Source organism: Sceloporus occidentalis, unplaced genomic scaffold (genome assembly GCF_023333645.1).
Source record: "Sceloporus occidentalis isolate IW3139 unplaced genomic scaffold, rSceOcc1.0.p SCAF_34, whole genome shotgun sequence".
Lineage (NCBI taxonomy): Eukaryota > Metazoa > Chordata > Lepidosauria > Squamata > Phrynosomatidae > Sceloporus > Sceloporus occidentalis.
Genome location: NW_028317014.1, coordinates 2,790,038 through 2,934,216, shown reverse-complemented (window position 1 = coordinate 2,934,216; position 144,179 = coordinate 2,790,038). Strand labels below are relative to the sequence as shown.

The window sequence follows — 144,179 nt, the reverse complement described above, 5'->3', positions numbered from 1 at the left end:
TGGATTACCTGCTTTGTGGATTTTGGGAAGCATGTAGAATGTACCCATGCAGGGATTGGTTGGTATAAGTAATTCCAGTTCTGGCTGTATGTATATGTAAATATTACAGATTCAATATTATAGGGTTCATTTATAGCTTTATATAGATTGCATAAGTTAACCAATCAGTCTACCCACATGGGTGCATGTGCATAAGTGCAAGTTGCTACTAAGTGGTTATATCTTGAAGCGTTTTTATAGCTCATGTATCTTTTCATTCCAGATTTTCACTAGAAAGATATTACACTTATCATAAATCCATTTTATTGTTATAGATCAACAGTTTGCTTAAAAATCTGCAATATGTAATCATGTTGTAAATCAGTTATTAGTAGATAATTTATCAAAATAAAAAATACTGAAAATGTTTCAAAATATTTCTTGGGTTGTCATATTATGAATTATGGTTCTGCTATTGAATAGCAATGAAGACTTCTGTCAGGAATATTGACATATTTGTAAGATACTAAATATCAGAAGATAATAGATGTTTCAAAAAAGCTTGTGGATTTTTTTTTGTAGTTCACAGTGAACAAAGGATGTATTTATAGGGGACACTTCCCTAAAATATGCCTTGCGAAATAAAGACAGTAGGTTTCCATAGTTTATACATGTCTTAGTGGATATAATTAAAAAAATACATAAAAAAAAATTCTCTTTAATGTTAAAAAAAATATATTCTTAAAATCTTTTTAAATTTAAGAGCCACAAACAAAAGAAAGAAATGTTAAGTTAGATTTTCTTGCAGAACAAGTCATGCTGTCAGAGTCTATTTCTTCTTTTCTAAAATAAAGCCCTTACTTGACCTTATATTCCAGAAACTATTGAACTTTTCTCCAGCTCATTTCAGTTCAACTAAACCATTTTTGTTTTGTTGAAATCTTCTGGCCCAGTACCAATTTTGGGTCAACCCCCTCCAAGCCTATATAATCCCCTAGGAGCCCTCCAAGTAATAAAAGAAAGGCCAGGATATCCTTCCAGGTTTAGCCATGTTTGTAAAAAAAAAAACAAAAAAAACCTCTTCCCAGTTGCCTATGGTTAAAAAAGCCGACTGTCTTTCCCTAGGGCCCTCTTGCTTAAAAAAAAAACCACATCACTTTCCCTCACATGTTCTACCCCCCCAAAAAAAAGAATATAAACGCTCTCTAATAATCAGGAGTGCTGATGGGTCATTGTGCATTTTTTTTCTCCAGAAAAGAAACAATGGACAGGCCCAAAATAATGACCATTCACCACGAATGAGATTTTCCCAAAGAATAAAAAACAAATTGATTGTCCATACTTTCCAAGATAAAGATCTTCAAACCTTATCTTCTTTCATGCCATATGGAACTGCGGTTTTGACCTGAGGTTGAGTAATTATTTTAGAAAATTGACTCCATCTGTCTCCATCACCTACAGCAGAGTACAAAACTCTACAGAGCTAAGAGCCACATGACTAACAGTTGGCTAGTTGCCTCAGACCCTTGTACTAAAGACCACCACACATTTTGCGAGAGCCAACATTATTATAGTAAACTTGAACGACATGAAGGGCATTTATTTGGCTGAATATGATACATAAGTTAAAAATGGTAAGATTTCTGTGTAGAGTGGTATAGAGTATGTCTCCCAATCCCATCATTTGTGTGGGTAACCCAGTTCTTAACATTACTGAGTCCCTTTGGTTAGGATGCTTTTCAGTATAAAATATCAGTTCCTCATTCACTGATACTTTAGATTTGGTTTGGACTCTAGTGACATAAAATTAAGGAAAATGATGAAAACTGACTTGCTGTTCCAGGGCCAAACATATTTAATACAAATTTAGAAAAGAAAAGCTTAATACAAGACCACTTTAATGGAAGAAACATTATCTGGTGTCAAAAGACCCCAACATTTTACTGAACCCTTAGCTTGATAGCCCTTGACCCCTGCAGTTGCCCATCAAACCTTGATCACATATAATCTCAGAATGGGGGACTTTTATAGTCTTCAGGTCCAGTTTTCACAGCCCATAGTGTCAGCGTCCCAATGTGTTCTCCACAAAATAATAGATGACTAGCTATTTCCCAAGATTTTTAAAAAAACACTTCTTCTTCCAGGGGACCCTTATTCTAAACAAACCACATATTTCCCCAATTTATTCCTCCCAGGGGCCTCATATTAAAGAAGCACATTGCCTGCCCAGATTCCCAGCATTTTCTATGTAAACATTGTAATGTATGTGGGCCAGTACACCAGTGTGAGACTGGGGGACCCAGTGCCCCTTTTACACAAACAGCAATACTGGTTGTACCACTCTGTATCACTGGCTACAATGCAATGCTCAGACTGCAAGTTTGCATGTCAGACCGTGTTTCTCAAACGTTTTGCTTGTCCGAGTGCTAATTACATGCCTGGTGCTGAAAAAATGAAACACAGGAAAACTCATTTTGTATATTTTGGGAATAATACTTAATGAAGATTGTTTGAATAAGATATGAAAGCTCATTAGCCTAAAGTTTAACTAGATGCAAAAATCATAGTCCATTGAAAGCAGGGAAAATCTGTAGGCATGATTGGTAAAAGTATTCACATACAGATTGTGACATTTGTTTTTCATTGACTCAATGCTAGGAAACCGGTAAACCTACAGTATTTATTATTGGCAGTTGAGTATTTCATTTTCTCAGTTTTGTATTAATCTGAAGTCAAATGAAGTGGTAGTGGATGCTGAAACTAAGTTTCATATTACATTAGGAGTCCTGTTGATTAGTAACATCTGCCTTCTCTCTGCTTCACAAAGGTCAGTTCATCTGCTCTAAATGAGCTTCCCACATCAGTTCACCGCATTCAGACTAAATCCGTCCTGTAAAATCCCAATATGCAGTTCAATGTCACAGCTCAATCTCCTTCATTTCTCTATAGGCCTGCGCTGTATGAGTATGTGATAAATGTACTTATTAGTCCTACTGCCGTATTCATTGCAAAGCTCTAGTTATTCCTTTATCCCCTTTGAACAAGCTTTTATGTGGCTGATTGGGTCTGCAATACTTTACAAATCCAGAAGCTCTGTTTTATACATGTGAATGCATTTATGAAGAGGAATGAGCTAGCTTGATGCACAGGCGCTGCATTGTAAAAGAACTAACATGATTTGCAAAAAGTAAAAAAAAAAAATGCTACATTATCATCATAGCTGTCTCTAGTTGCACCAACCTCTTGAAGCTAATGTATACAAAAATTCATGTATGCAATTATTATTACCCAAGGCTTTATGTTTTCCAAGTATAACGAACAAAACACATTTTTTAAATAAGTAGTCACCTAACCTAACACTTAATTATGCATGTTAATCATTGAAATAAAGACACATTGCCATTTATAACATAAATAAATAATTCAACACTCTTTATTTTGTCAAGTGCATGGTAGTGCATTATGGTGTTCTCTTTATGCAGATATTACTGCTTTTAGGAAAGGGCTAATGTGTAGCCACTCTCTGCATTGATGAAGGTGATGGATGATGCTACTAGTGTTACCTTAAAGAATATGATTTCCTTGCACAATGCAAGTATTCAGTCGGATTTACAGACGCGTCTTTAGCAATAGGCTACATTATATATGTCAAAACGGTATCAACAGAGGTATCTCTGAGAACAAGGATGACAGCCACTTTACTTAGGGTGGCACGTTTCATTATAACCTTTTACTGGAGGCCTTATGATTTATGAGGAGTTGTTGGGCATTGTACTTGTTCTCAGGGCACACTGATTTATAAATGGAAGTGTATGGAGGATCTGGTTGTCTCATATAATGGTACGTAACTAATGCTAAGATTGGCATTATTTGCTGGTATATCTGCTACGATATCTTAATTTTGTTTAGAATGAGACTTTGTATTTTGATGGGACACATTCTGGATTAGCCTGGTGTTAAATCTAGGGAGTGGTTCCTTACTATGGGACATGTTTAATCATGTTTAGGGGCAACCTTTTTTGTTTCCTTTGAGTTTATTTTTTAAACTTATACGTTTTAAGGGATTACTACATACAATATCGTCAGTGGTTGTATTCTATGTTTTTGGATCTGCTGACAATGGCCCCTGTAGTATATGTCCACATATAAAAAATTAATTGCCACACAAATTATTTTCCTAAGGAGCAGAGCTTAGTCTCCAGTTAGTCACACTCTCCCAGAGCAAGTACGAATGTCAATATGAACTCCACATGCTCCTAAGGAATACAATGCATGTGCTATGCAAAATTGTCTTTAATGGACAACTCTACTTTAGGGACTGATAAAGTCCACTCCACTCCCATAACTTGAGTAGAAGCTCAGCACATTAAGTTTGTAATGCATGCTAGACAGGTGACAGTCCATTTAAACACCAGGTGTCAGAATAAGCATGGTTTTCTCCTTACACAGCTCGGACAACCCTATTTAGATATCTCTGAAATTCATCTGAACAGACAGAATGTTTGAGAATTCACTTGTTTCGATAACACGTTCCTCTTGCAGCACTGATCAGTAAGTGTCGTCGGCAAACTAGAAAGGGAATGGTCTAGTAGTTCTCTTTAATGTGTCGCATAGCTGCAGGACATCAATGTTTTTTTAGTTAAAATAATTATAATAATAGAAGTTGGTTGTCTGTGTCTTTAACCCAAAAAGTCAATAGTAAACATTTTCGAATATCTGTTATTCTAACAATATATGTACTGCCAGATAAATAGGTTGGAAAAAGGGGACACAAGTCAATCAGGTTTAATTTTTCTTTTTTAATGCCCATATTTGTTAACCTAGGAGACAAAACAATAATAATAATAATAAAGAGCATTGCTATTTCCAGTTTTGCCTCAAGGTGCGGGGAAATGTTTTCATTATGTCCAGTTATGGCTTTATAAGATATCTAAGCTTTGGTTATAACGGCAGTGGAAAAACAAACAATATTTGATTCATTTTTTCATTAGGAAGAGAAAGGGGTCGACTGTTCTATTGAGTCTTTTAAATGTCCTTTCAACGCACTATACGTTTGTTTGGCACTGAAAAGCTTTTTATCAACTATCTCTAGAACTTGGTTACTGATGCGCAGAAATAAACCATAGACACATTTGGATGTGACTATAAATTATTTAGACAAGAAGTGACTGCAGATTTCGATATAGCTGACATATTGGTGTGAGCATATGTAAAATGTAATAACATTGTGAACGTGGATTATCATTTTCATGACTGCATAGTAATCAAATACATTTTTAACAACCTTGAGTTATCCCTTGCATGTCCCAGTATGTGTAGTTCTGTGACCTCTTGTAAGGAGAATAATGAAAAAATATCTTGTATTAATATTTATAAACTGTGAATATGATAGTAAAAGAATTAACATACATTTACAAATGATTAAATTCATCAGGGTCACAGAAGACCATGGAAAATTAGTGATTAGTGATAAAAAAACAGTTGAACAAAGGATTTTATAAAGTGTATTTTTATAATCTGAGTAATGTGTGAATATATTTAACAAGTATATGGACTAAATATTGTGTACATTAAAGATTTCAAAAAGCCACTTTATATTGCACATTTTATCAGGGAATATATATAACAAATTTAGTTGTTGATTTTTTTAACAACTCATTTTTTTTACATTGAGACCTTACAGGAATTGAATCAAATAATCTGGTGCATGAAAGTTGAGCTATCACTGGATTTCTACTTCTGGTTCTGATATGATATTATGATGGATGTATCATTATAATTTATTACCTGTCTGTGTTTTTTTTCTGTATGACTATATGTTTGTGTATTTCTGTATGTCTGCTTGTATGGGCTTGTGCATTCCTCATAGGTGCTGTCAATTCTTTGCATGTCTCAAAGTCACCAGTATATTTGTGTCTCATATTGCCGACAATATATATTTGTCATGCCTTTCAGCAAGTTTTTATGTTATGTTGCCATGCTCATTTACTGTGTTGCATTGTCCTTAGAGGTGCATTTAATAGCTTTACCTAGTGACCTTTTGCATACCACAGCCTGGTAGTTTCAGACTAGCTGGATAGACAAATTGTTACTTGTGAGCCACTGTAGCTACCCATAATCCTAGTGGGCCAGGAAATGAGGCCACAGGAAAAGTGTCGGCATCCATCTTACCTTGCAACAGTTTAATAGTTATGGTACAGCACCAGAGTCATCCAGCTCCATCTTGGTTATCAGCCTACTTGTAGCATCGCTGGTAGGTTCAATCCCCTTTCCCTAGTTAGACTAGAGTGTTAGGATTGTATACTTTATGTACTGTATATATTGATTGAATGTTATTATCTTGTTCCCAGTTTTACTCTAACTTCCCTACAATAAAAGTTGAAATGTGCATCCAGCATCTGCCTCAATGAATTGTTAAGGGAGAAGAGTTTAGCTGCCTGTCTAATTATACCTCAACCACGTGTAAGGAGGACAGAACATACCGTATTTGCTCGATTATAAGACGAGGTTTTTTTTCAGAGCAAATGCTCTGAAAAATACCCCTCGTCTTCTAATCGGGGTCGTCTTATAATCAGACCTCAAATAGAGGTCGGACTATGAGACTAAGATCCAGATCCCCCGCACCGCTGCAGGGGACCTGGATCCTTCTGTCTCCCCCCCATTTAAAACTCCCCACCCCACACACACTTACCGGTGCTTCCAATTTCCTGCTGTATACCGGGGCAGCGGGTTGACGTCCACGAGATACGCGTAGACGACTGTCAGAGATCAGAGTTCCCCGCACCGGTGCCGGTGCAGGGAACTCTGATCTCTGACAGCCGGGGAAGGTCTGAGCGATGGACGCAGACATCCCCGCTGCTAGCCACACCTCCATCCGGCTGCAGCGTAAGGAAGACTGCTGCCCCGGTATACAGCAGGAAATTGGAAGCACCGGTAAGTGTGTGTGGGGTGGGGGGAGTGTTAAATGGGGGGGAGACAGAAGGAAGACTGCTGCCCCGGTATACAGCAGGAAATTGGAAGCACCGGTAAGTGTGTGTGTGTGGGGGGGGGGGAGTGTTAAATGGGGGCATAGGGCATTTCAGGAGGCAGAGTGCTCTATGAAATGCCTTTTAACCCCCTGAACGCCACTCTGCCTTATACCTCCCTTATGTTTAACTTCTGTTGTGTGTAAACTGTTTGAGGGTTTCCTAAGAGATGCTATTTTGGAGTATCTCAATGAAAATAAGTGTATGACTCCATATCAGCATGGGTTTACAAGGGATCGGTCCTGTCAAACTAACCTGATCAGCTTTTATGAGGAGGTGAGCTCAAGACTGGATCGGGGTGAATCGCTGGATGTCGTATATCTTGATTTTTCCAAAGCATTTGATACGGTGCCACATAAAAGGCTGGTACATAAAATGAGAATGCTTGGGCTGGGGGAGAATGTGTGTATGTGGGTAAGTAACTGGCTCGGTGATAGGAAACAGAGGGTGGTTATTAATGGTACATACTCTGAGTGGGTTACTGTTGCTAGTGGGGTACCACTGGGGACAGTTTTGGGTCCTATTCTTTTTAATATATTTATTAATGACCTTGTAGAGGGATTGTATAGTAAAGTATCAATCTTTGCAGACGATACTAAGCTCTGTAACGTGGTTAACACAATAGAGGACAGTGCACGATTACAAATGGATCTGCATAGGTTGGAGGCTTGGGCTGGGATGTGGCAGATGAGGTTCAACACAGATAAATGTAAGGTTATGCACATGGGGAAGAAAAATCCAGGCTGGGAATATGTATTAAATGGGAAAACACTGGGGACGACTGACATGGAAAAGGACTTAGGAGTTTTAGTTAACAGTAAATTTACCTGTAGCGACCAGTGTCAGGCAGCTGCTGCTAAGGCAAATAAAATCATGGGGTGCATCAAAAGGGGCATAGATGCCCACGACAAGGAAATAATTCTACCACTGTACAAGTCACTAGTCAGACCACACATGGAATACTGTGTACAGTACTGGGCACCAGTGTACAAGAAAGATATAGTGGAGCTGGAGAGGGTTCAAAGACGGGTAACCAGAGTAATAAGGGGAATGGGAGGACTACAGTACCCAGAAAGATTATCAGAATTAGGGTTATTTAGTTTGGAAAAAAGACGGTTTAGGGGGGATTTAATAACTATGTATAAATATATAAGGGGACAGTACAGAGATCACTCCCAGGACCTATTTATACCCAGGACTGTATCTATAACAAGGGGACATCCTCTACGGTTGGAGGAAAGAAGGTTTCTACACCAGCACAGACGGGGGTTCTTTACCGTAAGAGCGGTGAGATTATGGAACTCTCTGCCAGAGGAAGTGGTAATGGTAAACTCAATAAAAGAGTTCAAAAGGAGCCTGGACGTGTTTCTTGAAAGGAATAATATTACAAGTTATGGATATTAGATTAATAGGGACAGAACGTTGATCCAGGGATTTATTCTGATTGCCATATTTGGAGTCGGGAAGGAATTTTCCCCCGGTATGGGGCAATTGGCATCTGCTTCATAAGGGTTTTTTTGCCTTCCTCTGGATCAACACAGTAGGGACACAATATGTATATAGGTTGAACTTGATGGACTTTGGTCTTTTTTTCAACCTTATGAACTATGTTACTATGTTACTATGTTACTATATGCCACTCTGCCCCATAATATGCCTTTTAACCCCCTAAATGCCAGAGTGGCATATAGGGGTATAAGGCATTTCTGGAGGCAGAGTGGCACATAGGGGGTTAAAAGGCATATCATGGGGCAGAGTGGCATATAGAGGGTTAAAACACATATCATGGGCCACAGTGCCATATTGGAGTGGCAAGCCTGGGGGCAGATGTGCGGAACTGGGGGGCAGGTTGGAAAATACAAGGAAATAAAAACAAAAAAATATTTTTCTCAATCATAGCTTTTATTTAAAAAAATAGTTTACATGAATTAACATTTACTGCTAAAACTTTTTTCCTATAGGGTCGTCTTATATTCAGGCTTTTTCTTTTTTTCCTAAATTAATATTCAGATTTTGGGGGGTCGTCTTATAAACAGGGTCGTCTTATAATCGAGCAAATACGGTATATATATATATAAAACACACTTGCAAAACAACTAAATATCCAGTTATATGCATGCAAGTCAAACCAGCTGTCACATCCACAAATGAGACCCTCACTTCCTTCTCTGGTGGCCCCAACGCCTTTGTGGTCCCACACACACACACACACATATCACCAGGCAGTTGGGAGCAACTCTGCATAATTTGCGTGGATTCTAGCAAGAATCAGCGAGGAGGGTTACCCCACTTTAAAAGCAAAACACGTGTGAGCAGCCAGAGAGAAAACTGCAGTTGAGGCGAGAACATTAGTGAGAGAGGGAGCAAGTGAGTGAGAGAGAGTATAAGGGAGGGAGTATGTAAGTATGTATGACTGTATGTATGAGAGTGTGTGTAAGCATGAGTGTGTATAAGTAAGTGTTTGTGTGAGCATGAATGTGTTTATATGTGAGTATGGATGTGTATGCATGAATGTGCATGTGTGTGAGTGTGTAAGTTTGTGCAAAAGTGAGAATCTGTGTAAAAAGGTGTGCCAGTGCATATGAGAGTTACCTGGTGGGGTTAATAAAATAAACCTTTGGGGTATAGGGCCCAAGTATAGCCTCCCTTAAATCCTGCTCAGGGAGGTGTTATTTTCAAATAAAACAAACCATTGGAGTAATGAATTCCCTCACCCCTCCAATACTGTACAATAAACCATTAGGGACATTTATGCCCCCACCACTCTTTTGCACATGATTGTGATTTCAATGTTTAGCCAATTGGCATGTACCCACAGCTTAGCGAATAGACTCCAATGTCCTTGTTTCATTTTGGCCATGTTTTCACTGCATCAAAAGACAATGGTGGAAAAAATATCTGTTACATTACAGAACCATCATTTTGGAATCTTCAGCAGAATTGTGTGTTATTGACATTGTGGCGCAGAAGGAAATGATTTGACAGATGGGTCATATTTATATTATATCCTGCCCTGGCATCTTGGTTTTCAAAGTGATCTACCATGTAGGGATAAAGTCATTAGAATCATAATAGCTCTTGGGCGGTTTACCCTTAAAAACTAAGGTTATTCTTCCCATGGCACAGAAAAAACAGTCTGGCTTTTAAATCCTCATTGTTATAGCTCTTTTTCTATGTTCGAAGGTCATGCAGGAAGCCATGAGGCTTGCACAGCATGGGAGTTCAGAACTACCAATGGTGCCTTTGAAAAATATTTATCTGTTTTTTTTTTTAACTTGGTTCAACAGTGCTCATTAAAAGACTACACCACAAATACTTATTATAGGAAGATAACGAACTAACCTTCACATTTCACCCCATCTCTTCTGCTACTGGTTAACTCTATGGTGGCCTGAGGCATCTGCAATATTGAAACCAACTACTCACTAGAACGTAGAATGATTTCCCTGTGACAGTGTATATCTTTTGGCCAAAAGGTTACACAAATTGCTAAAACTGTGCTAGAAGCATCTGACATTTTCCAAGAAATGTAGACTAACCTGCTACCTGATCTTCACTAATTTTTCTCCTTGCAGGTTGTAATCCTCGGCAAACACACAAGAGGCTATCACTATATGCTCGCAAACCTGGTAAGAATTTTTATTATAAGAAGCATATCTACTTACTGCTGGGTAGTATTTTCTATCAGAATGAATGTCTGATTTCATTATCGAGAAAGAAGTTGCATAGTGGGTTTTCATCCCAAGGTCTGTGAGAAATAATTTTGTCAAATACAGAAAAAATATGAAATATTGCACATTTCTTTACCTCTTTGATATTGCATTATGCTCTGTTTTACAAGTTGAAAATATTAAAATGCATTGGCTTCTGTTGTGTCATATTAGAAGAATCTTCTGTATAATAAAATAGGGTATAAGCTAATTTGTTCTCTCTAAAATTTTGCTGACATCATTTGGACAAGTGGAACATTTTGTCTGTACTTTGTGTTAAAAAATATCTCTGGATTTCAGATGCATTACCTAATGTTTTTTTTTCCCGGCAGATCTTTAATGATGCAATATATTATTCAGAGTATAGTGTGCTGGAATTCTTCTGTACCAAATGTCAGAGTTGTCAGTTATCATTTTAATGTTGTGACTTATGTTTATCAAACCTTCCTTACAGAAGAGTTTGAGATTGGGCTCAAAATTAGTACACAACTAGTAAGGTCTTATAACAAAGAAAAGCCAGTGCAATGTAGGGAAATGATGGAAGGGCCGAAATGCTGAATTACATCTTAACAGTCTATATCTGACAAACAAGAAAAGGTAGAAATGTTATAAAAAGCCATCCACACTATTGATAGCAAGTAGAATTAGATAACATTTTATAGGTTAAGCTGATGTATGGAGATAAGTGAAATGGGGCAAAACAGAATGATTTCCCATTTTTAAAGTACAAAAAGGAAAATAGTTCCATATCTACTATACAGTACCTCTTTGGGATCTAAATCTCTATGTCCCTCTTTCCTGATGCCCTTCTTTTTGAGGAGCTCAGGGTGTTTGATGTGTCTATATGCAGCCCTTAAAGTCACATTAGCAACAAGAAATATATTTGTAAGTTGATTAATGTAAATAAAATAATTCTATGTAAAATAAAATGCATTGTTCAGTTACATAACTAATTCTTACCGCCTAGATGTATCTCCAACCACATCAAGTCTCTCTCAGGGGCACCAGATATTGTGTATTTGAGCTCATGTGCCCACATGCCACACCAGAGCTATAACTAGAAAGCAAAGGGCCTAGGGGCCCACCAACTTTACAAGCAACATGTCGCACAGTGCCACCTTTGCCTCCAAAAAGCTTGTCTGTGCTATCTGTCCCCCCATACATGTCTGTGCCATCTTTGCCCCAAGGCAGTTTGTTAGTGCCCCCCAGAAGTCTTCCCGTGCGCCCTCAGCCCCTAAAACAGCCTGCCTGTGCCACCTCTGACCCTGAAACACCCTGCTCGTCCCATTTCTGCCCCTAAACAATTAATTTACACACTTACTCATTAATTCATTCACCCTTTCAGCCTCCCGCAGCCTTACGTAACCTGCAGATTTCACTGGTCTGGGGGCTAGGCAAGCAGCACTGGGGCTGCGCAGATGTCCATGCGGCCCGACGGCTGCCTAACGCGGGCCTGTAGCTTACCGCTGTGGCGCCTGCACGCTGTGTGAGGTAACTCTTTTCCCACCCCACAAATAGAGTTTCCTTGCATAAGTAGAAACCCAGTTTAAACTCTGTTATTTGATGCCACAAGGGAAAGGAGAAGTGGGACCATTAATATTATAACCGTACCATAACAATTAATACCATAACCGTAACTGGGATTGGAGTAAAGAGGTGATTACAAAATCTTTAAATAGACACGCAGCCTAGTTATTAGAACAATAACTCACAACTGTGTGATATGTGGCAAGAATTGCTGCTTCAACTGAATGCAGTAAATCAATTGAAATCTTTTTGAAAACAGAGCAGGTATAAAAAAATAATCCTTTGTTTATGGAGGTAACACAATGAAAGAAAATGAAGCAACTGAGAAATAACTTCTCAGTTTAACAAGCTTTAACTATTAATGTATGAATTTAGAATACGTTTCTGTAAAAAAAAGAAGAAACAAATTTATCGTTTGACTATTCTGATTCTTTTACACATGTTAATTCAAACTATTCCATTTCTATTTCTTAGAAAAGGGTGTCTTTAAACTATTAGTTTTGTTTTCAGTGTATGTAGAGACTTATGCACCTTGAAGTAATTTGTCTGTGGAAATGTCCATTGAGTCCCTATTAAAGAGGAATTGTTGCCATTGGCATAGTCTGGCCTAGGCCGACCAGGCCTAGGGTGGCAGCTCCTGGAGGCAGAAGCCTCTCTGCTGCATAACAATCGCCTAATTGCAGAGTTAAAAGCGCCCAACCGGCCACTAACATTATGGAGGACTATGCTGTGTTGGCACACCCTCTATATTTAATTTCCACATCCCATCGCTCGGTGAGGATGGCAGCTCAGTGGGGGCGGCTGGTGGTTCTGCTCTGGGTCAGGTTTAGGGCAGCTCCAAAGGTAAGCACTAAATACGGCCCTGACTGACATCATAAAACAGCTTTTAACATAACTAAATTCATTTATTAAAGCTACCTAAAGCTTGTGTTTTTATTGTTTTGGAGATTTTATTTAAAAGTTTACCTCGTGGGCGGCGAGTTATGTTTTTTTCCCATCATTAATTTTTGGATGATACTTTATCATGGACCAAAGATTGACAACTGTATAGCAGATGGGGGTATGGTGGACAACGAAAAAGAGGAAATACTGATTCCAAAAGTTACCAACAAAGGGGAACCGGGAAATATATATGTGTAAAAAATATGCAGACTTGAATAATTCTATAAAATGTTCTATGTAATCTAGTTTATGAAGACATATTTCCCAAACTGTAATAAAAAAACAGAGGAGAGAAGAAATATATTTCCCCCAAATGTTAGCCAACAAGAGAGAGGAAAACAAGTATGATTCTTTCTCAAATATGCTCTTTGTATTCTAGCTCATGTAAAGTAGAATGACTGTAAGAGAAGATTGGCCAGTTTCTTTATTGATATGTTGACCATCTAACCCTGGCAAAAAAGTTTACACAGATGTTATATGTTATATGTTAAGTATCCTAGAAAATAGCTCTTGAGCAATTTCCATTGACAATAATCTCCCTCAGAAATCTATTGCCAGTGCTGATATGCTAAAGCTCCATCTGGACTTATAGGAAAGTGCATTAGGTGGCATCCTACAAACCTTTACTGGATTTTGTAACTCAGACATAATGTCTAGACCCTTGGAGAATGAGCACTATTAAAATTTTATTCTGTATAATTCTAGGGTTTCACAGGTGTCACACTGGACAGAGTTATGCACGGTGGAGCCAACGTGACTGGATTTCAAATAGTGAACAATGAAAACCCAATAGTACAGCAATTTGTACAGAGATGGGTACGCCTGGATGAGAGGGAGTTCCCTGAGGCAAAGAACGCACCATTAAAGGTACAGAATTCATCAATTTTATTGCAAAGGAATCCATATCAAATTTAAAGACTCAAACTATATTTAAATGATGCAATTTATATTTGAAACCAGGAGTAAACCTGATTATATCAGCATCAAAAAGAGAATCACCTTATCTAGATACTGATCTAGAATGTAAGCTCGCGGGTAGGGCCCTCTTTACTGTAATGTATCAGTTTACTTTAGATTAGTGTAAAGTTGTAAGTAATATAAGTAAAAGATGATACTAATAATAATAATAATAATAATGAACAGATGCAAATCCTACTGATTAAAACTAAAATAATCAGTCCTAGGGCCCCAACCTGTATGAACTTCAACTATACAAATGCACATCTCATATGATGCCAAAATATTATGTACTTATCTGTGTTACAAAGGAAAACAGCCACATCAATCAATTTTACTTAGTTAATACCCTCACTAGGAGAAAGAATAATAACATGCATATTCAGGGAGATTTTCAAAGTCAGGTTTTAGGTCAACTCATCGGGGCATTGATTGTGTTGAATCCAGAATTAGCTGAAATCCCACAAGCCTATATAAAATAATTTGCTTCATTATAAATTAAAATTGGGTCACCATCAGCAAAGCTCTACATTCCAGTGGCCTTAACTATACATTTTGCTTATCTCGTCCTGGTGGTAATTACATCAAATGGTTTCTTAAAATACCCCTGCTCTAGCTGCAATTATATTATTATATTAGGCAGGGTAGATACACCGCAACATCCAGTATTTTGTGCTCATTTCATAATACTGATCTACTTAGAAAAAAACATGAATTGAGCACTTTAACCCGTTTAAGAACAAAGGCTTTTTTACACAATTTTTTACACAATTACAGGAGCCTTTTCAACTAAAAAAAAAAATAGCATAATCTTAGAAAATGATTATTTGCCTGGAATTTTCATCAGTCCCTGGCATTTTCAGGCAAGTATTAGAAGGTGCTCATAACTATGTAAGTGCTTGTTTTTTCTAAACGTCATATATTTTTCATACAGCCATTTCCTCACCAACTTTTTATTAGAAAAAATGTGGCACAAATAAAACTTCATTTGCTTTTTTGCTTCGATTCCTTGCAAAGAATAGGTGCCAAAATACTGCATTATTTACATAAATTAAAAACTTAATTTGCAAGAACTACATTTTTTTTTACTATTTCATATTTGTACAGGAACAGGGTTTTTTTCTGCTTTTTTACATTTTTAAATATTTAATTTAATGTATTTATTTATATTTATTCCTCATTAGAGAGCTATGTAACCAGAGTACAGATATTTTAGGTCTTCGCAGACTCCAGGCACATTCCCCTAATGATGGCATCATAGAGTACCTTATTTTACATAGTTATAGAATTATTTATAGTGGTGAATATAGTTATAACTTATGTGTTGAAATTCAAAATAGTGTGCGGAACACCACCTCTAACCTTTTTGACATATTGCAAATCCTGAAAATAATCGGTAGGTCAAATTACACCCAAAGCTAGGTGCATACTAGCCATTGAGTAACCTGGGAAAGGGAGTGTAGAGTACAGCAGTGTATGTTGGGCAGGAGGTCTCATGTATGTCACATTATTGGGTTCTGGCCTTAAAATGCTGGGACCAATTTTAATCCCGAGTCCTGCCTGGCCTAAAGCAAAAATATATAATAATTCATAAAATATGTAATGCTTATCCACTTTTATTTTCAATATGTGCAATTCATCAGAAGGGGTAACTGAGTACATAATACATTTTGTAATTAAATGATTCCATTAAGTTTGAATTGATATACTTGTGGTTTAACTGCATGTAATTACGAGTATGTTGTTTAATTGATTTTCTTTAAATAAATATAATGCATTCACTGGAGTTGAATTTCATTTCATTTTTCCAATAATATTTTACTGAGATTTATTTGATTTAACTACATTTAAGGGAGAGAAAATTATCTAACCTCTTAATAGTTTTTTTTTAATGTGTGCTTTTCATTTGTTTCGAAAATGTATAAAATATTGACCTTTTGGTTGTTACTTTTTATGTTTGCTGTTACCATGGTGCTTGAGAAAATGGTGGGAGGTTATAGAAATAATTTAATTATACATCTGGCAATGAAAACATTTTAACCCCTAATTAGCAATTTAGTTCATTGTGGAGCACAACAAAGTTCTATGCAAGTGTCATACATTTTTTTTAACTAATGGGAAATTAATTACTCATTCTGTTGCCCGATATCAACGTAACAGTATTTTCTAGAACTGCCTATCAGACAAATTATAGAGTAATATGTTAATAAACTGTAACCCTTCCTTTTTTATGAAATTGTATGGGGGAATATTCCTTTTTCCACTTACCCCAAAACATTATAGTAAAAGTATATATTATAGAAAAAGGCCTCTTGTAGCTTTATTGTAATGTACTAATTTCCAACAGGATCAAAGTTGCAACTTTTTCACTTTAAATTGGGATTTATATGCTGAGTTTGAGCTGCTCGATGGGTGCATTCGATGGCTGGCCTTTACATGCTGTTGTGCCTATAAATCGGTTTAACAAAAGAATTGTACGGGCACGTTAACCTAAACTAAGTCTTATTAAATGTTAATCCGTAAACTATGGAACAGACAAAACAGCCTTGAAATGAGTTTATAGTTCACACAACGAGATTCTGCTGAGAGAGTCCTACAACGGTGGCGTCCTACAATTATTACTGTTCTGTTTTTAGTTACTTGTTAGGGAAAAAAGATTACATAAATAAATGTTTTCACATTGCCCAGAAAATGCTAATTCCCTAGAAAATATATATTAATTTTAAAGTTTTTCACTATTTCGTATTGGATATAGTACACATCTGCACTGACACACGATGCGGTGTTAGTGATAGCCGAGGCTTTTCGATATCTGCGAAGGCAGCGGGTGGATGTTTCAAGAAGAGGAAGTGCTGGAGACTGTCTGGCAAACCCAGCCGTGCCTTGGAGTCAAGGAATCGACATAGAAAGAGCACTCAAAATGGTAATAAGTTCCATAATTTTAATGTCGTATATATTGATTGCTTATACTTTTGTGTTTTTGATTTACGTTTGTACCATGACCATGGATTAATAATACTCATTGAGTCACATACATAAAGATTTATTTTGCTGAACCAACAACAGGAACATTCCAAAAGCTTTCATAATTTCCAGATTTCGATCCCAAAACGTGGGGCATTATTTCTAGTTTTCAAATATATTTGAAAAAACTCAGAACTGGCTTCCCTTTTCCTCTTCCCTCCCTCACTGCAACCACATCTAACCATCACCCAGCTATGTGCCTGGCTCCCTTCTGACTGATCTCCTCCCTCACTGCTAGAGGCCCCATATAAACTCTGCTCAGTGAGCAAGAGTCTCCTCTCAAGATTGTCAATCTCTCTCAATGTTTCAATATGCCTCTTCAGAGCTCTAATCGCTTACACTTAGAGATCTGGACCCAGCTACTGCTGTTCCAAGTATGCATACATATGGCATGAGTGAAATGATTAATTTCTGGCTTACCTTTGTTTCTCTTACAACTCTACACTACTTTTTTTAAATACATTTTCATCTTAATAATTTTAGATTAATAGGGATACTGTTAATAATGTAAATACTTACATAAGTAAAGAATGTGACAACATGCAAATGATTATGACTTTTAGTTTTTGTGTTTGTGGTTGATTTTGCTTTGTTTGATGAGGAAATGTGTAGTGAATAAGGAGAGTACAGATTGTAGAAAGGTTTTTGAAGCATGAACGTCTCCATTCTGTAAGTCTTGTATTTTAGTTTTCCAGCACAAACTGATCCTTATAAAAAGTGACATGTTTTCAGTGCTGAATGTCAAAGAAGCCTGTGCTCACTGAATAAAGCATGATACATTACATTATCCATTGGTTCCGCATGGCACGATCAATCTTCTATAAAACATCTGGGCAACACAAAATGCCTTCAGTTACCCTAATCCACATGTGACTAAGAAAATATATAGATTTTATTATTTAATGCCTGTTCTCAAACTGTTTTGTTTTTATGTGTGCAGTTGTATAGAATATTGAAGAACATTGTAACCAAAACTGACACAATGAAAAAAAGAACAATCTTCTTGTATAAATGGAATAGTTGATAAACTAATGTGTACCTCGGTAAACAGGCGGAATATAGTATAATCCATTGGAGCTATTTGGTGCTGCGATGCTCTGTGTGGCGATGTGGTGTAGTCAAGGCCTGATACTCTACACTTATTTGATGGATCTACATGCAGCTTGTGATAAAAAAAACAGATCAGAATTCTAGAGTCTGTTACTTGAAGCCATCACTGACACACTGCATTTTGTGTACATTTTAATTGTAACAGGAAACAGTATGTTAAGTATCACTGTGGACTGAGCCGTTTCCTCTTACAAATGGTGTGAAGCAGAGTTCTGTCCGCACCGGCGGGCAACTGTTCAACCTATGGAGGCTTCATACAAAAACCAAGGTCATGACAGATGGAAGAGCAAAACCTTGCTTTGTATGACAGCCCCTATGGTTGTCTGTGGTCCATTTCTGTTTCCTTAACTGTCAGTGACTTTTGAAGCCAAGGCTAAATAGTGTTTTGTAACTCTTATGTGAATATAAATAATAGTTTCAGAATTATAGTTAGCCAAATGTAGTTATGGTATGCATGTATTTAGATATATTTATTTATTAATATATTCTGGGCCGGCCCTACAATGGAGCCGAGTGAGGAAATTGCCCCAGGCGGCACTTTTGAAGGGGCGGCACTTTGCCGCCCCGTGCGTTTTTTTGTTTTTTTTTTAAGCTCATTTTTTTTGAGGAGAGAGAGGGGCGCCGAGTGGTTTTCGCTTACCCGCTCGGCGCCCCTCTCTCTCCTCTGTGTGCCCTCTAGCTCGGTCTCGGTGCCGGCTTGTAATGCTGAGCGCCGGAAGTGACGTCAATTTCTGGCGCTCAGCATTAGAAGCCGGCACCGTGGCAGAGCAGGGAGACTCGCCGCCACCCCTCCGGCAATTTAAACTTTGCCCCAGACGGCATTAAGTCTTGGGCCGGCCCTGAATATATTCAACATAGTTACACTGGTGCCCCATCTCTACTTGACCTGTCCTGTGATTATGGAAACCCGTACTGACTAAAAAAGCCCTAAACTTAATAAAACATAATGTGTTAGTGCAGAATATTACAAACTCTGTCCAAAGAGGACTAGACATACGTAGGTAGGATTTAGTCTCTGAGTCATACACTCATAAAGCATTATCAGTCTGTTATAATTACCTTAAATACTCTAAGGCTTTATACATTTTTTCCTATTCATCCAGTTGAGCATTTGTGGGGTCAGACCGATGTTGAATGGGAGGGCATGGCTCGCAATCTCAGTTCCAGCTCATCCCCAAGGTGTTCAATGGGGTTAAGGTCAGGGCTCTGTGTGGTCCAGTCAAGTTCTTCACACCAAACTAATCCAACCATATCTTTATAGACCTTGTCTTGTGCTCTGAGGCACAGTGAAAATGTGATTTCCCTAAACTGTTTCCACAAAGTTGGAAGCATACAAATGTCTTTGTATGCTGTAGCATTACCATTACCCTTTAGTGGAACTAAGGGGGCTAGACCAAATCCTGAAAAACAGCCGCAGACCATTATCCTTCCTCCACCAAAGTGTGCTGTAGGCACTATGTGTTCCATTAGGTAGAAATCTCCTGGCATCCACCAAACCCAGATTTGTCCATCAGACTTCCAGATGGGGAAGCTTGATTAATCACTCCAGAAAACACATTTCCAGTGCTCCAGAGTCCAGTGGCCGTGTGCTGTACACCCCTCCAGATGACGCTTGGCATTGTGCATACTAATCTTTGACTTGTATGCAGCTGTTCAGCCATGGAAAGTTATTTCATGAAGCTCCTGACACACAGTACTTGTGCTGACGTTGCTTCCAGAGGCAGTTTGGAAGCTCTCTAGTGATGCTACAGATGATAAGTGATTTTTACGCACTACACTTTTCAGCACTCGGCAGCCTTGCTCTGTGAGTGTGTGTGGTCTACCGCTTTGTGGCTGAGCTGTGGCTACTACTAGACATTTCCACTTCACAATAATACCACTTACAGTGGACTGGGGCTGATCTAGCAGGGCAGACATTTCAAAAACTGACTTGTGGCAAAGATGGCATCTTATGACACTGCCATGTTTAAAGTCACTGGGCTCTTCAGTATGACCCATTCTACTGTCTATGGAGATGGCATGCCTATGTGCTTTGTTTTTTACACCTGTTAGCAATGGGAATTGATCAGCCACATATTAGATTAAATAGGTAGTAGAATGCTATGTTTTGCTAGTATTAAAATTTCTGACTTCATTTTAAGGATATTACACACTCCTGGAAATATATGTTGGTGTCATCATAGCTAACACTATGATCCTCTACATAGTCATTAAAAATAAAACAAAAACATGCAGCCTGGAGCATCAATTTAATTTCATGCAAGAACGATTATGCATGCATCACCTTGTAGTATATAATCACACAATTAAATATATCACAGTGCAAATATAAGATGCTATTATGAAATATCACCAAGGTTAATGGACCTTGCAAACAGAGCATTGGTATTATCACAAAAAAATGTACAATGATGGTTTTAACTCATTTAGTATCAAAACAACAGATCATGCATTTGCAAATAAGGAAAAAACGTTCTAAACCAACTATTCCATGCATCCTCTTGAGACAAAAAAGTTTAGTATTACGGTATTATTCTTCATAGTATTATTCATAATATTATCAGGTCTATACTGTGAAGGTTAGTTGGCTATGCTGTGTCACATTGGTAACTACATAGATCTTTGTAGAAGGGAATGCCTGTACACCTAGAACAATGGATATGCTAAGGCTCTGTACTATTATATATACAAACTACCACGTTTAATTCTTTTGATAATTTCTATAAAAGTAACTTCGATTAAAGGAACATAGTTTTCCAGAATTCCTTCTGTATATGTTTATATTTAACTGAAAGTTACAAAATGGCAGTCTTCAATAAGGGATATCTTGTCTGACCCATCTAGGTACAAGTGCAGGGGATGACTGGGAACATCCAGTTTGACACGTATGGAAGAAGAACTAACTACACTATTGATATTTATGAAATGACAGCCACTAAACCCCGTAAGGTAAGTGTATAACCAGTAACTGCTAGACTACTTTACTTTTACACAATTCTAATATGCTATGTTTCGTGGTTAAAAAATGAGTTTCATGAGTACAAAATGTTTATAGATTCCCCTGATTGTTCAATGTGTAAAATATACAAACCAGGGCACAATCTAATAGGTACAAAAAGGGTACAAGACGAAATAAGTATATAACTTTACAAATGCTGTATTATCTTATAAGTTATAACACTTCTCATTCAGAGCAAGGGGTTTTTTTTTTAGCTTGAATAATATTGCCTAAAGGCACTCTGCCTGTAGCACTGAAATGTTCCATGGTTGAAGAATAGAATGCTAACTGTTCTGAAACTCGAATAGTTAAGTTAACATACACCATTTTTGGACATAAAAACAAATGATTCATTTTCTTAGCTGCCAAGTGGCTTTCATTGCCATTCTGCAAAGGTTTTACTTTGAAACTGGCCATGTGGGCAATTAATTGCAAAGTTAATGAATCCTTCTGAACCCAAATTGTTTGCTAAAAATGACATATTAATATCCAAGTTCACATTTTGTTTTGGATGCTGACCTTGAGTTCAATAAAAGCTTCTCTCTGAAGAAGTTTGGTAGGCAAGGTCTCTGCACAATGTGTCCTACCATTTAGTTCACATATATTTTCCTATTTTATGATAAAAGTCTATTTTAAGATGCTAGTAGTTAGGTTTTTTTTAATTTCATTAGATTAAATCTTTCAGATAGATTCTAGTTAGTCTGCTATATGCATATAACAAATATATTATTTTTTTACATTGTAATTGATGAAGGAGCAGGAGATAGTAAAGGTTTCTGCTCCTCCAGTAGGCCACCAGGGATAGCAAACCCACTCATGTGGGTAAAGTATATAGATAGGGATAAGGAAAACAGGGTTCCCTGCTAATGTGTTTCAAAACTGGACTACTTTACAGGTTGGACATTGGAATGAATATGAACGTTTTGTGCCTGCTCCTGATCAGCAACCTGCAAATGACTCTTCCTCTGTTGAAAATAAAACCATCGTAGTCACAACTATTTTGGTAAGCTCATTCTAAAGTTTCAGTAACATTTGGGAGGATCTTTGGCCCAAATAAGGAACCAATTCAAAAATAAAATAGAAGAAAAAACACTGATGCAAGATTCCCCCCCCCCCCAAATAAAAACAAACCAACAACCCGGAAATCAGTTCTACACAGTGGATTCTAAATAGCAACTGTTTGCACAGGTGTTTGTTGAGTCTGGGCATACATTGCATCCTTCATTAACTGTTTAATTAGAGTTTACCCTCCATGGGGGTATGTATAATTAAAGCTATGGAAAGGTTAAATCATACATTTTACATCCTGCATCCAACTGACCAAGGGGTGGGGTGAGAGAGAATAGATTGGCTTTATCAATTAATTATTATTAGTTAATTCATTATGCATGGGTTGAGAGTAAGATTGCTTTAAAAATTAATATTAAATAAAATATTATTAATATTATTTATTGGTGGGATTGGCAACTAGCATACCACCTTTCACTCTTGCAGGCAACTCTCTTAGGTTAATTAATGTGTTTGTTGAGCTTGCATTTTGATTCTCCTGAAAATTAATTGTTAATTCCTATGAGTGCAATGCGAGTTGGCAGTAGTGAATCTATGAGTTGGACTGTATATTGGTGCAAGTTTGCTGCTGCATAACTTGCATTTTCCAGCACCTCGCAAGCACTTGGCTTTTAGTGAATAGAGCTGAACGTGTTCTGCAGAAGATTCAGCAGAGTAAGTGGAATGATGTCTTTAAAAGAATACCTTAAATCATGGAGTGATAAAGTAATGCCTTAGTACCCTTCTTACATCTATAATTTGTTTTATTAAAGGAAAACCCATATGTTATGAAAAAGAAAAACTATGAGCAACTGGACGGCAACGATAAGTATGAAGGATACTGTGTGGACCTGGCAAGTGAAATCGCAAAGCACGTTGGCATAAAGTATAAACTGTCGATAGTAGAGGATGGTAAATATGGGGCTCGAGACCCGGAAACTAAAATATGGAATGGAATGGTGGGCGAACTCGTATATGGGGTTAGTATTCAAGCATTTCAAGTATTAGTTTGTGCATTGGATGCAGAAAAGCTGTGTTCTATAGTAAATTCTGTGTAAATAAAATCATGTTTAAAGAGGGAGTCATTTATGGATACAGATTAAATGTCTAATTATTTGCATAATTTTTGCACAGTAACGTGCCTGCCAATCATTTCCTTGATGACTTACAGCTACACCAAACACCTGCATTCATGCACAGGGAGAGATCCTGCACTGTGTTCAATGCTGTGTAGATAATTGGCGCATACTTAGTCCCCTACAGATGTGATGTATTCATCATTCAAAATGTGTCAAACGCTTTATTTTGTATATCAAACTATCACATTACATTATATAGTGGCACATGGATCCAGTTAGTAGATTATGATCGGGAACAAAATTCATAAAGTAATTTAATGTTCATTTGTTTGATGAGGCTATCAGGGGCAGCTTTGATGTTTGCCCCAAAATGAAAGATTTCCGTTCGTATCCTTTTCTTCCCAAAAAATAATTACACTGTTTCCAAAGATCTTGCTTTTGGGCAAATTTATTTTTGGAACAAAATCTGGGTAAATGTACTTGCTGTCTTCTGTGCTGCAGTCTTGCCTTCTCTTGCCATTATATTATAGACAGGATAAAGATTATATTAATATGTTAAAATGCCATGCCGGTACATTGTTACATCAATATAACAGGTTTAAAATTAAACAAAGAAAACTTGTACTGTAGACCATTAAAAAAAACCAAAAACTAAATTTCTCTTGTTGCCAGCATAATACCCCCACTGATCACTAAAGGGTTAAATCCATATTTTTTCAATGTGGATGGATTAATAATATACTGTATATCCAAAAGCATATAGATAAACTAGTGATAAATGATTGTTTTTATTATTATTTGAGATACTCTGTAAATCTCTATATTATATGTTATGTGTTATGTATTTGAGATACTATGTAAATATGTATACATTTATCATTTTAGTATATGTTTCTTGTAGCACAACTATGGTTTTTTTCTCACTTTAGCACAGACTGCCCCTTTACAAAGTATTTTGTTGTTAAATGCTGTTAGATTACATTCATTCATTTTTTCATTTTCTTTCCTTTTTTCCTAAATTATGTGATCTGCAGTATTATCACAGCTTGACCAAAATTGACTCAAGCAGAACACAACCTTTTAGTTAAACAGTAAATTAATTTTTGCTTGGAATTGCTTTTAAGTCCTTTAGAGGTCGTGTATTGTCAGGGGAAATGATTGATCCATTTTAGAAGTCAATAAGTATTGACTGTGCTTGTGTGTTTAAAGAGCTGGCATCATATTCCGACATGTCAAAAGAAAGGCATTGATTTATTCCTGTAAAGCAAAATCCACATGGCTCATCGTATGAATGTAATGTTATCTCATTTCTTTACGATTTAAAAACTACTTCAATGTCTCATTTCTGAAATTATATATTCAATAATTTTACATATTACACTATGTTAAGGTGATGGCACAATATATCTGTCTCTCTCTCTCCCTATCTATATACAGTATACATATACCCTGCATTACCAGCTGTTATTCTGCAGATGGATGATAAATAGATATTAGATAGATACTTGGCCTTTGGTGCATCTGATCAGGTCGTTTTTTGGCAGATGATCAGGTTCTGTGCACAAAACATTGATGCTAATGGGGTGCCAGTGCCCAAAGGATGCAAGCATAATAAGGCGGTGGAAGCTGAGAATGGCTGACCGTCACCGCCCTAGCAGTAATGAAGTCAAAGCAGTTGGCGGGGATTGGATTCTATCACTATCCCCCAACATAGAGTTCTCCAAAACAAACCTTCTGCTAAATGCGGGTCACCAGAAGAGAATAAACGTTGTCTTTATTTAAAAACATCCTGCTGCTCTTAGCATGTAATGTGTTTTTTTTAATGAAGGTTTTCAAAGCCAGGGCGGCAGATCCTGGGGGGGGCACCACTCTCAGGCGATCAAGCCCCCCAGTATCCTGCCAAACAATGTGATGGTTTCAAGGGAGCCCAACCGAACTACTTAGGCCGTGGAAGCTGCGTCATCAGAGCACACCCTCCATAGAATGTATTAAAAGGCGCCGTGCTTCTTTAAGATACGGTGAACCAGGATATGTCCAAGGAGTATAATGTCCAAGGGAAATAAATAACACCTTGGAGCAGCCTCGATGGGTCAGGGCTGTTTTGGCGGCAAAAGGGGGACCTACACAATATTAGGCAGGTTATTGATCAGTGTATGTATATATATATATATATATATATATATATATATATATATATATATATATATATATATGTATATGAAAAACTTAAAATGTAATAAAAGAAAAATTATGACATTAATTTCAGCAAAGATAAAAATTAGATTATTTAACATTATATTAAATAACAAAAGATGAAAACAGAAAATTGATATTTCGGTTGTGTAGGTAAATGATGTAAATTATATAGGATTGTACATTAAAATATTCAATGTATCTATTATAAAGCAATTTGTGTGATTGCTACTCTATTTTAGATTGTTCCATCACTACAAATAATTGAACCAAATATCTCACAATTAACTTTATCCACTAAAAACCAAAGCTAACGGGCAATATATTTCAATGATGGTTAATGTATTGTACAAGACAAGTGCCATTGAGTGTATATTTTATACGTTCATTCGTTATATAACCCATGTGCTTCAGGACAAAAATACTCTAGGTAAAAAGAGGCAATAGCTGTTTTCAACCCATAATTATTGGTAAAAATGTTTTTTGCGTGTCGTCAGTCTTTTTCTGTAAAATTCAGTACAGGCTTTTGGCTTTCTGTCCAGAATAAAACCTTGTAAGGAATGTTTTTAAAATAATAACATTAAGACATGCTTAAAAATTGCTTATTTTTTTCTTACCTCATACATCATCCAAAAGCGATTTACCTTAAAAGCTTGCTGCTAGATGCTTTCCGAGTTATGAATTGTTAGCTTGTGTCAATGTCATCAAATAATAATGAATCCTGTACTTTGAAGAAACAAAACCAGCACTTTCCTTAGAAATGCTCACTGAATGTGCAATTTTAAATGAGTTCATGCTTGATTTATGATCCTAATATAAAAGACAAGCAGATTTGCCCAATAAATAAGGCATTTTGCCAGTCTTGTAGAAATGTATTGAAGGTATATTCCGGTACTGCGTTTGAACCGGTACATTGTCGAGACTTGTCCAAATTTATTGAAAAGTATTACGAAGACGTCATTTATCATTTCATGTGTTGTTGAAAGTGCTAAATAGGAAAATTTACTCACTCTGGATATTTATCAATTTTTTGATACAAATAGCAATTTTCAATATCTTGCGTTAACTGAATTTTTTCCTTTTGTTTTCAGAGAGCGGATATAGCCGTCGCCCCTCTCACCATTACTCTGGTACGAGAAGAAGTGATTGATTTTTCAAAACCATTTATGAGCCTGGGCATCTCCATCATGATTAAGAAGCCTCAAAAATCCAAACCAGGAGTATTCTCTTTCCTGGATCCATTGGCCTATGAAATTTGGATGTGTATAGTCTTTGCATACATTGGAGTCAGTGTAGTTCTTTTCCTAGTCAGCCGATTCAGTCCCTATGAATGGCATTTGGAGGACACCGATGAAGCACGGGACCCTCAGAACCCTCCTGACCCGCCAAATGAGTTTGGGATATTTAACAGCCTTTGGTTTTCCCTGGGTGCCTTTATGCAGCAAGGGTGCGATATTTCTCCAAGGTTTGTTCCATATCACTCCATCACCTTCTTGCATTTTATAGTCATACACTGGTGCCATGGTGTATATATGTTATTTTCACATTTAATTCCAAATAATTTATCATTTTTATTTAATTTTGCTTTACATTCCTCTCAACACAAAGCTCCATCATATTGCTTGCTGCCATCCTCCATGTATAATTGGTATGATCTGCAGTACCATTTATACATGCCTGCTTAAACTTATATTCACCATGTTGAGACTGTAAAATGCATAGGGTCTTTATCTTTCCGCAACGCTTGGAGGTCTACCGTGTTTTTGCTGCATATCTCATTTTACGGTCATCTGCTTGGTGCATATAACGTATGCCGCTGTGCCAAAATTACAGCTGATTGCGCTGCAAAGTAAATGCAACAGCAGTTTAATTGCCATTCATGCCTGTCATTCCATATGCTATTATTTTCCATTTTTTGTCATTGTTTCGCAATTTGCATGTGTCTTCTTGTGTGTGTGTGTTTTTTTTCAGCTTCTTGCTAATTTATCATACCTTATTATTTATTTAGAATGGCTTTTAGCACTGTTCACAGCTGTTAAATCAACCATCTCTTTTATTGTGCCATCTAATTGGCCATATACATATCGATAGGAAAAATTGCCAGCGATGTTGAATTGTGCTTTAGATGTATTATATTAAAACCCAAATATTATTAAACTGGAATTGGTAAATTGCCTGAGCTACTAGCAACATAAACATGACTTTCTTTTCTATTGCTCTTTAAAGCCAGCATGTGCTTCCTCTGCTGGTAGTGAAACTAAATTCTGAAGATGCACTGCCACCTCTTGGCAGTGTGGGATCATGGAAGTCGTTTTAAAATGTGATTCTTATTTAGAATTTTAGGAATTAGGCACTTTAACAGCATTTTGTTATTCTGAGGCTTGTTGATTATTTCTAGCGTGCTGTGGCTTTGCAAGATAAATATTTTTATCAGACATAGGATCCCGAGTCTAGGGTTCAAAGTTGTGTATATTTTAAACTTATTTCACTTATGTTCTAATGAAAAGGGGTTCTGAGTAGTAAATCGGTTATTAAATGTACAGACAATAATGCACACTAAAATATGAGAGATTAAAAAATAATGTTCCCACACCAACCATGCATTATGCCCCATCTAACAGAAGCAGCTTACTGGTGTTGGCACTTTATAACGCATAGGGAGTTCAACTAAATAACAATTTACCACTGATATACTTTGTACAATGCTACTTTACAGAGTTTTTAAGTATGTTGTTTCGCCCAGCATAGTGCTTATTCAGGAGAGCTGATGACAATAACCCCTTGAAGCCAGTAGAGGGCAGCAATCACTAACATAAAATACAAAGATTAGCTGTATCTCCTGTAATTCAACCACACACATTTGAATAAGCTCTACTATTCTGAGGCCAAAGCAATGAAAAGGTGAAAAGAGAAGAAAGTGAAAATGGGGTTTGGAAAAACAGACTAGATTGAATAGATGAAGATGCCAAGGGCGGTAAAACAAAACAAATTAAAGATAACAAATTGTTTTGCCAGCTTAGCATGTATTACCTTAAGCCAAACCTAAGATTTTTCTATTCTAGGTACAGATTATATGTTGGTGTACATGAGAAGCGTTACGCAATTTGGATGTACATGTGATTTACATGAGTGTCCTGGTTACAATCTTTATGTAGCTTAAAACATTGCACGTATTATGATCTCAGGACCTTAATACCACCTGATTGTTGTTTATGAATGAGAACAAAATAATTGAATGACAATAAGTGACATCACTAAAACACAAGCCTCAATTTACATGCAGGACCACATCCCCCACAAATTGGGAAATATTTTGGAGGTCTAAATACTTCCCAACCCCGCTTTTGCAGTGGGGAGCATAGGCCGGTTGGGGAAATCATCTGATCTCCTCTGACCAGTATAGAGACCTGTAAAATCGATGCTATTGCAGCTCAGACCTCCATTGTAGTTCTCATTTTGCCTCCTTGTGACAATAATGTTGTGAAGTGGCTATTTGCGTAAGGCAGGGAAGGGGCCATGCCTTTCATCTCGCCTACTCACATGGCTGGCCCTCCCTGTACCAATGTTCCATCTAATTTTTCTTAGTTGGCGTGCACAGAAAATGTCTCTTGTGCAAAAATTTTCACAGAGCAAAAATTTTGTGCGCACAATATCTGCGCCGCATAAAGTTTAAAAAAAATTTTTTTTTTTAATTTTTTTGAGAAAAACTGTTGTGCGCACAATTTTTGGACGTGTGCGCTCTCTAAAAAAGCTATGTGCGTGCGCACAAGCGCACATCTTAGAGGGAACACTGCCCCGTACCCACATCTTGCCATACTCTCAAGCACAGTTGTCCCAATTTAGACACCTTAAATGTTAGTAGTATAGATTGGTATAATTTGAATACAGATTGGAGTAGGTAGAGCATTTAGCTACAGCCTAAAACACATGATATCTAAGTCAATTTTTGGGGGGAATTCCAACCCTGATAAAAGATATCCATAGTTTACAAGTAACAGCATGCAACAGACCCATCAATATACATGCTATGCTGTGTCAGAACCCAGCAGGCGGTAGGTCACTCACTTATGTCATCCGTGTAGATAACATGTATGTCATCATTCTATAAGGGATGTGTTGACATTTTTCCATCTTGCTTTTTTGTTTGCCATTTGTGTGTTTGAGTCCACGTGCCTGTGTTGTTTGACAGGTGGGCATTAAATGTGCTGTTGCCCAGTTTTGTAAGAATTAGAATAATACCTTGCAAAACTGTACCAATTGGTTTGTCTTAACCCGGAACAATTTAGAGATTTCATATGCTAGTTTTGCTCAAACTGCAAAGCATGGAACATGCAAAAATACTGGTATAATGGTGTTTTATTATTAAATACAATTTCATAAAAATGTAATATTGACCTATTGGCCAACAAAATTGTCCTGTGACACTCAAATGGTTAAAAACTATTGCATTTTGGAAAACACAATGACAAATACATTATTTTTCCTATATTAGTAATTATATTTTTATTATTCTTAATCGAAAGTAGGGGGCAGGGTATAGATCATACAACAAAGGGGTTATTTGTCTCCCTATTGTTGAAATGTGCACAGCGTATTCATGCAGCCAAGACAAGAATCACTGGCTTTGAAAAGAGCAGAGGCATCCAAGGTTTTCCATTTTACATGTTTCCTATCTAAATATTGTCATCATTTCTCTTCTGTGCTTCCTTTTTACATCATCTCTAAAGGTACGCCAATTTTATTTTTTATTTAATTTTCACATTTCTGTTTGTCCTTGATATTTTGTTCATTGTAACACAAATCGCACATATTATTTTATATGCTTCTCAAGTATCCCTTATTATAAAGGATAGTCTCTGTTTGGAGCCCAAGTCTCTCTTTATGAAGACTAATTTTGTTTTGTCGGTGTGAAGTTATCCTAGCTGTTCTACAGTCCCAAAAGTCACGGATATATATATATATATAGATATAGATATCTATATCTATATCTATATGCCATTTGGATTTGTGGAAATGTCTTCTTTTACCTCTTGTTCTTCTGCCTTCTTTCTTCATCCACGTCTCCTTGTGTATTCTTTCTACTTCCGTTTCTCCCTGAACCAGGCCTCCGGCGGCACTTCTGCAAAAAGGTGTATTCTCAAAGGTCATGGGGACAGCCTCTACCCCGTTCCTACAATTGATGAAAGGGTGTTCACGGAGGCTACACCTTTGTGCATAAGTCACCTGGGAGGCCTGGCTCACTGAGAGGTAGACAGAGAAAGAAGACACGTGGAGAAGCGGACATAGAAAGAAGACAGAAGAACAAGAAGAGTCAAGAGAAGTGGAGCTGCAGGGACACAGAAGCAATCGGCGGAGAGGGTAGGGAGACAACAAGAGAGAGAGAGAGAGAGCGTGAATGAAAGTGTGAGAGAAAACGAGTGAGTGTAATTAAAATGACCTGCACTAACACACACTCTACCTCCATAAGTGACGTACACACACTTTCCAACACCATAATACTTATACACCCACAGAGACTTTTTCTTATTGTGTCCCTTCATCACTGCAGCTTATACAGCATTCCCCCTCCCCCTTACTTCATTCAAATTCCCAATTGCCATAGTGGAAAGGCTAGTACATATATATATATATATATATATATATATATATATATATATATATATATATATATATATATATATATTAAACACAAGAAATTGTACATAAAATGTAGATAAAATACACAATTCATCTTCTAAATGCCAAAATGCCATACGCAATTACACAAATAGTTGCAAATAAGTTACAAGGTTACATAAAAAGTATTGGTGAAGCCCCGGCCATTTTGCAGAATTGTGGTGAGGGTTGATCCATGATCTCCCCGTCTGGCCCTGCTCCTCCAGCGGATCTGCATGGGGACACCTCCAATGCAGTGGACTGGAATGCCCGTCCGAGCCACCACAGTGCAGGCTCCCCACGTAGATCTGCGCCCTAGGCCTACCTTGCCTATAGGTAGCCCTGGCCCTACATGCAAAATCTACTAAAACACAGAGAAAAGGAAACGTTTTACAACTTCCTACATGGACTTTGAGGCGTTCTTCACCGAGGGTGCTTTGGAAACGAAGGAGACTTTGCATAAGATGCTCTGGCTATATTTGGGATGGGGTTGATGTGATGTCAGAGCTGAATATAAATCTAAAATATTTGAAAACAGAAGATAAAAAATAGCAATCCTGTGTGGATTTCAGTGCTGGATTCATATACGGTATTATCTCAGATAGTTCATCCTTAATAAAACCCCGGATAGTTGTATCTACTCCAAATAAAACACAGCACTCTAAACAATTAGTTCTTAAATGTCAATGGTTTTGCTAGAATATGTTTTTCTTAGATTTTGATAGATTTATTAATCTCTTTTGGTGTAGATGGGAAAAATGGCTGTATTAAGTTTTAATACCAAGTCAACAAATTCTACTAGGTTTAGAAATGGGGAAAAAGTATGAGCCGTATACTGATTTCCATTTCATCAGCTTTTTTGTGCTGACATCTGTCTTGTGTTGGACAGTACTCTGGATTACCAGGATAAATATCTAATCTCCGTTTTTCTTTTAGATCACTCTCCGGGAGAATAGTTGGAGGAGTGTGGTGGTTTTTTACCTTAATCATAATCTCTTCCTACACTGCAAACTTGGCTGCCTTCCTTACAGTGGAGAGGATGGTGTCCCCAATAGAGAGTGCAGAGGATCTTGCCAAACAAACAGAAATTGCTTACGGGACATTGGATTCAGGATCTACCAAAGAATTCTTTCGGGTAAATTGCCTTATATTTCTAAATATTTTAAGCAAAAGATGTATGAGGTCAAGTGACACAGTTGTTTCTAGCTTATACTTTTTGTATTTCCACTGCAGAGGATCTCAATTTTAAATTATCCTTCATTTTCCTAGTTGCTTGAATTCAACTTTTATATAATTGTTTCAAAAAGTAGAACAATCTCTTCATCCGTAATTTTTTTATTTTTCTCTCTAACCTACTCATTGTTCAGATGCTCATGTCCTTCCAATAAATACCGAAGGTCTTCTTCTTTTCTGCCTAAGGGAGCTAAGTGTTCCCTACCAGAAACTCTACTCCCTTGTGATCATATCTGGGAACTCTCCAGGTTTGACACAGAGTTTCTGAGTGAAGTACTTCTTTCCCAGTCCTCCGGGTGATTTTCCCCTCTCTTCTGGCAGGGCTGTGGCGGTTGACTAGGTCGCTCCCAAGCCACTTTCCCTCCTACTCTGCACTTACTTAGGCATTTCTGAGGCTAGCCCCCACTACATACAGCTGTCTCTGCCCCATGCTAGCCTTGCTTCCTTGTGAAGCCACTTTTCGAGAAAAGGGAGAGCTCTGGTTACTCTTGGGGCAGGTGAAATGTCCTTTACATAAAGTGTAACTTGGCAGTAGGACCTAGAGAAGCTTGTAAGATCTATTTTGTAGGTTTTCTCTACTTTAGACATTAATATTACTTAAAACCAGTATCTTTGTTGTTAACCTTGAGGCTTGGTTATCTCCGGTAATATATTTTAGTCCAAGGTCTTCTTTCTGTGGATTTCTTTGATGTCTTTTTGAAGTTTACATCTTACCTATTACTGTAAATAGTATTGAATAGTGCTGCAGAGAGACGTGAAGATGCCTATTAAATATTTGTTTTATAATGATGCAAAATTGTAAAGTCTAACTTCAACGAGAATGAGGTAGAACATGTAATGTATATTATCCATAACTCTGATGCAAATAGAATCAGAACTACTAAGGGTAAAATAAGGTCAATACTGCTACTCATAGTGGATTTCTAAAATGCCCTGCAGCCATGCAGCCGGTGCTGCATAAGGCAATAGCGTGACCAGAAGTCGTACTGAGAAGAACAATGATCATGTTAAAAGTGCCTGATGCAAATATTCTGCCGCATGTGAATGCTTTATTCAAAGAAGACAGAGCTTTTGTACATCAATTGTTACATTTTGTACAAGTTACTGCTAATAAATTATTACTTAACAATAATAATTACATATATGATAAAACTGGTCAGTGTATTTACTAATCTGTGAATTTGGTGGTCCACCATAGAAGCCCTGGCAGAGGTTCCGGCAGAGGACGATCCAGGTCCCCTGCAGCGCTGCGGGGGATCTGGATCCTAACCCTGCTGCTTACCTCATTTGTTAATTGATTGTCTGTAGGCTTTAATGAATTAACATTAGCTTTCTCTTTTACACACAGCGGTCAAAAATAGCCGTCTACGAAAAAATGTGGTCGTACATGAAATCAGCTGAGCCATCCGTGTTTACTAAAACAACTGATGATGGTGTCGCCCGTGTACGGAAATCCAAAGGAAAATTTGCCTTCTTGCTGGAATCCACGATGAATGAATACATTGAGCAGAGGAAACCTTGCGATACGATGAAAGTCGGAGGAAACCTGGACTCCAAAGGCTATGGCGTGGCAACTCCAAAAGGCTCAGCATTAAGGTGGGTGGAATAATATAACAATATGTGTGTTGTTATAGTATTCCACCTTCCCTGATGTGTTATGGTTTTTTTTTTACTTTCTTGTGGATGTTTGAGGTAACACAGTTTACACTTTTGACATGACAGGAGGGTAAAATATGGTTCTTTTACGTCAATTCACATTTATTTATTTGTTTGTTTATTTATCTTCTTTGTGTGTTGTCCTTTCAGAATGTGCGTGGAATTTTAATTTTGCAGTCCAATGGCTTTTTTCAATCTAAATTGTAAAAGCCAAGATTAAGTGCCATATGTGTTGAATGTTAATTGCATGATGTGGTGTGTCTGTTTTTTTTCTTCTTTCCAAAAGATGGTTTGTTATCTGCATCCCAGCCCTATCAGTTATGACAAATGCCCCCCACCCAAATGATACAAGTCACCTTATATTTAACCAGGTTTATTTGCTGTCAATATCTTTTTAGCTTTCTTCGTCATGAAAATCTAGACAATTTGTCCTCTTGTGCTCCTTTCTTATACATTATAGCATCAATAAGTAGAGATGTGCGATTTTTTTTTTGCTGAATTTCAGAAAATTTATATTTGCTGGAATGCTTTATATAGTTTTCAGTTTGATAAAACAACATAAAAGTTATCAAACTTACCATCCAGTGCAAATAGTAATGCTGGAATTTTTGCAATACTTTACTGCTATTGCAGATAACTAGGGTGAACTCATGTTTACATGAATGCATTCTTGAACCATAGTTTGTTTTTTTTAAATGTTTGATAAAAACAAAGGCTTTTCCCTAAAAGCACACTCAAACACATTCGCACAACTCTATGCTTAAGTCTCCTGTACATTTTCTTACGAGTTATGTTTTATCGTTTCAAGAAATGCTGTTAACCTGGCAGTATTAAAACTGAATGAGCAAGGACTCTTGGACAAATTGAAAAACAAATGGTGGTACGACAAAGGAGAATGCGGCAGCGGGGGAGGTGACTCCAAGGTCAGCCTCAATGTCACCACAATCGGGTACCATAGTCAAGAGTAATCGGCAAGACTGTTATTTCAGTAACCAACATAAAGTCCAGATGTTAACAAACCAAGTAATGGAGCAATATGTTCATTCTTTATACAGTAGCTGTTGAAGTTAAATAAATGATCACTTGGTCTTTATCTCTGGATGCCTTTTCCACTCAGAAAGTAAGGAATCAAGAGTTACAATTTACTTACTGTAAAAGGCTATTGTTGCTCTTAAAACAGTTTGTAAGATGAAGATAATGCATTGTGACACTGGAGAAAATGCTATTATTTTTAGGGTTATTGAGAAAAAGCATCATTTTAAAATCTGTCACCTGTGGACTTAAGTGAAGAAGCAAAATACCTTGATGTTAAATTGGCAAGAATATTTATATTCATCTGTGAATGCTCAATAACTTTGAGACACAGATTCTTCCCAAAAGAGTTGAATAAGCAGATTTTATTGCTCGTGCACACGAGGGAGTGTCATCAGCCAGACTACTCTCTCTCAATGAAAACAACACATGTCTTATATACCTTTACAAACAAGAGAGCTACGTGCTAAGATCTGTCTACTTAGCAAGTGTCCTGAAATATACATACAGAAAGATACAGAAAACCATTCATCCTATTATGGTCAGTTTATGTCAAAGACCATGTTTGCAGCTGAGATGATCAATCACTTCTGACCCCCCTCATTGTGGTCCTTGAATAGACTTGGTCAGTTTCTTTTAACTTACTTGGAGCAAGAAATAGCCAACCACCTGTCCACTCTTAACCTTTCATTGCACATAGAGTCACACAGAAAAGGACACTCAGGGTTAACATAAAAATATCTGCTGAGAAGCTGAAGGCACATATTCAATATTCACAGTCCTCCCTTTTTATTCTTAACAGATCCTGTTAAGTAATCAATAATTTGTTGTTTTTTTTTTTACGAGATGGAGCTTGTTGCATAGCGAACCATGCGTCCATTAATTCCTTTTCATGTGGATCATACAATGTGTTATCCAGAGTTTCCGGGTCTTTAAAATCGGGGGATTCTTCACCTTCCAACAAAGGCATTGCGTGGCTAGTGCCAGTACACTTTACACTCAGCGACTTAATTAGTAGAAAGAAAACATACACACACATACAATAACAAACAAAGCCACAATCATACCAATCACCAGTTTTGCTCCAAGTGAACCGAACCATCTTTCAAGGCCAAATGGATCCCATTCCTCATCGCTTTATAAAACTAAACCCATTACCTAGTTCCCGTGAAACCCCCGACCTGGCACAGGGACACCCAACACAGGGAGCACCCGCAGCATGTGGAACAAACCCACACACCCAACATGACTGATCACACCCGAAGCTCCACGAAACATTCTGCCTATGTCAAAATACAAACCATCCCTCTCCCATGGTACTCTAATATCCTCCCTTTTGTGTCTGACAATGCAAAGGGAATTCTACCAACATGCACAATCCCATAAAAATCTAACAAGACATGCAAAAAAAACCCATTTAGATCTTTCTTTCAGCTTTTCCAATATTTTGCTGCATGGTTTCACGAGTGGCCTCTTGGCCTTTCTCGGCTTTCCCACGTAGGTTAGTCAGCTAGGGTTATTGTGCCTGTTGGAGGACTAACGTGTTGATTTCCTTGGAGTTGGGAAAAGCTTTATATGGCTGCAATGAATACAAGAAGCAATCTCAGCTACCTTTGCAGCTCTGTTAGTTACAAGCAGACATGATATGGGCATTTCCAGCAAAGTTGAAGAACTTTCTTTTAAAAACTCTTGACCAATACGTATTCTCCTGGTTGGATTTGGTGAATTGGTTTGTCGTCCTGTGTCCGTGCGCACTGCTTGCACCTGTGATTTGAGAGACTTAAAGGACTTCATTAGAGTCTTACAATACACGCTAATTGTGTCATCTATCAGCATGATCATGCACTAATACTTTTAGTGAATTAGCTGCTAGCATAGGACGTCCCATTATGAGCTCGTGAGGTGTAGCTTTTATGGCTGCATGAACTGAGTTTCGCATAGACATTAATGCTAAGGGTAAAGCTGCTGGCCAGAGCATATGAGTTTCTGCGCATATTTTGCTAATCTTTTTTTTTTTAAGACTCCATTAGCTCTTTCTACTTTTCTTGCACTCTGAGGGTGATATGGACAATGCAGATGGTACACAATACCTAAAACTCTAGCAAGCTCCTGTACTATATCAGCAGTAAAGTGCGTTCCTTGATCTGAAAAGATGTGCAGAGGTATACCATATCTAGGAATAAATTCCTGTAGTAGTTTCTTTGCTACTGTTCTTGCCTCTGCACCTTGGCATGGGTAGGCTTCTATCCAGCGGGAATATGTACACACTATAACAAGGACGTATTTATAATGCAAAGATCTTGGCATTTCAATAAAGTCAATTTGCAAACTTCTAAAGGGTCCCATGGGACACAGAGTCCTCCCATGCCCTTGTATGTGTACTCGCTTACCCACATTGTGCTGTTGACAAATAACACATTGTTCACAATATTCTTTAACAAGGGGCCGTATACCTGGGGCCCACCAATCAGCTTGTATAGCTTTAACCGTTGCTTCACTAGACACATGACTCAGGCCATGCACTAGTCTGATAATATAGGGTGTCAAATCAGTAGGTAAAGCTGGTAAATGTTGAAAAATTTGAGGGCCATGCCAAAAACCATTTTCTTCCACTCCCCCCTTTTGTTCCCAATATTGTTGAGTTTTCTCATCAATTTGGGAATAAAATTTAATTTTATTTTAACCGGGGGTTCTTCCCAAATCAACCCTGCAGAATCACCTGGGACTGCCCATACCCATTTAGGTAGCCCTTTCCACATATCATTTGTAACCTGCTCTGTCAATGGATATGCAATATCAAAATCAATCGTAGACATCGATTTTCTATCTTTGATCACTTCTTCTAACCTACCCAAATACAATTCCTCATACTCATGAAGTTCTAAAACAATATGGCCATTAGGAGTGCAAGATATGGTTCAAACCATATCACACAGCAAGTCCTTTCCTAGCAAATTTATGGGACAAGTGGGGCTTACAAGAAATTTTACTTGTAAATTTATTCCTGCCAATTGAAAGTTTAGAGGCTGAGAAACAGGGTGAGGAATTGCTTTGTCACCAACACCTTTTACAAGAACTGGCAGGTCTGAGCTTAAGGGAAATTTCCCTATCCAGTCTTTAGACAGACAGGAGCGGGGAGCTCCGGTGTCTACCAAAAATTTCAGTATTTTACCTTGTACCTTTGCTTTAATAAATGGGCCTTCATCTTCGGCCGTTATAGTGGGGAATGAGTCGGAAACAGCAGGAGCATGGGTGTCAGTGTTAACTAGTCAATCTCGTACATTACTGTCCTGTCTGTATAGTGGGGGTACCCACTTTGCTCTCTGTTGACCGGTTGCACTAGAGAACTGCCGTCTGTCAAAGCTATAACCTTCACCATTATTCACATTCTTTTTTTGGGAATTTGCAATTCCTAGCCATATGACCAAGTTTGCCACAATTATAACATGTCACGTTTCCTCCAGGTTGCTGCACCAACTGATCAGTACTTCCCCCTCCAGCCACAGGCTGTGAAGCAGAGACCACTGCTCTCATTGCAGCTCTATACTCCTTAACTTCAGCAACTCTCTGCCTTTCTCTAGAATCCTCTTTATATTTCTCAAAATGCTTTGCAGCAGAGACCACATCTTTTAAACTCTTCTCTTCCCAACCAATCACCACTCTTTTTACTCCCTTCTTTACCTCTGGTAACAATCCTTTCACAAATGCAGCAACTATCATAGGTTCTGCGTTTCTCTCTGGGTCATTCACACCACTATATGCTTTCACCAATTTTTTAATTCTATCCGCAAACTCTTCAACACTTTCATTTTTACCCTGTGAAGCAGTGTTAATCTTAGTCCAGTCAGTGTTCTGAGGAAATCCTTCAACAAAAGCTTTAATAATATTATCATTCAATGTCTTGCGTGCGGCAGCATTGCGCTCTACCAATTCAACATCTGTATCCCAATTCAAGTCATGTACTACTTTAGGAAATGCTGCTTTAAAACTAGTAAACTCTGCACTGGTTAAAATAATCTGCCACAATTGATCATAATCTCGTTTAACAGGGTCATAAGCAGTCATCAGTCCTTTCAAAACATCACAAAATTTAGTAATATCATCTCCAGGACGGGGAAATTGTTGTTTTAGAACTAACAGTTCTCCCGGTGCCCAAGGGTGATGAATGGTAAAGGGAACACCAGCATTATCCCTTTGTCCTATTTCTCTCATAGGATACATGCTTTCTGTGCTCGAAGCAATCTGTTTTACTTTAACAGTTTTATCTGTATTTCTTAAATCATAGGGGTGTTTAACATTAATAGAAGGAGGAGGGGAAATTGGGTGCAGAGGAGGAGGGGAAGCAGTAGATTGGGATAAGGGTGATAGAGATGAAAAGGGTGTTGGGACAGAATGGGGAGGGGTGAGAACAGGTTCAGGAATGAGGACAGGAGCATCAGCTCCAGGGGCAACATGATTATAAGGGGGAGGATTAAATATCAAATCATCAATAGTCATATCATTGTTAGTAAGCAATGGAGGATATAACTTATCAACAAGTACAACATTCTGAGATTCTTTCTGCAGTTTTTTATCAGTTTCCTTCTTCCTAACAGGATAAAGGGAACTGGCGGCCGCCTGAGGGTGTTGGGAGTTTTCAAGTGGAGCAGACTCATCATGCTTTCTCCAGATTTTGAAACCTTCCCTAAACCACATACAAAACACTCTCCATTCATTTTTGGAGACATGTGACATGTCTTTCTTTAAAGTCATACGGAGTCCTTTTAAGGATTCCATATTTAAAGATCCCTGTGAGGGTCAACAATAAAAATTATCCTCATCTGATTCTGAGGCTAATTTCCATTTATACATATATTTTCCCATCTCTTTGCCATGCTTCTTAATCATGGTTTCTAGAGGGGACCCCGGGGTAACTCTGGAGAAAAGATTTCCCATCTTATTCTCCTCTACACAAAACACAAATCTACAATAGCGGGTTAGGCTATGTACTCTACAATAGCGGGTTAGGCTATGCACTTCTACAATAGCGGGTTAGGCTATGTACTTCTACAATAGCGGGTTAGGCTATGCACTTCTACAATAGCGGGTTAGGCTATGCACTTCTACAATAGCGGGTTAGGCTATGTACTCTACAATAGCGGGTTAGGCTATATACTCTACAATAGCGGGTTAGGCTATGTACTTCTACAATAGCGGGTTAGGCTATGTACTCAACTTAGTTGCAACTTCTGACAATACCATACAATACAATAACTTACTTCTTATAAACATACAAAATAGAATAACATGCATGCATCTTACTTACTCAACTCTTATGGATCCCGTCATTCAGATAGGTACCCAGTGGCCGACCCCCGTATCCTCTACCCAATACTTTACACTAAAGGCTTTCTTTTAAAAGAGGTGCCTCTTACCTTTTTTCAGATGAGCTCAATGTTGGGTAAAGGATCGTGAGTCTGCACCGTCTGGATCCTGAGTCCGAAATGTGGGATCCCGGACGAGCCCCCAACTGTGAATGCTCAATAACTTTGAGACACAGATTCTTCCCAAAAGAGTTGAATAAGCAGATTTTATTGCTCGTGCACACGAGGGAGTGTCATCAGCCAGACTACTCTCTCTCAATGAAAACAACACATGTCTTATATACCTTTACAAACAAGAGAGCTACGTGCTAAGATCTGTCTACTTAGCAAGTGTCCTGAAATATACATACAGAAAGATACAGAAAACCATTCATCCTATTATGGTCAGTTTATGTCAAAGACCATGTTTGCAGCTGAGATGATCAATCACTTCTGACCCCCCTCATTGTGGTCCTTGAATAGACTTGGTCAGTTTCTTTTAACTTACTTGGAGCAAGAAATAGCCAACCACCTGTCCACTCTTAACCTTTCATTGCACATAGAGTCACACAGAAAAGGACACTCAGGGTTAACATAAAAATATCTGCTGAGAAGCTGAAGGCACATATTCAATATTCACACATCCCTCTTGAAACAATAGCTTTTATTGGGTACATGTTCTTTAACACAGCGTTCCTCCTGTTTCCAACTATCTAGCCTACCCTAGCTTCCCTAGTTAGTGCCTCATATTGTAACTGATTCCATTGATATATTTTATTCTTAAATTCTAAAATGTAAACAGTTAGCACATTCTGTACCCATTAATGATGCTCCAAAGAGTCAAATCATTTGATATTCTATCACTGGGCTATAAAGACCCTTGGTTGGTAAATTTGTTTAGTATTAGGACAAGGATTGACAAGGGTACTCCAAAACAAACTAAATGAATCAATCTAAATAATAAACCAATAAAAAAATATTTTCAGTATTTGTCTGAACATCATAAAATTAGAATATTGATTGCAGGCTTGTGGGGCTTTTTATGCTTCTCATTCCGTCCCAGTATTTTTCATGGATTATCATCATTGTTAATTTTGTATTCTCCCTTCACTGTAACAGCACAAAGTAATGTGTTGACATTCTATTAATGACATCTAATAAACTAATAATAGTACATCAGATGCTCTCAATTTAGTTTATTAACTACAATATACACAAAAAATCATTTATTGCATATGTAAGAACATATAGTATAAAAAGAATATAAAAATATAATTTTTATTTGCAAAAATCCAATGTGCAGTATAAAAATGTCTCACTTGGTAATCATAGACATTCACCATATTTTAAAAACTATAACAGACCAATCAGAAAGCCTCTCCACCCAAGTGAAATAGCATCCAATAACCACATACATTCCATGAAATCCAATTAACATGTGATAATTGGATACTGAACCAATAGTAAATGACAACAAAATAAATGTACTAAATTGAGATATGAGTCCAGAGAAGTTTTGCTGGAGTAGTGTTCCAGATGTAAATTATATGGAAATGTAATTTATAGAATTGATTGAATAAATAAATTTAGATTAATAAATTAACTAATTAAATCATTATACCAATCAATTAAATATCATTTAAATAGTGCAAAGTTATACATATTGCATATCCAATCATCAGCATCAAATCAATTGAACAATTTAAATATAAATAATTAATGCCAAATTATCCACTAGTAATCTACAGTGCAATTCATTTCCCTTTGACGATTAATGTAATTAAATAAACAATGTTTTTTGTATTGCAATTGATATATTTAAAATTTCGGTTGATTTGTAGAAAGAATTGTTTTAGTTGTACAAACAAATTTACAGCAACTACACCTATCGGAACCACATGGATGTATTTCAATTGTACATCACTAATCACACCCTTCTCTTGTATCAATAACGGGAAGATAGCTAGGCCACTGCCTGTGATATAAAGAACATGCTGTACATGCTATTAAATTAATCTCACATTGAGCCTCTAAAATGTAACTAGGCTTCTGTAAGAACGCGGGGCTGTAGTTTTTTTGGAGTGTCTGATCCTTAATGCAATAAATGTAGTAATTATGTTTTTTAGAGAAAATTATGGTGGAAAACATTTTTAAGGCATATGTGTCCCACTTGGCTAATTTTGATCATTTAAGTGGCCCCTAAGAACAATATAGTAGTATGGTAATATTGTTTTACAATATTTATTAACAGAAGCAATGAAATCTCGTAAGATCCTTATTGGTTTGTGAAAATATGTAGATATTTTCCGCCAAGTCAGCTTTAATAAAGTAATTAATCAAATGTTGCTTTTTGGGGCCATTTTCTCAAGTGGACTGTTAAAATACAGAACATTATTAATTAAAAATCTCAATTATCTACTAGCAGTGCAATTGGATATGAGGGCTTCTTCTGAACCTTCTTCACCTCTCAATTATACTAGCGGATAATGTTTTAATTGCATTGCATATAACAGAGTAAAAGTCACAATAGTTAAAATAAATGTGATAATTTGAAAACGCGTTATCCATTAAGCAAGTGTTATGTACAGAATAAACACAAGCCCATAGTTCACCTTTCTCAGTGGAACAGGTACTACAGATCTTTCATGTAATTCTAGAACAGCTCCTGAAAGATATTATTAAATAAGCCAGGCATTCTGAACCTGGTGAAACATATCGTTATTCTTTTAACAGTGTGTGCCGATTACTCAAAGCGATATAGGCAGGACCTGGTAATATTGTGTCACTGATAGTGTTAAAACTAAGGTGATATACAGGTTACCTGCAGTTCAAGCTCTTTGTGTCCAGGATCCCTGCTTTATCGCTTTGTATAGTTTGAAAGTAGTATTAAGCTTGAATAACATAAAATAACATAATATAATGTTATTTATGTTATTTCCCACGTGAAGAACTCCTGTAAACCTTGCAGTATTGAAACTCAGTGAACAAGGCATCTTAGACAAGCTGAAAAACAAATGGTGGTACGATAAGGGTGAATGTGGAGCCAAGGACTCCGGAAGTAAGGTCAGTCGCAGAAGGTCTTTTGAATTGATTAGAAGTCCCATTTTACTCACTTTCATGCACACAATTATTTATTTTTTTTTAGTTAAACTCTATTTCCCAACACAGAATGGTATAAATGTCATAGAATGACACACCACGTTTAAGACATGCAGTTTCTTAGAAATAAAGTATAATAAACCATAATTCATGTTACCTTCATACTGTGTTGATGTTCAAAACAATGCAGGCCTTTCCAAACAACCCTACATTACACATCGTTCAAACAAGGCAGGCTCATTAAAAAGTACATATTTTTTAAATTTTTTAACATATTAATAAATCTAATACATAGTCACGCATTTTAATTATCAAAGTAAAAATATTGATCTGTTTACTGAGATAAATTTAACATCTGCAGCGATGAATCACTTTCCACTGATTTACTTTTTTTTTCCCCTCTATTTTTTATGTTTTTTATTAGATGGTTGGTTAGTTCACTTCATTCAACATTCATATTTATCGTGCGTTTACTTATTTTATTGTTGTCTAATTTTAGAAGTGTTAGAAATAGCACACTATTAGAATTAAACACTGATTATTACATTTATTAACCTTAAACACAACCCATTGCATAAACTTGAAATGAAGGCGACGTATTTTTTAACATATATTCATAAACCCAAACGCTCCAAGCCAATTTTTTTTTTTCCTTAAATTTTCAGATTAGTAGTAAGATTCAATTTAATTGTTGAAATAAGGTTTGGTTTAATCACTCTCAAGCATATATTACTAAAGATTAATTCTAAGCAACAATTCACAGTTCTTTATAAAAACTGTGACTTTGTTTTCATTATTTAAGCATTTACTATGACATACAAAAGTTTGGTGTTAGTGTAATTTGAATTTACTTTAGCAGCCAGATGACCTTGTATGTATTATTCATTTTAAAATTATTACTTTTTAATATGTAATATTTTTAGCAATTAAAAGTAAGCATAGACTTTGTGCTGACCTAAAAAAAATACCACTTATATATTCTTTACATTCATCAAAAAGTGTATACATTTTACAAAATACATGTCTTACGTTTTGTAGTACCTCCATGTAGTTAACTAATTTTATCTACTTTGATGTCACCGTAGTAGTTAAATCTTTGAAGACACACATCTAGGATAAGCTCTTAAGTGTCATGTGCAAAAAAATATAATTAAAAAAAACTATAAATTGTGAATCATAACTGTAGCTTAAGATATTGAGTGAGAATAAGGGATTCTTTTTAGCATAGTAGTCAATTTGTGTTTGGAGACGAGCTGATTTGGCATGAATTGTGAAAGAAAAAAAAAAAAGTATCCGGTGAAACTAACAGAGTTGTTCATTTCTCTTAGGACAAGACAAGCGCATTAAGTCTAAGTAATGTCGCAGGGGTGTTTTATATACTGGTTGGAGGTCTTGGATTAGCCATGATGGTGGCCTTGATAGAATTCTGCTACAAGTCACGGGCAGAATCCAAAAGAATGAAAATCACAAAGAATGCACAAAACTTTAAACCTCCACCAGCAACCAGCACCCAGAATTATGCTACATACAGAGAAGGCTACAACGTCTATGGAACAGAAAGTGTTAAAATTTAAGGGTACGGCTTAGGTCCAGTAAGAGATGGTGTTGCTATGTTTTGCTTTGGGTTAACCTGTTTTGTTTTTACTTTTTTTATTGTAGCACCGTCTTCAGAGGACACGATGTATTGGTGGAAGAAAGCTTAAATGTTTCTGTTTTTCGATCTTTAATTCACAATTAGTTATACAATTAGTAGTCATAAATGGTGAAAGATGCAGGACAATGTTGATGCTCAGGACACATGACAAATTAATATTGCTTCCAACTATGACAGCTCTCCATGTAATAGTGGACGGTTATCTGCCAAATGTATTTGATTTGCGCTACAATAAGATAAGTGTTTATGTGATTAGAACATTTTAATGGTCGATTTAAGGAACTGAGGCTTCTCTTCTCAAATTAAGTTTAAAATATGTTTAAACACTGGAATGTGTGCATCAAATGAATTGTATTACCATGAGATGGCAATGAACTGCTTTTCCCCATGTTATTTAAATCACTGTATTGATATATTTTGCAGGTGTTTAACAGAAAGAATGAAGAGATAGGATGAACGTATAAGAACAAGGCTTCCTCTTAGATCCTGACCACCTGAGCCAGTTAAACCCTTTCTTTGGTGTCACGGATGACACAAACTGCTGATGGTGCAGAACTTTTAGTAGAAAGAACTGATTTTTTTTGTTTCCTTCAGTGCCTTACGGACCATTCTGAGACTCCAAACAATGCAAATCATCACTGAAACGCTAATGCTTTGCTTGAAAACAAACATGTAAGCTGGCCACAAGTCAAGACCTTCGTGTACAAAAATGTACTCTTGTAAAGTACAAGTTCTATAAAAGCCATTGTTAATAGCACTCTACAGGGCCTTGTATGCTCTGTATGCACTTTAAAGGTGCATTCAGTCTTTCTTGTGGTTAGAAAACACATTTCTACTATAGGTAAACATATATTTGTATTACATTCAGTGTAGCCACTTTGCTATATGTTTGACTGAAAGCAGTCATACTGCCAGGGGAAGAACTTGCAGAGAAATCCATTAATGCCAATATAGGCACATAACGTTCAATGTGATAACGCAAAATAAAATAAATAAAAATGGGAATGCTGACATCCGGTATTATAGAAAAAAAAAATGAAAATAATAAAAGATGAAATTCTAAAGCGCTTTAAGATTTGAAACAAGAAATCATTTTAGCATGTTACTGGAGTGAATGCACTGGTAAGACGTTAGTACATTGTCACCTTTAGAGTTGTATTTGGGAGAGCACACTATTCGACACAGAATTAATATTACTGTTTCTGTTCTTCCTAACATTATAAGTGTGGTTTTACTTGTCCTCCAAAATTATCAGTAACATGAATGTAAAGCATAAGGGTAAAAAAAGGTTTGATTATATACCGTATTTAGTATTTCACATTCTTATGTTTTAAATGCAAGCGATTCCCGCAAAGGACTTCAAATCTTCCTATAAAACAAATTTAAGTGAATTGGTTACTTCATGGGCAGGTGTGCTTTTGTGCTGAACACCGGCTTCTGTTCATCGGAACCTATGATTATACATTGAGAATCATGTCAAAAATAACCATTTGTGTGTTACAAACATTTGTATTGTATGTATTGATGTGAAGACACCCCGTCTAGCATGTAATGTAGAATGCATCTAAAATGATGATTGGTGTTGCGTGGAAGTATATTGATTCTAACCAAACTCAAGTGAGTGTATAGTTCTTATGAAAAACCATGCAATCAGATCGTATTATAATATTTTTTGTAATATATATATACATTTTAACAAAATAGCACATTTTTGTATTGTGTGTATTTAATTATCCGTTTAAGTTGGAAAAAAAAAAACAATGTATTTATGCCATGTATGGCTTATACCACCTTGATGTTTGTAGATCGCCCAGGTGCAGGTTAAGGCGTATTGAATACTTAAGCCGATTTATAACATTAAATTGTTGAAACTATACTTATACCATCTTTGATAGATATCAAATAATATACAATTGACCGTAGTAGGAATGGTTGGATTTTACATACTGTTGCTCCAAAGATCTCTTGATTTGGAAGTTTTGATACATAGCTACAAAAAGGGTGATAGATGTAAGAATTATCCACTGAATCTTTAAAAAGATTAACAGCATATAAAATTATGTCTGTTCTTCTATTAACTATATATATATATATATATATATATATATATATATATATATATATATATAAATACAGTTCAACACTGATTAATTGTTGTTAATATACATTGTACTATTAACCCTTAAGGACAACGGTTTGTCCTTAAACCCATTTATGACAATGCATTGTGAGCCCAGGCTTTGTCGTGAAGGGGTTAAGCAGATACAATCCACTTGATACGTAGAATCAAAATTTATTTCCGTGCATAAATTGATAAAAAATGCACAAGGCGGAGACAAATACAATTTTATGGTCAGTCCTACTAGAAAACTATAAGGCCAATGAAGTAGAGTATTTGATGACTTAACATGTTTCTTTTTGTGTGTGTTAAAGTGCATACATATTATTAGGTTCGGACATCAAATTAAATTCCAGTATAGAAAAAAGCCTTTTATTAAAAAAAAGATTTGAATGTAGAGTTCTTCAATTAGTAATTTTTAATCATACAATTTGATACATATGAACATTCTATTAGTGGCATGCAATAATAACTGAAAAGCCGTGAATGCTTTTATAGAGATTCATATATAATAACGTAAGGCCAACTCTCTTGACAAGTTTAAACTTGACAGTTCATCCTAAAGTTTCTCTGCTTTAATAAAACAAAATAAATCAGAAATGATTATGATGGATTTTTTTTTTTTTTTTTAACTATAACATTCCAGGTGGTGTATTATGTTCAGGTTCCCAGCTCAAAGGCCATATCAGTCCATGATGGGGTAACAGATACATATTGAGCCATGATTTTTCTACTGTGATATAAATTACCATCCACATTAAACATTGAGCTTTATAGTTTTGAGTAATTTGTAATCCTGTCATGAAAACAAGTATAAATTAGGATGGAAGTCACTATTATTGTTCACTAATATAGAATACATGTATACGTATATACACATTTATAAACAATATATATATACTTTTTTACAGAGGCCACATTTTATGTTTTTGATGTACCATGACAAGCATACCCATTTTTAAGTTGTTGTTGTTGCTAGGTATAGAGTATTTTATGAAACAAAAATATTAACCAGCAAGCAAAGCTGATTACAAGATTGTGACATATAACAATATCATAATGTCAAACCTGTTTATGGAATCCTATAATGGGAATTATTTGGTTAGTCCTTAATAATCCTACTTCCAGATGATAGGACCTAGTTTTTACTGTGTACAATGTTTTATATTTCTATTTACGTAGACCTCGGACATTTCTCATATACAATGCTATATTTGCCTTACCACCTTGTTAACCCCTTAATGACAAAGCCCATACATGTACGGGCTCAAAATGCATTGTTTTTAATGGGTTACGGACAGCCCATTGTCTTTAAGGGGTTAAGTATTATTCGTGCATACCCCTACGTATTCAGTCAAATACTAAGCCTTGTAGCATCGATACCTCTACATTGTGGACCTCTCTGTGTTGTTTGTTCTGTATTCTTCCATCACTGCCTCCACTTCTCATTGCATTGTCCCTTGAGCCATGGATGGATGATAAACATGACCCTTTGTTAACCCCTTAATGACAAAGCCCGTACATGTACGGGCTCAAAATGCATTGTTTTCAATGGGTTTAAGGACCACCCATTGTCCTTAAGGGGTTAAAACATACTTTATGAGAATGATCATGATATGTTCAACTCAAAATGTACGTGACCTGCAAAGCACAGGCCCCCAAGCACCATCAACATATAGAAAAAATTGTTTTATCAGCTCCATTAAACACATGATACATTATAGCTGTCTTGTTATGAAAAATGCAGATAAGTAATGTACTTTATTTCCAAAACAATATGACAACAGGCCTTCTGGTCTCAAACTGTCTCAGCTAGCAGCGTACTATAGAGAAAAGACTTGTGGAAATTATTGTCGGATGCTAGCTGAGAAATGGGACTTTCTAATAACGGAACTGTGATTTTTTTTTTTTCCCAAGGTCTAAATGCTATTAATATCCCAATATGGGAAACAAAAGCTGTGCAGAAAAAAATATTAAAATGTTTTTTCTTAGATGTTATTTAACCCATTCTAAGATAATGGGGCCAAAATACCAGTATGTTATGGCAACATTTGTCAAAGAATAGGGTAAAACATGTAAGTTTGTTGAATGACATTAATTTTTAAGAGTGTGAGCTTCATGCAGAAGCAAGGGTGTTCAGTATTTTTTTAACAAAAATGCATGTAAAAATATTGATTGCTTACAATTTCCTGCTATAACTGCAAAAGGTCAGCAGTAGAATATTTCGCTTTTTTATTTGTAATTTCTTGTTTATTTTGTTTAGTTGGAATTTTTTTATTTTTTTTATTTTTTTTTTAAACTGCGGTTTGGTAAGCAGTAAAATTGCCAAGCAAATGTATGGCTGTAAAATAAATAACTGCATGTGTGGACAGATTACAAATCCTCATTTCAATGAGGCATGTATAAAGTTTTAATACATTTTGTAAATAAAAATGTAAAAAAAAGATTTTTCCGTGTTTATGTTTATTTGTTGCATTATGGGTGTTGGCGACAATGTATGAACATGAAGTATCACATCATAAAGCCATTTGGCTTATCAAGTCTACTCATTGCTTTCTACTTGTTTAGGACCACTACCTTAAGTGGTGCATAGTCATGTTTTATCTTTAGGATAAACATATTCCAATCATGTTTAAAGTGTTAATAAATATTTCACACATAAAAGCAAGGCTTGCCGTATTGTTCCCTTAATAGCTGGTTTGAAAAAAAACGCTTTTGCTTACCTGATGATGCAATCTTTTGCCTGCCACCTTGTCCCTGGTCATCTCTATAGAAGCTCAACTGAAGGGCCACGCTGGGGTGGGCGCATGGGGTGCACAGCTCCCAGGTGGCAGTGAACGGTGGAGAGAGAAGGGCGCTGAGTAGTCGCTGACGTCATATCCCAGCTCTCAGCAGTGAAGCCGCATGCACAGTGATGATGTCTAACTTTATCTTCTGGACCAGTCAAATTTAGTCAAAGAATATTGTTCTATGCAGTGCATGATGTGCCTTTGAGAAAAAACGCTATGTTTGTCTTATGCTGAGCATAGTCACTGCCACAGTAAACACCAAACTAATTCCATTCATACTTTTTTCATATAACATATATTGTTATTTGAGCATTAAGTCAGAGATCTACTCTCACTGCCTTTGTTGCCTGTACTTCATGGTGTTGACAAATATTCTGTCATTAGAATATTCTGATTTGGCAGAAATGCTTGTTTTGTGATTTTAGAAGGCAGCATATCCATATATTTTCTTCCTTTAACACAAACGTTGGCTTCTATTTCTCAAATTAAATAAATGATACTGCCAGTAAAAGTAATGGATGTATCACATCTACAACTATAGTAAATACAGTAGCTAGATTGGAAACTCTCCCTATGTGGGCTTGATGAAGATCAGCACAGGATCATAATACCGTATTTGCTCGATTATAAGACGACCCCGATTATAAGACGACCCCCCAAAATCTTAATATTAATTTAGGAAAAAAACAAAGCCTGAATATGACTACCCTATAGAAATTTTTTTTTACTAGTAAATATTAATGCATGTAAACAATTTTTTCATATCTAATAAAAGCTATGATTGAGAAAAATATATTTTTTTTATTTCCTTTTATTTGCCAACCTGCCCCCCAAGTTATGCACATCTGCCCCCAGGGTTGCCAATCTGCCCCCAGAAATGCCTTATACCCCCTATTTGCCACTCTGCCCCATGATGTGCCTTTTAACCCTCTATATGCCAGAGTGGCATATAGGGGGTTAAAATGCATATCATGGGGCAGAGTGGCATATAGGGGGTTAAAAGGCATTTCTGGTATATATAGGTATATACAGCAATCACACTTCTATCAAGCCAAGGCAGCCAGTACATGCTGGAACCTGGGGATGATAGGAGTATGAGTACAGCCTCCCTATGCCATGCTACCACCACCACCCACCTTACACATCCATGCTATCATACACACACACTCATTCACAAACATTTAAATACTCATTCATTCCACAATCACACATACTTCACACATTAATCACAAAAACCCTCCCCCACCCCCTTACCTGAACTGCAGATCTCTCACTCGAAGACTTCTGCAGTGTCCCGGCTGTGCGAGCAACTTCTCTGGCCCCGCCCCCAGAGGAAGGAGGGGGAGGCAGAGTTATGGGAGGACTGTGCTAGCTTCCTGTTCTCCTGCTGCTAGAAGAAGAGACGCTGCTCGCGATCAAAGCACCGGTAAGCAGCCTGGCAACCTTATCGAGGTCTGATTAGAAGACGACCTCGATTATAAGACGAGGGGTATTTTTCAGAGCATTTGCTCTGAAAAAAACCTCGTCTTATAATCGACCAAATACGGTAATAAGGCCAAGTAGGTAATGTATTGGTGAAATTACCTATTATATTTTGGTCTTCATATAAAGCAATGTAGATGTCTTATTAAAAAATAAATTGTTTGGTAGAACTATATGTGTCTTTATATATAATCACAGCTATTTAGATTTATTAACTTCACAATTTGATCAGTATCAGACTTTAAGATGTTTAATTTCTAAATTAATTTAGAAATTAAACTAATTAATTAATTGTATCATAATAAACAGGTCGGGAAACAAGACGTTTTTCTTCTTTGTGTTTTTCATATCGTCCTGATACATCTGGAATAAACTACTTTGCTGGCCTGCTGGTAATGGTTCTATTATTCTTGGGATTCTTGTGGATTTTCTTCTGTCCTACTCCAGTATGGTCAAGCTATTGTTGTTTCTCTGCTCTTTTGAGGATTGTGAAATTGACTCCTACAGATAAGGCATCCACTGAATTATAGATTCTTGAAGAAGGGGGTAAAACCTTATCATTTGATATTTATGTGCTGTGCATTCTGCTATATTGTTCTTTTTAGCTGTAAAATTATTTTGTTTTCATGTTTTTATTATTATTGAGTAAAACTAAACTAAAAAGTACTGGATTCAGTTCTGGGTGATCTTTGCACTAGTTTTTAGTCCACTCCAAAGTCTAACAGAGAATCTGAAATTTGGCTGCTAATGATACATCTGGGTACTTTGAATGTAAATCATCCATTACCACCTACCCTGGAATTAGGTACTATTCAACTATTCATTGTTGGAACTGGCAAGTTCAATGAAAGAATGCTGAGATACTCTTTGAAGGTAATCTCATTAGGCTCTTGCAGCTACAAGACTTGCTAATGAGTTCCTACAGACAGAGAACCATTGCAATGAATGCAGATCTTGTAGACCTAGGGCACATTATGTACACCTGTAATGTGGAACAGCGCTCAGTAGCACTAAATCAATGGGCCATCACAGTCCTATAATGACCGATGGAAAGTTCTTGCTTTTAAAATCCAATTCAATTCTACTTAGTAGAGCTGCTTTAAATACATCTACACAGAGATGGCTACAGAGTACTTTAGATAGCTGTCAAATAAGGCCAAAATAATATATTCTCATTTGCAGACTTTCATGATTTTAACTGCTCAAAGTTGCCATCATAGTAATTTCCAATGTAATTTAATTATGATATAAAAGGCAGATAAATGACATATTTTAATTCAGTTTCCAAGTGACTAAAACATTTTTATGGTCACAGTTGGAGTACTTCATACCAGCTATAATATTACTATATATATATATATATATATATATATATATATATATACATGCTTTATCATATTGCACAGAAAAAAATGCTTACGGCTAATTCTAAAATGAAGAAAATATATCAGTCGGTTATAATATTGTTTCTAGATAACAGACAACATAGTAATGTGGATTTATCACATTTATAGATAAATTACATATGCTAGTGGAAGCACGACTAAGTGCCTGATTGTGCCCTTGAGCTTGAAGAACCAAAACTCAAGGCACAGAAGAAGGATTTTGGAGAATATAGGCTCTATAAGAAATAAACCAGATAGTCCCATTGCAAAACATATTTACAACTGCTATCAGAATGATCCATGTCTAAGTTTCCTAGGTGTAGAATCTACTTTAAAGTGATGAAAATAATTAAGGCTTACTAGAACAATAAGTAGAAACATACAATGTGTTATTTGTTTGTATACACATTAATGGTGTACGTTATAGAAGCTGTACACACAAACTTTTGCTAAAATAAGTGGTTTTATTACAAGAGCTTAACACATAGAGGTTTAATAGCTGAACAGATGAGAGGTTTCAGAGAGCAGACACCTGGCCTTGCTGAACCTTTCTAATCTTCCGAGTCCGATTTCTCAAAGGAGCTGCAGTTACTGGGTTTCAAAGCTATACTGATGTTAGATAATGCTGTCCTCTTGAGTTCCTAAGTAACTGTTCCGGTTCGAAAGCCTATTTTTGTAGGAATACAAGGCTCATCGATCTGAGTCTCCCAGCAGTGTAATTCGGAAATCCTCTTTTACACTTTCCAACCACCCTGACAACCTGCTACAATACACAAAGCATCTATAACGCACAAATACAATGATATTTCAATTATTACCGTCGTGGCATACAAAGAATGACAGCATAGTCTTTGTAATCAAAGGTATGTCAAATCTTTCAATGTGTTCTCCAGGGATAAGTGGTGGGAATTGATCTGCTGTCCCTAAAGCTGGATACAGGAGTTTGAGAAATGTGACACTCGAGGATACATGTTCTCTCAAAAACAAGTAAATATAGTGGGTAAGGAAACTGAGATAACAAAATTCAGTTTAACACACAGTTACACACTAACACACCCTGACATTTACAGATTCTCACCCAGACACTTACACTAACACATTAACACACACACTGACACTAACACAACTGGATACCCACACAGGCATATTCAGACACACACATAAACAGACACACATTAACATACTCAGACAGGCACACATATAGCTGACATACACATAACCACACGCAATGTAATATACCCAAACACACACAGTCACACACAACTCACTTATCATGGAGAAGCCTCAGCCTGCCCTTAATGCGGCTCGCACAAAGTGTCCATTGCCCTCTCAATGATGACATACTGTCCTAGCCCCAAGGGCTTTGAGTTTACTTTTTTCGTTTTTTTTAACCTTTTCCAGAATTATGCAAATCAATGAGAACTCTTTGTGAGGCGTGGTTCACATCAGCAAATGCTTGTTGAGAATCGTAAACTTAAAATGGTTACTTTTTATTTTTTGTCAACGTAGCTTTAAAACACTCCCGTTTCATTGATTTGTCTCCCCTTAGGGGTTCACACACTTTTTCAAACCCACGCCATGAATATTTGAATGATGTATTCAATATGGACAAGGAAAAAATACAACACTTTGTGTGTCATTAGTTAAAACAGATTTTATTTGTTTATTATTGTAACTTAGATGAAGATCGTATATTTCAAATTTATACATAAACGCTGGGAATCCCAAAGGGATCCCTTTTTTTGCCACCATAATTACTACTCTATCATGTCATGGAGGGTCTGGCCTGGTTTTCATAGGTTCATATAAATGGTTGCATTGACCAAAATTTGGTAAATTTGCAATTTGTACGAACGCAAATGCACAAGTCTAGTGAATGGCATTTTATTTCTATGTCTTTGAAATAGGTACGAAACCATACACTCATATCCACCACAGACACTGTGCCGTTACCACTTAAAGGCCCACATTGTAAAAATTTACCCTTCTCCAGGAAACCATTCAGTCACGTGTACAGGCCGCCTACAGGACTCTATCTACAGGTCGATTCAAACAGACAAAATGTAAATAGGAAAAGGACATATCTGGCAAAATAGACACCGTTTTAAAGACCTGAGAGTCATCATGTTAAAAGACCTGAGAGTCATCATGTTAAAAGACCTGAGAGTCATCATGTTAAAAGACCTGAGAGTCATCATGTTGCCCTTAAAGCAATTAAAACTTGGTTAAAGTGATGAAGTTTTAAGTCATTTTTCTCTTAATGTAGAGCGTACTCCAGCTAATAAGTGCTTAAAAAGCAGACTTTCTGATTTATGATGTCAGAATACTATCAGGTTCTGTCCTGAATCTGAGTTTAGTTAACATATCTCCAATTCTGCAGTACCATGAAACACTCGGATCTATCCTACTGCAATTGGAGTATATTTTTTCTGTGTGCAGAAAGTGTATTGGAAAAAGCTAGAACTAATCACTAGAGTACAACTGAGAGTTTGTCAAACATAACGGATATTTGTTTTTATCCTTGGATGTCATCCAGTGAACCTGAAATAAAAGAAAACTTCCAATCACTGACTATTGATTTGTCTGTGTTCTAGAGGAGTTCTTATGCTGTTAATCCTTTCTAATTTGCGCTAGAAAATGCACCTGTTATCTTTTGTCAGGGCACATTACATTTCTTGAATTCACTTTCACGCTTTTTGCATGCAAATTATGTCTTTGATTTGTTATTTGTGCATCTACTGCAACGGAAAAGTCAAAACACAAATCAGCACTGATTACAAATTTTCTGTGATTTACGTAAACCCTCGGTGCCCCTAAAGCAATTTAAACTTGCCTATTATATATATTATAAAGGTAATGTTGTTTGGATATACATAATTGTTTCAACCATTCTGAAGAGGAAAAGTACAAACAAGTCTTTGCCCGTGCTTCAACCTCTACAGATTAGTTCAACTGTTTTATGCTTTTAGCAAAGAAGAATACAGTATTTGATGTAGGGTTATTGCCTACTTCTGGATCAAGTAAAAATTGATGTACTTTTTTCTTTAATCTACGTCATTATGTATAGGAACATCCAGAGTTTTCATATAGATATTGCCCTAGAAGAGAATGACACTTGTTAACATAAATTTTCCAACAGAAACTGGACATATCTAAATACTTCTTCATTATATCACTTCCAAATTTCTGCACGTTTAGGGAAATGAGGTACTTCACCCATATAAAACAAAACGCCTATAGATCTTACACATTTTTGCGCCTACATGACAAAGGTACTCCTGCCTACTGTAAGATCAAAGAATATGAGTGGGGTCTGGTATGGCTTCTTTATCTTCTTGTTCCACGCTGTAATGGGAAGCATCATGAAGATATCTGGCCAATTATCTAATCGTCCAAATGTTGATGGAGGCAGATGTATTTTTAAGATATGTTTATCTGACTTCACCTTTTGTATTTGGGATGTCTAAACTGTCTTGTAGTGGGCTATGGAACAGCACCTTCTGTGAAATTCTTGCTTTTTCATGAATCAGAGAGGATGTCACCAAAAGTGCCATCATTTTGCCCTCACTTGAACCTGGGACAATATGGTGGCACTTGCGGTGAAGTCCTCTCCCATGAATGGAGGATTGGGAACAGGACGTCACATACTATACAACGTCTAGTATGCAATATTGTCTTCAATCAAAGGAACTCTAAGAGTCGGAGGCTAGTTTTAATTCCCAGAACCTGACATTTAATAAGTTTACGATAAGAATGGTTATTGAGAATGGTGTATTGTCAAACTCCTCATAGACAATAATCCCAATTCATGAGATTAAATGCATTTTGAGGAGTTTGATTATTGGCTAATATCATGAAATACATATTATATACCGTAATTGCTCGATTATAAGACAAGATTTTTTTCAGAGCAAATGCTTTGAAAAATATCACTCATTACCAGACCTCAAATAGAGGTCTGACTAGACTGAGATCCAGAATCCCCGCAGCGCTGCAGGGAACTTGGATCCTCCTCTCTTGCAGATAACCTCCATTGCTGCAGGCACTTCCGCCGGGGCTTCTATGACTGAGCACTGGCGTGACGTCACCTTCCGGTACTCAGTCATAGAAGCCCCGGCGGAAGTGCCGGGCAGCAGCGGAGATTGTCTGCGCACATGGTGCAGATGTCCACTGGCTGCCCCCACTCGACACCAGGGAGTCTGGAGCACAGGGGGACAACCCTAGGGATGCATCGGTAAGTCGGATGGGGGGGCATAAAGCACATCGGGGGCAGATTGGCAAATAGGGGGAATAAAACATATCAGATTGGCAAATAGGGGGTATAAGGCATATCAGGGAGGCAGAGTGGCAAACAGGGGGGTATAAGGCGTATCAGGGAGGCAGAGTGGCAAACAGGGTGGTATAAGGCATATCAGGAAGCCAGAGTGGCAAACGGGGGTATAAGGGGGAAAGATCTTCTGAGCAATTGTCTTTGGAGCTAAGAATAAAGCATCCAAAGAAGTATGGTCATTAGTACCTTCTATGAACTCCCTAATGTCAACATGGATAGGATCTCCAGCACTGTACACAATACTGTAAGTAAGATCTGTTCAGAGATCTGTAAAGGGTTATTAGCATAGCTGGGAACTTTATGGCTCGACTACCCAGAGCCCTCCCTTGCAGGAGTCTCCAGATGAAACCTGGAGAGTTCTCAAGTATGGTCATTAGTACCTTCTTCTTTTTGGGTCTGTCATACCATGGTGTTTACAGCAGGCAGCATGGGGCAGCTGCACAGACCTTCACCTCTACTCAAGTGTGATTGGCATACTTGGGAACTCTCCAGGAAGCACTGCTTCCCCAGGTCACCACAGGGAAGCTCTGGGTCGCAGGGGGACAGAGTTGTACTTCCCGTCTGCCTACTTCCCCTTCCACTAGCTTGTGTGTCCAGCTATGTCAGCGGGACCACCTACCCGCATTCTGCAAGGGGGGCTCTGGATAACCGGAGCTATAAAGTGCCCAGGTATGGTGATTGGGAAAGTCCATGGTAGAAAGCTTGTCCGCATTAATTATAAACAGGTTTATAAAAACAAGGAGAAAAAAACCCAGATCTGCTTTAACGTTGTCAGAGCAGAGCATTGAGTATATTTATTTATTTTAGGAGAAACATATTTAAGGTAATGACATGTAATTTTCTTTTAAATACATTATTCAAAAAAATGCTTCAGATTTTTTCAATGTGAAAAACTAAAGCGAAAAACAACATGGGGAATAAAAATAAATGATCAAGTAATCAGAATTTTAATTCTAGGTGAGAATTGTGTTTTCCTGCTTGCATTGATAGAGGTCCATCACAGTTATTAACCACTGAAACTAGACATCTCTGATCAACATTAGTATGGTTCTGTCTTGTTTCCAAATACAGATTTCCATCGATGTCTTGAAAAAGGACTTTTTAAAAGCAAAAGAAAAAGCTTTCAATGTCATCAATAAAATGAGCAAATTAAATACTTAATTGTAATAAAATCTAATAAATAAGGTAATTTGACCAAATATTATATGTTTGCGGTATGTGTTTTTTTTTATATTAGTGAAAGAGACTAACTGTAGGGAGGATGAGATCTCTGACTCAATTTCTTGGCCTGAAGTTATTTCTTTTTTTTTTTTTTTAGTCTTACACTTATAAAGCCTATCTGAACCAACCAACAGCTATAGGCAACTTTTCAACACAGATAAAACAATGGGGGGGAATAATGCAAATCCTGAGAACAAGAAGCAGACTGCTCCCATATTATACAGCCCTTTGCAACAATTGACATGCCAGGCTGGTCACGGAAATACATACAGTAAGTAACAATTTATGTACTTGGTATGTCATGGGCTTAAACAAGCTTAGAAAGCAATCAGCAATCGCTTTCTTCATTCAGCTGGTGTTGCAGCAATGGCTGGTTATCAGCAACACCCAAAAAATATGCGCGGGCCCCGTGTGATCGCTCTCCGCCATAGTAAAAGGCAGCATCCTTCTCACAAGATGGCTGTGCCCTTCTGCTTGGCCTTACAAAGTAAAAAGGTTACAAGAGGGTCTCCTGCAGGTTGATCACAGGTACTGTGACAAAAAATATATAAAAATAAAAAATTATAAAAAAAAATATTAATTTTAAAAGAGTTCCAAAATAAATAAAAATTTTATAGGATTTAAAAATAACAGACTCCAGTGTGATATCATAAGAGGAACCGTCCAGCAATATGCTACTTTTATTTATTGCCCATAAAAAACATTGGGTTTTTCTAAACTCAGGACAAATACTAGAATAAATGTATTTTCTTCTCCCATTAGATTTTGTAGAGAAATAATTTTCAAATAAAGTATTTTTTTTTCCAATGTTTCACCCAATTTTAGCTTTTTTTTTTTTTTTTTTTTATAGTAAATTAGTTAATATGATCAACATAATGGTATCGTAAAAAAAGCCTTTCTTGTCCTGAAAAAAACCCAATATATAATTTGTGTGGGTAGACTAAATGAGAAAGGATAAAATTACAGCTAAAGACAAACGCCGCAGAAATGTTTAAAAAAAAAAATGTTTACAAAAGGAAGAGAAAAAAAAAATCCAGTCATGAAGAGGTTAATACAGATATACTACTTTGTTTATAAAATCTAATAAAGAGAAATCAGCATACACCCATTTAAGCCATACTGTAAATCCTGTATAGCTACACCTCAAATATTGGGGATTCAGTCAAACTATGTAAATTTTCTAGCCCACCACAAGTACGGCGGTTTTGGGGGGTCCAATCTAATTTAAACACAGCTGTATTGAGCGTGATGGACTGCAATCAATGGTACAATATTTCAGCACACGGAGAGTCTCTTCTAATTTATTGGTCTATTTTATCATTGTTTTTATTTTATCGCAATTCTGCGATGTTCATTAACTGTTTCTTATAGGATTTGAGAAAAGTGACAGATCCAATTTAAAGTGGAGATTTTAGAATGGGGCTCATACTGTATGTTAGATATTTGTTTTGTCAGAATACTTAAGTGTTTTTGTGACCAAAAGTCTTCATACATAGATACAGTACCAGTCAACAACATATAATAGTAACAGGATGATGGAATTTGGGGGTTATAGTCTCTAACTTCTTGAAGGGTAGAGGAAAAGGGTAGATAGGATAGGCAGGGTACATGAGGGGAGATAGAAGATGAGCAGGTAGAGGATGACCTTGCCTTCCTAACAATGAGTCTTTACACCCTTTTACAATATCAGATTATTATACATTTTTAAAAAGAAAACAGATTTCTTTAGGGCTGCAACTAACGATTATTTTCATAATCGATTAGTTGGCCGAATATTTTTTCGATTATTATTATTATTTATTGTTTTATATAGCGCGGTACAATGGGTGGACAGGACACAAGTAGTATGCAACTTAACAATTTGACTAACAGAGACAACAAGTGAGGAGGGCGCTGCTCTAACAAATTTACAATCTAGAGGGATTACATTTTTTAAATCTAGCCCTAGATTTCTTACACCCTATCATCTAGATGAATTAGAAGGGGGAGCGCTGTCATCCCTGTTACATATTCCACTAAACTAAGCATTTTTGGCAGCCATTTCCTGGTCTTACAATTAGACTGACACCAGTTTCCCTCTAACCATTTGTCCTGTGCCATCTTGTGACTAGTACATGGCACTTAATTCTTGGTGTTTAAAGACTGGGTTCAACTTTGGTTAGATACTGTTAGAGCATAACCCTCAATATAATAATATAATAAGGCTCCTTATAATTTTTACTGTCCAACAGAATTGGCTTTCGTTTTATGTCCACAGACTTCCATAAATTAGTTTTTTTCTTAAATGTGAACTCAATCGATGAATATGACTGTGTTGGTTCTGCTATGTAAAAACCTGTGAAGCCTTGTCTTGTAGATATTGGCCACAAGTCTACATTGCTTTGTAACTTAGACACCTAGGAGTATATAGCACTGATACACAGACACGTCCAGTTGATATGGTACTGATAGAGGGTAAATTTATTAAAGGTGACTAAGTACAGTGAACTCATAGTTAGGTCCATGTCATGAAAACATTTCAGTAGCCTTCAGAACTTGCACTCTAAGTACAAATTTTAATGTTCCTTTATCATACATTAGGATTCATAGCATGTTTCTACATGCAAGTGTTGAAATAAAGTCAATTACCAACATTCAATGAATAATTTAGAAAACACAAATTGTGTCTTTATCTATAATTTCCAAATTCCCAAACAACTGCAGGAGCAGATCAGCTGAACCTGCCCACACAGAGAAAATATTATTTATGAGTCTGCCGTTACAAGTTCTTTCACACTTTTATAACTTTCACACAGAGAAATAACAGCACATTTCTCAGTGGTATGTGGGAAACTTTGACATGAACATGAGTTGGTGGGACATCAATCATACACATGCTGTTATTTCTTTTTCTTTCTTTAGACATTATTCAACGTAGGCATAAAATGAATTGTACCGAGGATAGAAAATCTCTAGAACAGGTACAGAGCATGAAGAACAGATGCATGAAACTCCCACTGACCTGTCACTCATCTTCATACAAATAGTTGCATTGCTTGTAATTTAGTTGGGGAATTATCTATTTAATATCAGCATCACAGGTCTCTATATCTCCTGCTACAAGAAAAAAAGCTTGTAGAGTACTAAGGATTATTCACTAAACCATTTTTTGAGGTAAGATGAAAAGTATGATGTCACACACTTCACTAAATCATGTGACTTCCCCTGTGAGAAGGACTGAGTTGGTCCAGCATAAAACATATTTAAGATATTTCTTTAAAAATGTACATTGCATTGTCTACGTGGCCTGACATGCAGGAGAAGCCCACCATGGTTTGCTTGGGTCATTGAGATCACTATGTAATGGATAAAGACTAAATACCTCAAACGGAAACGATAATGCTACTGAATCCTCTACATTGTGCTCTTAGGAATGCAAGGTTTGTTAACCCCTTAAGGACAATGGGCAGTCCCTAAACCCATTGGTACGGGCTTTGTCATTAAGGTGTTAAGTCAAGCTTAAATAATTATACTAGGAAAATAGTTAAACACCCAACATACGAAACGTCAGAAAACACAGCTGTTTAGATATAAGAAATGTTAGCATATGAAGACATTTTATTGGCCAAGAATAATTGCTTCAATCACCTGTCTGATGGGGAACAATAAATCATTTGAGGCCCTAAAGATCTATGAATTACATTCAATGCACACAAATGGTGTGTGAAGACAACGCTTCACTGTGATGACAATGCACACAGACAGTAGAACACACATGAGATTGGAATGCCAGGGGGAAACTACAAATCATCCAGATCAATAAGGAGGTTAAAGCGTTGTGATACACATCGACATTAAAAAGAACGAAGCTCAATGTCAAGAGTAATTAACAAAGGCTGCAACAAGATCTTAGATGTCTTGAAGGACACGGAAGATTCTAGATATCAATTTCTTACTTCTTAATAAATATATATTTCATTGTTCATGACACATTTTCAGATTGAGTAATTGAGGTGCATCCTGGATAGATTAACTGATAGACGAATGGGTCATACCTGGTTTCACCTCGAGTCTCAGAATTTTCGCTCCAATCTCAGGGTGAAAGGGCATATTCTCAGGGTCACAGTCTGAAGGTGACTTATTTCTCTTATACACTGATCATATCCATGGTGCTTTTGTTGCCAGTATGTTGATATCCCTGCTTAAATGCAGGTGACTAAAAAACATCAATGACAAGTTAGGGTTACCAGGAAGACCCATTGGGCTAACACATTTCGCCAACCACTACATAGAATCTTCACTTTGGGCTATTAAGTGGGTAATATTTAGACTTGGGCACCAGGGGGCTCTTCGTGCTCGTCTTCCAGGGGGGGATCTGAGTATTCCGCGAATATTCGCCTGTTCCTGTCTTCTCTTCGGGCAAATATTCGTGGACATTCTTCGTGTTCGGTTTTTCTTAGTTTTCCCGGTTAAGGGGTTAATACGGGGTTAACGCAGCTCTGGAGTTAAAAATGTACGTATGAGCAACTCTATTGGTCGTCAGCAGGGGGCTCGTCTGCCATTGGTTGATGGCAGACGAGCCCCCTGCTGGCGACCAATAGGGTCGCTCGTACAGACTGTTAAACTCCTGGTGCCGTAACTTACCCGGCACATCCCACTGGTCTCCCTTCCTGTTCAATTAGTTAAGTGTCCGTACGAGCGACCAATAAAGTCGCTCGTATGGACATTTAACTAATTGAACAGGGAGGGAGACGAGTGGCATATGCAGGGTAAGTTGCATTTAAAACCCCAATGCTGCAACTTACCCTGCAGATGCCACTGGTCTCTGTTCAATTAGTTAAAGACCAGTAGCATCTGCAGGGTAAATTGCAGCATTGGGGTTTTAAAACCTCAATGCTGCAACTTACCCGGCACATCCCACTGGTCTCCCTCCCTGTTCAATTAATTAGTCTGTGCCGGGTTAAATGTCCGTACGAGTGACCAATAAAGATGCCAGAGGAGGTCCCTGTAGGCAACCAATAGGCTCATTCACACTGCCCTGTAACCCGCGACGGCGAACCTGCGGATTTCCACTTCCGGGAACTGCCGCGATGACAAGGTAAGTTAGAAGGGGGGGGGGAATGGTTGACGAAGACGATCTTCGTGGTGTGTGTCTTCGTCTTCGCCTACGTTTTACCGCTGCCGTCTTCTCTTCGGAACAAACACGAAAACGCACTCTTCGTTTTCATGTTCGCCCGAAGACGAATGCAGAAGTCTAGTAATATTTCAAGAGCCTTAGGGTAATTAGCCCCTTAAGGACAGTGGGCGGTCCCTAAACCCATTGAAAACAATGCAATTTGGGCCCGTACATGGCTTTGTCATCAAGGGGTTAATTAAGAAACTTCCCATAATAAAAGGATTTAAGCAGTTAGGTTGCGTCTCTGTGACTCAACATAAGCTCTGTAGGCAGAGAACCCAATGAGGTATTTATTAAATAAGGACCCCTTTACCTTAGTGAAACGCAATAGACCTACGACAAATACATTTTATTGTATAGAATTTGAATTATAATATAGTGGAAATCTGTTTCGTATTTGACTTCAACAATCCATTTAATGGTTATTCACCTTTAATCTTATGAAAAATGATTTATAACTATTATTAAAGAGCAATATAAGTAGAGTTGCCAGACGATTCTTCTCCTGTCTAAATTATATACAAAAACACTTATCTTTAGACTGTTCCAGAATGACGATAAGACAGAATGAATCATCATGTTTAAATGTCAATATAACCAAAATAGACTGAGAACCATGAAGAAGAAGAAAAAAAAAGATTTAAGAAAAAAGGTTGTTTCATTAGTAGTTACAAGAAAGGTTTTATAGGTAAGGATAATTGTCAACGTAACAGGACACTATCCAATCTGGATTGCAGCAGATGTGAACGCCTTTGTTAGTAATGCTTTTTAATGTTCTTGTATTATAAAAAGAGGCATTCATCTCCTTAGAGAGACAGTGGACTTTATAAATCACTTACCCGGATTGTTTATATGCATACTGTATTGCCTATGTGCATGAAAAATTCATGATAACCAGTTCCAACTTAGAATATATACATGATTGAGCAGAGTTCCTAATGCAAACGTTTTAAATGGAAGTCATCAGCATTGCAGTACTATTATCCAAATGTAAAATTAACGCAATGATAATACAATGATCACCTTTAGTGCTTTTGTGCCATAATCAGTGTAATTGCTCTGGATATTTTGGTTCAACCCTTCAGACTTCTAGGGGTCAGGCACATAAAGCACATGTAGTATTAATAACTACAGTTAAGGCTGCTATAAGTCATTGGGATAACAGTAAAACTGCCATGGAGTGATGTGTATTTCAAAAGGTGAAACCAGTGGCGGAACTACCGGGGTCGCAGGGGTCGCGACTGCGACCGGGCCCCGGCGGCAGGGGGGCCTAAGCCAAGGGGCCGCCCGAAATCTTTTTTACGTTTTTTGTTTTTTTTTAAATAAGGCAGGGGCGTCCAACATGCGGCCCGCGAGACCTCGAGGTGCGGCCCGCATAAGATCGGCAGCCAGGGCAACCGATCTTACGCGAGCCGCACCTCAAGCCCTGCTACTTACTTGTGGGAGGGTCTTCTGGACTGCACATAGGAAGCGGAGTTCACGTGACATCCTACTTCCTCTGTGCTTTAGCAGAGAAGGCAGAGGGAGGCCGCGCCCCCTGCTGAAGTCTGTGAGCGGCATCGAGGAGCTGCAGTGCAGGTAAGGGTGTTTGAATGAGTGTGTGTGATTGAGGGAATGAATCTGTGAATTAATGATTATATGAATAAATGAGTGTGTGTGTGTGTGTGATAGCATGGATGTGTAAGTGCTGGAACCTAGGCATGATGGGACTGTGATTGCTGTTATCATGCCAAGTCAGCCAGTACATGCTGAAACCTGGCCAGCTGCCCCCCTTGTGTAGTGATGCTGTCAGCAGTATGGGGTCTGCACTTACAGCCACCCTGTACCAGCATGTACTGGCTGACTTGGCATGATAGGAGTGTGATTGCTAACAGCAATCACAGTCCCATAATGCCTAGGTTCCAGCATTTACTGGATGGATGTGTAAGTGCTGGAACCTAGGCATGATGGGACTGTGATTGCTGTTAGCAATCACACTCATATCATGCCAAGTCAGCCAGTACATGCTGAAACCTGGCTAGCTGCCCCCCTTGTGCATTGATGCTGCCAGCAGTATGGGGTCTGCACATCACTTACAGCCACCCTGTACCAGTGTGTATTGGCTGACTTGGCATGATAGGAGTGTGATTGCTAACAGCAATCACAGTCCCATCATGCCTAGGTTCCAGCATTTACTGGATGGATGTGTAAGTGCTGGAACCTAGGCATGATGGGACTGTGACTACTGTTAGCAATCACACTCCTATCATGCCAAGTCAGCCAGTACATGCTGAAACCTAGCTAGCTGCCCCCCTTGTGTAGTGATGCTGCCGGCAGTATGGGGTCTGCACATCACTTACAGCCACCCTGTACCAGCATGTACTGGCTGACTTGGCATGATAGGAGTGTGATTGCTAACAGCAATCACAGCGAGCACAGTCCCATCATGCCTAGGTACCAGCATTTAGTGGTTGCCTGGGTATGATAGGAGTGTGATTGCTGTTAGCAATCACACTCCTATCATGCCAAGTCATATTGCTAATTTTGTCCAATTGTGTGTTACCTACTTTTATTAAACATGTGAGTTTTTATTATTATTTTTTGGCTAAGTGAACCCTGAATGTTTTGGTCCAGAATTTTCATTTTAGTTCATCCCTAGAATAAATCTAGGGAATCCTGAATTTGTAGTCGCAAAACTTTCAAGACCCAGAAATCAGTGAGAGGAAGAGTAAAGGTTTTGTGTTATTTACTTTATTTTAATCTGCATATTTTATTAAAGGCCATATTTTTGTCACAGTGAAAAATGAGTGCGGCCCGCGCACATATACAATTCTGATGAAGTGGCCCACTGCAGAAAAAACTTGGACGCCCCTGGATTATGCCCTTTGTACATGCGCCCCTTTTTCTTTGATTTTTTTACAGATATGATTCAATATGTAAATTGAATTTGTTGAATTAGTTGAAAGAAAATTGTTGGGTAAAAATCATGTTTTTTTGGGGGGGGGCCCTTAACAGATTCTCGCACCCGGGCCCTGAGGCGTCTAGTTACGCCCCTGGGTGAAACCATGATCTGAAAGTAAATTAGAGGCTTTGACCTACCATGAGAGGACTTCTTCACAGAGACAGTGGCAGATAATGAGACGCACAAAACTAATATTTTACATCCATCAAATTACATCATTAGAAATAAATTGCTATAATAGAAAATAATTTGTATGTTGAGAAACAGTTAATAAACGGGAACAATACAAATAAACCATTTTTCTGTGTCTTTACATTTTAATTAACTTTAGTACACTAGTCTAGAAAGAGCCAACTGCAAAGGCTTTTGTTGCAGGAACAGCTTGACTGGCCATGTATAACGTATAGGTAGAGAGATTTCTCCTGAAGGGCCAGATCAGCCCTTCTTACAAGACAACACTGAATGAATAGCGAAGAAATACCTGCATTCTGTCACTCATCGTCCAAATAATATCTTGTGGTCCTGGATCCTCCTACCAGCCATTTGCATAGACATTCGTGTGAGCGGAAACAAGGCATTAAGATGACTGCTCTTAACACATATATGTTTACCAAATACAGTATTTGCTCGATTATAGGATATGATCACTCCTCCAAATGGGAATATTAATTTGGGGGGGGGGGCTGAATATGACTACCTTTAAGAAAAAAGTTTTACTAGTAAATACCGTATTTGCTCGATTATAAGATGACCCCCCCCCAAATTATAATATTAATTTAGGAAAAAAAGAAAAAGCCTGAATATAAGACTACTCTTCTATAGGGGGGGGGGGGGGGGAGTTACTAGCAAATATTAATTCATGTATTATTCAACTATTTTGTTCATATTTAATAAAAACTATGATCGAGAAAAATGCATGTTTTGTTTATTTCCTTTTATTTGCCACTCTGCCCCAGTTATGCACATCTGCCCCCCAGATATGCCTTATACCCCCTTTTATGCCAGTCTGCCCCCAGAAATGCCTTATACCCTTTTATGCCAGTCTGCCCCCCAGAAATACCTTATACCCCCTATATGCCACTCTGCCCCCAGATATGCCTTATACACCTATATGCCTTCAAACCCCTATGCCACTCTGCCTCCAGGAAACCATTGATTCCTCCATGCCACTCTTACCCCCCGACTTCCTGGTATCTAGTGCGTGGCAGTCGGCACTTCCTCTGGGGGCTTCTACGACGGAACACCGTCATCACATGACCTTCTGGTGCTCCACCATAGAAGCCCGGCGGAAGTGCCGGCAGCAGTGGAGGTTGTCTGTGGTCATCCCGCAAACGGCTGCGGGATGTGCACAGACAACCTCTGCTGCTGTCGGCACTTCTATGGTGGAGCACCAGAAGGTCATGTAATGCCAGCGCTCCGTCATAGAAGGCCCCAAAGGAAGTGCCAGCAGCAAAGGCTGCCAGAGAGGAAGATCCAGGTCCCCTGCAGCCCTTTCGGGGGATCTGGATCTTAGTCTTGTAGTAAGACCTCTATTTGCTATGAAAAAAAACCTTGTCTTGTAATCGAGCAAATTCGGTATTAATTCACATGTAAACTATTTTTTCATATTTAATAAAAACTTTGATAGAGAAAAATGCATGTTTTTATTTCCTTTTATTTGCCAATCTGCCCCCCTCCAGATATGACTTATAGCCCCATATAACACTCTGCGCCCCTGATGTGCCACCCCAGACTTCCCAATGCATCTCCAGACTTGCCCCCATGATCCAGACTCCCTGGTGTCTAGTGGGGGCAGCCGGTGGAGGTCTGTCCGATGTGTGCAGACAACCTCCACTGCTGCCTGGCACTTCCACAAAGGCTTCTATGACGGAGCGGCGGAAGGTCAAGCAACGCTGGCGCTCCGTCATAGAAGCCCCGGCAGAAGTGTTGGGCAGCAGCGGAGGTTGTCTGCGCCTATCGCACAGACGTCCATCGGTTGCCAGAGAGGAGGATCCAGGTCCCCTGCAGCGCTGCAGGGGATCTGGATCTTAGTCTTATTGTGAGACCCCTATTTCAGGTCAGATTATAAATCAACCTCGAATATAAGGCGAGGGGTATTTTCCGGAGCATTTAAAAAAAATGCCTGCCAAAAATGTTACTGGTTTTGTTTTACCCAATACATATACGAATATGCAACCCTGATAGAAATTAAACAATAAGTTATTTCCCCCCCGGAACCACAAGGATGTACAAAGACTAACTTAAAAGCATTCATTTAGCTAATAAAATAATGCATACAGAATAAGCCACGGTACACACAATGATTTACAATCCATTGAGAAAACTATTGTTTTATTAGAAAAAAAAACAAGCTTACACTGGTAGAATTCAGCAGATAAAAATTTCTTTAAAAAAAGTCTTTGAAACTTTTCAGACTAAAGTTCGGCGTTACAAAGCTCCTGTAGTTGTATAACTGAAATCTAATTTACCTAGGGGAAATTTTAATCTTTCCTTGGTTTATTTAAAAACATTATGAGAAAAAGCTTGTGTGGCTAGGGACTTTAGATAAAAGACTTCTTCAGATGTATTCGTTCCTTAACAGATATTTCATGTTCTACACATAATATACAAACAATACCAATTCAATAGCATGAACACAGTGCTCTCACATTTCTTACTTACAAGGCAAGTAATAAATAAAAGCAGAGTTTAAATGAGGTAAGTTCAAAATAAATGTTGAATAATTGTTTATTTGTGGTTGCAACATTAAAAAAGTATGCATTTCAAATTACAAAGAAATTACTAGATTTCAGGCAGTATTTGGACAACCTAAAGAGAAAAGTCTGTACACAAAAGTAACTTCTTTTGTATGGTGGCAATTGCCTGCTTGCAGCACATTGTGCTTAAAATTATGGAATAGTTAAACACTTCCAGCCATGTACTGAAAATAAATGGGTAAGAGAACCAGCAACAAAATTTAAAATACATTTATGTGTGACTTAAATGTTAACTGGAGCACAAGGGGAATTATCCAAAAAAAAAAAAGTAATGCAAGTACATGAATAATTTAAGAAGATGCATATGGGTCCTCTTCATTGACAGATATCTGTGCAATCAATATTGTGGTAAATACACATCTGATCATCGCTGGTCACCTTCTGATTCAAGACAATTTTTAAGATCCCATGGGTTTATACACGAGAAATCTGCACGGGAAGAAGAGAAATAACCTTAGCAATTGCCAAATGAATTTTCCTTCAAATACATGATCCACCGATATCCCTGAGATATAGATATGGAGATGAGAGAGAAATGAGAGAGCTAGTAGGGATGCACTGGTATATCATGGCCGAAATATTTATATTATATATACACACACACACCTGAAGATAATCGTCCTCAGGGGCCCTGCTGCTTATCTGCGCGTTGCTCATACAGTGTGCGAGCAATGTTTCTTGTACTGCCCAGGGGAAGCAGGAACCCATCTTATATTGGATAAAATCGATTCAACTAATCGATAATGAAATTCGTTGGCAACGATTTTATCGATTAGTTGATTTTATCGATTTGTCCTGCAAAAATGTTTGTAGGACAAAAAAAAACACAACAACTTAGAATTGGCCAATAATTAACAACACCTAAGGTAGCCCCCCCCCCCCCGATGTATCTGAATGATAATTTTCATAAAAGCACAACGCATCTTTGTTCGATGAACAGAAAGCATTTTGCAGCTTTTCCCACATCCCAGTATCTGTTCAGACCCCATGCAGATGTGCTGAAGAGGGCTCTCGTTGACTTCAATGAGAGTGCTTTTCTGCCACTGCTTCAAGCAGCCAATCGCCGCACCACCGAGTAAAAGAGCAGCTGCAAGTCCTTTTATATATATATATATATATATATATATGTCACGGTCAGGACTACTTGCCAAGCCGTGACTGTGTGGAGGGCGTGGGCATGAAGGGGTTAATAGCACCAGGCCTCTGGATTTACAAACTTCACCCCTTAACAAGGCATAAATTACACCAAATTAACCCCCAAATCCTGCCTGTATCCCCCCAGGTAGTCTGCCACCAGAGTGAGAAATCCGAATTAGAACCTTTATCTCTATATATATATCAACCCACCCCGGGCAACTAACATATATATATATATATCCTGTAAAACTTAATAACAATATGGTAACGTGTTATCCTCTCTTAGGGTTCGTGGATATCGATACTAGAGCCCAAAGACAGACTTGGATTATGAATATTTTAATAACAAAAAGACAAAGATTACACAGTGCCAGAATTACAAAAACAAGACATACAAAATAAAAATAAAACGGCAAACAGTTCTTAAAAACAATAGGACTTAAACACAGGACCCTCACTCACGAGTTTCTCCAATAAGTAGGCCTGTGGGAACTCCTTAAGTCCAGATGGTTTCTTATGATGTTGTTCCGATTAGAGTATATCATGGAGTTCTGCTTTGAGGTCGCTGCTTTGTCCCTAAATCAGACTTTTGCAAGCAAACGCCCCTCTGACCACATGACTGATTATATGACACCATCCCCAAGAATCGGGTCCCATCTTTGATGTGCCAATAAGTTATGGTGGGGTAAAGGTGATGGAAACCCCCCACTTAAGATAGGAATGGAATTCCTATAACTCAGGGTCCTTATCTGTTAGGCCATGAATCACCACAGGGGTCCTTTGGGAAGATGACACCTCTAGCCAGAACAGATACAGAGGGCATTCACAAAGAAACACATTAAATTAACCTCAGATTAACTAATTGAATGCTTAAACAAAGAAACTAACCACCTCTGCTGGGTTACCCTTCCATGCATCCACTACGTTATATGAGTTAATCATGACACCTCCCCCTTTAAGATGGTGGACAGAGGAGGTCAGTACACGCTGATCTACTATGTCTGCCTAAATCCTAGTCTCCCCCTGACAAGACAAACTGTCAGCACGGGACTCCATCTGAGCAACTTGCTAAACTTCCCATCTACTCTATCTGCCTGAAGAGAAGGGTTGTGATAGATTATAACAGTGAAGTCACAACCATACAAGCATGGCCGTAACTCCTGCAAAGCACACACCATAGCTAAGCACTCTCTGCCAACCCTTGAATAAGCCTCTTCCTTTGGCGATAACTTACTCGGATGTTTTAAGGCCTCATCCATTTGTTTCTCTGCCCTGGTTAGGATAGCTAAACGCTGCCCATTCCCAAGCAAGACAGCAAACGGGTGTCCATTGTCCTGGGCTTCCTGTGTGGATCCCAGGCTCTGCGCTTCACCTACACTCACAGGGCTAAGGGTTTCTTGCTGACTGGTCAATGTAGCTGTCTTTTCATCAACCTTTACTATATTATCCTCTGTAGCTGTTGCCCCAGCATCTTGCTGGTATGCCACTACAGCTACAGGGGAAATATTCTGCCCCTCACACTGCCCACTCAGTGAACACACAAAAGGGATATCAAGATGTGAATTTTCCTCCCCCTCCTCCTTATCTCCAGACTGTACAGCTTTAGGGGTCTTAGGCACCGTGGAGAAACTACCCCCTTCCTGCCTCTTAACCTCCAGCACTTTAAGAGTTAAATGAAGCATTTCCTCTGGAGCATGAAAGCAGGGTTTTGGCTGTTGACACACAGATACATCACATTCCATATATCTCTTGTTTTCCCTTTGAGGAAAGTCAGTAACATGAATATCCGCAGACACCCCTATATCATGTATACTTTCTCCTGCACCCAAACCTAAATACTCAGGTGCTGTAGGCACGGTTGGCCACACATCCCCAGTCCCCTTTAGTTTTTCAGGGATAATACCTTCTGGGCATACAACTTCTGAAGACACTTTGGCCGAAGTATCCCCAGCATGCCCGAATCCCTTGGCTACCTGATCACCCATAGTAACACTATGCTTTTCCGTATCAGGGGGCATTGAACCAGAAGAGCCACTACAGACTCCCTGTTCCTGAAACTCTGCCCCTCCAAAGGTCAAACCACACTTTTCCCCTAGAGCTTGCTCGCTAGGTGTGGTCCCTTGGTGCACATCCCCCTTCATGAGACAGGATCCTGGGTGCTGGTTCAGACAGGCATACCTCTACCTTCTGGGCTCCCTCCCAGCTACCCACTACTCCCAAAGTTTCAGACAGTACCTTAGGTTGGACAGGGCTCTCTACCAGCCCTCCAGGTTTGCAGGTTTCCTCAACTGGTGCATACTGGCAAACAAGTCGACCCAGATCCTTGCCCAGCAAAACATTAACAGGAATATCCTCGGATATCCCCACCTCCCGCAAACCCTTGCCCACACCCCAATCAAGGTACACACGTGCCACTGGCACTGCAGGGCGCACCCCGCCAATTCCATGGATGGACATGGTCTTCCCAGGGATAAGATCCTCCAACTTTACCATCTCAGGCCGCACCAGAGTGCAAGCAGCCCCCGTATCCCTGAGTCCCATAGTCACACGGCCACCTACAGTTACTCTTTGTAGGTTCTCTTCTTCATTCCCCTGAAACCTGGAAACAAACAAGACAGCTGGGTGTTCCCCAACTGTTACACACTGCAAATTGTCTCCTTGTGCCTCCTTTGGTCTAGCCACAAATAAAACAGGTGCAGCTCCCCCAGCTGTACCTCCATTTCCATTTGTCCATGGAGATGGTCTCTTAGAAGGGCAGGTGGCACACAAGTGCCCAATCTGGTTACACTGATAACACCGGCGGGTATCCCCCTGGCCCGATGTGGCCCCTGCTCTGTTGGCTAGGAAAGGTGTTGGTGATAATCTCCGGGCTGGCTTAGGAGTTGGTGGCTGGTAGGCTGCTCCTTTCCAGGTAGATGGTCCTTGTGATGCTTGTACCCGCTTTATTGTTGGAGTACGGTTGTTGGCATAATCGTTAGCCAGATCTGCCGCCTCTGCCGTGGTTTTAGGTTTTCTGTCCAGAATCCACTCTCGGGCCTCCGGACTTCGTGTCCTCAGGAACTGCTCCAAAATCATCAGATCCTCCAGAGCCTCATATGTAGTAACTTGTAGGCCTCCAGTCCACTGCCGGAAAATAGTCCGAAGCTGTCCCGCATATTCGGTGCAACTGTCCGATGTAGCTTGCTGCATCTCTCGAAACTTTTTTCTGTAGAATTCAGGGGTGAGGTTAAAACTTTTTAACAAGGCAGATTTTATGGCCTCATAGTTCTGATCAACTTCCATTGGTAAGGAAGCAAACACATCCAGGGCTTTCCCCTTCAGACGTGGGGTTAAATACTTTCCCCACTCTTCCTTGGGCAGCTGGTACTGCCGGCACACTTTCTCAAATCCTCTCAAAAACACATCCAAGTCAGTGTCCTTTTCCAGCATTGGAAAGTGTTCCAGGCGAGGTCGGTTAGCATATCCATCTCCGTTAACTATGCTTTGGGGAGACGGACTATATTGCTTTAACCGTAGAAGTTCCAGCTGGTACCTCCGCTCAGCTTCTCGTTCAGCAGCTGCCCGCTCCGCAGCTCTCTCAGCAGCCTCCCTCTCTCTCTCTCTCTTTCCGCAGCCTCCCTCTCTCTTTCCGCAGCCTCCCTCTCTCTTTCCGCAGCCTCCCTCTCTCTCTCTCTTTCCGCAGCCTCCCTCTCTCTCTCTCTTTCCGCAGCCTCCCTCTCTCTCTCTTTTTCCGCAGCCTCCCTCTCTCTCTCCTTGTACTGCAGAATCAGGTTGAACTTTAGCTGAGGATCCACGCTCCCCAGATCTTTTAGTGCCACTTGTAACTCAGAGTCCATTACACTCAAGGCGTTAACTTTATCAGGAAAACATCCTTGATCCACAGGCTCTTCCAAAATCACATCTGCTCCAATGGCCTGCTCTGCACAGAGTTTATCATATTCCAGGAGATCCAAAATCAGCTGCTCTTTGCTTTTGCCAAAAATTTGTATATTCCTATCTTGACAAACCAGCTCCAGAGATTCTTTAGGCTGTCGTCGATATGCCTCCATAATGCAGTATGGTAGAGAAAAATAAAAGGGAGAGGAACGAACTGTTTTGCACTGTATGTCTGTAATTAGGCACTGAGTAATGTCTTTGGGAAATTACACAAAACCCATGTAATTTCTTCTAGTACTAAAATCACCAAACCGGGCAATATAAATAGCACTAAAAAACTCTAGATATCCCACCGCTGCCACCAAGTTTGTCACGGTCAGGACTACTTGCCAAGCCGTGACTGTGTGGAGGGCGTGGGCATGAAGGGGTTAATAGCACCAGGCCTCTGGATTTACAAACTTCACCCCTTAACAAGGCATAAGTTACACCAAATTAACCCCCAAATCCTGCCTGTATCCCCCCAGGTAGTCTGCCACCAGAGTGAGAAATCCGAATTAGAACCTTTATCTCTATATATATATCAACCCACCCCGGGCAACTAACATATATATATATATATATATATCCTGTAAAACTTAATAACAATATGGTAACGTGTTATCCTCTCTTAGGGTTCGTGGATATCGATACTAGAGCCCAAAGACAGACTTGGATTATGAATATTTTAATAACAAAAAGACAAAGATTACACAGTGCCAGAATTACAAAAACAAGACATACAAAATAAAAATAAAACGGCAAACAGTTCTTAAAAACAATAGGACTTAAACACAGGACCCTCACTCACGAGTTTCTCCAATAAGTAGGCCTGTGGGAACTCCTTAAGTCCAGATGGTTTCTTATGATGTTGTTCCGATTAGAGTATATCATGGAGTTCTGCTTTGAGGTCGCTGCTTTGTCCCTAAATCAGACTTTTGCAAGCAAACGCCCCTCTGACCACATGACTGATTATATGACACCATCCCCAAGAATCGGGTCCCATCTTTGATGTGCCAATAAGTTATGGTGGGGTAAAGGTGATGGAAACCCCCCACTTAAGATAGGAATGGAATTCCTATAACTCAGGGTCCTTATCTGTTAGGCCATGAATCACCACAGGGGTCCTTTGGGAAGATGACACCTCTAGCCAGAACAGATACAGAGGGCATTCACAAAGAAACACATTAAATTAACCTCAGATTAACTAATTGAATGCTTAAACAAAGAAACTAACCACCTCTGCTGGGTTACCCTTCCATGCATCCACTACGTTATATGAGTTAATCATGACAATATATATATATGTTTTTAGTAGACTAGATTGTAAGCTCGGAAGAACAGAGTCCTCTTCTCCTTTTCCACTAGTCTGTTATCATACGGACTCTGTAGAAAGCTACAGAAGCTGCTGGTGCTATATAAATAAATGCAATGTAATGTTAGTAGGGGCGCGAAAAACAGCAAACTATTCTTTCAATAGGTATAAAGTAGTAGATTAACCCCTTAATGACAACTCACATGCCTGCCACATCATGTGGTTAAATGAGCTTAGTAAGAGATGATTTTACTCTAGTGAATCAATGTTGCGGCATTCAGCAACACCCAAAACAATATGTCTCCATGTGAAAGCTCCCTGGAGTGATTACATTTCCCCTGTTATCTATAGCCTCGTTAAATTTATATATACATATACACAATGATCAGCCATAACATTATGACCACTGACAGGTGAAGTAAACACGGATAATCTTGTTATCATAGCACCTGTCAGTTGGTGGGATACATTAGGCAGCAAATTAACATTTCATCCTCAAAGCAGGAAAAATGGGCAAGCTAAGGATCTGAGTGACTTTGACAAGAGCCAAATTGTGATGGCTGGACGACTGGGTCAGAGCATCTCCAAACCTGCAGCTCTTGTGAGGTGTTCCCGGTCTGCAGTGGTCAGTACCTATCAAAAGTGGTCCAAGGAAGGAAAGTGGTGAACCGCGACAGGGTCATGGGCAGCCAAGGCTCATTGATGCACGTGGGGGGGGGGGGCTGAAAGCTGGCCCATGTGGTCAAATGGTGGTATTTTAACACATTTCATGCACTAATTCAACCACCAGCCTTTGTCAAAGTCTGTGGTAGTATTTAAATTACGCAAATGTCCCAAATAGGAGATATATATAAAAAAAAACAAAAAAAAAAAACACACTCAGGTCAAATACTAGAATGTATAGGTTTGTACCATTAGCTTTTGTAGATGAATAAATGGATTTTACTTAATGAAAAAAGGAAAATTACAGATAAAGCAAACACCACAGACTCAAAAACCAGTCCGACCACGAACAGGGTTAATAATCAAACTAGAAAAACTATCAATTTTACTTACCCCAAGTCCAATACAGTTCATTATCTGTGCTTATCTGATGATTTATGGGTAATATTAATTAAGGGACAATACACTGAATGCAAGAACACTTCTGAACTTATAAAAAAAAAAACTAGAATTGAAAAAACTAGAGGCAGGTAGGGATCACCAAACATCCTTTTGACATCATTGATAATGTCTTAAGGGTTGGTGGAGTTCTCCATGGCAACCCCAGATGCCCTTTTCTTTTTTTATAATGTCATAATAAGTAACATGAAAATGTCTCAGTGTGAACCCCAAAGCATTGTTGGCACATGTGAGCTAGGGGTCTATATGTAGATCTATGTAATCATTGTAATCATATTAAACTCTGGATACACAGATCTCTCTAAATGGACACACCATCCTGCAATGACAGTTTCTAGATGATGTCATATGTGTGCCATTATTATTGTTAATCAATGCAAAGTCGTATTTTTGTCTTGACTGTCTAATTGTAGTGTATATCCTCGGGTTTTTTAATAGCAAAATTTGATTGTAAGCTTGCGAGCAGGGCTCTCTCCACCAAATGTATCGGTTTGTCTTAGTCTGTTAATTCTTGTCTTGTCATATCCCTTGAATTTATGTATTGTATTAAGCGCTGCGTAAACTGTTGGCGCTATATAAATAAAGGATAATAATAATAATAAAAATAGCAAATACAGAGTAGAATCCAAATATGTCAAAGGAAATGGCTTAGAGTAGTCTGTGTGTACTCTGTATGCCTCAGCTTTTTTGAATTTGTTTAAATCAGGTAATATTTGCTGGAGTGGATAAAAGCTTCACGGATGGTATGCCATATTCTGTGCGGTTATACATTTGTTTCTCCTGAACCCTAGATCTGCCTAGTCCTGCGCGATTGTATTCATTATACAAATTATCTGGCAAGCACACATTTTTATAGGAGTTGGAAGATAAGCCGTTAGCGTGGCAAAGTTTTAGGAACAGAACATAAAGGATATTGCTTTTTCTCCTCTTTTCCGCCTGCACTGTCACGCTTTTCTTTCTTCTCAGATTTTTCCTTGTCGTGTCTGGATTCCTGTTGCAGAGTAAGAAAACAAAAGTAAACCCAGACTTGCTTTGATCTCTCATCCTCACGTCTGCTCTGGAAACACAGCACCAATTATCCGTATGACATTTAGATTAATGTCTGATCTTAAAGTGCTCATTTTAGGAGAAGTAAAATCTACGCAAGAAATTCCTGCAATAATGGGCAAAAAGAGGTGGTTATATTACGGTGGAGTGAGTCTTCATTATACTCCAAGTCTAAGTGGTGTCCTGCTGGTTACGGGCAACCGTCTGCACTAGCAACTAATATAAATACATATACATTTTGAGGATTTGGGGACTTTTTCAGGGTTGGCTCACTATTTACAATAACCATTACTTTTAATGTTAAGTATATTCATAAAAACTAGCATTTTAGATATTTCAGTATTCCGATAAACAGCTGAGACTTCTCCAAATTTATTTATCCAACACTGTTCTTCAAGACAACACAGTTTTGGATGAGTAATGGGGTAGAATAAGCAGCAATAAGCTAGGCATGCAGATATGGGATCACTTTGATGTTTTCTAATCTTAGATGCGTGGCGACCGTGGGGAAGAAGAAATGCAGAATTGCACAAAGCTGACATGGAGGGGAGAGCAATCCTGAGGAATCACCGATGGTACATATAGATATGCCTCTTGCAAGTCTATCGGCACCATTACGTTTACTCAATTGTGAATGTCTATTGTGAATGTTATAGATTTTATCCTAAATCCTGGTTTATGAAACAGAGATTGATGATCAAACTCATCGCCTCATCACTGGAACAACAAAGAATGGGGAGGAGGTGCCTAAGCAAATCTCCTGAGGGGGAACTGGGTGTAGGACTTCTTTTGCGATTAATTATTTTAGGATGGCAGACAAGCCAGCCCTCTTGTAAGGGTCCTAACGGCAATAGGATACTCAGAATCAAGAGTGGCTCCCTGTAATATTCAATAGCATACCCCTGAAGGATACTCTTTGGAATCCAGGAATCTTAGGTTATCTGCTTCCGCTTGTTGCAAAAATGGCTTAGTCTGCCCACAACTGGAACACATTTGGAGTCAGAACCTTCTTTGATAGTAGAGTCCACAGAATTAGATTCAGATTTTGGTGGAGCTTTCCTCTGTGGGAGCCAAATCTTGTCACCCTATAGTTAATTCTAGAATGCTTTCCAGCTCACTGCCAAATAAATCTTTACCTTGAAAAAGTTTACTGCACAGACGATTTTTGGAGGTGTTATCCTATCCGGGCCTATAGGGCCAAAGTACCTATCCGGACACAACAGAAGGGGCTGTGCCATGTGCTGTGGTGCATACAAATTCAATGGCTCCATCAGACATTCTTAAATGATTGAGGAGGGTTTTTTTATGGACTAGAAAGGTCTTCATTTTTGGGAACATCCTTGGAAAGGTTTTCTTAGAGAAGACATCTTCCTCTATGTGTAATGTTGTAATTAATTTTCCAAACATTGTGCATCACCCAGTACAACATCCACTGGATCTTTTAAAATGAAAATTTGAATGGGGAGAAACCTTACTACATCCCAGTAGAGCTGGGTGTCCCTCAAAACACCAGATTGGAATTGGACAACATGACCATTGAGTCCTGACCTGGAGAGCTTCACCAGCCTATAGCCCGTCTGGTTAAAAGATCAACATTTCCCAGGGAGCCCTCCCACAGGCTATGGGTAAGGAGGTAAAGCTGAGGGTAACATGGAGGTCTGCCCAATGACCTTTGAAAAGGTGTGGGAGGTGGTAGTATGGTCTCAAATATAGACCCAAATCCCCCCCCACCAAACCAAGCATGTTTTTAACTAGAAACATAAATGAGTGATTGTAAACATTAGATCCTATTTAAAAAGGTATCTATGCCATAACTATAAAATTATACAATTTGTCCCGCAAAGGGGTAACATGGAAAAACTTAAGCCAGAGGAACGCTTTTGTGGATACGGAAATCTCACCGGGAAAGCAAGTACTTTAAACAAAGAAGAAAATCAGTCAAATAATATGAATTCTTTAAATGAACCTTTTTGCTTCCGGAACTTTTCTCCAATTTCATGAGATCTCCTTTCTCCTTACTTGATGATTTTGATTTAGTTTTCTCTTTTTCATTGGAGTGTGGGGAATCAGAGGGACTCTCACTTTTATTGTGTTTAGAGGAAATACCTAAAACAGAACAGAGAACGGAGGTTGAGAGAGGTTTCCTACAGTAGGTGGCCTAAGAAAAAAAAGTGGGCTGTGCACGAGCAAGAAATGGACGGGTTGTTTAAACTGGATTTATATTCCAAGCACCTGCCGAAATAAGCATGTAAAAGTAGCCTTTAGTATGTGAAATATAAACTATTCATGCCAATATGCTAACCAGCAAAAACTACATAAAGCTCTTTTTATATTTATATAATGCGACAGAAACAGAAGTCACTTTATTTTTTTATTCTTATTTTTAATGTTGTCCCATACATTACCCCAAATAATTACTCACTATGTAGTGTAAAACATAATTCTTATTTTGCTGATGCAGAGCAACGGTGCCAATGCTGGGTCTGCTTGGCAGTTACAGGCAAGCCTCTAACTGCATGTATTGAATAAACAAGACTGAATTTGGCAAGAAACCAGTCTGCATTAAACTTTTATCGATAAGGGTTCACACTGTGATGTACTCACTAGTTCCATTTTCTTCCTTGCGTCGTTTTGACTCTTGAGTCACCTCCCGTTCATTGTTTGAGTGATCCTGGAGTGACATTTCAAAGAGAGACTTTTTATACATCTGCAAAACCCGTTAGAAGTACAGTAAAATGTTTAACTCGTATCCATTTGACCGTTAGCAAATACCGACATACTATATAGACACATTCTGATGAAGTATTGTATCTGCGTATTAGATTAACAAACTAAAGTGCCAGGGGCGTCACATGGAAAATCCACCATCGAAAGGAATACTACAAGGTAACTTCTATTTGAGTAAGTGACATGCAATCAACAGAACACTACATTGCTGGATAAAGTGATTGACCCACTTTGACAATGCTAATCCCAACTGAAATACACACAAGACTGATTATGTAAATGATTATTAAATTCCAGTGGAAACAAGAAAATCAAGTACTTTTATATTGCATAGATTCTGTTAACAAAAAAGAAAGGTTTTGGGATTTCGTTACAGGATGTGCCTTTAAACACAATAGTTCATGTTTGAGCTACTAATGTCCATAAAGCGGAGATGCTTTGCGCATGTAGAGGGCTGGGAAAATTATATATGTATAAAAGAAGCCACAAACCCGCTTCCTCTCTTTTCTTTCCTTTTCCTCTTTCTTCTCTCTTTCCCGTGACCTCTCTCTAGATTTGTCCATGTCTTTCTTCTCGACCTCTTTCTCCTTGCTCTTGGTTATTGTTGGTGAAGTGTGGTTTGTGTAGTGCTGTTAAATGAACAGAACATTACAACTTTACAGCCGTATGCAGAGTACTGAACAGAAAACACCACCTTGCAATCATTCATTTCCTCTTCTGATGCTAAACACTACTTGCGTGGGATTAGAGTTGTGTGTGCATGTATCCATATCCTCGGAAGCAAAGCTGCTAGACCAATATTACGCCTTTGAAATGCTAAAGCAAAGTCATTGCGAGATCAGCATGAAGTGCGATGTTTATCTTCAGACACCATGGGAACTGTGGTTGCTTTTATTAAAAATGGAACATTGTGAAATTTGCCTTCCGTAACAGAGTTCCATCACGAATTACGAAGTCATTCATGATGTAACTCACATTAGTGAGCCAGAAACACACATTTGTTGTGCGTACGTGTATAATCTACTTATTATAGATGCAAAGTGATTTTTGAACCTATATAAGTCTGATAAATAAGTTCACGGGTACACAAAACATTAAGGGGCCATAGAAAGGGTCATTAAAAGACAAAGTAGTCAAAAACTAGGACATAGCATAAGCAAGACAGACATATTATAATGCCTTAACTGGCAATAATTTGTTCTGATATACAAATAAATGATTTACATGTTTGTAAAAACTATGATTCTGGCTTGAAAAGTGGTCTTGTCACCATAGCAGCCAATGGAACGTTGCGGTTCACTGGATCATGCCACTGGCCATGTGCTGATTTAAGCCAGATAGACTACTCAAAAATCAAAAATAAAATCACTAGCCTAGCATTTTTGGAAAGAAGTACATGTCTTGGTTAACAATAATAATAATAAAAATATAGTAAAGGTTATTTTAATACAAAAAAAAAAAACCAAGCTTTTTTAATCAAAACCTGACAATTCTTGGCGAGTATATGGCTTTATTTAGGCTACAATTGTCTTATATATGAAAAGATGAATAAGGTTCCCAAATGTCCTTGCTACTGTTCAACTTCAGGTGGTGGTGTGTATTGATAAAAATAAAAAAATAATTGATACAGAAGGGTTTATTTACTAAAAAGAGTTGGTAGCAGAATTTACAGGAGAGTTGAGGTTTCCACAACTCAAAGGTCCAACCACAATGACTTTCTGCTGCAGGAAGAGCTTGGCTGGCCCTGGGTAATGTATAGTTATATCTGTGAGATTTCTCTAGTCTCCCCATCCGTTCAGTTGGGCCAACTCAGCTCTTCTAGCTGGAGGAGCCAGACTTTGTTGGTCTCTTAGTGTGGAAGCCAATTCTCCCTTTAGTAAACAGATCTCATCGCTTGCAAGAAGCAGCTTTTTTTTGTTTTAGTAGCAAGTGAAAAACACAAGTTTTAATTATATACAGGGTAGAAAATACCGATGTTGTAAACATACTGAGCCTTTTGTACTGACCATCAGAAGCTATACACGTTACAAGCTTTCGAAATACCTTAATATAAACATCAAGAAGGGTGCCGACAGTCGTTACCAATGCTGGTAGATGTTAGTAGAGTAAATTAGTAATATATCCAGCACCGGTATTAGAGCTCTGCTCCTTGTTGTGTTGCTGGAGAGGTGTTCGGCCTGCACCCCCCCCCGGTACACTCACCGCCACTCCGCTCTAGCATTGGCTCGGAGAGGGCATCAAAGTTTAACAGGACACTGCTGCGCATGTGTGCAGAAGACAATGCCATTGGTTTTAGTATGAGTGCCTCTGTCACTTATTGGCTGCTTATGCTGGCGTCTTGCTGCATCCCCTCCTAAAGGTAAGTGCTGTAATGGTTTTCCTTTAATATGCATTCACTAAACCTGTAATATGCATTCTTTGCTGGTGAGGCTACATGGTACAATAGACTTTCCCTGAAAGCTGACAAAAATGTATTTCCTATATCCTTTCATTAAAAGTTTTACTCCAATTATGTTATTGGTTTTGAAAGAATTTAACCCTTTAACGACCAATGATGGGCCAGGCATGTCAAACAAAAACAGTCAGTTAACCACCAATGACGTGACTGGCAATTAAATCATGGCAATTAAGCTACCCCAAGGGGTGTCTAATTTTTTTTTTTTTTTTTAAATGAATGGTTTGATGGGGTAAATTGGAGTGGCCGGGCTCAAATATAGGGCACAAAAGCGCACTCCCCCAATGTGGCATTTTAGCCCCCCAAACACCAGAAAAACTCATGCATGGGTGGTATCACTAATCAAAATACCGTATGTTGCTTTACACTGAATATTGGAGGGGGGTTGATAGGGACGTATACCTGGAGATAAATTCATATCTGAAGTACAGTTTGTGTGAAAAAAAATACAAATAAAATGACTACCACAAACTTTCGCAAATGCTGGTGGTAGAATATCATTCATGGAAAGGGCTAAAATACCAGGATCTGAAATAACCCAGGGTGTCTAGTTTTCAAAAATATATGGTTTGATGGGGTAAGCTGCATTGGCCAGCTTTAAAGATACCAGAAATAGCACATGGGACAGAATGACCAGATGTGGAAATAGCAAATGCTACTTTGGCCAATAACTTGCAGGAAAAATAACACTGGGTATAAATTTATAGACAAATAGAATTTATTTAGCAGGTTTTTTTCCATTAGCTTTTTTGGATGAGTAATTTTTATAGGAAATTAGATATGATCAGAAACAATTGTATCTGAAGAAAACCCTTCTTGTCCCGAAAAAACTCGAGTATAAGACGACCCTGATTATAAGACGACCCCCCAAATCTGAATATTAATTTAGGAAAAAAAAGAAAAAGCCTGAATATAAGACGACCCTATAGGAAAAAAGTTTTACCAGTAAATGTTAATTCATGTAAACTTTTTTTTTAAAAATAAAAGCTATGATTGAAATGCCACTGTGCCCCATGATATACCTTTTAACCCTCTAAATGCCACTGTGCCCCATGATATGCCTTTTGACCCCCTATGTGCCACTCTGCCTCCAGAAATGCCTTATACCCCTATATGCCACTCTGGCATTTAGAGGGTTAAAAGGCATATTATGGCACATAGGGAGGTTTAAGGCATTCAGGAGGCAGAGTGGCGTATAGAGGGTTAAAAAGGCATTTCTGGAGGCAGAGTGGCATTAAGGGGGTTAAAAGGCATTTCACAGAGCACTCTGCCTCCAGAAATGCCTTATGCCCCCCATTTAACACTCCCCCCCAAACTTACCGGTGCTTCTGACTTCCCTGTCATGTAGCCGGGGCAGCGGGGGTTGTCTGCGTCCATCGCGCAGACCTTCCCCGACTGTCAGAGATCAGAGTTCCCCACACCTCCTTCCTGCTGCAGCGGAAGTTGCCTACGCGAATCACGTAGACATCTACACGCTGCCCCAGCTACACACCGGGGACTCAGAAGTACCGGTAAAGTGGGGAGGGGGGGTCCCCTGCAGCTGCGGGGGATCTGGATCTTAGTCGTCTCATAGTCAGACCTATTTGAGGTCTGATTATAAGATGACCCCGATTATAAGACGAGGGGTATTTTTCAGAAAAACCTCGTCTTATAATCAAGCAAATACGGTAAAACTACCGCTAAACGTGAGCACCCAAAGGGTACAAAAAATAAAAACAGCCTGGTCCTTAAGGAGTTAAAGAAACATTTTCCCCACTAAAGTTAAGTTGCGCTAACTAATCAGTATTCTTATACAAAGGTTAAAGGGCAACATTATTACATATTAATAAAAGACTTTTCTATTAAGGGTTGTTCTAAATTTGGTGAAACCATAAGACAGCGTCAATATTTTGGGTGTTCACAGCAGAGTAAGAGAAGGACCTTGAAGGAAGACAAAGGCGTTCCAACGTGCAGAAATTACAGAGTTAAAAATATATTTTACTGAAATAAACAAACATACTACCTAAATCGCCTGCAAGTGCAAAATAGAGGACACAATACCCTTAGAGTCAACCATTATATAACGCGAGCCGTTACGTTTCCACCGCAAGCACGGTGGGCAGAATCCTATTTACTGTGGTTGCTCAACGTCAGCTCAAAACGTGCTGAGCCCCAGGCCACCTCTATTGATCGGCTCTTCGATAAAGGAGAGACTAGGGGTAACAATAAAGAAAACACAGCTAATTTAATAAAAGAAAATTTAGACTGCTAATTATTTGTAACTAGGTTGCACTGAAATTCTAAATTTGACAGCAGATAGAGACCATGCGGCCCATCTGGTCTGCCCATTCGGATGGATTCAGTACAGCGATATGCCTATCCAATGCAAGCTTACATTTTCTTCCTGTATTAGTCTCTACCACTTCCGTTCATGTACTCTCTTTAAAGTAGAGCGAGAGATATTTAGTTTTTTGATTCGCTTAAACAATTTTTTTTTCTCTACATCTCTAGTGACAGCTGAGGCCAAGCACATCTAAGCTGGTACGACAATTTACTACTGTTTTTTGTGTCAATATATATTAAAGGGACATTCCAGCCATCATATGCAGATTAATGATTGCTATGGGATCCCTTTAAATTTGAGTAGTGTTGCATATGCAAATGCATGGGGGGGGGGCAAGAAATGTCGGACCATGGAGGACAAGGGCAGCTGCAGCACAGGGTTGCAACTTTTAGGTTAGGTGTTTTTTTTATATTTTCAGGAATACATATTAAAATTAGTCAGAGTAATTGATTCTTCATTGACGAGGTGTCCGGGAGATAAAAAAAACCAAAAAAAAAAAACCATTGGTCTGAAATACCTAGAAATTTGACGCTAAATCTTGAACTTGTAAGTCACAGAGAAGTTAGCAACTCAAAGTTTTCCCCCTCTTTTTCATGACATTCGGTGCCCACAGTTGGTCTCCATTCTTTCGTCAAAGAACAATGCACTTTTAATTACACTGGAAATAAGAATATGCAGACTATTGGAATGCTAATGCAACATGTGTTTTGAACAAAGACTGGGAATTCGGCATTATCTGCACCGATATTCTGTTGATTACAGATGAACCCCATTAAGCCGAAACAAAGATCGCACTGTAATCCAAGACAACACATCTGACTGGAGACAGTCCCCACAGACGAGATTAGACCGCGACGGAACATCTCAAAAAGTGTAAACACATGAGCGAGGAAATTAATGAAAAAAGGGGGGGACAGATCGAGAACAAGCTTCCATTTTGGAAAAGTCATTTATGTTCTTCAACTTACAGAAACCATCCTGGCGGCACACACCAAAGCAACGTGGGCTACTAACTACCTTGCGGTTATTACAGAAACATGGGAATGAATCAAAAGCTGAACTAAAATGCTAAAGATTGCTAGATGCTAAATAGATTCAGATTTAGTTTCAGAGCCAATGAATAAACAGCTGCTATAGATGGCCGAACCACGCATTGCTCAATAATCACACACGCACTGGGTCAGCCAGACACATAATTTCATGTGTTATTTCCACAAGAAAAGCAGGGACGTTAAGTCTTTGCTTAACGAATGATCCTCCGGTGAAACCTGTAGCATTGGACTGCTGCTTGATTATCTAGATCTAGACATCTGCCTCAGGGTAGTCTACTGATAAGATGGGCAAACAGGCCAACATGCATGAACACTAAAATGGACTGGGCATTTGTGGCCTGCTTGCAAATGTGTAGAACGAGACAATATTGGGAGGATCATATCTGAATCAAAAAAGGTGGGTCATTGACATTGAGAATATAAAGCAGTTTGCCAATGTAAGTGAATACTGATCTTACATAAAGTAGTTAGTACCATTTTATGGGCTCCAGCAGCCGACGTCCTACTGGAACCAATAGGGGTAGCGACAGCCAATCCTTCAACCTATGTTCAATGTATGTTATCTGGACACTGTTGCATTGCTAGCATACATGCTACCCGCTGCTGCCATAACACTAATTTAGTTGAAAGTGCGTGTACCAGAAGTATGCTTCCTGGGGTTACATTTTCCAACTCCAAAATGTCTGCATCAATTTGCATGCTTTTAAAATGTAAAAACAGGAAAACAGTTTATATGGTTTCTAAAAATGATTACATGGTAGTTGGAAGCTCCTTGAGAAGGATTTGTTGTTGCAACCTCAGATGGTCCCTCAGCTGTAACAATCTGGGTGCTTAGTACATAAGAAACACAAAAGCGGGTATCCAGAGAGGGCAATATTGGTGCAAAGGCTTAAATGTTGTCGCAAAACAATAGCAACATAGTATGGGTATAGGTAGTATGAGCGAAACAGACACTCCAGCTGTCATATGTACATTAATGTATACGACAGCTGAGAGGTCCCGTTAAATGTCTGTTGTGTCTCTTTTGTAAATGCACCGGGGTATCTAGCTATTTTCACATCTCTTTATACGTGATATACTTACGGCCAGCCAGCTCCAGCGCTGGTTTGGTGGGGTCAATTCAGACCACCATGCATGGAAAGTTCTTCCATGAGGTCAACGGCGCTCTTTCCTGCCACAGACTGGCTGCTTCAAGCAGCCAATCAGGAGGCCACTTGCAGAGCTGCTTTAATAGGCATTCTTCTTTAGCTGGGCTCTTAGGGACGGTAAAATGTCCCTTTAATCATGTACATTATGCCTCATTGATAGGTTGTTACCAAAGAAACGGAAGGGTGCTTACATATTTCTGCATTGTTTTTATGCTGAAGGAATACGATGACAGATGTGCCAAGGTTTATTTTCAGTGTACAATTAATGTTTTGTCTAAGTGGAAGAAGGTCGGCTTAATTTAAAGAACTCTTGAAACCATAAAATTTTATGCAACCAACAACCACAATTTTCTTCTTTTACCACGGACGCAGAACTGAATTTAAAGAACTATTTTTTTTTTTTTTCGCCTGCCATACTTGTGCTCATTTATGTTAAGCCAGAGCACAGCATTGCATCTGATTAAGCTAACAAAACATCTTAATAAAAATACATCACCCGGTTCATGTTGGGCATGTGAAGCAAATAAATTGAGGGAATCTACCTTGTTTTCTTCTTATTTTTTATAAATCCCAGTCATTTTTGAAAACGGCAAATCCACATTTAAAAGCATAAAAACGTAGAAGGAACTCAAACCTTTGCTGAAGATTCCTTAAATTCACTGAGGTTGTCCTGTAGAAAATGAATGGAGATGACACGTGAGCTGGCATAGTTGTCAGTAACCAGAGCCATGGGTTGTGACCGTCAGACAATACATCTACTCCTTTAGGAAGGGGGGGAATAAATCTTTTGATGCTGTTAATACTGAGCAAAGAAAGTCAACATGGAAACATCTACATATAAAAAAAAATATAAAAAAAAATAAAGATCACTACAGGTTTTGAGAAAGAAACGTTGGTTTCAGTTATGTGTATTAAAAAATGTAATATAAAAATGTGTTTTAGTGAATTATGGCTGTATACTGAGATATATGTAAAATATATATCCTGAAACAATTTAAGCACTAATAAAAAAAATTGGAAAAATAGATTAATCTAGCACTTAGGCACCCATTCATTAAACGGGAGGCCATTCGGTAGAAATAAGAAAGATCATCGAAGAAAATAACAAAACCAAAGGAAAAAAAAAAAAAAAAGGAGAAACTTGCAAGTACAAATTTATTTATTTTTGTCTTTTTTTTTTTGTATCAAAGAGTCCCACGTGTAACCAAAACGTAAATTCTATCAGGCCACATTACCTTACCCATACAAAAAAATTGCATTGGGGGAAAAAAAGTGCTGGTGTTCCACTGTTGCAAGACTCATCTCGGCAATTCGATAAGAAATGCTCCTGAAGAGGCGCCGTGGATTTAAAGTTTAACAGCGGCAAACTCCCAGAAAAATCGAGGTTTTGGAATTACAGATTATACGAGGAGAAGGATTTAGCTACCCTTCGTCTTCAGTGGCGCCTATGCCCACGATTTTGTGCTGCATCAATGCCAGTGGGTTTTCTCTTGGGTTGGTAGGAGGATGGATACATAAGCTGCCACATCTGCTTTTATCGTAATGCAGGAATCAACACACAACAGGATAAAAATAAACCTTCCAGATATGATCTAAACGAAGCTGCAAGCGCATTCAATTTACACAACTAGAGGAGGGACGATCGCCAGACTTTAAATGGAACTCCTTTCAGGATTCCTTTCTGGAAGGCACATTTCGGCAGCGAATCTCAAGATGCCTGAGGAATTCAGGAGGTATCTTGTATATCCCTGTCTGATCCAGAAATCTTCAGTGCTAGGTTTTCTTCAAAAATGCAGTCGAGAAAAATAAATATTCTTGATTCAGCTCCAAGATGAGTTGCTTGTAGCTGATGCACGCCCTCAAACAATTAAATACTGACTCTGCTTATTAATATTCAGGCACTTTTGAACAAGCTCTCGAAAAAAAAATATCAATTTGCAGGCTATTTACAAAAATATGAATGCTAGGTCCTTGAAGATTTTTTTTATATTTCTCTTGCGTACGAAAAAAAAATATATTGCATAGAAAAAATAGTCCAAAGAGGGCAAATTCTACCTCAATTTCAATATACAAAAATACCAACTTAAAAAAAAAAAAAAGAAAAAAATGTAAAATTGGAGGAAAAAAAAACAAAAAACCAAAACACTCCAGTGGTTTCCAGTGGATAATTGGCACCAAACTTGAAGGAAGACGGATGTTGGTACGCCATACAGGTAAGCCTATTATGGATACAGCCTTCCTCATGCCATACTAACCTTTACTGCTGAGGAATGTGAAGGAGAAGCATGTGTATCAATTTTGCGTCGTTTTTGTTCTGAAATGAGAAAAAAAAAATATCAAAGTTAAAACAAACAAAAAATATAAAAAAAACACAAAAGTTGTTTTACTGGCCACAATAAAAACAATGGATTCATTGGCATCTAGTGAACTACAGAGGGACTGCAGAATATGAAACATTAAATGTAACAAGAAAGATTATTATTCAGAGAAGCATTAACGCTTGCATGTATAATATATGTGCTATTAAAGAGGACAGTTCCTGAGGGAAAACTTACCCCTTTCAGGTTCAGATATATCAGACCGGGGAACAGGAGACTTCAAGGACCCAGCAACGGCTGTCTTATCTCCACCTTTAGAGCCTTCCTTAGATTTAGCTTCCTTTAATAAATCTTTCTCTCTTGAGGGCTCCTTCTCTAGAACCAGTTTAGACTCGGCATTCACCATGAGAGCCTTAGATTTTTCTTCCTTCTGAGACTTATCTTCTTTCTTGACTTTCTCTTTATCGGATTTAGGCGTTTTCTCCTTGGCGTCACGTAGTTTCTCATCTTTGCTCGGCCGATCTTCCTTCGTCTTTTCTTTTCCGTCCTTCCCAAGTGCCTTGGTATCTTGGGGTACCACTGGAGTCTTCTCTCGTTTATCTTTCTCCTTTTCCTTCACAATTTTATCTTTATCGTCTTTTTCTTTAATGATTTTGCTGCACAATAAGAATTATTTTTTTTTAGAACAACAAATACTGCGCACTTAACACATGAATCCTAAAAAAGAAAAACTAAACAAAAAGACAAGCATAAATGTGCCTGATACTGTGAATAGTAAGCTGGCACTGTTGTAACCAATATTCCTAATGAAATTATGGTTAATGATCCCCAAAGGTTATAAATCACTGCATGCATAGAAAAATTGAGATTGAGTTAACAAGAGTAGCAAACTCTATAGAGAGAGAGAGAGAGAGAGAGAAGTCCAACACACACCTGTTAGCAAGGTTGCTGCCATTACTTGTGGTCACCTTTGGTGTTGAGCTGACAGTTTTACCAACAACTTTCATAGTACTCTGAGATTTTTCTTTTAGTTTTTCTAGGGGGGGGAAAGAATCCACATTACAAACCATATATAGAATGAACGATATTAAAGACAAAAAAAGATTAATTTGATCAAAATGAGCATTCAACACTACAAATAAGCTCGGTTTAATGGTTGGGAATTCTAGCAAGCATATTTTACATACACAATAATAGTATTTAATTCACAGACTGATGCACCAGCCGCCTATAACATTACAAGCAACATTTTGGCTCACCGGCATCATCTGTAGCGCCATCTTCAGGTCTGGCTGCGTTCACCATGACAGACGCAGATTGGCTTGCAGTACCCGGCCCGTTTTGTACTGTTGGTGGCACAGTGCTCCTGGCAGGTGGATCTTTATGGTGAAACTCATTTTCAGGTACCATGAAAGGTTTCCTGCTTTTCAACTGTCCTGAGTAGCTGCAATTCGCACAAGTGTTAAATACGCACAGAAAACGGAAAATAATAAATGATGGCATGTAAGAAGCAGCCAAGCAAACCACCGCTCAAACTCAAGGGCTTTAATGTGCCGCACGTACTTAGTTATCAGCCCTAACCATCTAAAACACAGTTCTATTATCATAGTACCATACAAACAAATGTCTCCTATATTCTAAAGGCTGCTCGTTTAGACTTTAACCCAAACACAATTATCACGGATTCATAAAAAACGTTTTTTTTCGGGTATAATTCTTATACGGATGCGGTCTGTTTTGCAAAAACTTTACAATATTTATCATATGTTCTTGTCCAGAAGAACTTGTGCTATATCACCGATTGCAACATGTCATTTCTTTTTTTGCCCCACACTGGTTTGATTATTTTACCCCATGGCCAATGCATATAGATCGGGTCTTTTGTCCTTCTCTTCCTGGCGAATTTTGTGAACTCTGCGCTCCAAGGCTTGTCCCAAATTCAGGACCTTGGGATACCACGGCAGGATTTTGGTTAATACGATAAGAATATTCCTGATATGAGTATATTCGCCGGTTTCGAGACAATAAACAGAGGCCTGAAAAGGAACAGAAGAACGCGCTTGTTTTAGTCACGCTTTAAGCATTATCAGTAGGTGCGAGGGGGGTGTCTTGCACACCAATTACCTTTGTTAGCTTGTAGTGCCACTTATGCACCACGTGGCGGAAATTCTCGTAATCCAGTTGGTCTGCTTTGTTTCCACCATCGAACCCAGTTGCCCGTAATATTGTTACAAATCCTGGATAATTGCCACAATCCTTGGAGAAAACACAAGACCAGATCACATTTAAAAGGCACACAAAAAAAAGAAAGGGACATACATTTGCCATAGCGTTTGCATTTTGTATTGTTTTGTTTATTTTTTGTTATTGTTTTTATTAGTTCCCTACATAATGGTGTTTAGCTGTAGCTTGCGTGCGTGTTTGCATCTTTTTCCGATTTTGACTTGCTGGTATTATTAGGTAATAGGGGCCGACTTGGGATGTTTCTTATGCAAGACGGCCTGTGTTGATCCTAAATAATTGCACAGCTCTGCCAAATACGAAGCTGCTAAATGAAACAACAACATACTGCAGTGAGGTTCCTTGAATGTCATCTAAATTCCATCTATACATGATGCAGGGCTAAGCCGGCCCTACCAACTACTAAGTATTGCAGATGGAATCTTTAGGACTAAAGAAGTCAAAAGGTTAAAACTGAAGCTGCCCCGCAAACTCACCCATGAACTTTCACTTTGGCAAATAAACTCCAGTAGCCAAAGGGTTAAAGGGGCAGAAGTAGAAAGATTGCTCGGAGGACACGGGTGCCATAAAACACCTCTGTGCGTAATATGTATAATAAGAGACAGAAATCTTTATTGAATTGAATGTGTTACTGTCCTAAGGAGAACAAAGTAAAATAAAGTATATAGTTTAACAGATAAAAAATAAAATCTGGTGTCCTATTAACATCAAAACAGGGCCATTATTAGATGGTGAGCTCACGTGGCCATGGCTGTATAATACAACGCCGCAGGGGCTGCCAAGCCTGTTCTCATATAGTGGTACGCTCGATACAAATTGTTCTGTACCAAAGACACATGAGGTTAATGAGACACGTTGGCAGAGCAATGAAGAAGCAGAGACAGCAGCTCCACACGCGGCAGATGCTGGGCTCCTTCCAGCCGGAGGCAGCCGCACAGCTTTTAGCTACGGGGAGCGCTCCGTGGGCTTGTTTACATACACAAAAGATAAATGAACTTGCCGACTTTAACTGCAAAGAATATTAGAATTTTGCAAAGCGCTTCCAAATTTACACGTCTGAGATTCCTACCCAAGTTCGCTTCTCATTGGTTATAATGAGCAAGATTTATGCGGCTGTTGCAGCAAAAGGTTGGCTAATGGCAGCCAGCCGACGCACTAGTGTTTGAACGGGATAAAAGCAAACTCTGCTTACGAGAGCCCCCCTCAGCACTAATACACAAGGGAAATATACATACACAATCAGATCTCCATCATAAACTAGTATGAAAGCCGCAACCTGGAGCTTTGTGAATAGAAACTGACAGCACGGCTCTTCCATAAAACAATGCATGCTCCGTTCAGAAACTGGATGGCCCAGCTACGGCTAGCTGTATTAACTAGGCTTTTAACCGCGCATGTCAAGGAGTTTCCCAATGCAATTCCCTTTTACCCTCTAAAACCACGTCCCTAAAGAATTCCCCAAAATGTCAACATGTGCCGATATGGGGGATTCAGACAGTTTCTAACCACGTAGAAACCAAAATCTGGTGAAATGCACCTTTAAGATTGCTCTATTATAAAGCATACAGAAACGTACATAACCCCTGTTAAAAAAAAAAAAAAAAAAAAAAAGGGTTCTGGCATTGTAAGTGATTGCGATTGGCATTATAAGAATAATTGGGAACGCATTATAGCCAATTTGTACCCGCCAAGAAAAAAAAATGCATTCTCTGCTAAATTAATACCAGAAAACGCATGGAAAAAACAGAAAAGTGAATTTTGTGAAATAAAATTCAACGTAGTTACACAATGTTTGGCGAAAAGTAAGAGTAATTGACTTCCAAAAGTTAATGTAAAGAAGAGGACGGTATCTTTCGAGAGATGAAGTGTTCCTCCCCACACCTTAGACTCCTGTATAGCGAGATAAGTGAAATGAATCTCGATGCTTCACTGAGTATTGACATGAATTGCTGACATGCAGCAGGAAGTGACAGAATGAAATGTGTTACGAAGGAATAAGCAAACTGACAGAGGGAGCATGAATATTTAAATACACGGCCTGGGATTTTAATCACTTGTCTCCAGCTGATGACGGAGCTCAACAGTTCAAATTCTCGACATGAGGCATTCTCATACAGAGATACAGAACGCGTTCTCCCGTATCTTCTACTGTCAAATCCAGCCTGACACAACATTTATTCTCCTCCTCGGAAATTCACTCAAAATTGCTGCGTGTTGCTATAATCTATTCCCCCCAACACACAAGGACTTGCTTGCAACCTCAAATTTATAGTTATATATCTCAACAAGTTCATTAATCTTGTACAAACTATTTAGAGACAGGTTCAGTGCTGCTAAATGAGAGAATAAACCCATGTTTATGCTACTTACTAAACACCTTAAATTTACACAAGTTCAACAATGTCTAAAAAGGGATTCAGATTTCTACTTTCAACTCCAAAAACTTGGCGGAACAACCTTTTGTTGTAAGTAGAAAGATGTACCGTACACCCTGGACTTTACCTGCATATGAGACTGCATAGGACTGTCATGCTAGAGGTTATTTAAAAAGATGCTGTTCTGGGTACTACATGTATCTTAAGAAGGCGCAGCAAGTAAAACCACGTATGTAAAGCTACATAAACACAGCTCATACATACAAGAGAAAATAAGTAACATGTATAGTGATATTAATATTAAAGGAAAAAGGAGACAAAAACACGATTCATTTGTACAAAAGGTGTAAGAACTAGGAGAAAGGATTAAGTCATGTGGCATGCCCTCTTAAAGGGATTTGCATGAGCGGTAAACAGATTCATCTCCATACATTAACTATTCATTGGGAATTGGCAGCTCTGGTGGGCCAGCAAACCATTACCGAGATAACGCATACCGTAAAGAATGAATGTTTTACAGTAAAGTAAAATGAATGACGCAGAGATGCCTTTATTTACATACCTTATCATAGGTGGCACGATCACTATGCCATTTTGTAACAGTTTCCAGCATACAGCAGAGAAATCTTCCGTACCGGCTGGCTTCATTCTCTGTACAACTGGCTACCGTGTAAATTATATCGGAGAACACCTATAAACAACGAGAGTAGAATCGCTTTTTGTTAGGATGACAAAATACTTTGTTGTTAACTGAACGAGAACACACACTGCAGCGGAGCGTCAATCTAGGTTAGTGCTTTACTGGACGTTTTGAAAGCTGTCCTAATGCTGTTCGAGACAAAAAAAAAAAAAGATTCTTTCCATTCGCAAGCAAATAAAAAAAAAAATCACTAGCAGAACTGGATGTAAACACCTGCAGTGCAGTATAACTATTTTTTATTGTTACGTGTATAGAAAAACTTTTACATCCCCTGCAGGTCATTTTTCAATGTGGCTGAATTCGAAGAGATGTGTTATGTGTAGTAAATGGATGGCGTGGAGAGTCTTTATACTAAAAGGCAAAAAATCAAGAGCATCACTACTCAATAACCAGGACAGAGATAACAGCAAATAATATACTCACTCGGTCATAACAAAGCAAAGTAGAAAAATTGGGGGTCTTCTGTTGATGTACAAGCTCTACAAATCGAGCGCAGTATACAGCATCAATTGCTGAAAATATGCAGCGGGGAAATATACAAAGCTGTAAAAATTTGGTGATTGTCTCATTTTTTGTCGACCCTGAAAATAAAAGACAGACATTCAATTTGTATACCCGATGGAAAATAAAAACTAGCTAGTAAATGTTTTTTTTTTTTTTTTTTTTAAAGCAGTACGATCTGAAAATACAGCACATTTTAAAATACGCTTATTTATTTCATGTTTTCTGGCCTCCTCCTTTTTAGACAATACTCTAAAAAGGAACGTTCTATATCTTAGCAATCATTTTTTTTTTGATTCCAGTTTCAGGATAATGCACTTTAATCCTCACAACCTACTCTGCAAAAATTGTATGTGGTTTAAAAGCATTTCAATCACTTTAAATTATTTCCAATAAGTCCAACAGAAATATTTCAACTATTTGGCCAGCTGTAGATGGCATTGCAGAACTTCGAGCCTACAGCTTATAAACTGCTTTGTCCGATACGTACTTGCTGATGCAGTGCACATTAATGAAAAGGCACAGAAATACATTTAATGTAGAGATATTTTCTCAAAGACTCACGTGCTAAAAGCCAATTGTCCTTTTCTAGTTTCATTCTATGTAGAACCCTCTCCACATGCTCGGATTGCTTCTTCTCCTCCTCCAGCAGCTTATCTTGCAGTGCAGTGCATCTCTCCTTTTCTTTTTTCTTTTTGTTAGGAGGCTACAAAAACATGAAAAAAGTTTTAAGCAAAGGTGTTGTCGCCTGGTTTCCAAGGCAGATCCGTTGTTTAATAATAATTTTCTTGAATCATTTTAAACCAATTTAGCATCTAAAAAGTAGAACAAAACCAGAAGAAGACAACTTACCATTTCCAAGTTGTCATCAATGGCTTTCATCTGGAGCCTCAACTTATTGACCTCTCTGCTGTAGCTGGATCTTGGAACAGCAAGATCATACATGGTCAGGGACCAGAAGGTGGCATAGAACTGAGGACTGATGTCATCCCACACTTTGGGAGGGTGCAAGGACACCACGGCCTCATGAACCGGAGCCATCACAAGCTCACACGATGTGATGTACTTGTGGACTTTATGTTGCTGCTTGCTTCCTTTTTCGGCCTTCTTGAGCTCATCAGATTTAGACTGTGCGTTTAACATAATGAGAAAAATAAAAACAAATAAGCTAAACTCCTTATATTAGATATGATATATGGTATATTTGTACAAGTTTTATCAACTTTCCCAAAAGCCCTACAGAATTTTTTTTTATGGCAGTGCTGATGAAGAGTGTCAGGTTGTGGGATTAATGTGGGATTAATTTTATATAGCGCCATTATATTGTTTACCACGAGGCAGTATGACAAGGAGTGAAGGTGTTTGTCTAGTAGATTGGGCTACTTTTTATCCAATACTGGATAAAAAATGGCGCTTCTTTACTTTGCTCAACATCTGGGAATAACAATTTTTACCCATGACCAGGAAAAAAACCAAACCAGGATTTGCTAAAAGTAGTAATATCAGCTAAACACAGCTTTTATAGTAAACAATAAATCATACAAATATTCACTCCTTTAAATGGTTCTGCACTGTTAAAGAGACAAGATGGGTTAATTAGCACCTGTGCCAGCTAAGCAAGATAAGACTTAAGGGAAGTAAGCTGCAATTTATTATTTAACAGAGCCTAAAAACTGCAGAACCATCAAAAAAAACCCTCACTTATGCGCTGACTGTAGTCTTAATGCTGTATCAATCAACCCGAAGCTGTGAAGTGACAGATACACTTTATTAATGCTAAAAAAAAAACAAAAAACTGCTTACACCAGACTGTGGAAAAACAGGAAATTCAAATATAAAACGAGGTCCTGGCATGGAAATGTTAAAGGAACACTCCAGTGAGCATACGCACTTTAATCCCCCCAAAAAGCATTTGTCCTGGCGGCAGATTCTACATTATGTGGGTTTTTTTTCTGAACAATGCATTTGAAGTACTCAGAATACATTAATATGCATTTTTATTTAGAAGGACTGTTTGGGACAAGAAACTGTCCATTTAAGGCTTTTTTTCCACCCAAACCTGAAAGATAGGATCACCCTTATCTCCAATTGAAAAAATTTGGAAAAAAATAGAGAAACAGATTGGGAGCCATCTCAATAGTAGTCTCCTAATCAAGTTCTAACTATTTTATTTCTCCAACTGCAATCTGGTTTTTTTTTTAATCCAAGTTCACAAAACCAAGATATATGGACCTTGCTGGTGCAGTTTTGAGCTTATACAGGATATACTTTCCTTTAAAACAACAGAACTGTGACATTTATAGATAGATTTTGTTGCCAGGACAGGACAATTTAGACCGTCTAATCCCACAAAAGACATAACTCATAAAAGGTTAAAGCCTGCCATTCGACAGCTAGGCAGTATTAAGAACCGCCGTTAAATTTACTGACGGTTCCAGTCGATGTATTCAAGATCTCCTTGATGTATATCTGAAAGAAAGTATTAACTTACTGATATATGATGCGCATACATAGGTCTGGACAGGAAAAACGCAGCGTCGTGGGGGGTATGAAATTCATTGCACAGAACATCGATAGAAGGAACCCGCTTAACGTAATCGTCTGTACTCAAGTTAGATGCCAAAAATCCTCCAAACTGCACAAGGGTGTCATGACACTGAAAGGAAAAAGAGACAAAATGTGAAATGAAATCATAGTACGTGCTTAAGACGTACAAAGAAAAGTTGTGCGGGAGACCAAATCACTAGGCATTTGGATGACCCATTTAAGAGATAATGCTGGCTCGTACCTTTATTAAAAGGGAGCAAGTTATTAATACTGCCAACATATATCTTAATTCTTTAAACAAGATCTTGTAGTTTAGATCATATGTAATGTAAAGAGAAGGGGAAGGATAAAACAATAAACAATTAGAAGAATTTGTTGGCAAAGATTGGTGAGTTGGGTTTCCATCCTGGCTCATGGATGGCTCAATGAGCTGCCCCAATTTTTGGCCTGCGGCATAAACTTATATTTTATATTCAGGATGCCCGGTCTTTTATATTCAGAACAGTCTTCTGCCTATACCATGCATGCTTCATTTCAGTCACTGCATTAACCGCTAGCACTTCTTCTAGAAGCGTACCCGATGTTCTATATTTTGCCAAACACAGGCAAGCTGGACACACCAATGAGGAAAGTAAAGGGTTAAAACTGGCTAGAATAAGTAAAGTATTCATTAGGAGACATGAGGAAAGCGGACTTGCCTGGTCATACAGCTTCCCCACCAGCTTCAAATGCTTCTCTCCTCCTTCCTGGAAAATCACACCATTTCTCTGCTGTGCCATTAACAGACACAACGGGAGAGCCAAGTCGTGGTCCAGCAAGGCATCTTTTAATCTCTGAGAAGATTTCTTTGTGTTTCTTATCTGTCCAAAGTACCCACCCTATATATAAATACAAAGAAAATTACAACATGTTAGAATCAATTTCACATTCATTGCAGCATTGTCCGACAACAAAGCTTACAAAAAAGCTCCTGTTTTGAGGATTTACATTGATGAATGATGCCAATAACAAAATTAAGAAAATTGTGGATGCAAAACTCGTATACTTCACCATTCAACAGATGCCTATGTCTGCCTCCGAGCCAGACCGCAACATTACATGACAACGCATAATAGAATATTGTGATCTTATTAAAAAATACTAATTGTGTAGATGCACATTTTTTGTTTCTGTAATTCTGTTTACTTTATAGACTAATGAAACGACGAACTTTGAAAATATTCAGCTAGTGAAATTCTACTTTTTTTTTTAATTTTTTTTTTTTTTTTAGAAAGTATGTATCATTAGCTAAAAAAAATCAACATTAATTGCACATCAACAGTAAAATGCAATTACTTTTAAGTATTAAAACATGTAAAATAGGGGGTATTTTATAAGGCAGTGGAAGAAACATACAAGGCATTGATTATAATACAATAGCACATAGATTCGGTGTTTCGGCATCTACATGAGCGGGTGTCAGGAGGCTTCCCATTATCGCGCTCACCTCGGCCTTAAGCTGCTCTCCGCCAGTCATTGCTTCTAGCTGCTCCATTGTTATTTCCTCGGTAATCTCGATTCCAGCCATCTTTTGTACCACCTCTTTCAAAATCAGTAAATCAAAGCTGAAAGGAAAACGGGAGCGTGAAAATATTGTGATCTACTGCATTAAACTCGCAGCTGGCCTTTCAATAAACCCAGCTCCAAGCAATTTGTACATCTGAGCGCACGGAACATAGGAGCGGCACGGCATGAAGACGCAAGACAATTGAATGCGTGGAGTGTTACATGCTAAAGCGCAAGTCCTATTTTCTTAGAATTAAAAATCGATGGCAAGTGTATGCGTACACAAATAAAGGTGAATGAAATGAACGCTCTACCAACGTACCTTTTACCGGCTTTCAGCTGATTGGCTACATACTGCAGGAGACCAGCTAGTTCGATGGGATATTTTCGGAATATCGCCCCGCAGAAGCTGGCTAAACCTTAAAGAACACAAAAAAATGTTAACGCGGATTGAAAAAAAGTATAGTGTAGTTCAGAGTGTAGTTATGCCATTAGATATGGGGTGACAGGTGCATGTTTTGGGGGGGGGGGGGGGGTTAGCCCTAAACAGGCTAGGTTAGAACAAACAAGACTGTTGTCTGATCTTGTGCACACGCGAACTGAACTTCTAGAGACTCAGAGGTTCGGGAGCACAAGCACACAGCGATAAAAGGTAAATATCACTTAAGTCACTCCCAGCTTGGGCGCCTTTCCTTCCGATACTCTACCACCAATGGCTAAAGCAGACGTTGTGATTATGTTTAGGAGTCACAGATTGAGCAGCGTTCCCTAAAATATGAGCATCACGACAGTGCTCCTTTAGCCAAAAGCCAATGCCATCATAAGGACAAATGACTATGCCACTCATACAAGTGCAGGAATTGTGGTTATCGAGATGTGTTTTGTGTCTACGAGCAAAATCTAAAAAAAAAAAACACTTCTGCAGAAATTAGCAGAATAATAATATAATAATGGATTGTTAAAAGTATATAAGAAAAGTTATACACAAGGAATATACTGACTTTGCAACCAACTGGAGATGGTTGTATCATCGTGCTTCATTTTCTCCTTTTCTGGATTAGCAAGAGCTTCTATAATACAGTCTGATTTTCAAATTAAGGACAAAACACTATTTTGGGAATCGGTAAATTGGAACTTTATTCAGCAATTACATGACATGAAAAAAACTCGGAACAAGCACAGCCCAAAAGTCGTACCAGGAGATTAAGATACAAACCACTGGGGTGTGGGGTCACTTAGGCTTCTCCCATTTTCCATGAAAACAGCTAACAGCCAAAATTTGCTTGTCTTTCAAAAACAAGGACATTTCTAAAATGACCCCAAATCTTTGAAGAGTAGTGTACATAAACACAACCAGACACATATACATAACTAAACTTCCATACACATTTAATTATTATTAGTATAGGGATGATCAAAAGGATACACGCCAAGACATCATAATTCAGGGACGTGAGATATTTCAGGGAGTCCACCACCGGTGTTATAAGGTTGTCATATTTTTGTATCTGGGAAAGAATCTGGAAGAAAAAAACGAAAAAAAAACAAAAAACGAGAACGTGTTAATACATCAAAAATAGAGCAGGCAGCATATGCGTCAAAAGAAAGGAACTACGAGGAATTGTAAGCGTACCTCTTTACAGCAAACGGTTCTAATGTCACATTTAAAGCAGCACAGCGGCCGAACATAGTCGCTTTTATAACTTCAGAAAAGCTTACGCACACCTGCAGCCTGCATCCATATGACTGGCATACAGATGAGCTAATTCTATTAAAGCATTGTTTCTTTAAAAGAACAGAAATTGTGAGTATAAGGTTATTGTGTATAGGAAACCACAAAATGCCAAATCAGACACTTTGCTAAAAACTCATCTAGAGCTATATCATCAAAACGCACTTTGCGCCCAGTTTTATAAAAGTTCTTAAACCACAGCAACATTCTGGAACAGCAAATCACACTTAATCTGGTTTTAGATGCCATTTTAAATGATATGAATACATTAGTGTTTCGTTAGTGCCAATGCAATGGCAACAGCTCATCTCCTCCATTGATCCCCCCCCATCTGCAAGTCCTGATCCAGAATCCCATGTGGACAGTTGTGCCGTTATTAACGCAGCCAAAGCCATTTAAGTGTTTGCTTCTCGTTTATACACAGACAGCATTCCCTGGCAGTACATAACGTTAATAAAGTACAAACATACTTACATAGTCAAATAAGATCGTCGGATTGCTATGGCTTAGTTTTCCTATCTGCCTTCCTGATGGCTTCACGTTTTCTTTTGTTAAACGTCTGCAATTGGGGAAAAAAAAAAGGAAAAAAAAAAAAGGAAAAAAAAAAAAGAGGTTAAGAACCTCTGCCATGGTCTTTTATAAAGGCCGTTAACATTTTAATTGGCAATAAACAGAGGAACTATAAAACAAATGTCTTGTAAAAAAAAACACATTTTTCAGCAAAGCGCTAATATCGGAGAGAACATATCTATATATTATCAAAGAGCTGCCGTTAGGAAAGATCTTATCACAACAGCGAAAGCTACGCTTAACATTTTGCAGGTAATGAAAATAAGTTTTGTCGATTGCCTGCCAAACGCATAAGAGTTGGAGAATGGGCACTCTTTTGTAACGACTAAAGATTGTGCCTAATGAGACTGCGGCGTGATGAAGGAGCTAAAGATTCCGCGAATACGGGAATAATTGGTTCATGGTATTTGGCGATAAAAACCATTATGTTTCAGTGCAGTGCTTTAAATGCATTACAGCGAGCGGAGTCTGAAGTCTATAACTCTCCTGTTAGAGACTTCGGTTCTGCCTCAGCGATTGGAACGGCACTGCAGCACTGCAGCTTTCAGTCGTTTATCACGGACTGCAACCCTTAACACGGGCAGCCGGGAAATGCTTTGAATTTCTTAACGCCGACAGCTCCACCGGGACTTTTCTTTTTTGGACGCGGCTACTCTGCCTTTGCAGGGATGTTAGAGCATATTCAACGGGTTTCACCAAATAATTGTTTAAACGCGCATTCAGCACAGGACCCATAATGCCAGTTAATCCATCCACTAATTCTGGAGGAGAACCTGGGAATGCATCATTACGTACACGCAAGAGGCCTCATCCTTAATAGCTAATAACTTATTTGCAATCTAAGCATCTAATCTAATGCATGCAGTAGAAAATGTCATTAATCATAGGAATTAAACGCCTTAACGGCGCACTCGCGTGTCAGACCGCTACTCTGTCTGGGCAGAACAAAACGTGACGTCCATACTAAAGACTCTCAACATCTACAGTATAAAGCACAGTGGTTATGCTGTTCAAATATTAAATGTCTTAATGTTCCAAAGTGTTTTATTAAAATAGATTTTACTTACTTCATGATGTATTTAGCTCTTTCAATGGTCTGTGCCTTAACTTTCACTAGCAAAGGATGACTGTTGTAGGTTTCATTCTTCCACAGGCCATACAAATGATATCTTGAATTAAATGGAAAAAAACAAAATAGAATATGAATATGTTGGGACACTGGCGCATCCATCCGTGATGCTTCCAACAGTTGGAAAGCACCTTGGAGGTCTACATCAAGATAGTTGGAGGAGTTTCTTAATTCATAAACATTTTGCATGGAGGCGGATTACAAAAACGTATTAAGTTAAGTGATTTTTTTTTTATTTTTTTTAAACATGTTTTATTAATTTTTCCTTCTAGAGGGTACAAAGTAAGCACACAAACAAGAACATAAGAGGGATCAGGAGAATGTTCAAATTCAGATTCCTGCAAGTAATCAGTGGATGGGATCCCAATGACCACCAAAGAAAGCTGGGCTCTCCGAAAGTTGGGAGCGATCTAGGAAAACACCATGTAAGCAGCGCCTGTTCAATGAGCAGATGCCTAAAGGTTGAAGGCAAAGAAGAGGTGGGAGAAGAAGGGGAAAGAAAACTAAAAAGGAGAAGGAAAGGGAAAGTCAACGGATTGAGGCAGGGGTATATTTCCCATGAACAGGAAGCACAGATTAGTATTGAACTTAGAAACTTCACTACATGAGCTAGTTTTAAAAAAGGAACCTTAGATGTATATTTTTATGCCATCAATATATTTATATGCTACACATACATATAAAAGAGTAACCATGGTGCAAGACCTTCCTCACAATCACTCTTCATATATATATAACCACCAATATCCTCATTCTCTAGACAAGACTTGTTATAAAGAACAAAATTACTTCTATTTTCTGCATTAGAGAAGTAAGAGTTGACTTGGACCATATTTACAATCTATCACGTCCAAAACCAAAATACATTTATAATCCACATTTAACAAGGTACACGCTAGGACGGAAGTAAATCATAAAGGGTGGTCATCTGTAATCCAAACACTTGTTTTAACTTAATGTTATTATTAGAACTTACCTATGCTGATACGGGAAGGTTTTGATCATCCCCCAGATTTCCTCAGACATGCATGCATTGCAATCCATTAAAGTCAGTGAAGGAAGTATAACCTGGTCTGTAATGCTAAGTAGGCAACTAAACAGCACCTCCTACAAGGCAGATACAAAAACCAAGAGTATAATAATAGTGATAATAAATAATAATGTCTCTCGCCAACTTATACTAATGGATATTTTAGAGTCGGCTCAGGCCCTAGAAGCCCAGGAAAATGATGTCTTTGCTGCCATGCCTGCTAAGTATTTGCTAACTTAAAAAAAAAGGAGAGAACCGGGTAATGTCATCCCCACCGGTTTGGTCTCCTTGACAGTTGATACATTGCCTAAACAGCCAGCTCTGGTTAGACTTCATTATAGTTACAGATGGAATGTCTTCTTCTCCCCTAGCACCTACCTACCTACACACTCATAACTGATACCAAACCAACTGTACGTTATTGCATTTATTTACTTATGATTATAACAAGAAGCAGGATAAAGGCTTCTCTTTAGATATATGGGGAGAATTGTGTCATAATTCCGCTGCACGTTAAGTTAGAAACACCTTAACTGGTTAATGAAATTTACTGAAGTTTGCGATGTTAATTCTGTCGTTTAAATACACTTTATTCTAGACATCAGATCCAACATGAAGTATGCCTCAATTAGACATGTTTAAAACAGATCCACTTACCATACGTTCTTTGTCATCTCTACTTGCATCAGACTGAAACTACAAAGAAAAGATCACAAATGATAATCGTAAGACAACGAAGTTACATGGTTTGTGGTTTCCCAATAACAAGGCAGGCCATACAATATGGAGAATTACCGCAACAAGCAGTCTTTCACACAAAACAAACTGTATTATCTCTACACTGAGAAATGTTTGCAGGGATCGCTCACGGGAGGATGAAACAACACAGAACTCATTATCAAGAAATCTGGTGTGCCTGGAGTTTCCAGAGAGGGTTGTGATAAACAGAAATAGGGACACAGTGGGGAAGGGGATTATTTATATTAAATACAGGCAAGCAGCACGGGGAATCAGATGGTCACGTTTTAACGTAGTATATAAAAGTAACTTCATGATCTTTAGAAAAAGCCAGGAGAGAAGGAGAAAAAAAAAAAACTCATTCCAGAATGATTCTGGAGATTACTAAGGAAAAAAACAAAGAAAAACTAAACCAACTTATGAGAACAACCACGCACATTGCGTCCCTGCTAAAAACAAGACCAAGTAAATTGCAAGTATTGTCATTTTGTGGTGTCCTGGAGGAATATAAATGGCCATCTTTAAGACTTCTCATTTCTACTAGAAAAGCTATTTAAAGACAGACACAGTTTTTCAGAACAACAAGACACCGACCTCTTTCATTAACGCTTTGCCAAGGCGGACAATCTTTGCCAGCAGAATGGGGTCATGGGAGAGGTGGGGGCCAAGGAAGCAGAGCATGCTGAACACATCTTTTCTTAGGTCTTCAAAACATTCAGCCGGTCTTGGAGCTCTCTTACTCCGCATAGGAACAATCCGCGATCCTTTGGCGCCTTTTGGAACTCCGACTCTGTTACAACAAAGCAGAGAAGAGTTGGTTCATTTATTTATTGGAGCGCGTTCCGTAGACACATACATCTTAAATATTTAGAAAGCTTTACGGTATGAAAAGAAGCGTCTTCAACATACACACAACAAAGAAACGAGTTATACAAGATGTAACCATTTCATTTGCAGCTAACACAAAAGAGAACGGACACTTAGCAGCTTTTACCCTTTGGGTGGAAGACCGGACCTTGACCTTCTCAGTAGAGCAAGCAGGGCTTTGGTTGCTCAGCAGCTTTCTGCCGTAGTATGTTAGCCAACATAAGCAGGCATTTACAGATGCAAAGGGATGCTCTCCCAATACATTATTAAGGCTAGCTATGTTCAGGATTGGCTTATTTTATCCTGGCATAGGCATGCTGTCCTTCCACACAGGTCAAGATGTTATTGCATGGAAAAAGTAGTAACCAGGTAGTATTGAAAAGGAACAAAATGAGGGCAGAGAAATATTCATATAATTTACATTAAAGAAATGACAGGAGCATTCCTTCACTATAATAAATGACCTGTTAAAGCAATACTGTGAAAATTTAAAAGCTTGGTCGCTGTATCGTGGAAAATATCGTTACAGGGCAGTTTGAAACTATCAAAACTAAACACGTTTCTGGATCGGCAATGTGAGTTTGAGGTCAGGGGATAAAATTGTTATTTGATACAGCTAGAGAGCAAGTAGTAGACGCATGGCTCCACCAGCTGTATTTGCTACTCGTCTTGGATGACAGCAGCTTTCTTGCTGAAAAAAAAATGAGGTATACTTCAACCAGAGCTATTGAATATTGGGAGATTTTAAAGGGACACTCCAGCCATTATTTGCAATTTAATGCAAGTGGTCCTTTTAAATGTTCATGTGATCCGTTTTTCCCTTTAAATGCCCGGCTGCTATAAATCCCTTGCACTGAGGAAACACGTCCAAAAATTAAGCAATATCAGTAATATCAGGCAACCTGGGTGAACATCAGGAGGGACTAAACACTAGTCAGACTTATGGAAACAAACTCTAGGTAGTATTCTCCTTTAACACAGAGTAAAAAAAAAACCCCCAAAAACATTATGATTAATTGCCCGCTCTATAAGTAAAGATATAAAAAATGCCAAATAATCCAGAGTTTTATTTATTTGGTTGGTTAGTGTTGAACACATGAGAATATTCAGATGGGTCACCCGAAAGACTACAGACCTGTGTGGGGCACAAAGAAAAACTTTTTAACAAAATAAAAACTTACCTTCGATAAAGAGGATCAATAGTTATGTGAATGAGACGACACAGAGCTAATGCTATTGATTTGTGCGAAGTGCCGTAGAAAGGGGGCATTTGATCCATAATGTTTTGTGCGTGTTGCCAGTCTCCAATCTTTAAGAGAGCTTCTAATAAACCGAGCTTCTGATTGTCAGGAGGCTGAAATAGATTAGCGGACATTAGTCGGGCTGACCTGTTACCAGCCTACACAATACTTACCACAATACCCAGTCTACTCTATTGTGCCATTATTAGGAATTTAAAATGTACACCGTTCACTTATTCTAGTTGACCAGCAAGAGCATACACAATGGGAAAACCATGACAATGTACCAGAAAGAAATTCCTTATATTTTATAAGGGAGAGAATACTGAAAAGCTTATTTTTTCTATTTTCTAGCCATTCATTTTTTGTTATGAACAAATAAAACGTAACAGGGTTATGCTGAACAATGTATTTAATACTATTTATTAAATACTATTTCATTTATTTAATGTCCTTTGAGTGTTGCCCAGCAAAATATTAATGAACCTCATTGGGATTAGGCTTTATCAACTTCAAGGATAAACTTCAGCATATTAGGTAAACAGAAGTTCAAAATATTTTTCTCTTTTTTTTTTAAATGTCTTAAAAGAAGTTCTTTCAATAGAAAGATTTCCCTCCCTCTTTAGAAAAAGCAGCTCTAGACGCAGAACACAAGTTTGGGCGAATAATTGCCTTTCCAACCACCCTGCAGAGAAGCTTTGTGGTCTGAAGGTTAAGCTCCTGAAAGGGATAAAAGTGTTCCTACATAGGATAGAAACCACCAACTGCTACGACAGACAGCATTCCCAATAATGAGTGAAGAAGAAGAACGAAAGCCTTGATTGATCTATGGATGTTACTGCTTGTGCCTTGCTTTAAGGATCTCTACGCCAATATCCCAAAAATCGGCCATTAAGATTGGGATCTCTTTCTTCACAGTCACAAATCTTGTAATAAAAAAAAAATCTCTATTTGTTAAAGTAAGCTTTACAATGATTTGGCCATAATGTAACTTGGATAAAATTCTGCCTGTCTGTACAGATACAGAAAGCTGCTTGGGCATAATGCATAAGCCTTAAAAAGTGCAGTTGGATGTACGAGAACATTTAATTGGTGTCCAGGCACTCGTGCGAAACATACAGGAAAAGCAGCGCTTACGTTTATCCAGGAATCACCATCAATGTAAGTTTACGTACACAAAAAACCATAGCAAACAAAATAAATGCTACACTCTGGAGTATGGTCTACCTTGTCCTAATCATCACATCAGTCTACGTCCAGGAAATGTGTTATCACCGACGATACCGTCAGTAAGTAAGGGAAGGGGGCAAGTAATTTCATATCTGGACAGGTTTCCTTACACCGTGTGTGAGTAAGGATAGTTTTTCAAGCAATTTAATAAGTTAGCTATGTCTGCTTCATCCCATCTATGGACTTGGTACACTGCTGTACCATCATGGAAGTTGGGACTTAAATTACAGAAACATTGTGAACTGCAAAGTAAGTTCCAAGGCGGTTCTGTAGTGTATACCATAGGACATTAATATGTATATATACTTAGATTAAGATTTATTAAATCAAAGTATGTGCCTTGCCTAGCAAGCCTACTTAGCAGGTTGGAGACATCACAGAACCAATCCCGACGTGAAATGGTTTTCCGCAAAAAATGTAAAGAACATGAAAATAATATCCGTAAAACCAGAGACTACCGGCATTTTAAAAACAATCAAAACGATGCGTCATCAAGTACTAACATCTTTCAACAAGAAGAAAGAAAATGTCTTATCGGTAATCACATTTTAGTGGGTTGGTCTTATAACATTAAATGATTCTCTGTGGCTGATGGCTTGAACCTGGAAAAAGTACCGTTATCTCAGCGACTTGAAGGTGCTTTAGTTTTCTATTTAATTAAAACTTAGTGATACAAAAAAAAGAAAAATCACAATTTCGGTTTTACTGTAACTATAGAGTTCAAAACTATTTCCTCATAGCTGACCCCTCTGTCAGGAAATTAAATTAAAAGGAAGCTCAAACATGTCTGATTTTAGCATGGATCAGTTATTTATTTTTACCCTGCCGCTCAAAACTTATGTTAAACGTGACTCATCTTTAGTATGTTACATGGAAAGAAGAAAAGCAATTGCTTGGTAATTACTTACCTTCTCCACTTTTTCTTCATCTTTATCTTTGTCCTTTTCCTTCTCGTCAGCTTTATCAGAAGACAGGACAACCAATGTTAATTTCCTTACAATTTGCTTCGCTTCTATAACCTCTTTCTTGTGTTCCTCGAGGATGACGCTGTCTGATGGAAGAAGCTAAAAGAGGACAAGATCGCAGACATTACTTCTTCACAAAATGAAGATTATTAATTTTTTTTACAAGCAATTAGATTCCACTTTTTAGTGTGTAAATGATGTTTAAAAACACACACATTCTATTTGTTGCCATTAGTCTTTCACAGGTGCGATCATTACTTGGGTTTTGTTTGCTTAATATATATACACACACACACATATATATATATATATATATATATATATATATATATATATATATATATTATATATATATTATATATATAATATTGGCTCGGATATAGGCCGCCCCCGTATATAGGCCGCCCCCTAAAAGTTTGGTGTTTTTTTAAAGAAAGTTTTTTTCTTTAAAAAAGCACCAAAAAAACATGCTGCCACTCTGTCTCCCCCCCCCCCCCCCCCGAGATATGCTGCCACTGTCGTCCCCCCCCCCCCCCCTTACCAGAGGAGACTCCCGGGTGTCTTGCGGGGCCGGCAGGGGACATCTACGCAATACGCGTACACAACTTCCGGTGCCGGCACTCAGCTGATGTGTCGGCACCGGAAGTTGTATACACGTATTGCGTAGATGTCCCCCGCCGGCCCCGCAAGACACCCGGGAGTCTCCTCTGGTAAGTCTTGGGGGCAGAGGTAAAACGCATCGTGCGGACGGTCACCGGCTGCGGCGATGCGGGTAAACAACCTCCGCAGCCGGTGACCGTCCGCACGATGCGCTTAGACAACCTCCCGTGCCGGCACCACGCCCCCCCCCCCGTGGAAAGTGCTGGCAGGGGAGGCTGTCTAAGCGTATCGGGGGAGGAGGATGCAGGTCCCCTGCACCGCTGTGGGGGATCTGTATCCTAACCCTGCCCAGCGCCCGGGCGCTAGACCCCGAAAATAGGCCGCACCCCCACTTTAAAGACTTAAAGTGGAGGAAAAAAGTGCGGCCTATATTCGAGCCAATACGGTATACATATATATTGTGTGTGTATATATAATTTACATGCAGTCCAAATAGCTTTTCTCTCAAACATTATGAAAACGTCTGGAAACTTCCAAGGTGTAGCCGATGTCGAACACCCAATGATCCAGAGGATCAATGTGGCTTTTGATCCTTGGAAGGACGAAAGTAGCTTGATTTAAACCTCGAAGTGTTTACGTTGTGGTAACCAGAACTTATCACCTGAGGCATGATTTTTATCAAATAAATCTATGCTGGGGAAGGGAATACCATACAGTCTAACCTTGGAAACAGAATAAGCTGACCAAGATTTTAGCCAGCACGTTCTTTGAACCACAGCAGTTAAGCCAAAAGTTATTGCCGCCATAAGGATGGATTCAATAGCCAAGTCTCAAAGAAAATCCACAGCAGCTGAGACATCTGTAAGAGTATCGCTGACCTCCTCTTAGGGATAGATCATCCGCCACCTGCTGTAGCCACAGCTTTATAGAACAGAATAAAGATGCAGAAGTAATAGCCAGACGGAAACCAGCCACAGCTCATTCAAGCCCTTTCCTGACAGCCCTTTCAGCCTTCCTGTTCACGGGGTCAGAGAAACCAGAGGCGCCTTCCTGTATCTATTTGTGGCTTTGTCCACCACAGCATCAACCCTAGAGGAGGGTGACAACTCCTCTATAAAGGGAAAACAGACATTTAACGCTGCTGGAATTGCAGTTTCTTTTCAGGATTCCACTGATCCAAAACCATGGACTTGGGCACTCTGGCACAGCAAAAGTTCTATGCCGTTTAGAATAGGTAGCAAAGAACCCATTCTTACCTCCTACTTCATCAGGTATCTCTAAAGACATCCTGATGACTGAAATAAGGTCCTCATTTGACAAGAAGGTTTCACAAGACAGACCTTCATGCTCAGGAGGAAGAGGCTGGATCCAGATTATGGACGAAATCCCTTGAAGTAGATGTGGTCATGGCTGGAAAAGCTGGAATCTGGCACCTAAAATTGCTCAAAAGTATTCTGGAGCTCAGAAGGAAGCCATTTAAAAAATTCACAGCCAGTATCCTCAGGATCTCAAACAGGAAGGACATGCTTTGAAACACACTGAACATGGAACATGCCAAAGTACTTAAGACTTTGAGGCAGCTTTCCTAAAAATCTCTAATGTGGCTGACAAGCAAGTTGAGGTAATACAGGAAAAAAAAATATAAAAATAAACTTCACTCCTGCATTCACAACCTCGAGAGAACACAGACAGACATCACGCATGCCATTTAAACAACGTCACAATCAGACGCACTGAGGATCCAGGTTGCCCAGAATCTACCAAAGCAGAAGACTGCCAGCAAAAGTGAACAGGTCAGCCAATGCCTACCACGTGAGGAACAAAGATACAAGTAATAGAGGTGAGTAGTTCCCACCCAAGGGCGCTCACTTCCATCAGAAACAAGGCTCCAATGCTAGCCAGCTGCTCGATTTACCAAGAGGATGCGGTGCACTAGGGATATAGGTCCTCCGATGGGCCCAGGAAAAGAGGGGGGCAAAGAAATAACCCTCCTACCGGCAGTAGGGGAAGGAAAGAAAACACTGAGGGGGAGATGGTTTAATTGATTTCCTGCCCTACCCGGATGGAGCTAAAACTCACTATTTAGTGCTGCTCAGTTGAGTCTTCACAATGCATAGACGTCAACAAGAACTTCAAAATTTCACCTACAAACTAAAGCTTTTTTGAAAGAACCGCATTATATAAGACGTGTAAAATAATTAGGACCAATATTACTTGCATTTCAGCAATATAAACACTAAACCAGCATGCCAGGTAGCACAAGTTAAATCATACAGGCACCTAGCCACTATATTTTTTTTATTCCAACTGCTTACTATGAAAGTGTAAATACTATAAATGATGCATTTTAATGCAGGCTACCAAATCTATTATTCTGTACATTAAACAAAGGCAGGGCTGATATATTTACAGAGCTTGGAAGTGATGAATGGCAATCTAGAGACCTCTGCAGGCTGAAACCAATTCCCCATGACAGCATACAGAGCTGGATAGGCTGGTCAACTAAATACTTCCAGAGTAACATGGACGTCAAAGTACGTGTTGCAGATTTTGGGGAATGACAGGCGAATTTAAAGTTACCTTGAAAGATAAATGCAATATATTTAGGCTAATAAACTTACATGTACATATAGATCTTCCAATTCAATGAGATTTTGCTGTAAAAGAACTGCTGCGACCCTGTACAAGGATGAAGGAGTCTCTCCATTAGGCTCCTGCAAAACATAATTGTTTAAAGTAACTAAAGAAAGAAAAACCCACAACCCCAATGCAACACGAATGCCTTGGAAATAAAATCTCTGTCATACTTTACCTGGTAAAACTTGAATTTAAACCCAAGGATGTGACACAGTGTTTGATGTTCGCACATACACATGTAAGATTCTAATAACGATACAAAAAAATCGTCGTGCTCCGGTCGACATTCATAAACCTCTAAGATAATATCCAGTACTCTGTTTGGATCCAGGTTGAAGCATCCTAAAAATATGAACACATTTTGTTTTAGCGACACATGAACAATGGAACGAGTGTACACAATATAAAGATACTAAAAAGAAAAAGGCCGAGTACCGCCTAGACAAAAAGTATAAGAAATAGGTCAGACATGAACGTTATTGTGGTTTCGCTTGTTCGAGACAGACACCTGCACAGGCAAGCTCAATAATGATGTTAATGCTTTTGTGATCCCCACTGCTGTTGCTCACTGAGCGTTCAGCAATGAAGGTTCTACAGCTCTACATTGACAGTCAAAGTAAATGCAATCGACCTGTAGTGTGTGAAATATGTAATATTTTTAACATTTTGTCTGTAGCAGTATTGCCCATTTTCCATTTCGGCCGTTACAACATCCCCAATTGCGCACACACAAAAAAAAAAAAAAAAAAGATTAAAAACATACTATTACATACAAAGGTAGTTTGGGTCATGTCCAATAACAGTAAGTCCTTAGGGCTTCAAGGGGGTCAATAAAGCCAATAACAAAATGTTCTCAGTCTGCCATAACATAAATACACAGAGACAGTAATAGGCAATTATAGACACTTCCACAAGACTTTGGAGCGTTTCTGCCCGTTCATCCAGTAGAGCATTTGCGAGGTCAGGCACTGATGTTGGACGAGAAGGCCTGGCTCTCAATCTCTGTTCCGGTTGATCAAAAAGGTTTTCGATGAGGTTGAGGTCAACGCTCTGTGCAGGCCAAGTTCTTTGTATGCCCTTTTCCATTCCAGCATGACTGTGCCCCAGTGCACAAAAGCAAGGTCCATAAAGACATGGTTGAACGAGTTTGATGTGGGAGAACCTGACCTCAACCCCATCGAACACTTTTGGGATGAACTGGAGGTTGCAAGCCAGCTCTTCTTGTCCAACCTCAGTGCCCGACCTCAAACGCTCTACTGAAAACACGGGTGAAAATTCCCACAGAAAAAAATACTCCAAAATCTTGTGGAAAGCACTGCTGGAAGAGTGGAAGCTGATGTAGATGGAAAGAAGGGGGGGGGGGGGCACTACATATTAATGTCCTTAGAATGCATGTCAAAGTACCTGTTGGTGTAATGATCAGGTGTCCATATAGTGTGTATATATGTATAGTCAATTTCTTATGGCATATACATATTAAAGAATAATTGAACCACACTTTGCATAATTTTTAGACGATTATCAGACAAGTAATGTGAAAAGTCGCATTAAAACATCTACATTGACATGTAAGTCAGACAGGAAGAAGCAATTAGAAGCAGCTTACTGTGCATCTCTTACCAATTAAAGATTTGATGTTTTCTAGGATTAGGTCACTTGTTATGCCTCTTGATAGATCTTGCCCAAGCTCTGCGATAAGCTTGGCATACCCTTCATTCTCTTCTCGTAATAAATTAAATTTCTGCTGTTTATAACTGGAATTTGGAAGAAGAAAAAAAACGTAATGCGGCAACCGAAATCAAGTCGTCATACTTTAAACAAAGAAAAATAAAATGACACGCTTTTATTACGGAGAACAATTCTCATCAAACATAACACCCCAAACACATACTGTTCAAGCACTTTGACGAGTTACAAACACTACTATGAAGTGGCTCTTGGACTGCATCACTGACTATTCAGTTTAGTGTGAAGAAGTTCGATTTACTTCCACTTATGTACAGTCTTTATACACTGACATAAAAGTTATTTCAGAGATTTTCACACTGTACCACACACAAACTAACAAATCCGCTGATCACTTAAGCAACGTTACTTTTTTTTATCTCAAGCATATTTAATGGTGCTTGGTAATGCATTCTTTTTGTATTGCTAATGCTGATAGCACCAGTGACATTAATGTCAAACTCAAAAATCTTTCTGCATCGTTAACGTCACTTTAGCGTAGGCAAGAACGGCATGCATCTGATCGTGGATAAAACAGCTATAAGAGACACCAGTATATAGTTTATTATACACTGAGGAATGATTACTATTACTTTAGCCTCAAAATTCGAAGGTCTTTATTTGTTTTATTATTATTTATGATTTGGTTGTCATTGGGCAAAGGACCTTCTTGACCTGGCACCTATAGTTATATTTGATGATGCTCTTACAGTGACAGGGTGACCTTGTGTGGAAGGACAAAATATCCTTCTAAAAAGTTATATTAAACCAATTTTAAACCCCTGAAGCCACATTGAGTACTGGAAGTAAAGTGTAAATAAAATGAAAAGCCCATTTAGGAAATAACAGCATCTACTTTAAAGACTTACAAAAGTTTGGTCTTTATTTTTACAGATTTCTGATTGAACTGTTGAGACTGTTTGATGAGACCCAATGATTCCAGTGTTTCAGGGTCCAGGCGCTCCTTCAGGATTGTGTCGGATACTAGATACTGGAAGACGAAACACAAAAAGGTGAATGGACGGAAGCACAAACCTAGTGCAATTTAATAGCAGAGAATTCTCTAAATGCAAATCAAATTGCCCAAACGTCTAAAAATCTATATTTGAGCCTAATGGCATTATGCACATCAGTGGGGACAAGCATTATTCGCTAAATGGTGAGCTGCAGTTAGATGTCTAGGGTTAAATTACTAGGGTTGTTCCTTTTATAAGTTGTTAAATTAAAATTCAAGTAACACCAAAGGTTTGTCAGCCAACAAATAACCTTCCAGTGGGCCCATAATATACATGTAAAAACAAATCGCCCATTAGAAAACGTCACACTTTCCTTTACATGCAAAACAAAGATATGCTCTTTTTTTCTTCCTAAAAATACATTTAAAATTTCTATTTATTTTTATCGTTTTAGAATATTGTTCTTTGATGTTTTTCATTAAAAAAAAAAAAAAGGAGCACAAATATTAGCACATTTATCAAATAACTAGATTAAAAATCTTACCAAGCATGACAACACTAATTGTGTAAAATGGTCTCGTTTACATTTTTCTTCCAAACCGCTGGTTTCGATATCTAATTAAATAGGGTGAAAAACAGTCTGCTTTAGTAATACGTTTTGGGAAGTCAAACGGCAAATATTAGGACTTTAGACCCCTTCTAGAAGTGCATGTAACACTTAGCTCTAATAGATTTCCTTCACAAAGTTTAAAAACGATTTAATTACTATTTAATCCGTCGTTAATGTTAATTATTTCAAGTAACTGAACCAACAATAGTTGAATACAGAAATACCGAACATCACAAAACTTACCCAAAATAGAAAAAACATCTGCTAATATTGAAGGCATGTCATCTCGGAGGTCCTTAAAAAGAAAAATGATCAATTTACAGAGGGCATTAAAGGGCTAACATTGTAACATCACAACCTCCCATTCTCTATCAGTATATGTCTTATGCATGTTCAGGTTATTGTTCATTTTGCATACTGTCAGTTTTAACATTATTAGTGCTGTATTCTCCCTTGTGATAACACTACTGAATCTGCTGGCCCTCCGCAAACAAAATGTAACTGTAATTAAAGATAATTGTAATATAACGGGAAAGTGGAAATTAGCATATTATTAAATATCACCATAAGAGTATTTCAAAAGGCAATAGATGTAAGCATGGACAAATTAACTACTCTAACATACCATACATATACAACTGTCCAGAAAATGTAGAACTGTGGATATCTATTTACACTATTCTTTTCTCTTGCTTTAGTTTATTAGTTTTCCCCTTTTTGGTGTTAAAAGAAAATCTCACTGTATATTTTTGTTCATGATAAGCGAATTAGTTAATAAAATAAAGCATGTTTATGAGAACTATTTCTGCGTGTCTACATATTCAGGTTGATAACGCTTGAAAAGATTAATGAAGGGGATAAACAATACTTTTCATGGTCAGCCAATAATTGGGGGAGGGAGGCATTTCTAGAATATTGTGGGAACGTGAAAATCTTTAACAGCCTATGAGCATCAGTTACAGACCTCCGACACTCAAATGGTATATAAAAACATTGAAACATTTATAACCAACTGCTAAAAGTCTTCCAGGGACTAAAAAGGGTGATCTAAAATAAACTTACTATGACATCTGCGAGAACTCCGGACGCTTGGTCCTGCTTTAGACTTCCCTTTACGACGTGGCACGCGAGTTCATAGAGCATCTGCTGAATTTCTATGATCAAAGAGGAAAATAATACATTCATGAGAACTGAAATAACATTGCGTTTAATACAGTGCCGAGAATACCTATAGGTGGACTACGGTGATCAAGAATTCCATCCCTTTCTTTATATATTATACACACACATTTACAGTATATCACAAATGTGAATAAACCCCTCACTTTTTTGTATTATCTTTTCATGTGACAACACTGAAGAAATGACTCTCTGCTACAATGTAAAGTAGTGAGTATGCAGCCTGTATAACAGTGTACATTTTCTGTCCCCTCAAAATAACAACACCTTTCAACCTCCGCAGCAATGCTGGCAGCACTCAGACATCTATTTCCCAAAGACAACCTCTGGATATGACGCTGAGCACGTGCACTCAACTTCTTTGGTCGACGATGGCGAGGCCTGTTCTTCTTATAGCCTAGGCCATCTTTATGTAGAGCAACAATTCTTTTTTTCACATCCTCAGAGAGTTCTTTGCCATGAGGTGCCATGTTGAACTTCCAGTGACCAGTAAGAGAGCGTGAGAGCGATACCACAGCTGCTCCCCATTCACACCTGAGACCTTGTAACACTAACGAGTCACATGACACCGGGGAGGGGAACTGGCTAATTGGGCCCAAATTGGACTCACTTTTGTTGCCAAGGTTTAGACATTAATGGCTGTGTGTTGAGTTATTTTGAGGGGACAGCAAATTTACACTGTTATACGGGCTGTACACTCACTACTTTACATTGTAGCAGAGTGTCATTTCTTCAGAGATGTCACATGAAAAGATATAAAATATTTACAAAAATGTGAGGGGTGTACTCACTTTTGTGAGATACTGTGTGTGTAATACAGGGGTCGACAAATCCCAGGCGCCAGGTCGCCATGGCGACAGAGAATTTTGTCCTGGCGCCTAGGTTTTGTCAGCCTCTTACAGCCATAAAAAAATGTGGCTGTAAGAGGCTGAGTAACCACACGGGGGCGCTGCTGCTGCTGTCTGCCAAGGAGTCTGGGCAGACAGCACAGCCACTCAGAGCCCGCCCCCGAGCCTGAGATCCCTCCCACGGAGTGATCCTGTAGGCTGAAACCGCGGTTGCTGCAAAACCAGCAATCGTGTTATCAGCTGCCACAGGCAGCTTCAGGGAAGGGGGTTGTGTGTTGATTGGTTCCCCACACAAGTGTGGGGACCTGACCCAACACCCCCCTGCTGCCTGATCGCTCCATGAGAGCGACAGTGCAGCGTTAACCCCTTCAATGCCGCGGTCGCGGCATTTAGGGGTTAATTCCCGTTTTGTACGGGGCTCTGCTGCTGGTGGTCTGCCTGGAAGCCCAGGCAGACCAGCAACAGCAAAAACGAGCCCCCACAAGCCCTTTGATGATTCCTGTAGGCATGGAAGCCTACAGCAGTCATCAGAGACTCCCCCCAGCAATGGCTGGTCTATAGACCAGCAATTGAGTCCCAGAGGCAGCTTCAGGGACAGGGGAGAAGGTTCTTTGGTCTCCACATGAGTGTGGGGAGCAGCCCCAACACCCCCCTGCTGCCTGATCGCTCCATGAGAGCGACAGTGCAGCGTTAACCCCTTCAATGCCACACTTGTGTATGACACATTCGAGGCATTGCAGGGGTTAACATTTTTCCCCACAAGCTTGTGGGGACTAAATATCAGTCAATGCTGTGCTCCAATGGAACATCAGCATCGAAAGAGTTAAAAAAATAATAATAATAATAATAAAAAAAAAAAAACAGCACTGACTCAAACGCTGTGAGTTTAGCAAGTGGGCTGATGATGATCCGATCACTCCTGACCAACTGTTAGTTTAAAAAAAATCCTGGCTCCTAACTTTTTTACCTGGCGCCTAGATTCACAACAAATTTGTCAAGCCCTGGTGTAATATATATATATATATATATATATATATATATATATATATATATATATATATATATATATATATATATTAGGGCTGAAACAACGAATCGATAAAATCGATAATAATCGATAACGGAAATCGTTGTCGACGATTTCCGTTATCGATTAATCGAGTGATCGATTCGTTGTTGGAGCACTCGGCTCCTTTTACTTACCTCCGCGAGCGTTCCCGGCTTCCGCTACACGCGCCTTCTTTTAGTTGCGGTTCGCTCTGTGCGAGTGGCTCCGTTCGCACAGAGCGATTCGCGGGGGTGGGGGTGGGGTTTCAGGGCAGAGTGGGGGTGGGGGGGGGGCAGGCCAGGGTAGGAGACTGAGTGCAGGGCAGGGTGGGGGTGGGGATGCAGGGCAGGGTGTGAGTGTGGGGGCAGGGCAGGAGACTGGGTGCAGGGCAGAGTGTGAGTGTGGGTGCAGAGCAGAGTGGGTGCAGGGTGTGAGTGTGGGGGCAGGGCAGAATGTGGGGGCAGGGCAGAATGTGGGGGCAGGGCTGGGTGCAGGGCAGAGTTGAAGACTGGGTGCAGGGGCACAGTGCAAAGTGCCAGGGCTGGGTGCAAAGTGCCAGGGCTGGGTGCAAAGTTCTGGGTGCAAAGTGCCAGGGCTGGGTGCAAAGTGCTGGGTGCAAAGTGCCAGGGCTGGGTGCAAAGTGCTGGGTGCAAAGTGCCAGGGCTGGGTGCAAAGTGCCGGGTGCAAAGTGCCAGGGCTGGGTGCAAAGTTCTGGGTGCAAAGTGCCAGGGCTGGGTGCAAAGTGCTGGGTGCAAAGTGCCAGGGCTGGGGCAAAGTGCCGGGTGCAAAGTTTCTTGAACAGTAATAGTCCACCTCTTTTCAGAATGTTTGGGGTTATTTTGTTTCATAAATATTGTGTTTGGGTTTTTGTACTTTGAAAATATTGGTTTTTTATTACATCATAACAAAATAAGAATGTTAATGTAAATTTTAAGTTGTTTTTTAACATCCAGTTCATTAAATTATTTTAAATAAACAAAAAATTTGCATATTGTTTTTTTTATCCGATTAATCGAAAAAATAATCGGCCAACTAATCGATTATTAAAATAATCGTTAGTTGCAGTCCTAATATATATATATATATATATATATATATGGATTATAGATTCTTTATTTAAATTTGATAAATATATTTATTGATGTGGTTCCATGACAATGGGCTGGGATGATAAACCTGAAGTATCATCTTACAGATGAGTTTGCAAAAAGTAAAACTCTGAGGCAGGAGGAGTCAACTTTGAAACAAACCTCAAGTCTCTCTCAAAAACACACTCTCTCTCTCAAGGTCAGTCCTTTGTTTTCAGTACACTGGCATTAAGTCATTGCAAAGCTCACCAAGACACGCAGCCTGCATTTGTAAAATTATTTTATTACTCGGTGAACCTAAAATGCAGTGTATCTAGAGGTATCATGCTTGAAATAAAAGTACAGCTTATTCAGAAAATAACTAAATTTGCTTTTTAAAACTTTATTTTTTGTTGCAAATGGAACAAGGTCTGTATATGTTAAGAACATTTCAACTATACATGAAAACAGGTACCCCCCCCTTTCCCTCCAATAAAACAAATTAAATGAAGAAACCATCAACACAAAAAAACAAAAGATCTCCTGTAATCCTGCTCCATGGATTGGACGGGGAGAGCGATCACAATCGCCCAATCAGATTTGCACCATAGCACTAATTGCAAATGAAAAAGTGAAGTAACTGGCATTATTTTTGTGGACAGATCTTTCATAAAGGCCTTTATGTAATATAGTTTGAATGCCATGTCATAAACATATTATCATTGTAATAAAGAAGATATTCCACACTCCATTTTGATTCAATGTTCCCAGGAAAAAAAAATAAAAAAATATATATATATATATATATATATATAAAAAAAAAAAAAAAAAAAAAAGACACCCTAAAAAAAAGCCTTTGGGGAAAAAAAAACCATGCAGAACCGCCCCCCACTCTCATATCCTCGCCTCGCTTTGTCTAATTGAGTATCACCAAGTACAGCTTAATCTGTGTGACAGATTGTTCCATCCCAACACACTTACCAATAATCAATAATTAGGAAGCCTTCAGATAAAATGCATTTATCATCAGGCAGTACTTGACTGCTCAGTTGGTCTTTATTGAGAAATATATTTTTTTTTTTGATTATCCGCCTGTTTTCTCTGTGTTCCTCTTTTTTTCCCCCTCAGATCTATTCATGATGAAGAGCCAACACCAAGAGTTTGGCTAGTCAAGTATACCCATTGTACAGCGCTACAGAATTTGATAGCGCTATATAAAACAATAATAATTATAACACAGTTAAGTTATGTATGCAAAGGAAGAGATTTCAAGCCACAACTGCCGGCTTAGTGAATACAGCTCACTGTTATATCTAAGTATCTTTTGAGATACACCACCACTTGGACTACAAGCAACTCTTTAGTATGGGTTTTGATGAAGATTGTTCAGGTACTATAAACTCCAACAAATTGTACTCACAATATGAAAATACTACATCACCAGCAGCTATTCTACAGTTAGTGCATCACACGTTTAGGATTTCCAACACATGCTCTATTGGTGCTTGGGTCCTGGCTTAGCTCTTCCCAATATAACGGGAGAGGATACTGAAGTATCAACAATCACATGCCTGATATCATACAAAGGTACAAAAAAGCAAGGCCTGTGTACACGGTTTGTTGCATCTTTAGTTCTAGGTTAACTATTATAGATGAGTGTCATACATTCAACGGACGTTCTAGAGGATTGTCTCGATCAGTTATCACAAAAACACATATCCACAAAGTCAGGTTTGGCAAATGCATTTTTTTTCCTCTTCCGCAACTGAAAACATATACATTGAAACCTATTTTGCGTTAAATCGGTTACTTAAACATGTCATTTATGGCAGTGGCTGACTAAGCTGTGTTTCAAAAGGAGCCATGAGAAGGTTATGAATACAAAATCCAGAAGACATCTTTGTGTCTTTTCACTCTGTTTTAATATATCTTTTAAGTTTTGTTATTAAAGGGGCACTTCAGGCATCATATGTGCTTTAATGCAGAAGACAGTCGAGAGATCCCTTTAAATTTAAGAGGTTACATAGTTATAAAGGCTAAAAACCTTTCAACCTTTCCATATCCGTTTATTTCTTGCTGTTGATACTAAAGAAGGGGAAAAAAAACCCAGTTGTGGCTCTTTCCACATTTGCACAAACTAGGGGGAAAAAAATCCTTCTTGACCCTATAATGGCAGTCAGATCTCTCCTTGGGAGGTCCCCCCTTGCAAATGCATAATCCCCCATGTGTATTTCCCCCTTCTCCATGCAAGAGACATCTTCGGCTGGGGGTGCCAGTGTATGCAATAACGGTTTCTATGTCCCTGTTGCATCTGCTCATACGTTGTACTTCATGCTCTGAATCACACAATATTGAAGTACAACATTGCATTTGAAGCCTTCTTTATTGTATGTCGGGCCACAGCCAGGACGGTGGTGCATCAGGCACAAAGGTACAGGAGGAAAACTAGCTATAAAGCTCTGGCAAAGTCCAATACAGATCACTCACACAAGGGCACATCATATTTGACATGAAAGGGGTTAATTATTAATTACTATTATTTATAATTTTATATGGCACCATCATAGTCAATAACGCTGTACAATGGGATTCTGAAGTTTGTTAACCCACTGCGTGCCGAGCAGATTTAAAACTCACTTGACTTCACCGTGGCATTATGGAAGATTAATTTCCGTGCGATCTGAGGTCCCTTGCCGGTGTTCACACGTGTGGCTCATGATGGGAGAATCATGTTGATGTCAGTGTTCTCGGTACATGTTATAAAGTGGCTTTGACTTTTATTATATGGGATGACACTAGATTAGCGTGTGAGGATCCAGTGAGAAGGTCCTCATTTACGGTTGCACAACATGTGTACCAAATGCGCTTTTTTTTTTTTTTTTTTACTGTGAAAAACTGATTTTTTACATTGTCTGCTCATTCCCTAAATACCAGGCACCAAAGGGGTTAATTAGCTAAAGTACGTTTTAGAATGTACCAATACAGTTAACCCTTTAAATACTGTCCCTAAATATTGTGTCATTATTGATTTAGAATTAATATTAATCACAGTTGCAATATTTAGCAGCACGAGGCGTTAAGAATATTACTAATGACATATTGCGGTGAATTCGGGTGTCCTGATGGATATTATGCTTTTCACAGCAAACACATAATATTTGTTATTACGGTTATAGTTTATAAACAAATCACTGTTTGTTTTAAAGTCCCCCCCCCCTTATATCAGTTAATGGTTAAAAACTTAATAAATGAAAATAAAAACATTCTTTGGCAGGCTCCAAGATCTAACAAATCTGACGACCCCCCCCCCCTCCACATTAACCATTTGCGTCAATTACAGAAGTGAAAGCGTTTGCAGTGCTAACGTCCGTATATTTAACACTCACAGAAAACTGAGATGGATTTTTGACATCTTTGGAATACAAGAATCCCACAAAGAATTTTATGTATATAAAATACTTTTGTAAAGTAATTTAGATAAAAGTAACGAGAGCTATACATATTTGATCTGTCAGTGTGTGGCTGTGCAAAGATATTACAGATCATGTAAAAGACATGGGCTCATACGACCCCATAATGTTATTTTTCATTTCTGCTCGCTTTACAGATTTTCTATTAATATAACTTAATGTGGATCATTTCAATTTCTCTATAGGGACAATCACCCCCCCCCCCCAAATCTATCACTACAGCTTTTCACATTTCTCCAAGTAATAACATTTCTCCAAATAGTCAAAAATAAAATCAAAACATCCATTCATTGTTAATCCTAGAGCTGCTTAGAAAGATTTACTGAATAATTAGAAGAATAAAGATTGTAGGTTACCTTTAAACGTGGCACATTCCTGGCCTTTTTCACTGAGATTGCGGCAACACTGCACACTGTAACAAAATGAGATCACACACGCTGACTTAATACACCGATGATGTATATGGTTTTGTATGCGCTTTTATATCATAAGCAAAAGATAACTTTTAGGAACAACAATTAGATATAAAGGGGAATATTTCAGACCAGTCCCTATAATGACTGCGGAACATCATTCAATATATAATCATTCAATATAATGACTGCGGAACAACTTATCTTCATCCGATGAAAGAAGACAAGTCGAGAACTAAAGAAGAAATAAATCTTAAAGGTCAACTTGCATATGTCGCAGCCAAAGTGTCTGTATAAATTATTAAATAAATATCGTAGGTAGGTAGGGCTCCTTTGGACAAAAAAGAAGTTTATTCACTAAAGGGTGAGATGCCAGGTGGGTTGTAGTTTTAACTCTTTCACTTCACCATTTATTATTCTCTGGTAAGAGACCCTGTATAATGCAATGTGTGAAGAAAGTCCATTGATTTAACTATGCATTATACAGAGGAGGGGGTGGCTTTTCAGGATGTATAAGAGAGGCTCTCCTGCAAATTGCCCCTTTAGTGAATAGGCCGAGCAGTGAGACTTGTCTCATTATATTATAACGTTATATTATCAGGGGGAGCAGATGTCAATACCTCGTACTATAAGCTAAAAGACGGAGGACCGCACTTGGTTTCTATGGCTTGGGGTCCGGTATACACAATGCCACCCACGCCCGCGCCTCCTTAAACATGGAAGTGCGCCCCATATCTCCAGCTATCATTGGGGCCCCTGGATGTATAACTCCCCCCCTCCTCTCTCTCATCACTACTAGCGGTGTGGCCCCTGCCTCGCTGGGACCCCATGCAGTGCGGCCTTCCACCGCGGCAAGCACGGGGTCCTGTATTAGAGGCTATGGATGCACGTAGACCCACGATTTCGGGGGCACATATTCGCCCAGCACCCATTCCCACACTGATCCGAGACCCCCCGATCCCGATCCGATTACTTACAAGTCATTTTTTCCGGATTTTTCCCAGTTCTTTATCCAATCAGCAGGTAGCAACACGTCCGCCATCTTCCCTCTATAGTACCGATAGCCCGGATGTTTAGCACATCATCAGAGGTCAAAGGGGAAAACTAGAAGCGCAGGGGATGCTGGGAAAGGATTCCGCTGTTACTGCAACATGGGGACAAATAAAGACATTCTCGGCACTTGTTGCATGCGGCGTTTAACTGATAATAAACACAATTATACTATATGGATGAAACCAAAGCTTCCATCCAAAACGCGTTACTCCGGTGCTCACTCCAGACACACGCCGTGCAGTGGAGCCGATGGAACGGATCACGTACATTTAATGTACAATATAAGCTTTCTAAGCATCGCTGAACGATCACTTTCATAGAACTTCGGCCTAAAACAGTTTCTCGTCCGTAAAACATAGTGTACAAGTCGCGCCCGTTAACGAATAGATTGGGTGTTTCATACCGACTTTACTCACCGAATAATTCAGTAGTAGAGCCGCTAGGTGACAGGGTTACGCCGTCACACAGCTCTATGGTAAAGGAGTCACTGGGATTTTCTATTTCCGGGAGGATGGTTTAGCTTCCGGGTTTCTGGAAGGAGGAAAAGGCCCTGTTACCCATCTGCTGGCTCCCTGTTACTTGTAAGTGAAAGGAATGCGAGTCTCAGTCAGTGAGCGGCGTGCGGGCCACGTATATACCGCAGCCTCCCTCAAAGAAAGAACAGTATATTATATGTTTCCATTAACGCCCATAGAAACGGGCTCTTAATATGTATAGCCGAGAGGGCGGGGGTGCGACAAAGTACAGGAAGGAGGTTTATTTCAGAGGAGAAATGTTAGAACGAGAGGTCATTAAAAACTAGAAGGTCAGGGGCTAAGGTGTGATGTACGGAAGTTTTACTTCACCTAAACGGTGGTGGATAAGTGGAGCAGCCTCCCAGCAGAAGTGATAGAGGCTAATACAGAAAGGGAATTTAATCATGCATGGGATAGGAATATGACTATCCTGAATCTCCGAGTCTTTTAATAAGGCAAAATTGGGCAGCCGGGCCAACCGGTTATCCGCGTCAAATGTAAAGGGCTATTATATGATTGCGGTGCATAACATTGGAGCAAACATTAGGATTATAGCATTGGTTGCTATGGTAACTGCTCCCCCTTTTTTTTATTAACCATTTCAGCTTAGACAACTTTCACACGTGACACGACAATAACACATTTCAAACTGTGTATATATATATATATATATATATATATATGCGTATACATATGGATATATATTCCTTGCTATTGGGCCATTTACTATAAAGAAATTACATTTGCCTGTCAGACCCCTTGTATATACGTATTGTAAGAAGCGCTGCCTAAATTGTTTTTGGCGCTATATAAATAACATAATAATGATAATAAAGTACGTTTCGGTGAGTGTGTTCCTGGTTGGGGAGTTAGTGTAAAATATCAATAAAATACAAAGGGAACTTGAAAAAGCGAGTAGTAGTTTTGGGTGTATTTTCTTGTTTCGCTGCTAGGAAGTGCCGCCGATCCACTTCCGCATCGCCCGCCTCGCTGGAGAAATTCGCTGCGTGACATCAGCAGGTTATCATTTTTCAAGCGCATGTATTTTAAGGTTTTATGTCATTTTAAGGGTTAGCGTTATCCCATTGGCTGTTTGGCTCCGAAATGTTTTTAATCTTTTTTGTTGCTTAACTTGCAACAAAGAGTTAAATGTACAGGAATGATATATTCGAACTGTGTTCACCCAGATATATACGTAAACGTGATCGGTTTACCGTGCGATCAGCTTTACGGTTTCTAAATCAATCAGAAGTTATACTACCATTGATATAACAGAAATACTTTCCATTTACTGAAAAGGGCAATCCTGCCCAATTTCAAGGGGTCGGTGGAGCAAAGTTAGGAAGCTCTTTTCTACTGCGATCAATACTGTGTGTTTAGGTTTCATAGGCATGTTTGAAATAGGCCTTCGTTAAAAGAAATGCCCCTAAGCCAGGGTTCATTCGCAACAGGCTTAGTGGCAGACATTGACATAAATGTCCCTTACGAACCACTGATGTCTATCCCATGCATGTTAAAATTCCCTCAATTAGCGTCTACCGCTTCTGCTGGGAGGCTGTCCCATTTGTTTACCACCCTCTTAGGTGGTAGGTGATCTCTTTACATAATTATACATGAATGGATTCCTAGTAATAATGTTATATCCGGTGTATTGGGCCTTAGATTTGTGGGATCGTGTTTAGCCGTCCCCATGCTTTCATGTTTCGTCTCTTCAGGATATAATGCGATATGATCTTATATTTACTCGCGTGTTTCGGAGATCGCCGTGTCCCTTATTAGAAGCCCCTGTGTGCTTTCGTGCTCCCCCGCATTCGTTACACGCAAGATCATCCTTACGTTAGGTACGTTGATCTGTGTGAGGAGGGGCTGATTTAGTTGCGTCACGGCCCCGCCCACACCTTGTCCGCCCCCTCTCTCTGCGGTCAGCTGTTTATAACCCCAGTTAAAAAACGCACCGAGATGGCGGCTTTCTAACGATATTCGGGAGGCTTCGTTATTGTGCTTTGGCGCAGGAAGACATTCTTGTATCGGTCGCAGCGGGCATGCGCTTCACCGGGACATAGGTAGGCGTGGCTTCATACAGGGCCTGGGGACTCTGCTCCCATTACTATAGGACATTCTCTGGCTTGCTGAGGGTGATCGGAGTTACACTCCAACCACAGCACAATACACACTTTCCTAATACACTCTGTGCAGACCCCCAAAGTCGCATTGTGTCCCCCATTCCTATCCCATCCCTCTGTATGCAGCACATCAATGCTAATAATATTCGAACTGCAGTTTATCAATGAGCCAGTGCGCAGGAACCGTATGCACTGTAAGATCATGTATACATTATCGCTATGTTGTGTTTAACACCAGTTTGCATTTTTTTTCGGGAAACTAAATTTGTTATAGAAGAAGAAGTTCGGGGGGGGGGATTTAAATTAGACTTTAGAGTGTAACTCAGCACGCATTCTTATTTTTTCCGTCAGTACTTCCTCTTTCAACATCACTTTTAGCTTTCTGGTGTATATCTCAACATACCCAACTGGACATGTGATTGTGGAAGAAAACAAAAGATTTGATTTCGTTTCTTTAAATCCAAAACTCATGTTTCCTCCTGACGTTTAAATCCCGGGAGATCGCTAATTCATCTTTTTTTTTTTTCCCCCTCTTCTTTATTCAGGGTGCTCTGGTTTGAAGAGGAAATGTCATGCAACTGTCCGAAGATGTCAGATGCCTATCACGATGCAGATGAGGACAAAGAGTTTACCGAAGAGAACAAAAGAATCGCATCCTTTTCCAGTTTCCCAAGCAGCTGTCCAATCTCAGCCACAGCACTGGCAAGGGCTGGCTTTTATTACACTGGAAATGCTGACCAAGTAAAGTGCTTTAGCTGTCAAGCAATAGTTGAAGGTTGGCAGCACGGAGACACCGCTATAGGCAAGCACCGGAAAATATCCCCAAACTGCAGATTTATAAGTGGCTTCAATTTACGGAATGATTGCATTCAAACTCAAATACCTAGCATTCGTAATTCAGATCTACGTTTAGATGAAAGCTGTTCGCAAAACGCAGCTCGCACTTTTAACCATGTATCAAACTCTGAGAATCACACAGAGTTCTTGTTGAGAACTGGAAGGGTTATTGATGAGTCAAAGGCAAAATACCCTAGGTACCTTGACATGTGTGACGAAGAAGCCAGACTCAAGACGTTTCAGAACTGGCCAAGTTATGCTCCCGTAGCACCAAAAGAGCTGGCTGGTGCGGGCCTTTTCTACACAGGTATCAACGATCAAGTGAAATGTTTTTGTTGTGGTGGAAAGTTGATGAACTGGGAACCAAGTGACAAAGCCTGGACAGAACACAGAAAACATTTCCCCGATTGCTACTTTGTATTGGGTCGAGATGTTGGGAATGTGGCCTCGGAGTCGAGTAGATCAAACAGTAGAAGACGAGGTTCTGAAGCTCCCGATAATCCAAACATGAACCAATATAAAGCACGGATTGATAGCTTTTCTCGCTGGTTTTATGGCACCAATAAGGAGGCGCTTGCTAAAGCTGGATTTTATAGCATTGGTGAGAAGTAGCTATATATATTGCGTGTCACGGCAAACTGTAAAGCTGCAGCGTACTTAAAGTTATCCTTGTCTGAAAACGAGGAATGACACAAACAAAAGCGAAGCAGAGAGCTCAGTGTTTTCGTTTGTATTACGTTGTTTTTTTCTCTCTAACACTTATCTACACACAGATTATCATAGAAAGAGAGATGCAGAAATGCTTTCATCACTATGTAATTTTATATACACACACACATATATATATATATATATATAATATCCACACGATTATACAGATCCCGCAAGCACTCAAATGAAAATGAGGCAGAGAGCTCAGGGCCCTTTCTAAACTATTTTTTGAACCAGCATGGGGAGACATGAACCTATAGGGGTCACGTTATGTCATGTTACCCCGCAGTGAAACAGAGAGAGAAAGCTGTAGTAGCGGTGAGAGGTAAGTGGGGGTGGGGTCATGTATGTATGTCCGGATGTGTACGTGTGTGAGAGTATTGATGTGTACTTGCGTGAGCATGGATGTGTAAGTGGGGTGAGATGGATTATGTGTAAGTGTGTTTACATATGTGGGAAGGTGAGGGCAAGGGGCAAACAAGGCACAGACCAGTTGTATGAGGGCAATGATGGCACAGGCTAGCTGTTGAAGTTGGGGGGGGGGGGGGGGTCAAGGCAATTTTCGCACCTGGGCCCTGTGGTTTCTAGTTACGTCCCTGACTCTTACACCTATCCGTAATCACATTGGCGTAATTTTTATTACCGTAATATTATAGGTTGGGATAAATTGAGAGAGTTTGAGGGTAAGTGACAACAAATTTTGATTCTGAATGGAAAGAGCCCTTCAAATTTCATCCAAACCGAAAGGGCAGGAAACAAAATTTATTGTCTGAAAACGAATAGACCAAAAACGAAACATTCATCCAAATTGTTTTTTGGTTCATTTGCACAAGTCTAATACTAATATGTTTGTTTTTCTTCCTCGCTTGGTAGGAAAACTTCCACTGATGTTTACAGTCCTACATATGCGCGTGCACACGTTACTACTAATAACATTAGAAACGTATGTGGATTTATCATTTTTTTTTATTATTTGTCCTGTAGGGGATGGTGATACTACAAAGTGCTTTTATTGTGGTGGGATACTAAAAAATTGGAAGTTAAAAGAAGATCCGTGGGAAGAACATGCAAAGTGGTATCCAGGGTAAGGCAAACCAAGACCGCTGGAAGATCTACAAACCTCTCCAATGACACATGTCTTTATGTGTTAAAGTGTTTGTTGTGGTTACAGCAGTTTACCACCCCTCAGCTCTGAGATTCTTGCCAGTCTTGGCTGCTAGAAGCATCAAATCGCTTGCAGGAAAGCCTTCCCACTGAAGTCAATGAAAGGCCTTTATGCATATGGTAGATCTTCTAACCCCACTTACAAATTGCAAGCAAGCAAGCAAGCACTAGAGGTGGCTGAAGGTATTTGCCGTCTGCGCGTTGATGAGCAGGAAAGATAGTATGGAGCTGGGAGAACAGGAAAAAAACAAGTAGAGAGGAGTCTGACAAAGCACCTATTGCATTTGAATACAGAGAAGCTAAAGTGATATTCAGTTGTCATAACCGTTTAAGTGGCTGGAGAATACTTTCAAGCAGTGGGTTTCAGAAGAGTTACTATCTCAATTTACCTATTCCATTATGCATGATGCAGGTCCAACCTGGACAGGTTTCTGCTAATGCATTGTTTCAAGGGAGAGCATCATACTTCTGTGCTTTATATAAGTTATTGCATAAGCTTGCTGGAATGGCTACTTCATAAGTCATTGTAAAGTCTGTGGGTTGAACCTCCAATTCTCCTGTGGTCTCCTGATTTAGTGGAGAAACCTCGTTGTTCCTATAGCCCAGGGGCGGCCCGCATGTTAGCAATCACACTCCTATCATGCCAAGCCAGCCAATACATGCTGAAACCTAGCTAGCTGCCCCCTTGTGTATTGATGCTGCCAGCAGTATGGGGTCTGCACATCACTTACAGCCACCCTGTGCCAGCATGTGCTGGCTGACTTGGCATAGTTACATAGTTCATAAGGTTGAAAAAAGACCAAAGTCCATCAAGTTCAACCATATTGTGTCCCTACTGTGTTGATCCAGAGGAAGGCAAAAAAACCCTTATGAAGCAGATGCCAATTGCCCCATACCAGGGGGAAAATTCCTTCCCGACTCCAAATATGGCAATCAGAATAAATCCCTGGATCAACGTTCTGTCCCTATTAATCTAATATCCATAACTTGTAATATTATTGCTTTCAAGAAACACGTCCAGGCGCCTTTTGAACTCTTTTATTGAGTTTACCATCACCACTTCCTCTGGCAGAGAGTTCCATAATCTCACCGCTCTTACTGTAAAGAACCCCCGTCTGTGCTGGTGTAGAAACCTTCTTTCCTCCAGCCGTAGAGGATGTCCCCTTGTTATAGATACAGTCCTGGGTATAAATAGGTCCTGGGAGTGATCTCTGTACTGTCCCCTTATATATTTATACATAGTTATTAAATCCCCCCTACAGTCCCATCATGCCTAGGTTCCAGCATTTACTGGTTGGATGTGTAAGTGCTGGAACCTAGGCATGATGGGATTGTGATTGCTGTTAGCAATCACACTCCTATCATGCCAAGTCAGCCAGTACATGCTGAAACCTAGCTAGCTGCCCCCTTGTGTATTGATGCTGCCAGCAGTATGGGGTCTGCACATCACTTACAGCCACCCTGTACCAGCATGTACTGGCTGGCTTGGCATGATAGGAGTGTGATTGCTAACTGCAATCACAGCAAGTACAGTCCCATCATGCCTAGGTACCAGCATTTACTTGTTGCCTGGGTATGATAGGAGTGTGATTGCTCTTAACAATCACACTCCTATCATGCCAAGTCATTTGCTATTTTTTTTTGTCCAATTGTGGTGTGTTACCTACTTTTATTAAAAATGTGAGTTTTTATTATTTTTAAAGGTGGCTAAGTGAATGTTTTGGTCCAGAAGTTTCATTTTGGTGCATCCCTAGAATAAATAGAACTATTTCATTTTTAATTATCCTTAATTTGTAGTCACAACACTTTCTAGGCCCAGAAATCAGTGAGGGTAAAGGTTTTGTGTCATTTACTTTATTTTAATCTGCATATTTTATTAAAGGCCATATTTTCTCACAGTGAAAAATGAGTGCGGCCGGTGCACGTATACAATTCTGATGAAGTGGCCCACTGCAGAAACAACTTGGACACCCCTGCTATAGCCCTTTGGTACTGGTGTTTTTGAAACCACTGCTAGGAATAAAGAAGACATTTACATAACTTTTAATTAGAGAATATTGTATAAATTGATGCCATTTTGTAATACATTTATAGTATTTTTATATTTTCAGTTTGCTTTCACTCTTTTCTGGCAGATGTAAATTTCTGATAGAAGAAAAAGGACAGCATTTTATAAACCACATTCAGTTAACACGACCTCTTCAAAACAAGGTGGTAAGTGTATTTTTGGTTGTTTTTCTTATGTTCGTCATCCAGATTCTTTATTGATAAGACACAACAATCGGTGTTATGAGCAGTCATGCCTATTTTTGTTTTAAATTAAATGATTAAAGCCCCTAACCTTTTCACACAGCTATGTATAATTTATTGTATTTATTGCATCTTGTTACAAATTAAGTCTATAATACCTTGTTGACCTTGGACAGCTACTTATGCTTACTCATGCAAACTATAATCATGATTTGTATTATTCTCTTCTTTTCCGAAGGCATGTTCATCATCAGGAGCATCAACCACTTTACCTGAAGGTATATTTTTATATATATTTTTTTTTAATGCAGCCTTTGCCAATATAATTGCCCTCATAAATTAAGACATGTTTTATTTATGAGGGTAATTATGTTATTTGCAATTATTGGTAAAAATATTGTCTTCATTATATTTATAATACAATTGGGTATGTAGTATACATCTCTGTGTAGACACCAGCAAAGGTCAAAACAGAAGTCCCATTATACATATAAAAATATGAAATACAGTACAAATAATCCAGTATTACTGGGCAAAATATATCCAGTAATCTCTACTCTCCGGTCTGAATTGACTTGTTGCGGTGAAATAAATACTACATCAACGTGTTATTATTTATTAGTTTACATAGCACCATGATATTCGGCAGTCTTATACGATATACGTGTAAAAGAGCTGCATATATGCAGTCTTTTCAATATAAAAAGCCGATAAGTCCCCCCCCTTCTTACTCTTTTTCTAGAAAATAACAAAAACAACTCTTTTCCAGACGGCAAATTATTGGAGAATCCTTTAGTGGCTGCCGCTCAGCAAATGGGGTTTAATTTTGAGGAGATTAAAAGTACTATGAAAAGGAAACTGATGATTACAGGGGAAAATTACAAATCCATAGAAGTCTTGGTGTCAGACTTACTAAATGCGCAGACCGAAAAGGTACAAGAAAAGCCAGAGGAGAAAGGTAATTTAGTGATTTCTAGGGATACCGCTCTACATTTTGTAGTCCCTCTCTTGAAGCTCATATGAATGTATAGAATTTTGTAAAATATAACAACTTATTTTTATTATGTAGTGGAAACGCCACCGCAGTTGCTTTAATTTAAAACTTTATTACCCCCTAATTTCTACAGACTTTCCTGCTTGGCGTAAATAATTCTGCCACCTATGTGGGCCAAGTAAAGGTGAGGTTAGCTGCAGTTTGCTTTGTCAACAATATACACCCCGTCACTGTTTAAATATGTAAATATCAATTATGCATTCCTGTATTGTAATTTCACTCGGTAAATTACCTTGCAAGGAATATTAACGTAAGAAGCCTTTTGACCGCACTGGTTTTAACTAAATATGTGCATCCAAAAATGTCCATATTTAAGTTTTTTGGCGTCCGTTTTTTGAGCTCACTAGTTGAGCTCTCTGGTTTTTACCACTTCATTGCCTGCCTTGTTGTGTTCTAACTAAAGTTTTGAAAGGAATAGTCATGTGAAAACTGAGTCGGGATGCAGTACAGAGACCTGTTTCTTTGGGGAGACGACAATACACGGCTCCCTAATGGGATGTCAGATGCCATATGCTATTTTTGCATGATGACATCAAATGCTCTTTGCGTGAAGCCACGTATTGCCAACACTTGGGCAGCAATTTGCAGCCTCTTGTGCCTTCGTGATGATGTTGCACGCAACATCATTGCTGCTGTATTCCTGAATTTCAGGTTGTGAGAGAAGATCCAGTGGATCATGGATAGAGGACTAAACAGGTCAGGTTAGAATAAACAATAAGTATGTGTTTATTGCATACTTAATGCTTTCAAAAAAGCTTTTTTCCCTCCAGCCTTTCTACTAACCAAGGTCAAAACAAAGTATTGCCAGTCCTAAGAAAACAGCTTGTAACGTCTTAAGTACAAACAACATTTTCCAAAGAAACCAATGTTTTTAATGAAGAGCTCCCGCTATTATTGCATTAAATATGTGTTTTGGGGAAAATGGTCCTGTGTTTTTTACATAACATAGTCATTGTTATGTGTTATCTCTGTTATCTTAATCCAATCAACAAGACATATTACATTTATTTGATGCTCACATTTTTAAATGGCCCAAATTTTGACCACATCAACTTTTAAATTAGTTTTAATGTGATATTTTACAGAACCAACGAGAAAAAATACTTTTTAAAGAGGTGTGCACTGAACTCACACTAATCCCTTTATTATATAGTTCCACATCAGAGCTGCTTCATGTTAAATATTACGCGACGTGTTGAATATAAGCTGTTAAAGTAGTCCAAATGGATCACATAGACATGAACATGGTTTTATTTTATGCTCTATAGATAAGCACAAAGTTATAAGTGACAGTTATATATTTTCTAAATTCTGTTGTTTTAACAATTGCTTATTTTGTTTTATTTCCCCTCCAGAAAAAGAGAGCAGTATTGAAGAGAAACTTCGACAACTCGAAGAGGAAAAGATCTGTAAACTGTGTATGGACAGGAGCATATCCATAGTGTTTATTCCATGCGGTCATTTAGTGGCGTGCATTGAATGTGCAGAAGCAGTTGACAAATGTCCCATTTGCTGCACTATCATACAAAGAAGACAGAGGATATTTATGTCTTAATTTTTCCTAACACTAACTACAGTTTAGCTCTCCCCAAAAATGTAAAAAAAATGATATATGACCATGTAAAGCAATGATTCAGAAATGTGCACGTTCTTGTTGCATGAAATCGTTTATATACATCCTTGGTCTTCTGGAAAGTATTTGTGCAAGTCATTAAACCATTTAAGAAACACATCTCTTGTATGCTGTGCAATTATCTGTTACTCTGAGTACCGGGTACAACACACAGCAAACTGCTCTGGATTCCCACGTAATCTTCTATAAAAGTGGCTCTAATGCAGTCACTAGCCCCCCTCTACTATAGTCCAAAGACCTATTCTTTTCAACATATACTATTATAAACGTTATTGCTAAATATAAAATAACATATCTTTCGGGACATATTTAAAGTGAAATGATTGGTCTGATCAGAAGTTATTATGAAAGAAATGCAACAATGTAGGAATCATAAAATAGTATATCCTGGGGGTAGAAGTAAGACCTAAATTAAGGTGATATGTATGGTGTGTTTTTCTTGCATAAAGCTGTGTACGGTAAGGGATTATGTTGCGTGTGTTTGGAAGTAAAACTATGCTTGCCACCCATGTACTGATACTAACCACATCTGCCTTCTCTTTTGCCCAATACGTTGGTTGGCTTTAAATGTTTTATCGTGCAATTAACACGTTTCTTACCTGTTTAGTACACACAGGGTTACAAGACCAGGGTTTTGATCCACGTTAGCATTTGCCCCAAACAACTATCATCTGATTATGTTCTGAAAAAAGCTCACTTGATAATTGGACTCGATTTCTATTAGTCTTACACCGTATTCACTCTGGGCTTCTTGAACGTTGATCAGAGAGCGATAGCTGTGTTCACCCCCTTTATTTCTATCAACAGACTTGCCTCTTTGCTTTTTAGTAGTAATTTTATTTTTATTAATAAATGAATAGTTATAAATGGCAAATAGGCAAGATGCTAATAGAATACAGGTAATCTTTGGGGAGGCCTAACTGCAAATGTCTTTTTTTTTTTTTTTTTTTTTTTTTTTTTTTTTAAATGTATTATTAAATTGAATGGGACAAGGTTTATGCAGTCACCAGATGTATGCTGTCAAACCAATTAGTGTTCAATGAGGATGTATGTGTAATTCTAGTTATATTATGTTGACGTGTGTTTACTGGCTTATAAATGTTTATTGTAGAGTTTATGTGCAATGAAAAGAGGTATGGATGAATTATAATAAGAGTCATAAAAAGTCTGCAGATATTAGGAAAGGAGGTCTGAGCGTTTCAGAAATTACAATCTATGTACTTTTTTTTTTTTTTTTTTTTACTATTAGTACATGTAAACATATAAGATTTTAATTGTTTCATTGTATTAGTCACAATATATTAGTAAAAACATATGCAATTTAATAAGTGTACATCTTACAAACAAAAATTGCAATAAAAATGAATGGCCCAAAAGTAAAACATTTTAAATTTGTGTTATATATATATATATATATATATATATATATATATATATATATATATATATATAGTAAATGTATGTTGTGTCCCTAGTAGTGACTATTCCATTTATTTTAAATACAACCCTTACTAGAATAAGTTATTTATGTGTAATGTTGCTTCACACATTATTATGTTTTTTTCCATACAAACTAAAAAGGTTTCTGTGCGATGAAACCTTTAGAGGAAAGCTGTTTTAACAGTTTTCTTTTCTTTTCAATTGTACTGTTTGTCTAACAGCAACTTAAATTAGTATAAATACACCATTCTAGCAGGATTGCAACCCGGCCAGTACAACGTTTATCACCATGGCTCGATATCCTGTGTACAGATTGCAAAGCCATTCAGGGAAGGTAACAGTTCGCAAGGAGACAGAATCTTATAAATGCTGCAAATGCTTGTAAATAAGTTTAACTTTTTATAACCCATTGATTCGATGACATGATTCTTGTAGATTTGCTATAATCAATCAAGCAACTGTATAATAAATACGTAAAACTAAACACGGTCTTGTAACTGAAATAAATGTGCTCTTGTTTTGGTTTTGTTTTCTTATACTTAAAAAGGTGTACTGGATTTAAGATAATTCGCAGAATAATTATATGTTATATTTTTGTACTTTAATTTTTCGATTTCAAGGCATGTGGGTATTCAAAAGTTTCTGACTCTTCTGATATTTTCTAACTTTCAAGACATTTGTGAAATAAATGTCATTAGAATTAACAATTCTATTTATCTGAGCATGGTAGAAGAGCGATGGCTATTGAATGATCGTGGTGGATGGAAAGCTCATGATTCAGTGGGTCTAAACAAACTCATTGTGAAAGCTCTGGGTCTTTAAATAAATATTTCATCTTCAGTACCAGACAATGACTTTTATTGCCTCATTGTTTAATTTATACTACACAGAGCTTGGTTTGTTCCCACACAATTTGACATGTGGAAGTATTAAGATAATATAAGAGTTATTTTAGAGGCGCTTTAGTGGAGCTTCTTCCAGATTCTCTGGGCAAAACCTGGAGAGTTCGTAGGTATGCATATAGCATTGAGAACAGGGCAAAAAAAATAAATATTTAATGTATATAAAAAAAAAAGTTTGCCCCAATGTCCTTTTACCCAAGCACTATAAATAAAAACAAATTGTAGGAAAGAAAAATCCACTAGTATTAAAAATAATACACTATAGATGTGTAATGGATAGATGTGGCCTTCCAGAACATAAACAATAAGTATGTTGCCAATAAATTGTGTCATTTTTCAAAAGCGGCAGATATGATAGGTAGAAAAACTCCTAAGCAAAAAGTCAAGAAAAAATACTTTTTTTTTTCTATTTTAGTATAGGATTTTCTTTAATGTGCTAGCACTTATAATTATCTTAAAATCTTTGGTATAATATGGGCCTGTGCATAATATGCAAGTAAAAAAAAAAAATAGGAACTAATAAGGTGCATGTGTATAATACACACCCATAACTCGTGCTTCACAGGTAGCTTCACATACATACATAGATATAGTAATACTTACATATACAAACACTTATACATGTACACAGTATACAAACTCACTGTTGGCTTGCGTGTCGAGGGGGATAACCCTGAACTAACATCTTTGCACCGTGTTTGGATGCATTCAGGCATCTTACACCTACCACCAACCGCACAAATGTCCCAGTAATGGTAATAGAGTGTGGGAGCTAACCAGACCAAAACAGCACATAATTCTTAACTGAGAAACAGGCAGAGTTTAAATCAGAAATAGAAGCGTTAAAACTTAAAATTACAGGTTTAGAAGATCCCAGAGGATCCTTTACGTGGGGCCAGATAAAAAGCTGTTTGGGAACAGACAGCGTAAAAAAATGCATAAAAAGTTGGGGAAAATTATAGCAGAGACAAGCTGCATGGGGAGATGACACTGAGAAGCTGTTTGGGGACAGAGATGACTCTGCTAAGTTGTTGACAAAGATGGCACTTGCAAGCTGGGTGTAAATACAGCACAGATAAGATGTGAACAAAAATAGTAATGGTGAGCTGTTTGTGAACAAAGATGGTACTGTTGAGCTGTTTGGGAACAAATATGGCACATACGAGTTGTTTGGAAACAAACATGGCAGATACAAGCTGTTTTGGCACCTACAGACATAGGTTTCAGACACCTGCTACCTGCAATGGGGAGGCTGCAGCTCAATCTTGAGTTGGAACTTAATGCCAAGTAACTCTGCCTCTGTGCCCTGCAGACTGATCATGACCTGTGACTATGGCCAGTAGTTTTTTTTTTTTTAAAGAACGCCACCCAATCTGGATACAAATAATCAAACAAATAAAGGCACTCGATACCTTATACAACATATAGTAGTCTTGTTGATTTTACCACAAGTGACGATGTTTCAATCCTACACACATATCTTTTTTCTAACTATAAAAGACAGATGCTTCCAGGCAGGTGGCCACGTTATTATTATTATTAATACTATTATTTATTTATTTATTGTTTTATATAGCACCATCATATTCTGTAGCACTCTATTTGCAGTCATTGAGTGCACATAAGAAAAGCTACTTTCTATACATTGAATGGTTCTTATGTCTGAGTCAATACAGTATCATATATTAAATATACAAGCTCAAAACTACTATAGTGTGTGCATCAGAATTGGAATCCAAGTAGTTTACGGATGCTGAGTTTAAGAACCTTAATTAATTAAGAACCTTACATTTTTTGCCTTTCAATTTATGTCCTACTACAAGAAATGTAACCTCACCAATATCTTAGGCATAGATGGAAGAGACATGGAAATAAAACTAAAAGGGTTTAAGAATGACAATCTTGCAACGATTGACAAGCCGGACATGTCATGGCTTTAAACGGGTGTAGAAAGTGATCTGCAATCGATTTCTTCACCTAAGTGGTGTTTCTGTAATACCTCGATGTCCATGCATTCAGCAACACTGGGATCTGCATAAGTGGCCCCGTGTGGCCCCTACTCCAGAGGTCAATGTTCGCCATATATTGTATGGTGGCAGACACCTAGTGTAAAAGAGTTTAGGATCACCAACTTCTGGAACAATGTACTTTGGGCAGACAAGACCAAAGTGGAGATGTTTGGCCTTAACGCGCAGTGCCATGTTTGGTGAAAACCAAACACAGTATTTCAGCACAAACACCTCATACTGTCAAGCAGAACGGTGCTGATTTGGTCTTGTTTTACAACAACGTGACCTGGGAAACTTACAGTCAATGAGTCAGTGATTAACTTTTCTGTATGCCAAAGTATTCCAGAGTCAAATGAGAGGCCATCTGTGCAATAACAGTCAAAGTTCAAACCTCAACCTGATTGAAAATGCTGTCACAGGACCATAAGAGAGCTGAGCATAAACAAATGTCTGCAAACCTCAATGAACTAAAGCAAAATTGTAAAGAAGAGTGGGCCAAAATTCTTCGACAACTGCAACTATGTGACAGACTGATAAAGTCATACAGAAAAGGATTGCTTCAAATTATTGCTGCTAAAGGTGGTTCTACAAACTATTTAATCCTAAAGTGTGCTTAGTTTTTTACTCATGGCCTCTCCATTTTGGCTTTATTTTTGTTGAATAAATAATGAAATGGTGTACTATGTCATGTGTTGTTCATCTGAGGTTGTATTTACCTACTTTTCAGACCTACTAAGGAACAGATGATTGTTGTTATATCCTGATATGGAAAACCATAGAATTCAAAGAGGGTGTACTTTCTTTTTCACACAACTGTACATGGAACACACATTTCAATTTCCAACAGAGAACACTCAGTCTCAAAAACTTTAATGTTTTTATGTTTTTATTATCAATTACCAGGTTATTTATGACATATTTTATAAGCTACAGAACTATTGTCATGGTAGGGGGTAGGAGGTATGATTTAGGTTTTGTACTGTGCCCTATGTTTCTTGCTTCTAACTGGGCCACTTCTGTATTCATTCACACAGGCAATGATGACATAAGACAAATCTCGACAGCTTCTTCTGTGGGAAGTATAAGGCGGCCACTGATTCTGTCCACAGGCAAGAACTGGTAATCTGGAATAAATAGTTAGTGGTTAGTTAATATTATGTGTAAGAATGTGTATATGATGAAACAATTAACCTCAGTCTAGCTACAAAGTGAGCAAATACCACACAACACTGTGGAATATTTACGGTGTGATCAATTAAATGTACAATCACTGGATCATAATAATCTTAATTCCAAACTCTTCATAATCTTATACAAACAAGAGAAAATCAACATAATATGTTTCTTATGAGGTAGAGCACTTACTTTGAAACAGTCTGAGTATACTTTTTTGGAGTAAGCATCTTGTTCATTTCCACTGCCACCGAGGTAGTAATTGGGGCTTGAAGGGCACGTAGCGAGGGCATCTGCAAGCAATAGATAAAAGTTTGCTAACACTTAGATAGACAATTTATTTGATCTGTCACAGCCATTTTCTAGCTGAGAGGAGAGCATGAGTGTGAAGTGGCTCCATATTAATGCAGAGTGTCAATAGGAGTACTCGAGTATAACCCCAATGATATTAGTGAGCATATGACATCAGAGCCCTGACATCACACTGTGGTGCCACAAGGAGACTAAGAAGGAGGGAAAGTGAAATAGCTATAAAATGTGTAGATCAGGTTACGTCTTTTATGCTCCACACTACATTTTCCTTTTGTTCCAATCAAATTTATTTAGAGGGAAATACCTTTATTGGTACAGCATGGACCAGTGGACGTGCTGCTCACGTTCATGATGATGGTTCCGGAAACTATAGGTATGAAAAGAAACAATTCTAAAAGCTAAATAATATGCATTTTGAAAATCTTCATTTTAGTCGGTAGAGTTTTTAAAGAATATTGAGTCTATTAGCCATTTAACTATTTCAAGTCTTTAAAATAAAACATGTTTTCTTTAAAATCTGTACTATAAATTGGGGTAATTTGGCATCAGAGAGAGAACCCATGCATAGCACATACACAGCATGCAAGATTTAACCCAGTTTAATAACAGAGGGCACAGGGGGCAACTGGGCATCTGGATGGAAAACAATAACAATAGATGTTTTATACAAAGTTAATATATGTTAATAGTAATTCTCTCTGTGTCATGATGTTCCCTGACAATCAAGAGAATGACACAAAATCCCAGGCTATTAAGGCCAAAAGTATATACATTATACATTTATAATATACATATATATATATATATACATCTATATGACACAGTTATCTATAGGTAAGCCGCTGAAACAGGCACAATCAGTGTATTTGTTGCCTTTTGCCCCCTTTACTTTACATGTCTACTTTTGTATATTCTTGTGTTTTCCGTAACATTGCTTTATGCGCAGCCAGGGCCGGCCCTATAATGGGGCAGACTGGGGCAATTGCCCCAGGCGGCACTTTAGAAGGGGCGGCACTTTGCCGCCCCAAGCGTTTTTTTTTTTTTTTTTTTTTTTTTGAAGCGGAGGAGAGAGAGAGAGAGGGGCACCGAGTGGTTTTCGCTTACCCGCTCGGCGCCCCTCTCTCTCTCTCTCTCTCCTCTGCGGCGAGTCTCCCTGTTCGGTCCCGGTGCCGGCTTGTAATGCAGAGCGCCGGAAGTGACGTCAATTTCCGGCGCTCAGCATTACAAGCCGGCACCGTGGCAGAGCAGGGAGACTCGCCGCAGGACTGTTTAAAGGTAAGTACCGGGGGGGGGGAGGAAACGTAGATTATGGCGTCGGCGAAGTTTAAAATGCCGCCCCCCCCCCCCCCCCCGGCGTCGGCGGGGGGGGGGGGGCGGCGTTTTAAACTTCGCCCCAGGCGGCGTTAAGTCTTCGGCCGGCCCTGTGCGCAGCCATTATACAATTTTATATTAACACATCACTCAGATTCTAATGCCCTTCCCAGTGTTAATGAAATGCTATATACTGTAACGGCAGGTAAATCACCCTCCTTATTCCAATAGATATTCCCATAACCTTTACAAGATTTAATGTTCCCTCTTCTAAATCTATCACCTCAATCACCTCGCCTCTTACCTGGCTGAAGAAGTCTGAGAGGGTTTCCCCTTCTGTTGTTGTTTAAAGAGTCTGTTTTTATATTTTTTTTGAATGACTCTTTTTTTAGTACTAACAAAGCATCTCATTATCCAACGAAATACTATAAGACAAAAAATGAAGAGTAAAATCCCCATTTTCACTGCTTGTAAACAGATAAAACAAATAAGTCTCTATTCACTCGCACAATTTGAAATTGTGGCCAGATGTCTGTATTGAAGTAAGCAAGTGACATCACAGAAGATCAGGCAGTGACACAACAGAAGTAAAGGTTCTGTGTAAGAATTACGTTGTGATGTAATATGTATGGGGGAGGTGAAGTGACAGAAATGTGAACATCAGGACTGCAAAAAATACAAAACCCCCTAATGCTTCTGTATGTACATATAGGTGGTGGTTATTGAGGATACTTTATTTTGACAAAGTTTGAGGAAGCTGCCATCAGAAATGTACCTGCAGCTTCTTTTCTAATGGATGTAAATTTTACACCATAAAGTAACATGTAGGTCTAATGAAAACCAAATAAAATGATATTTTTATTAAAATAGTTGTTGTGTTATGAAATTATTTGTATGAAGTGGAGAAGTGGAACTGTCTCCCTGGTAGAGGCAATGACAGTTAGGGAATTTTAACATGCAGCTTAAAGATATAGGGTTACTAGACTTGGGCGCGGGCAGAAAGTTTGTGTTCATTTTTGTGTTTGTTTTCGGGGGAAACTTTTTTTCTTCCTATTCAACAAAATTCGTCCAACATTTTCATTTTTGGAAATCCCATTTGTTTGTCTGGTTGCCATGGATACAAGAAATAAACTCGTAGAAGAATTTGAATTAGAGGACAACTGTAGTGGGGGGGAATCTGTTTCTTTAAATCCTTTAAACTCTAATAACATCGGAGCTGCTGTAAAACTCATCTGCTCAGCTATTCGCATGTAACAAAGTAACTCTGAACAAATTATCATAAAGGAGCAGCAGCCGGGGAATATGTATGTTTGTATAACGTGTTTAACAGGAAAATATTCCTGCACGTATTTATAATATCACATTCATAAAACAAGTCCTTTAGGTGCAACATCAGCGCAGGTGTAATTTATGGAGGTGCGAAGTGGATGTCATGGTAAGTCATTTTTTTCATTATGGGTGCAGACGAAATTTCTGGAAAATAGATGCAATAGTGAAGGGGGGGAGAATTTTTTTTTTTTTGTATAATCTATATTTAAAAGTGGTAAGATATATTCCTGCACATCTTCTGTGCACATAGGCACTCTATACACTAATGTATTATTATAAATTCACTGACTAATTTAAATGCAATCACTTATTATTATATGTTAACACTTTAAGGAAGATTTATGACATTATTATCATAAATCTACTGATTAACCCAAAATATTTTCACTATCGATAACAGCCC

At 38.5% G+C, this 144,179-nt stretch overlaps 3 protein-coding genes across 7 annotated transcripts in view; 2 read left to right on the top strand and 1 right to left on the bottom strand.

Moving 5' to 3' along the window:
- LOC149298135 (glutamate receptor 3) overlaps nucleotides 1–45,182 on the top strand; it is a 131,626-nt gene extending 86,444 nt beyond the window's left edge. The window contains exons 5-15 of one of the 5 annotated variants that reach the window (XM_089487732.1): nucleotides 10,580–10,633; nucleotides 13,889–14,050; nucleotides 16,896–17,063; nucleotides 21,119–21,223; nucleotides 22,168–22,275; nucleotides 23,093–23,299; nucleotides 26,683–27,056; nucleotides 32,183–32,381; nucleotides 33,828–34,075; nucleotides 43,458–43,572; nucleotides 44,937–45,182. In XM_089487732.1, the coding sequence (XP_089343858.1) occupies nucleotides 10,580–10,633; nucleotides 13,889–14,050; nucleotides 16,896–17,063; nucleotides 21,119–21,223; nucleotides 22,168–22,275; nucleotides 23,093–23,299; nucleotides 26,683–27,056; nucleotides 32,183–32,381; nucleotides 33,828–34,075; nucleotides 43,458–43,572; nucleotides 44,937–45,182 (1,986 nt within the window). Of the gene's footprint in view, nucleotides 1–10,579; nucleotides 10,634–13,888; nucleotides 14,051–16,895; nucleotides 17,064–21,118; nucleotides 21,224–22,167; nucleotides 22,276–23,092; nucleotides 23,300–26,682; nucleotides 27,057–32,182; nucleotides 32,382–33,827; nucleotides 34,076–34,943; nucleotides 35,059–43,457; nucleotides 43,573–44,936 lie in introns of all 5 variants that reach the window. The other 4 variants (XM_089487731.1, XM_089487734.1, XM_089487733.1 and 1 more) reach the window with 4 other exon arrangements.
- Nucleotides 45,183–76,880: 31,698 nt separating this feature from the next.
- LOC149298134 (THO complex subunit 2-like) lies at nucleotides 76,881–125,002 on the bottom strand. Its single transcript, XM_089487629.1, has 38 exons — nucleotides 124,938–125,002; nucleotides 123,904–123,959; nucleotides 116,998–117,089; nucleotides 116,179–116,230; nucleotides 115,870–115,940; nucleotides 115,239–115,360; nucleotides 114,265–114,398; nucleotides 112,820–112,986; nucleotides 112,629–112,721; nucleotides 109,351–109,506; nucleotides 107,153–107,325; nucleotides 105,699–105,894; nucleotides 105,024–105,062; nucleotides 104,313–104,443; nucleotides 103,275–103,376; nucleotides 102,112–102,196; nucleotides 101,332–101,425; nucleotides 100,907–100,987; nucleotides 100,228–100,324; nucleotides 99,847–99,964; nucleotides 99,059–99,238; nucleotides 98,305–98,469; nucleotides 96,666–96,941; nucleotides 96,378–96,519; nucleotides 95,736–95,893; nucleotides 95,175–95,303; nucleotides 92,121–92,252; nucleotides 91,848–92,032; nucleotides 91,256–91,440; nucleotides 90,930–91,032; nucleotides 90,234–90,652; nucleotides 89,934–89,992; nucleotides 88,313–88,348; nucleotides 81,192–81,329; nucleotides 80,578–80,644; nucleotides 79,940–80,079; nucleotides 77,841–77,917; nucleotides 76,881–76,908 (listed from the first exon to the last, which is right to left on the bottom strand). The coding sequence occupies exons 1-38, from the start codon at nucleotides 125,000–125,002 to the stop codon at nucleotides 76,881–76,883; spliced, it is 4,743 nt and encodes a 1,580-aa protein (XP_089343755.1).
- A 3,213-nt stretch (nucleotides 125,003–128,215) lies between these two features.
- On the top strand, nucleotides 128,216–135,222 carry LOC149298133 (E3 ubiquitin-protein ligase XIAP-like). The gene is made up of 6 exons (XM_089487786.1): nucleotides 128,216–129,089; nucleotides 130,184–130,283; nucleotides 132,499–132,574; nucleotides 132,852–132,891; nucleotides 133,383–133,571; nucleotides 135,029–135,222. The coding sequence occupies exons 1-6, from the start codon at nucleotides 128,219–128,221 to the stop codon at nucleotides 135,220–135,222; spliced, it is 1,470 nt and encodes a 489-aa protein (XP_089343912.1). The 5' UTR covers nucleotides 128,216–128,218.
- The last annotated feature ends 8,957 nt before the right edge of the window (nucleotides 135,223–144,179 follow it).

What these genes read in the sequence shown, in the direction of transcription:
- LOC149298133 (XM_089487786.1), top strand. Translation starts at nt 128,219, where the DNA reads ATGTCATGCAACTGTCCGAAGATGTCAGATGCCTATCACGATGCAGAT. An exon ending in AGCTGGATTTTATAGCATTG is followed by an intron (nt 129,090 to 130,183) that starts GTGAGAAGTAGC and finishes TTTGTCCTGTAG; the next exon opens with GGGATGGTGATACTACAAAG. An exon ending in CATGCAAAGTGGTATCCAGG is followed by an intron (nt 130,284 to 132,498) that starts GTAAGGCAAACC and finishes CTTTTCTGGCAG; the next exon opens with ATGTAAATTTCTGATAGAAG.
- LOC149298134 (XM_089487629.1), bottom strand. Translation starts at nt 125,002, where the DNA reads ATGGCGGACGTGTTGCTACCTGCTGATTGGATAAAGAACTGGGAAAAA. An exon ending in TGGGGAAGCTGTATGACCAG is followed by an intron (nt 98,470 to 99,058) that starts GCAAGTCCGCTT and finishes TTTTCCTTTCAG; the next exon opens with TGTCATGACACCCTTGTGCA. An exon ending in GGCAGCAACCTTGCTAACAG is followed by an intron (nt 90,653 to 90,929) that starts GTGTGTGTTGGA and finishes CTTATTGTGCAG; the next exon opens with CAAAATCATTAAAGAAAAAG.